Genomic DNA, 115,881 nt, shown 5'->3' on the forward strand with positions numbered 1-115,881 from the left:
CCACCCAGCCCTCACCCTTGCGCAGGGGGTTCACGTGGTACTGCGTGCACAACTTCTGCGTCCGGAGCTCCTTGAGGTACAGTTCCCGCAAGATCTGGTTCTGATGCACCTCATCCTGGGCCACTTTGTCCCTCTGGCGCGCTGCCATGGTCCGCGCAGCTCGCTCCCAGCCTTCGGCGGCGTCCCTGGCAACCACGTCCCGCTGTTTCCAGGCAACCGCGTCCCTCTGTGTGTCCAGGCAACGGCCAAGGCGCTGGCTAGATTCCACCAGGTCGCCTCTTTCCCTGCGCGGATCCTCGCCAGGTGCTGGAGTCGCGTTTTTCCCCAGCTCGAATTTGGGGAAAAGATTTGGGGAGGAGTCAGAAGCTTCTCCCACTGTAAAGCAGGCTCAGGATAAGCCACGCCTTCCCGTGAGCCAGCGGTGGGGCTGGGAAACCCCTCCCCCTCGGTAAGCAACTGGCTGATTGGGAGGACGGAGGGTGAGGTGACAGCAACCGAGGAAAAGGAACAGCTCTGTGCTTGTGTTGTTCCGCTGGCTCTGCTGGCCTGGGGCTGGGGTCTGGACCTCTACCTGGAGGACGGGATGCGCACTGTGTCAGTGTGGGGTTTCCTCCTGCCTTGATTTTGAAATCCGAAGTTTTGTTCTGTTTTCCGGTTTTGTTTCATCCCTGTGTCTGGTAACCTGAGCAGCTATTTTGAAGATAACAGTGTGCAGTATCACAACCACTGTTAAATTCCTATTATTGTGAAACCTGCATGGCTATTGCTGCCTTATGGTGGTGGTGGTGGTGATTTTGCTTTTGCTGTTGTTGTTTCTTAGGTATGTTTGCTTCTTGATTTTTCTGGGTTTTTTTTTTTCTCTTTCAAGTAATTTAAAAAAAAACAAAAACAAAAACATGCTCAGAATTAAAATCCAGTGGCACACACACACACACACACACACACACACACACACACAATCTCATCCTGACCACCCTGGTAACAGCCAGAATGACCTTTTCCTAATCTGTGCAACCTGACAACTTTATCTGTTTTTAATTTTTACTTGTAGAAAACTTCCTGTCTTGGCGACTTTTAAGTAAATGCACAGGTGCAGGCGACATGGATCTCCACGTCGGGAAAGTAACCAGCAGGGTCCCCTCCAGGCCTGGCAGTGCCATCTGCCCCCTCGTCGCTGAGTCTGAGCACCCCAGACCCCTTGGATAATACGGTATAGCATTTTAAACACAAGAGCAGAGTCACTCGGAGAAAGATGCCACCAGCTGCAGTCAGCACCCAACCACTGTGAATGTCACTCATTCGTTCATTTGTGGGTGACATGGTTTGCTCCAGGGTTTTCTGCCCACACGAAAAGGCAGCACCCGCCCCAGACCTCATCTGGAAGCACAGACAGCGCCCCACCCTGGCTGGGCTGCAACAGATCTGTCAAGAACTATCACCGTGACCCCAGCCTGCTCCCACATCCCCACCAGTCTTCTGCCTGAGTCTGAGGAGCAAAGGAGCCACCCTCGCACCACAAGACCACCTTAGGGTTAGGATTAGGGTTATGGTTATGGTTAGGGTTAGGGCTGTGTCTGTGCCCTGCTGCCTGGCAGCCTCCAGCCCGGGCCCCAGGATGGGGGGCTCAGCAGTGCAACCACTCCACATTGACTTCATGCTTGGCAGGAGTGATCAGAGAGACCCTGAAGGAGTCATAGCCCCCACCCCTCATTCTTAGGTCTCCTGGGGCAGATGTGGGCTTTGAAGCTGTCACAGCCCAGTGATGCCTGGGGCTGGGTTCCGCAACCCTGGTCATCCCATTGGTGAGTTCATAAGGCCCATCCTCGCTTAGGGAGACGGATCCTCTCTCCTGGAGATGGTGAACTCTGAGAAATGCCACTAAGTCAGGCCCCAGGACGCTCTGCCTTCTCACCTGAGTCCTTTAGGGCTGATTTCTCTCAAAATCTCCAGGTTCCTTCTCAGTTGGGATCAGACGGAGAGATCAGGCCAGCTAAAGAACACATTGTCTCTGCCCACAGCAGACACCACCCCTGCAGTCTGGCCAGCTCTGGCCAGCAGTCAAGCTGGCTTCTGCATTCGGTTCCCTTGGCTGTACTACTCCATGGTGAATAAAGTAATCATTCTAAAATGTCCATAAGAAGCCCTGACATGTAGAGGGAAGTATTCTTAGTCCTCTTCATTTCCATATAAATTACAAACAGCTTGTCACATTCCCCAAAACCCTCTGCTCGGTTTGTGACTGAGGTCACCCTGACTCAGCCTATGCATCAGTAGAGTACTTGGGAAGAGGCATTGCTGCTCCTCTGGTGCTGTCACCCAGCAGCCTGGCCCACCTTTTCTTTCTGGGAGGAGGCAGGAGCTAAAGCTAGAAGTCAAGAGGGGTAAGAGCTTGTGGTGGGGCCAGAACAGAGGAGGAGCAGGACGGAGGAGACAGAGGATTCCATGTGGTCTTTTCCAGGCTCTAGATGGAAATTGGATGTCACTGAAGGCCGGGGTGTGGCTCAGGGCCCAGACTGGCCAGCCTGCGACAGGCCCTGGCTTTTGTGCCCTGCACTGCAGACACAAGACAAAATCCCAGACCATTGCTCCCAAGCAGCTATGCTTTAAAAAGTAGAAAATATGGGAGGAGCAACACTCGAGGGTTAAGATTTGAGGAGCACTGGCTTTGTGAAAGTTCTGGGGGCCCAGGATGGCAAGGTGAATTCGGAAGCTAATAATGGGGATCCAGCCATGAAGGTAGAGTACCCCATAATTCCAGCCATTCAGGAGGCTGAGGCAGGATTGTCAGTTCCAGGTGAGCCTGGGCAACATAGTGATACTATTTCAAAACCAAAAACAAACAAAAAAGACATCAGCAGCTCTGTGGGCTGCGGGTAAAGAGGGGACATGTCCCCCATACAGAGGACAGCCATGGGGATGCTGTTGGCCCTAGGATGGAGAAGCACTGGTGAGTTGGACCTGCCTCGGAGTACTGATGGGCTGAGGTGTCAGATTTGCAGATCATATCACCACACCATCTCCCCAAGTGGACCAGGTCCAGTGACCCACTGGCCACAGTCCAGGACCTGGGCAGGACACAGGCACAGCCACTACGCCCTGCCAACACTGTTTCCAACACAAATCAGCACATGCCCCGTCCTTGTCGGGGTAACGCTGTGGACTCCCAGCCCCCCCCCCCTGCCCTGCCTGGGCCTCCCGTGGCTCCCTGTGGCACTTCAGGTCAGCCCTGAGCCTGGACCTGGCGCCAGACACCCTCCCCCATGCACCCGGTCCTCTCAGGAGGCCTCTCCGCCTCGCAGCCCTGGTGAGGAACTTCAGGTCCTGCAGGCTTGGACCTCATGTCCTGACTCTGGACCTGTGCCAGAACCACCCTGCATGGGCTGGGTCAGGGCTCAGGGATGGGGCTTCAAAGCCTTGTGTTCCACCCCAGTGTGGCAAATAAAGTGACATCAGCTGCCCATGTGCTTTCCATGGTGACAACAGGCTTCTCACCGCATCCCCTCACTTCCCTCACACCAGGTGCTACCCAAAAGTTCTTGCAACATGTGACAGTTCTGCAGCATCTCTGTAGGGACCCGAGGCAGGGACCGCACTAGTCAGTATCGCCTGTGTTAGGGTTCGGGTTAGGGTTAGGGTTAGGGTTAGGGATAGGGTTCAGGTTAGGGTTAGCTTCTGTCCTCTCCAGGGCCTCGGCAACAGTGGCAGGAGCAGGCAGCTCTCACTCCTCACCATTCCACACCTGGAATCCCATTGCATGCTTCTTGTTAAAGATCAGTATCTCAAGGCTGTGTACTTGCTTTGTTTTGTGTCTCCCTAAAGATAATGAGAAGGCTCCTTAGTGTGGGAGGAATTGATGAATGAATGAATGAGTGAATGAATGAAATTTTGTGGCTTCAGGAATATAAGGAATTGATTGTCCAGGCATGGTGATGCACACCTGTGTTACCAGCACTCGGGGAGGCTGAGGCAGGGTGGTTGCAAGTTCAAGCCCAGCCTGGGCAGCTTGAGACCCTGTTTCAAAACAAAAAGAACTGGGGGATGTTCAGTCATCAGTACTGAAAAAACAAAAGCTAGAATTAGAGATTCCACGACACAGCCATTCAGAGGAAATGAACGTGTTCTACAGTGCGGCATCCATTTTACTTTATTGTCACTGTTAGGTCTTAGAAAAAGGCGACGGGGGTGCACGAGGGGGTTGGACGAGGGGGGTGGACAGGGGAGTGGACAGAAGGCGGTGAGTGCCAGCTGGAGCCCGTGCAACCCAAGGAGGCGAGGATCCGCTCAAGCTGCACCCGCCCTGGTCTGGGGGAAGGCGGCCTAGACCCGATCCTGTGACCCCCAAACCCGGGAGAGCAGAACAGCAGCTCTGAGGCTCCTTGCAGTGGACCCCAAACCTCGAGGCCAGGACGAGACTGCCCTGCGCATTAGTGTGCTCTCAGCCCAGCAGGGACAGACAGACGGGCGCAGGATGGGTGGAGGGACAGACAGACAGATAGATGGGTGTGAATGGGCAAATGGGAGGATACGTGGTCGGTGAGGCTGGATGGACGCAAGCAAGGGGTTGCAGACTGGAAGAGACAGGTCCCGGAGCTGTCATACCCTGTCGGGCCAGGCGGTGGCAGCAGAGCAGCGTTTCTGAGATAGCGGCTCAGGCTGATCGCTTTAGGCCCAGGGACCTCGCAGGCCGAGTACAGGTGACTTTTGGGATGCGCGTCCCCAGGGATTTTAGAAAGGGCGCGGCGAGACCAGAAGGCTGGGTCCCGGGCCGAAACCAGCTCTGCAGGGCACCGCGCCGAGGTTCCAGCCGCCTGGGAAAGGATACAAGGCGGGGAGACCGCGGAGGGCGGAGCCCCGCGCTCACCCTGCTGCCTGCTAGCAGGCGGAGGCGCTGACCAGAGGGCCCGGGAATCGTGGGTCTCCCAGGACTGTGGTGGGAGATCGAGGGGCAGAGAGCAGGGTGGAGGCTTGTGCCTGCATGCGACCCTGGAACGCTGGGTGGCTGAGGCAGGAGAGTCCCACATCTGAGCCCAATCTGGGCAATTTAGGAATCCAAGGGTTGCAGATGGCCTGTGTTTAATCCCCGGTCCTGGAAAAGAAAAAGAGAAAAGAAAGAAAAGAGAAAAGAGAAGAGAAGACGAAAGAGACAGGCAGGCCGGCAGGCAGGCAACAGTTTGGCTAGCTGAGGGTTTGCTCGGGTTTATGTGCTGAGAACCGCAGACCCCGAGATGAGCCCAGCCAGAGCTTGACCATCCGATGCAGGCACAGCGGTCTTCGGATTTAACTCATGCAGGGCACTTGGACAAAGCCTAGAACTAGGCTGTGCACCCCCAGCCGCTGCCCGTGGACCGCTCGAGGCACACGCTAAGCCTTTACCCCGCTTAGGATCGCGACTGCTTTGGGGGCCAGGCCTAAGGAGTAATTTAGGCACCATGAGGTCCTGCGGGGTTGGCCCTCATGAGGACGCCCGGGACCCCAACGATAGGACAAGTGGACACGGGCAGAGGGCGTGAGGACCCAGGAGGACACAACCGCAGCCAGAGAGGCTGGAAGCACCCACCCCACCCCACTGCCCACTCCGGCTTCTGGCTGCCCCGCCCCCGCCCCTCCTCTCACTCCCTCACCCCCTCCCTTTCCCGGGCTCAGTCAGTTTCTGCTGTTCCTGCGCTCTACTGCCCCACTGCGCGCATCCTGGTGCTTTTTCATTTTTTTGAGACAGGATCTCACTAAGTCTAGAGGTCCGGGCTGGCCTCGCTGTGCTCCCATCGTCCTGCCTCAGCCTCCCAGAGTGCTGGGGTTCCAGGTGCAGGATTCAGTCCTGGAAGCTGCCAGGCTGACACAGCAGCCCTCGCAAGCCAGCTCAGCCTTGCTCTGTGCCCACACGTGGGTGTTTTAAGCCTGGCAGCACCAGGTTTACAGCGGGTGGCGGCGGTGCTGCAGCGAGCATGGGACTCTTTTTATGCTTGAAGCCTCCTCTATAAGGTGGGGGAGCAGAAGGGACCCCGAGGGCAGCCCGGGGCATTGGCCGGCTGCTCCTTTCCATCCCGGCCAAGTCCATGCAGTCACCTATTCTAGCCCCCACCCTACCCCAAACACCGGCCTTCGCAGATTCTTGATCCTGTACTCCTGGGGTCCCTGCAGCTCCACAGCAGCAGGAGCTCCCGTGTGCATTTCCAGAGGGTTTGGGGCGGGCTGGAGTGATGCCAACTGGCTGAGCACACGCAGGGCCCCTCCTCACCCCGGGTGGTGCCAGCTGGTGCCTGCAACGGCTCCAAGCGCACAGCTGGCCCAGGCTCCCGGGCCCTGGAGAGCTGCCAGGGCCTGGACGGGGTTTCTCACAGCAGATGCTCAGAGGCACCCAGACGGGTCTTTCTTTTCTTTCTTTTTTTCCACTATGTTATTATGTTTCTTCAGATTTTTTAAGGTTTGATTGACAAATATGGGTCATTTTCATCTGGCAGAAAGTGCTTCCCAACGTGCACCATAATCTATAGTGTCTGGATTTTTAAAGAAATACATGACAGCACTAGGCAGGGTGCAGCAGGCAGTGTGTGAGCCTCTGACCAGCAATCTGGACTCCGGCTGAGCCCCTTGACTGTGACCCAAGGGGACTCTGTCCCGAATGCTCAGAGTGAACGCAGAGGCCACATCAGAGCTTCCACCCAGCCACATCCCGCACTGTGCTGCACACAGCACCGCCTTCGGGAGCCCAGGGAACATTCAGTGGGCTTCCGGGCCAGCACCAGCGATTAGCCTTTAATTGGCATCTTGGGGACGGCTCTGCATGCAGCTGAAGGACCAGGCTGCCCTCACCGTGGGCGCCCTCGCCTTCCGCCCACTGAGCTCAGGGAGCCATCTGCTAACCGCCGGCTCCCCGGCAGCACTCGCATCTCCAGCCAAGTACTCCTGCCAAAGGCATCAGCAGCTCATCGGAAAATCGCTTCTCACTGCCGGCTTCCCCCTAATTATCAATGCCGCAGAATCAATTCAGAATATTTAGAAAATGCTGAAAAGTATAAAGGAAGAAATAATCCTGCCTCTTGGAAATGATCAGTGTTAACGTCTTGGAAAATGTAATTCCACTTTTGTGTAGTCGCTTCTGCCATGTACAGTGTCTGTCGTTGTCCTCCCTGGGTCCATCGCAGGGACAGAGCATGAGTCCCAGGATGGCCCGAGTCACCTCCGGAGCCCAGACTCTGTCCTTCCACCTCACTCTTATCTCAGGGCACCCTTGTGATAACCCAGCACCCCTTCTCGGTCAACAGCCACTGCACTGGGCCTGGGCTCTTCAGCTGAGCTAACAGAGTGGATTCACACAGATAAGCGACGGCAGGCGTGTCATGTGGGAAACACACACCATGGCAGCTGGACTGATGGGTGAATGTGGGCAGGAGCCTCCACGGTGCCCCAGTCAGGGCCTTCCCTCCACACTCCCTGGTATTCCATCTTGTTCCTGTCCTCCTCAGAGAGAAGCAAGCTGTATCCACTCATCTTTCTCAGACCTAAAACCAGAGTTTCCTTTCCAAGTCTGGGCCAGAGCCTTCCCACTCCCTCAGGCATGGATGATGTTTTACCTGGGCCCAAGTCTGTAACGTTGGAAGTTTCTGGGGAAGTGTGACCATTAACCATGATGTGTCAACTTGAATGGAAAAGGAAATGCTGAGCATATTAGTAAGCACAGCTCTGGGCATGTCTGTGGATGACTAAACTGAGGGGGAAGACACACCCACAAGCAGGTGCCACCAACCAATAGGCTCGGAGCCTGGATGGAATAAAAGGGGAAAGAAGGAAAGAAGCAGGAAGTGTGCCCACACTGAAGAGCTCCGTGCAGGTGCACCTTTGGCTACATCTTTGGACACTGGTCCCCAGGTCTCCAGTTCCCCCAGCACCCAGCACAGACTTGAACTGGTGACTCCACTGAGCTTCCTGGCCTTCCACCCTGGCCAGCAGCCACATCGTGGATCCCTCTTGTTCAGCAGCTTCCATCTTCTGGGCTGAGCAACTCGGGATCCTCCAGGTCTCAGCGCACAGACATCCACCCACTGTGGACTTTTCAGCCTCTTATCCTGTTGTCACCAGAACACTGGATGTGTGTGCCATGGTGTCACAGAATGAAACCATGGATGCAGGAGGAAAGAGTCATGAGCAAGGAAGTTTATCGGGAAAGCAAAAACAGGCAAAAGGGAAAACTCCTGCTGTGCCAGGGGACTGAAAAGAAGGTTTCCAGGAAGGGCTCTCTGTCCAGGGCTTCTATGAACCTGAGGAGGAAGCGCTTTCTCTTTATGGCAATCAGAGTACAGGGCTCTCTAGCCTTAAGAAATTGTCATTTCCCCAAGGCCCAGTAATGACTATGATCATGCACTGCCTTGTTTCACTGTAAGCCTACTAAATCCCCTTGTCTAATGATGCATGTATTTCCTATCAGTTCTGTTCCTTTGGAGGCCTCTAATTGATACAGATTTTGATGATGACGGTGTGGTCTCCACTGTGACTACACCTGACCATGTGGTTTAGAAGCTTTGGAGCTGGTTTTCAGGCACAGTTTGGAAAGGTCTGAAGATGCTGGTACGGGAGTACTAGGATGCTATTAGCTGAGCTTGGTGGATGATTCTGATTTGAGTTCACAACACCAGAATGCTGATAGGAATGTGGACAGTGAAGGCCAGGACCATGAAATTTCAACTAGGAATGCAAACTCTGCTGGAAACTGGATTTTGCATGTTTCATCCTAGCAAAGAATTTGTTTACATTTTATCCAGATCCTAGGACTTTGTGTGAGGCTGAATTTAAAGGCATGCACTATTGGCTTTTCAGACATGCCCAGTATAAATGACGAGGCCATGGAGGTTCCCAGTTTCATAGAAAGGCCCAAAAGGCCAGGCAACGTGCCCCTGAGAAGTGATGCATGCAACTGTAAGAATGAAACCGAAGGTGCAGTAGAGATCCCAGGAAGGTGGAGATGCCAGGAATGGGTTTCGTCTGCTGGGTGAAACCACAGGCAGTGAATGAAGCCTGCCCAAGAGAAAGGCCGTGAGGGCTACAATGGGCAAGAGCAAGGGCCAGTGGGGCACTGGTGCTGCCCAAGCCCTTTGCAGCTTACATCTCCCCACAGCCTGCCCTGGGTTCTGGACATGAAGCTACAGGGTTTAATGCTTGCCTTGCTGGATTTCAGCCTTGTGTTGGTCCAACTCCTTTATACCTCCCTGCTGCTCCCTTTGGGAATGATAAGGTCTACCTGTGCCATTGTATGTTGGGAGGATTTAATTTCCTGACCCATTACAGGGTTCACAGCTAAGTCTGCCTTGTGTCTCCAAGGAGGCTTTGGATTTGGGTTTTCCAGCAATGCTGGATCTTTCAAAACTTCCACAACTTTGGAGATGGGCTAAACATGCTTTGTGTAATGAGACAGTGTAGGCCTTTTGGGGGCCAGGTAGAATGTTATGGTTTGGGGGGATCTAAAGTATCCCCCAAATGTCAGAGGCAGGAAATAATTGGAGGGGGTCTGACCCGAAAGGATGTGTCCCTGTTGCCAGCCTCTCCCTGTTCTTTCTGATTCCTGGTGCCAAGTGTTGAGCAGCTTCCCTCCACCATGACCTACGTCACTCCATTCCCGCCTTGAAGCCAGCTGACCGGGAACTGAAGCTACTGGAAACTGTAAGCCCAGTAAACCTCTACCCCTTTAAATTGTAGATACCAGGTACTTATCCCCTTGACTGGAAAGCTAATACACAAAGGAACAGATGTTAAAATTTAGGTTTGTGTCCCTTCCTCTTACTGGACAGAGGGTGGGACAGGCCATCGGTCCTGATTACTCTGAGCCTCATCAGAACTGCAGTTTGGATTCTCCATTCCTGTCTCTGGGATGTAAATGCTGCCCTTCTGTGCCCTACCGTCTCTACGACCCCATTCCCAGTGGTGAGCAGGGAGCATGAGCCAGTGCGCTGGTTCTCTCTCTCTCTCTCTCTCTCTCTCTCTCTCTCTCTCTCTCTCAGCACACACAGGCTCAGGAATGGAGCTCAGGCACCGGTACCTGTCAGGAGGACAGTATCACTCCCCAGGGGCCCTAAAGTGGCCAGAGCTCGGATGGCACCCCGTCTATTACAGCTGTGACTAGATGCACTCTCAAAGTCTCATGCAGTCATGGGGGAGCTTTTTCAGAGCTGGCTGGATCTGGAGTGTGGTGCTGGGATGGTGCTGGGATCTGGAGTGTGGTGCTGGGATGGACTCATGGTGCAATGCTAAGATCAAGGGTGCTAGGATTAAGGGTGTGAGTGCTGCCTGCCCTCAGTTGCCTGAATAAGAAAAAAGGGACAGAAAGAGCTGTGGTCACCCCTTGTTGCTTTGCTACCTTCTGCCCACCATTAACTGTTTCTCCTCTGCAATGCCTCTCTGCTAAGCCTCCTGCCTTGGAGACAACTGACAATAGACTGAGACCTTTAGAAACTGTGAGCAAGTTCCTCCTTTAACTTGTGGGTATTCAGTATTTTGACTCAGCAACAAGAAATGTAACTAAGACACCATCATACACATCTACTGGTGCCCGCTTTGGCTTGGATGGGGAAGCTGTATACTAGAGGGTCTGCAGGCTGGGTGGGTATGGAGGTGCACACCTGTGACCCCACCACTCAGGAGGCTGGGGCAGGAGGACAGCCATGAGGCCAAGGCTCTGGAGTGAGGCAGATCTGAGTTCCAGCTCTCACCGTCCCTGACTCGCTCACAACCACAGACGTACACATCTTCTCTGAGCCTCAGTTTCCTCATTTGTAAAACAGGCTAATACTTGTAGCTGCCTCATGGAATTGAAGGAAGAAGCAAAGTTCACTGTCAGGGAAGGGTGCTGGGGCAGGTAAAGGTCCCCTTGGCTGAGAAGGGGTTGCCTGTGTCTGCAGCAGGGAGACCCAGGCCAGGCAGCTGCTGCAGTAGCCTCAGAGATACACAGGTGACCTAGGACAGCTGCCTTGCACATGGAGAAGGGACACAAGAGGTGTCACCACAGGGTCATTAACAGCTGTGCAGGTAGGGGAGATAGGGAAATGAGCATGACCCAGGATTATTTGCAGAATCACAAGGCTGAATCCAGAGCTGTGCTGCAAACCTGGTCCCAAATGTGTTCCATCAGAACAATCGGGGTGGAAATCTAGGACATTTTTCTTGTGTTCACAGAAGGCCAAGAAAAGCACATCTGAGGCATCTCTGTGCATACTCAGCTGGACACACTGCAAAGCCACAGTGAGAGGAGCAACAGGGAAACTGGAAATTTGACTTCATCATGACCACCAAGTGGAATGTGATCAGCAAAAGTCAACTCGTCAGAGAGCCAGTTTGGACAGGGAAAAGCCAGTTCATCAGTAAGCTCAGCACTGACTGTAACACCAGCAGAGGAAGAGAGTATCACGCCGATGACATGCAGGGTGTCCTGCCAGAGAAGAGTATCGTCTTTCCTGGCGGCATTGGTCAGAAATCCATGACTTCAGCCAAATAACCACAACAGAATGTGTCACAAGCACAGAACACTTCAGCTCTTCCTGTCCAACTGAGCGATACCCATCACTTACTGACTTATTTATTTAGAGATTACATTGGTTTTCACGGTGGGAGCCTTTCAAAGCTGAGACGGTGCAGAGACACACCTAACCTAAACCCCCTCACACACATCTCCTTCCGCCTCATGAGATGCCTTTCTGTCGGGTTCTGTCCTAGATCCCCGATCTCCCAAACAAGTGTATGGTGGAGGTTAAATAAAAACAGACAAATTGTATGAATTCAGGGCTCCAAGAGGGTCAAAACCCTTTAATTAAGCTTGAAGCTTTGAGAGTAAAGACAAAGGATTCTCTGGGTCAGTCCACTTATATTAGGACCAAGGACAAAGGGCGGAGAGACTGAGGAAAGTGCAGGCAATGAGCAGGACCTTGGGAGTCATCTCAAGGACGACTCCAAGTAATGAATCAAGGCAGTTCAGTGGCACTGTCTTATCATGAAGACATGGTAGGAGTGAGACTGTAGGAATAATTCCTGCAGCTGCAGTCTCTATCTACTTAACTGATGTTGGAGCCAAGTGTCCATAGCTGTGGCCTTATCTTGCCCTTTGAGGTATCTCTGGCCTCACAGACTACTGCAGGCCTCAGCCAGGACCAGTGATTCATAGAGGTTCACTTACTATGAATCAAGTCCCGTCGCCCGGCAAGGGGCCGAGGCCTAGGACAGACTCACAGATAAACATAGAAAGCCAATTAGTAAAATTTAAATCCTGCTCAAAGCTGCTTCGTGGTGGTCTCCAACACCTTTCCACACACACCCTGCCTATGCTGGACATCTTGGTAACCCACAGTCTTTTGGGAACAAACAGAAGGTAACCATTTTAACCTGACTACTAATGTCTTTAAAGTTTTCATTAAAATATTTAGTTTGGATACCCAAGACACACATACTCACTGTAGAAAGTTTTCAAAGGAGAAAATAAAAACCCTCATGACGCCAATGTCCAGGAGCAATGGCTGCCGGAAGTTAGCCTCCAGCACATGCCAGGAGCAGGAGCAGAAAGTGAACTAACTCTAGGGCTTCCTCCCATCCACTTGGCCAGGTCACTGTTCAAACTCAGCCGCCCTCCCTGGGAATCTGTGTCCCACAGCCTGAGCCTGAAGCCAGCACCTTAGGAGCACTCCTGGGGGTGGACACAGCTCACCGTGTGGACCTCAGGATTGAGCGTGACACTTGCTCTGACCAATGCAGTGGCAGTGGCACTGTGGGTATCCTTGTCATTTTCCAGTCCTGGAATAGAGCCCAGACGCCTTCCTGTCAGACCCACTCCCCAGCCCCTTTCATGTGTTGACACAGGGTCTCACCAACCTTCCCAGCTAGCCTCAGACTGGTGATCCTCCTGCCTCAGCCTCTCAAGGAGCAGGGATTACAAGTGGGTACCACCACTCCTTTCTAGCAAAAGCTTTAAGCGCCATCATGTGACTGTGTCATATCCTTTTTTCCTCCCATAAAATGAGCAACAACTGACATGGAGACGGCAATATCAGCTTCAGCCCCACGTCTCACACAGCCTGGAGCAGAGCTGTTGACAGCCCACAGCGGACCTAATGCAAATAAGAACCCAATTTTGTCACCATCAGACCAAGACTTCTGGAGATGCTTGTTACACAGAATAACTTGGCCTACACTGATGGATATACCCCCTTGCAAAATGTCAACTGCGTTCTTTTTGTGTTTGGAAAGTGTTAGTGTAACAAAAAATATTTTCTTGAGTTTTAACTTATAATTTATATGTTTAAATATTTATTTTAAAACAATTTTGATGCTCTTAAACTTGTGTTACCTCATTGAGTCCATTAATTTTATGTATATTATCTAATTTTATTGATTTGATGAATGCCTGCCTTACAAATTTGATAAAGTACATCTAAGTATTTATCAAACTTTTACAATTAAGTTTTAGAAATTTTAAATTGCCATCTAGTTTTAGCTGATTTTCTCAAGTTCTCAAACCAACAAAGCAGTTGTGTTTGTATGTGTGGTCCCAGGGACTGAACCCAGGCCCTTTGCACAAGCTACATCCCAAGCCTTTTAAACTTTCTAATTTTGAGGCAGGCTTTTCCTAAATTGAACTCCTCCTGCCTCAACCTCCCTGAATGCTAGGATTACAGGCATGTGCCACCACACCCAGCCCAGTGTTGCATTTCTACAGTCCAGTGGCATGCATCTTATTAAATACCTAAAACACAGAAAACCTCTTTAACACTAATTACAGACATTTAAACACTGAGTCCACACTAAATCACCTGTGTTTTACTAATATTTAGAGCCTTCTACAAGATGGTCTGCTCTGTGCCTTACAAAACAGGAAATGAACACAAAATATGCCAACAGTTACAGGACTGATTCATAGATTAAATTTCTAGCTGGACAGACATTGGCTTGACATCCCGCTTGCCTACTGTCTTTGAGGGTAGGTTTACTGTCCAGCAATGACAAGCTATTTCCACTTCCTCATGCTACTCCCAGCCCTAAAAAAAACCCAGTGCCTTTCTCCAGAAGCCGGAGCCTTTGAACTCTGGCTGGAATGCAGATGAGATCAAAACAAAGCAGCCCCAGGACCACTGAGGGGAAAGCCAGAGCTCCCAGGGGCCATTAGGGCCTCTGGTAGTCACAGGCAACCTCTCACTGGCCCGGGGTCTCGCAGACTTGGAGAAGGGCAGAGGAAGCTCTGTCTGGGAGTGGTTGGCCTGACGGGAAGGGTATGGGGAGGCTGCTGGGTAGAAGCAAAGGTGACAGGTGGACTGGGGAAATTCTACCTTCTTCCCCGCTGTGCAGGATGGGGCCCAAGCAGTCACAACACTCGTGGGTATCGCACAGCAGCATCTAGCTGCTGTCCTCGCTGCTTTTTTGCCAGAACACGGTGGAAATCCAGGCACCCCTGCCCACCTTCTCTCCACACCTGTGTCGCCAGCGTGGGCCTTGCCAGCAGCCCAGGGCTCCCGACTCTGTCAGGAGCTCAGCCAGGCTAAGGCTGTGCTTCCCGCCCCAGTCTGAGTTTCCAGGAGAGGGAGTCGGTGCAGGTGGTGGGCACAGCTGCAGGGCACCCCAAGCCCCGAGGCTTTCAACAACAGCGGCAGCTCGAGCACACGTGCACAAACGCAAGTGCAAACACTTGTGCAGTTTGGGTCACACTACAGACCATTTTCTGAATTAACACATCTGGAACACGTTCAGCAAAAATAATTTTCTATGACACAACTTTACTGGCTGCTCATCCTTCCATGCATAGATGTTCCGATGAACTTTATGTCTATGATTTTGCTTTGATGAACACTGCATTTTTCTGGTAAAGAGTTGTGAATATCCAGGCCTGGTTCTCAGGGAAATGCCGGGCAAAAGCAGCGCCAACCATGCAGTGCTGAACATCTACCCACAGCTTCAGGGCTCGGGGAAGGAGACTTGCTGGTTTGACTGGTGAAGCCAGAGCTCCTTAACTACTAATGCTAAACGTTATTTTCAAGTTTATCAATTACCTGTTTCTATCTTAGTGCGTTTTTCTTTATGATCTGTAAGGCATTTAGATTACTGTTGCAGTTTAGACCTGCAACGTCCCCCCGACTGGATCGTGGAGTGCTGTGGGTGGACTCGGCCTCTGCTGAGAGTAGTGCAGTGTGCCCTCGAGAGGTGTGGCCTGGCTGGCAGAGGTGGTCACTGGGGCCTGACCTGGCGGGATGCACCACCCTCCCCATCTGCCTCCTGTCCACCACACCGTGAGCACCTCTTCTCAGCCCAGACCCTCCACAGGCCGCTGCTGCATTTGAGGCCGCCAACCACGGACAGGAACTTCTGAAATCGTGAACCACAATAAACTCCCCCCCCCCCCATTTAAGTTGCCAGTGTTGATCTCTTGTCCCAGCCATGAGGAAGTGACTGAGACATGACACAGTACTAGGAACGCTTGGTCGTATTGTTTATAGTCTTACACTTTCGTGGCTGGTCATAGCCCTGAGATATTTACACCTATATAGAAGTGATTTTTATTTTTTAATGCTGGAGACAGAACCCAGGGCCCCTTGCAGGCCAAGCCTGGGCTCTGCCATTGAGCCACACCCCGAACTTGAGGACATTTACAAGTTCAGACATCTTTGCTTCCTGATGCCGAGATGATATTGTCCTTCACCCACCTGTCACCAGCCCTGTGCCCACTGCCCACACTTCATCAGCATAAAGCCCCTCGGTGGGCTCTGGGCCCTCCTGCCACATCGTCCATGTACCTCAGATCCCTCCTGCTCATGCACGGCTGCTTGCTGAGCCCCTGTGCTGCGCCCGGTGCTGCTGTGGACCCAGAGGACACAGATGAGTGCCATGAGTGGACACCCTGCCCTTGGTGAGCTTCCATTCTAGGGCCAAAAAGACCAAGTAGAACCTGCCAGTACAGGAAGTGGCACAGGTGGGGAGGACTATGCCTGAGAAAAGGGGGCATGTGGTGGTGGACTTGCGAGAAGGGCTGGGGATGAACCCCAGCAGGGAGGCTAGCAAGAGCGGCAGCGAGGGGTGAGCCTGCAGTGGGTGGTGGCTCTCTTGGGTTCTGGGGCCCTGAAGACCTTGGCTTCTCCTCTGGATGCAGTGGGCAGCCACTGAGAGGGTAAAGCAGGCTACTTCCCAAGACAGCCGCAATGATCTCATCCCCACAGTCCTGCCTAAATGACCTTGCCACTCTGCTTGGAAGAAGACAGCCCAGGGAATACAGAGAAAATGCAGTGCATCCTAGTGTAGGGGCACACATCTGTGACCCCAGTGCCCTGGAAGGCCGAGGCGGAGGAGGAGACGGCAAGTCTGAGCCCCACTACAGCAACCCAGCAGCTTAGCACGACCGTCTCAAAATGCAAAAAGTGGGACAAATTCGAGGGCTCCAGCACAGATGTGCCACCTGTAAAGGTCACTTTAAATTGCTATGAGGGCAGATTCTAAGTGCTCTCACCATTAAAAAATGCAGTAAATGGAGGTTAATAAGCTTGATTTTGCCATTCCAGAATTTACACATATTTCAAAACACCCTGTTGGATACATAAATACACACAGTCTCCGTTAGTCAAGTTTTAGAAATCAGCCCAATGCTACAGCACTGACCAGGGCTGGGTCAACCCAGAAGGCCACATCCTGGGGGTTGGGAGGGCTGGGGTGAGACCTGTGCCCAACAGAAAAGGAGAAAACACTGCCATTTTCAATTTTATGTTTTATTAAAGTACAGAGCTAACACGCTTTGAGGCTTCCACATAGGAAAAGACGGTGAACATAGTTGCTTTGTAGAAATATTAGCATCCAAAAAAAAAATACAAATCCATAATTGGCTTTTTGACTCCAGGGGAAAAATAACAATTTTAGAAGTTAAGAAACTTTAACGCTATCAGAGACCTTTACGAACACTGAACAGCAGTTTTGCCACATACACTGCCTTTTCTGATTCTAAAATACAAATTCTAAAATATAAAACGTAACCACAAAATCTGGCTACAGCTAATTGTTTCAGAAAAAGTTTTAAAAATTAACAAACTTGTGACTATAAAATTTTTTCTTTACAAAATAAAAAAGGTTAAATCTTTATTTAAAAAAACCAATCCTCTTAAATTTCTTATAAATAGCTCTCAAAACATATATTACCCATCTGCTGTAGACTCTCTACCTGAGAGGATTTCCCAGGACACTTTACCCCGACACTGAGGCTGGTTACGTTTCTATGGAAGAGGATGTGGAGATATGCTTACCAAATCTGCCCTTCCCCAGTTCAGTTTTTTCCTGACAGGACTTGGCTTTAAAACAAAAAACCTGAAACACCTCTTTGGTAAAAGGCAAGCATGTGAACCTTTCAGTGTGACTGCTCTGTGAGGGACTCAGAAACAGAAAAGAGTTCCAGGTCTGTGGCTGGCACCCTGGGCAGGAAGGTTAGAGCCCCCACTGCAGGAATGCATGCTCAGCGCACGATGCCCGGAGGACCAGAGCTGCATGGCCACTGCCCCTGTGGGTGGCAGGCTCCTGGCTGGGAGTCAGACTCTCCTGGCTGTGGGCGACCCTGTTCCATGTCCCAGGGCTAGAGTGGGACAGGATAGCACAACGCTGCTCAGAGAGGCAGCCAAGGGAGCATAGTCAAGGCAGTCTTGTCACAGGCCAGATGTCCCTGGGGGACAGGAGCACTGATGGGCAAGCTGCTGACTGCAGTCAAGTAAGCAGAGTCTCAGAAAGGCCGACGTGACGAGAGAGGGGACAGCACAAGTACTACACAAGGTCACTATGCTAGGAACTCTCAGAGGAGGAGAAAGGACAGTGCCACGGGCCAGGAACCGAGGCAGGATGGCCACCCTTAGGGGACAGCACCCTGAGCCCAGCATGCATCTTCTGTCCACTCTGCGGAAAGCACCAAGAACATCAGCAAACTAGAAACCAACCCGTCCAGCCAGACCCTCACAGCCCAGCACTGAGGACATGCGGTCCCAGAGGTCAGGATGGACCTGGGCCTCCAGGCAGGGGACTTGGGACAGTGACACTTCCTCTGCCCAAGGGTCCCCCTGAGGAAGAAGCGGCCAAGAGGAGACATAGGGAGAGCCTGAAACTCCCTCAAGGAGTCTGTCCGTGGCCTGGGAGACATACTTCAAACACCTGCTACAAAGCCTTGCAGGAAGCCAAGGCTGTTGGTTAGAGAAGCAACCATGAGTTCATTAACTTAACACCTCTGTTATCACAGCTCCAAGCAACTGGCATGATTTTCCAGTTCCCTAGGTCACAGGTCACCCAGGAGGGTGATTCCTAATCCTGTGAGCGTGGACTCACTGCCCACGGCATGCACTGCTGTGGCCCAATGACCCTGTGAACCATAGTTGAGTGGAATCCAGTGAAGGGCACAATGTTCCCTACTGGAGAACGGGCTAGGCCTGGACCAGGGGAAGATTCTGGGGGTGGCTCGGTCACCTGTGTTTCCCTGAGCTGCTTTCTGCAGGGGAGGGGGCCAGGGCATGTGGCTGAGGCCCATGAGGAGGACAAGTCAAGACCTCTGCTGGACAGTGACGGAGACAGTGACACTGCCAGCTCTTCTTCCACATTGGCTAAAGGCAACCTCAGCTCACCCGAAACCCCCGCTGCTGTCCCCAGGGCTACCGTGTCCATGCAGCCTGCCCTCCCAGGCCCAGCTCGGTTCCTAGGACAGCTGGAGGGAGAACGCCCTGGCATCCCGGGGCACGGGCAAGTGAGGGAGTGAGGAAGGATCTGATGGCCCTCAACATGACAGCAGGAGCACCCTAGTTCTGCCCAATTGCTACAGAGGGCGTCACGCAGCCATCTAGGCTGCAACCTGTGGGAAGCATCCTCAGGAAGCCCTGCCTCCCCCACACCACCTGGGGCCCTACGGATTTGGGCTGTGGGACCCTCATTCCTGCCCAAGGACACAGATGCTGGACTCGCTCACCCTCATGGCTGCTGATGTCCTTCCCTCCACAAGCATGGACTCTGGGAACTTCCAGGGAAGTCACTGACAGCCCCCCCAACCCCCCCCACCCCCATTCTACACCTGTGCTCAGTCACCTCCAATAGCCACCTGCCTGGCAGCCGCCCCTGCAGACCGGCTGGGCCCCCTCCCCCGCCACCCCACAGGAATCACAAAGGGGAGCCAGGGACAGCCCCGGAGGCCAAAGTTCTGCCCTGGCTCCATTTCACAGGCCTGGAGGCCAGGGAGGCTGAGGAGAAGCCCTGAGCCCTGCAGGGCTGTGGCAGGTGTAGGTCCGGGCCCTAGGGTGCTATTATCACAGCAAATACAAAAAGGAAATGCAGCCCTCGTTGCAGACACCCAGCAAACAGTGCCCACCACCCCAGCTAAGCGCAATTCCCATCATAAGCTGGGAAGAAACAGAGGTGACCACAGGGAGAGATGGTGAATTGTGCTTTTCACATTCTGACAGGGGTCAGAAGGAGGAGGAGGAAGGTGCCGAGGGGTGGCTGCGACTGCCAGCATCGCAGTCCCTCTGGGACGGGGCTCTGAGGGCGAGTGGAAGGCAGGCACTCCCTCTCAGCCCCCTAAATACTGGGGCAGAGGATGGGACCTCGAGGACCAGAGAATAGGCAAGGGGAGGAAAAGCAAGGATGGGTCTTAGGAGCTGGGGACTCTTTTATACCAAAGACATGAACGTCAGGCCAATGAGGTGATCTTATCCCTATGAAAAGCTGCGAGCCCCAAATTCTGGTTAGGTAAAAATGCACCCCAGGAAAATCGCACGGCATCTACCCACTTTCTGGGCAAGACGTCTGCACATACACACGTGTATCCCCCACATCGCTGTGGCTGGACTTTCCAAATCCCTTTAGACGAACAGCAGTTTCTGTTTAATGTGTGAATTAAAAAGCTTGACAGAACAGGCTGTGCTTCCTGAGAGCTTTCTGATCACACTTAAAACAGGCAAGAGGTGCTGGCTTCTCTCGGGGCTCAGGAGCCACTGAAAGCCTCAATATGCCTGCCGTCAGCAGGCCGGAGCTGTGTCACACAGAGAACTGTCGAGTGGGACAGCAGAGAGGCGCCACCAGGGTCCACAGGTACAGCAGCACGCACGTCCAGCATGAGGCCATCTTGACCCAGAAGACAGACCAGCTCTCCCGGAAGAAGGTGTGGATGCTGGCGCCTTCATAGCTGTGGGGACACAACGTACAGTGCAGTCAGGGCAGGGAGACCACAGGGGGAGCCGCCACCCCCACCAGTCTTTCTTCTCCAGAGACTCAGTGAAGAGGTAAGTCACACCCACTCAAAATGTGCAATTCCCTGGCTTTTGATACATTTACGGGCTCCTATGATGACCACTGTGGTCACTGCAGAATGCACACCCCACCCATGCTCCTGTCTCCGCGCACTGTGCTCGAGCCACCCCACCCCGGCACCCTCTGGGCAGCCAGCGCCTTCCTGGCCCCACTGACTGCCCGCCTTTGCTCTCCCCGTATTCTCCAGCCCTCCCACACTGAAGCTTGGATCCCAACAGGGTGAGGACCCAGGGTCCAAAATGCTTGGGACCACAAGTTCTTCAGATGTTGGAACAACTGCATGAACATTACCACCCCAAAGGGGGTGCATGCCTCACCCACAAATCCCAAACCTGAAATGTTTCAAAATGGGAAGCTCTTTGACTGCCGTGTCAGATTTCCGAGCATTCTGGATTTCACTCTTTACTTCCGAATGATCGGTTCCTATACAGCTCTAGTTTACGCATCTATCAGCCGAGGGCACCACGGTGCCACTTTCTGGCTATGGCTAATGATGTGGCCACGAGCACTGTCTGATATTCTGCATACAGATCTTTCTTCTGGTCTCAGATAAGCTGAGGGGTAGAGCCCTGGCTCCTGCTTTAACTCTGTTTAACGTCCCAGGGTCCACCAAGCTGTTTTCCAGAGCAGCCTCCTTCTACTTCCCTGCAGCGCGGAAGAGGGGTCCGGTCTCTCCGCATCCTCAGCAGCATCTGCTGCCGTCTGTCTTGGGGACCACAGCTCCCTGTGTCCTCTCCTAAACTTCTCACGCCTCCTCTGGAATTTCCCAGGTACCACAGGGAAGCACGACAAGTCCCCTCGCTGGTCCCCCTTCTGGGGAACCCCTCGGAGAAGCCTTTCCCTGAATGGGTCTGAGGTCGCCACTCTCAGCCCATATTGCCCTGTCCTACACTTTCTGTCTCTCCCACCACCCTGACACCCTGTCACCTGCAACAGGGCAGCACACAGGAGACACTGGAATAGGTGCCGGATAACAGATTTCATCTGTCTAGATCATTCGAATACAAGTCAGGGTGCAAGTGAAACTCTGGATCCACAGAGAAAGATAAACTCAGATGCACCTGGAGGCCATGGCATTAAGTGAAATGAATTGGACACGCGAGGCTGATGTCACGTGGTTTCTCTTGGTGGAGAAACTCAAAGCATAAACAAAGGTAACAGAAAAGACAAAAAAGAGGAAGTGGGGACACAGACTTTCTGAAAAAGGGAAGGGGATCAGAGATGGAGGAGAAGGGCCGGAGGAAGGGAAGTGCAGGTGTGTCGAGGGCGTGCAGCAGCTCCAGGGCAATGGACCACTGTGTGCTGCAGATGCGGACTGACAAAAGCTCTGGAAAAAGGAAACTTTGGATCTGTATGAAAGTATGACTCTGGCCGGGGATTTAGTCCAGTGGCTTAAGGCCTGCCTGGCAAGCACGAGGTCCTGAGTTGATCCCCAGTACAAAACCAACAACAAAAAAAAGGTATACCTCTGTCCATAGTGATGGGGAAGCCAAGCCTGTTATGTACAACTAACTTCAAAAACAGAAAAAGGGCCGCTGTGTGACTCAGTGGGGAGCACGTGCCTGGCACACGTGGGGCCCTGGGTTTGGTTCCCAGCAGTGCAACACACACACACAAAATCACAGAAGAAAGAAACACAGGAGGGTATTTTTCTTTCTTAAAAAGGATCACTGTTCCTCCATCCCTCCACTGTGTTCTCCAGCTGCCATTCTGGTGTAACAGGGCATTTATTTTTGTTGTTTTTGATGCTGTAGCTTGCGCTCTGCCCCTGTACTCCAGGACCTTCCCATCCTCAGAGCTGTGGTGATCACCACTGGCTTCTACTCCCGGAAAGGTGCTCCATGGAGCCTGCTATCGGAGGCTGAGGCAGGAGAACCATGCATGCGTTTGAGGGTAGCCTGAGCTGTCTACTAAAGCCACAACTCAAAAAACAAAAAATGAAACAAAAGAAAAAATCTAAGACTAAAACCCCAGCCTGGAGCCTGGGTGTGGTGCTGTGTACCTCTAAACCCAGCCACTGGGCAAGCTGAGGCAGGAGGATCTCAAGTTCAAGGTTGGCCTAGGCAATTTAGCAAGATCCCATGTTAAAATAAAAAATAAATACAAAGCACTGGGGAAGTCGCTCAGTGGCCGAGATCCCCTGGGTTCACTCCAGCAACACAAACAGAAGCCCACACCACCTGCTGCCAAGACTGCGCGTGGGCAGCAGGCCTGGTGGGACAGCCTGGTCACCTCCAGGGCAGACCTGTGACCGGCACCGCCAGGACCATCCCGGCGTGGGGCCCCGCACACAAAGTCCACTCACTGGAACCAGTTGGTGAGGGTCATCATCATGTAGAGCGAGGCCAGCAGGAACACAGCATGGAAGTAAGGGTAGCTGTACACCGTGCCCTTCTTCTCGTCGTAGAGGACACGCCGGGCCTTCTTCCCCGCCGGCTGCTCCTCGGGGTCTGCGGGTGGCAGGGAGCAGTGAAGGTGTGCCCAGCACCCTCACACACACACAAACACACACTCAACCCCGCACCGTGCACACCCATGCGTGCCCCCCATATACAGGAGCAAACCACACCAGGCGGCCCAGAGTCCAGGAGGATTTAGGAGGGAGCAGTGAACCGGCCCTGCTCACAGAAGAGCCCCCATACCTCCCACGCCCACCAGGCTGCAGCGGCCCCTCCACAGTCCATGTCCCACTCACCCTCCACGACGTCGTTGCCGAAGCAGAAGCAGCAACGAGCCACCTGCAGGACAAAGGCCAAGTCAGGCGCCGCCTCGGCAGCTTCTTGCTGCCTCCCGGCCACACTCATCCCTCAAGGTCTCGCCGAGTGGCCACCGGTGGGCAGACACAGGACCCTGAGAGGCACCCGGGGCTGGCAGGCTTCGGCCTGTCAGCCACCCTGCCTCGCCCACCCTGCCTCCCCTCCATCTTCCTGTGTGCAGAGTCTGAGAAACATCCCAGGGCACATCCTGCCTCAGTTTCCACTTCTGTAGGGCTTGGGCTGAAACCCAGCAAATGACACTCAGTCCCTCCTGCTGCTCTCTTCTGGGGCAGGAGTCACAGCCTTAAATCACCACAGGACAGAGCTCAACGACAGAGCTGGGACACACACAGAGGACAAACCTGGGCCATTACCACTCAGCATGGGACAGGGGGCTGGAGGTGCCGAGAGACTGGGCACAGGATGCTCAGTAAAGAGCAAATGAAAGGCAAGGGAAGGAAGCTGGAGATGGATTTTGCAAATGGAAGGGACCAGGAGATAGAGTGCAGGGAGGAGCTGTGTTAGGCGCATGTGGCCTGCAAGGAGTGTGACACTGTGCTGCCTCATGAGGGACATGGATTAGAAAGAAAGCAAACCCAGTGGCCGGCCATGGCCTACAGGCAGAGGGACACAGGGCCTTCCTCTGGAGCGGCCCCATCCCTCTCAGTCACAGCCTCACTCTTTTCAGGACGTTTGCTCCTCAGAACAGCAAAGGTCCTGAAAAGAGCGAGGCTGTGACTGAGAGGTTACTGCAGATGGCACTGATAAATGTGGAGACACTTTGTGGGCCAAGGTGAACCAGGGGCCCTGAGGCCTTGCCAGTGCCCACAAAGGAATCCGAGCAGGGAAAAACGGAGCCCAGGCAGAAGATGTGCAGCTTGGTCCCCGTCTCCTTAGATACCCCGAGCCCCATTCCCTCCTGCACAGCAAGGATGTGACAGAGCCCTTATTGCTTTGCTCCTTCCCTGGTACCCCACATGCAGGGCTCTGAGATCCTTGACCCATGGAAGCCTAAGTCGCCCCAAGATAGCACGCACCCTGTCTTTCCCGGGTGAGCCTTGGGGGCCACAGCGGGGAGGAGGAAGAGCTCAGAGAGACAGAGCAACACCCCCTCCAGCCCACTCCAATGCTCACTGCTTGGAGCCTGACACAGGGCACAGGGGGTCACTGAGCCCATGCTACAGCCTGTGCAGTGGCTGTGTGGGGCCACAGGGCCAGATACCTACTGGGAGAGACCACTCTTGCTGGACACTGGGCAGTGACCTGTGCAAGGGCCAGACAGCTGGGATGACACCAGCCAGGATACCAGGAGCCCTCATGGGAGCCACAGTCTCCCCTCACCCAGCTGCGGCTCCAGAGGCACCCCTGGGGCTCTGCACCCAGGAAAGCTGTTAGGGGGCAGCCAGTGCCATGCCAGAAAGGATGGTGGCAAGGCTGGGGACACTGGCTTGGGCCACTGTGTCAGCGTCCTGGTAACTAATCCCTCAAGGTGTCACTGTCTTCTCCCCTCTTCCCGGAGACCAGCAGCTCTCTCGGCTCCATGAGCACCAAGCACCCTGTGAAGTCACCAAGGAGTGCCCAGGCTGCAGCCCGGGAAGCCCAGCTGCCATGGAACTGGCCTCACACTCCTGAGTCGGGCTGAGCCTTTGGTTACGCTAGTGGACGACCATGAGACCCCACAAGACTGCCACATGGTAGGAAAAGCAGGTGTCTGCTGACCACCCTCACTCTCTGCATTTGCAGAAGGGCCGCATTGCTGAACAGAAGCGCCCCATCCACCATTGTTATTAGTGGTGCTGGGACTGGGCCTGGGGACCTGCATTGAGCTGCATCCCAGCCCTTTTCTTTTTATTTTTGGAGACAGGGTCCCCTTTGTCACTAAGCTGCCCAAGCTGGGCTCCAATTTGTGATCCTCCTGCCTCAGCCTCCCAGTGCTCCAACTGCAAGTGTGTACCACACCCACCTGTCCACCATGCTGCACACAGGGCTACATCACCTGATGGCAGAGGTGCGGGCTGGGATCTAACAGTTCCCCCTGCTAAGTGGCTGCCGCAGACCACACAGTAGTGGGCACGACACAGACGCATGGGCCACAGGTTACAAAAAAGAGGAAAACCCACACTCTGTGCCCAGGAGAGGACGGAGCAGGGTGCAGGTGACAGGTCAGCAGGTCACAGGGGCAGCAGCAAGGAACCCACGGGCGGACTGGAAATCCAGGCAACTCTGCTGGCTCATTCCACCCCCATACCACACTCAGGCCTGTGCCCCTTTTCTCCGCCCCAGCTCTGCTCTGCCCCAGCAGAAGCCCAGGCCGTGGAACTCGGGTCCAGCAGACACAGAGGTCCCCAAGAAGCGGGCAGCAGAGACAGGGCACACTCACCTCCAGCTCCGGAGCTGCATATCGGCCCTGCAGGGCGTCAGAACTCGACCTCGTTGTCGATGTCAAGCTGGAAAACAAACAGGAGGTCAGCGAGCCTCAGCACCTGAGACACAGGGCCCAGCCATCACCGGGCCAGGCTCTAGGGAGAGCTCACAGGGTGCTTGAACAACAGTATGGGGCCCTCCAGAACACACCCACAGACTTAACCCACTATGAATCAAAATGTCCACCAACAGATGACCAGATAAAGAGAATGTGGCATTTACAACAATGGAGCACGACTCGGCCATGAAGGAGGACAGCCTGGCATCACCCATAGCAAAGTGGACCAGAATGTTAAGTGACATAAATCAGACACATGGCGTAAATATCACGTGAGTTTCTCTTACACAAGAAACCCAAAACATAAATAATTTAAAAAGCAAAATAAAAGGTAACAGGAATCAGGGAGGCAGGTCTTTGGCTAGCAGAAAGGAGACAGCAATGGAGGGAGGGGAGGGAAGGGCACGGGAGGGGACTATGCCCAGGGTTAAGAAGTGCTTTGCACCTTGACCGCCACCTCCCCCGGGAGTGTGGTCAGCATGCACTGCAAACACAGACTCACATGGTTTTTAAATAGAAAAATTAGAAAAACTTGAAAACATACACTCGGAACACACCTTCCACCCTAACCATTTTCCCAAACACAGTGAACAGCGCTCACCCTACATCCACCCTGGACTGGGCTCCACACAGTCCTCCAGGAGTGACTGAGAGCAGGGGAGGGGAACAGGGAGACCCTGCTGTTCCGGAGAGCAGCTTCTCTGCCCCGTTCTCCCACATGGCTTGGTGCCTTGGTGAATGGATAGCCTTTCACAGCTTTGCACACAAAGAAGTTTGAGGGAAGAGGAGGACGCTTCGGGCCTCCTTCTTGGCTTTCAGCAGTAGCTTGCGCCTCTCCACCCACGGTGCCGGAGCAGTGTCCTGCCTGGTTTCACTTCTATCCCCCAGCCCCATGAGCAGTCTCACTGAGAAGGGCCCCAACAGTGTGAGAGCCCAGGGAGGCAGCAGAAACAGAAACCCAACAGACATAAAGGTCATCCACTGCAACAGGTAACCAGTGGGCACAGTAATGGCACCCCGTGGACATGTACTGCACTGGAGTCAGTGCACCAAAAGTTCTCCCTGCCTGCAAGGTAAAGCGCTATAAACCTCAGTTTGGGGAAGAGGAGGGTGAAGTGTTTGCAGATGTGACTTGTTCCGCGGGGGGTGGGAGGGGGGGTGGGGGGAGTCAGCTGCTCCTCCGTGCTGGGATCAGAAGGGCGACCTCTGCTGTCCTGCATGCCCGCCCCTCACACTTGCACCTCTGCAAAAGTAAAGCTTACACTGTGCCTTGCTGAGCCCCGCCTGCTGAGGGACTGCATGCATTCTTTCTGGCTCGGACAATTTGGTGGGAGTCTTATTTCCAATGTGATCAAAACATACGGCAGATGTTTAAATTCTAAAAACTTACCACAGTGAAAGGCACAGTGGCCTGAGTCCTCCTCAAACCCTCCCCCTTGCTTTGAACACACTCGCCCCATGGTTCCTGCTGCTCTGTGAGTCCTGGTCCTCCCCGAGGGTCTTCACGAAGCATGATCAAAAACAGAGAGAGGGCTGCTGCTGAGCGCTGCCCCACAGGAAGGCAGCTGTGTCCGCATCCACCTCATTCATCAGGTCTGGCCTGGTACAACCTCCGGCTCCTCCCCAGAGTCACAGTGACCAGGAAAGGGACACAGTTGGAATGGATTCAGGACACTGAGGCAGCCAGGACAGCACAATGAAAGATAAGCAGAAAAGAGGACTCCAGAGCTGCTGTGGAGACCAGTGTGAGACCAGTGGGTCCAAAGTGAAAGGGGGATTGAGGAGCTTTCATGGCAATGGGACTTTTAGTGTTATAATAATAAAAAAACTTTACACACTGGCCATATTTTTATCACACCTGTTTCTTCCTAACATCAAAACCACAGGAACATTTTACGAAACCTGAAATGCCTGCAGTGCTCAGGACCCCAGCTGACTCTACAGACCTGCTCCGAAGATGCTTCAAGCAAACCCAGCACTGGCCAGCTGTGCGCTGAGCTCAGGGACACAGCCATGAGAAAGGACCTGATCTTGCCCAGTGCCCTCCAAGCTGGCTGGGGATGCCAACACCAGCTCCGCCCCATGCAGCACTCTCCCCACGCCATGCAGGACACATGGGAGGTTCCCGCTGTATGCAGCTGCAGCATGGACCTGTCCAGCGGTCAGCATGGCGCCAGTGGCTGTAAACAGCTCCCGGCACCGAGAGCCCCACTCTGGGCTAAGGCCTACATAAAGCCAGCACTTCCTGCAGGGTGACACCAAGGGCCTGGGGTCAAGGCTTGTGGCCTGTACACAGGACGTTTCCCACCTTGCCTGCCCACGGACCCCATGAGCACCTGCAGTCACAAGGATGCCCAAACGTGACTCCTGCCTTCCTCCCTTAGAAACTGCAGCCCAGCCTCTCCCACATCATTGCAGAGGGACCTGCTCGGTGACGGTGACGCTGGAGCTCTCCGTCTACAGCTGGAATCCTGGTCTCACCCTCCCTGCCCTGGCCACAGCACTGTGACCCAAAACCTCGTGTGACACTCTGGTCCCCGCTGTCCTTGGATCGAGTGACTCATGTCTCCAGAAGGGAGTCCAAGTCCACGATGAGCTGGGAGTGGAGGCCACTCTGCCCCAGAGGCAGAGGCATAGGCAGAGGCAGGAAGCCTTTGGCTGGCAGGCTTAGCACACAGCAAAATAAAATCCTCTCTGGGGTTCCCTCACTGGTGACACCATCCCAGCCTGGGACCACGAGGCCTACTCACTCTGGGGAGCGCCCCACTTCTGACTAGGACACTGTTCAACATCCAAAGAAAGACTCACAGCTTTTTCAGCTTTGTCTTCCAGGGACATTTTCCTAGATGGCCCCAACACTGAAGTATTATTTTTCCTCTTATGGGAGCCAGGAAACAGTCCACAATGCCGTCCTCCCCCTAAAGCACGGTGTGGCCACGCTGGCAATCTCTCCTCCTCCCTGCACAGCTGCCAGGGACCAGGCAGGAAGCAACGCCCGCTTCGGGAGGCAGGACACGGCTCTGAGCCGTTCAGGGAGAGGCAGGAGGAAAGACCACAGGCTCCACCAAGGAGGCCCGGAGAAGGGTTCCCAAAACTAGAGGAGAGCGCCTTGTGAAAGAGGCAACAGAAAGGTAGGCACATATTTAAATTTTTAAAAACTTATAGTAAAAGACACTTCATGGTTTATACATGTGTCAACTTGAGAAGTTTAGTAGTGTAACTGAGAGACTCAGCAAGGGCTAGGGTCCTTATTTGTAAAGATCTTCAGCGTTGCAGGAGGAGGGCACAGAGTCCTTATGAGTGCTACACCTGCCTGGAGGCCTGCATACACTATAAAGGAGGGGAAGAGGCTTGTTCTCCCCAGTTTTGCTCTGGCTGCTTTTGCTAGCTGCTGCCTTGAAATGTTGCCCAATGCTGTGCCACCCTGCTTTGGAGCTAGCTGAGTATGGACTGAAACCTCCACTAACAGTGAGCTAAATAAGCCTCTCTTCTCTTCATGTTGGGTGTCGGGAATTCTGTCCTAGCAATGAGAGAAAGGTAACCAAGACAACACATTCCCAAGAATGCCATGAAAGTGAAAGAACTGTGAAGGTGATTAGTGGCAACACGTCTTCTACAACCATAATACACTTTGTAATTTAGACATTCACTGCCTTTTTGATCACTCTATTGCTATTTCTGTCACATAAAAACATGACACTCTGTCCTCATCCTTGTACACCTTATTCACTGGGCCCAGCACTGTGCAACTTCTGGATCTTCTCCTAAGTCAAAATGGCCAGGAAGGAGAAACAGTCTGCAATCAACTCAGGACATCAGAGTAGCCGGGACAGCACTAAAGACCCTCAGGAAAGAGGACGCCCGGACCTGCTGCAGAAAGTGGCACAGACGATGGGACAAGTGTGCTTAGAGCAGGGAGGAGGATTTTGAGGAGTTCACCACAGTGTGTCTTCTACCATAACAAATTCTTAAAAATTTAAACATTACCCGTGTCTCCTTGACTCCAGTCCTGCCTAGCCCAACAATGTGAACTTGAAGCCAACAGAATCACAACTATGGGAAATCACAGCTGCTTTGCCCCTGCTGCATTAAGGCCACACACTCAGTAGCTCGGGGAGGAGTCTGCAGCCAAACACCGACCTGGGAGCTACAACACCCCCAGTTCATCACCGTTCATCACCACGTGACTCGACTGCTTGGCAAGTCTCGGGACTTGGTCTCCTCTGTCCCCAGAGACCCCGAAGGCCCCTTGGCGTCCTCTTTCTTGAGTGTCTTTATTTCTGCCCAAACAACGCAGCCACTCCTTTTAAATTTTTTTTTTTGGTATGGACAACTGAACTCACAACTTCACATGCACCAGGCAGGTGCTGCACCACTGGGCTACATCCCCAACAACATGGCCACTTTTTGTCACATCATCCAACTTCCTTTTCTTGTGAAGCCGGGTTGGAAAATAAAAACTGGAACCCACACTGGGCCAGCACCTGGCCCAGCGGTTCCCTGCTGCAAGGCCCCAATCTGTGCTCACTTCCCCACGAGGCTGCAAGAGGTGAGTAGGGAACATCCATCTCGGGCCCCAAGTCCCAGCAGGGAGACACACACCCCGGCACCTCCCCAGCGGCCTAGGTGTGCTCGGCTCCCTCACAAAGCTGCCTTCTTCTCTGGGGTTCCCTGGCCACTGCCGTGTGCTGCGTCATTACCAGCACCCAATGGCCACACATCGGCCTTGGACAGACTGGAAACAGCTCTGACCCCTGACATCTACCAGGAACATCAGACTGGGCCCACCAGCCTCCATTCCCAGGGACTACACTTCCCCTCTGACTTCTCACACGAGGGTAGACACAGGGCGACTCAAAGGCGACTCTCCACATGCCAGGTGTGGTGGCACATGCCTGTCATCCCAGCACTTGGGAGGCTGAGGCAAAAGGATCATGGTAAATATAAGACCAGCCTGAGTTAAAAAGTGAGCTCAAGGCCAGTCTGAACTGAATAGTGAGACCCTGTCTCAAAAAGACACAAAAAGAAAGAAGAAGAATCGGAGGGGCTTGTATCTCAGTAAAAAAGAGTCTCTGAGTGATAAAAGGAAAAAAGAGGGGAAGGAGAGGAGCCAAGAATCTGGGTTCAAGATCTCAGGGGACTTGTCAGTTCACTGCCGAAGCCTGCTGACCTGCACCTGCACCTGCACCTGCACCTGCACCTGCACCTGCAGGGGGCCCTTGCTCGCTGCCCCACGAACAGCAGTACCCAGTGACCAGTGAGTACTTCTCAGAAGGTGGCCGTGATGGCCTCACCAGTTTGACCAGGAGACTGTGCCATGAAAATGCTAGAAACTGATTTTCCCTCTTGTTGTCCTAGCACGTGACTCTAGGCCAACCAACTGCAGGGTGCAGGTCGTGGGCACCACTAGTGACAGAGCAGCACCCCTTTTGTGGAAGGCATCTGTGAACAGGTGCTGCCCTTGCCAGGACTGCGGGGTTCCAGCAGTGGGAGGTTGGTACCACGTCCAGGGCAGGTCAAACCTCTGAGGTCCTGAGGGGCGCAGAGGGAGACCCCACGGTGAAGCTGCTGCCTGCCTAACAGGAGGCCTCATGGTTAGTAACAGGCATGTCCAGAGCGAGAGGCTGACCACGTGGTTCCCCTACGTCTCTCTCCAGCAGCTCTGCAGCCTCCTGCAAGCAGAGTGGAGCAGCTGCCTGGCACCTGGGACCCACATATGTGGTCTGCCCCCCTCCCCACCTCCACTGCCCAACCCCGGGTTCCTGTCCTGACAGTACCCTGCTTTCTGCCACTCGGCTGCAGCACAGCAGCCACCTTTGGGGGTCCCGGCAGGGTTGGAGCTCTGGCACTCCTCTCTCTCTGTCCCCATGATCCAGGCAGCCACAGCGTTAAGGAACCCTGTGTGCTGAGCCCTTGCAGGGATTGAACAGCCCCAGACCCCACCACAGCCCCTGCTAGGAGCCACACCCTCTCCTCCCAGGGCTCTGCTGCACCCCAGGGCAGCGGAAAGACAGGCATGGTCACCAGCCCCTCTCAAGGCTACGGCCTGGCTGGCGTGCAGGCCAACTCACCAGGAGTACAGGATGCAGGCAATGAGCAGACCCGTGCCCAGCCAGGTCACCAGGTTCTCGTCCGGGTACAGGTTCTGGCCGAAGTCAGGCACGCAGATCGTCACGTTCTTCCCATGCGTGTCCAGCACTTGGCAGAAAACAAAACACCATGGTGCCATGAGAGTGGCCACCAAGGTCCCCAGGGGCACTGCTAGGGGGCTTCAGGGGCTCCTTACAACTGGGACTTGCACCCCAGCAGCCCAGCTCCCCACTGTGCGCATCTACACAGACCCTGGTTCTGTGGCTTCAAAGCACCCTTCTCCCACACCAGCACACACTGGGAACAAGACCTACAGGTCAGAAAATATAAAAAACAAGACACAGCACTCGGGAGGCTGAGGCAGGAGGATCACTGCAAGTCTAAGGGCCAGTGTGGACTGTACCATGAGACCCCCATCTTGGAACAAAAAGGGCCTCATCTTGCAGGTTAGGGCTGAGGGGTGACAATCCCAGGAATTAGGAGCGCTTTGGGAGATTATTCAAGCAATGCTAAAAAGAACACTTAAATCCATTTTCTCACTGGGTTTGGCAACCTCTGCGGAGAGAGGAACAGGCTGCAGGGACCCCCGGGTGCTGAGTCAATCAACAAACACCCAGAGGGGCAGTGTGACAGCGCCTGGTTCTCTCCTGGCCAGGGAGGGAAGTCAGGCTGGAGTAGAGGACTCACTGTCTACACTCAGGAGCTCCTGACTGTTTCACAAACTCTGAGAAGGCTTCCTATGAAGATTTCTGTAACATTGTAATTTCTGTAACTTTCCCATCAGGGTAATTTACTTTTGGTCTAAACTGGTGTCTTTGGTCAACTCTGAACACCCAAGTTAGGTGTGACTGACAACTGGACCCCAAAATAAGGAACACACACATAAAATAACATCCTAAAAACCACTCAACAAACACAGACATTCCGTCTAAAATTAAACTAAAATTACTACCAGTATTTACACTCAAAGTGGTAAATACAAGGGTGTGCTGTGGTTTTAAAAAGTAATCTTTGTTCTTAGGCCAAAGGAAAAAGACTTTCAAAACAACGAACAGAATGGACTTCTCTATTTAAGTAGACCACCTGAAACTAAAAGTCAACGTGTTTCCCTATTTTATGTGATATTTGCTGTTAAAAATATATATTCTATAAATAAAACCCCCATTAAGTTAAAACCACAGACTAATATATAAACATAAAAGGAGGTCTTAAAGAGGATTTAAATAAATAGAAGGTCAAGATGGGGCTGTTTTTAAAAATTGAGTCCAGGACAGGCTATACCTACTATAAAACCTCAAAAACTTATAACCCTTCCCATTATAAACAGCTACCAAGACAAGACCCAGCCCATGTGTTAGCACATGCCTATAATCCCAGCTCTCTAGGAGACTGAAACAGGAGAATCACAAGTTCAAAACAGCCAAGCAACTTGAGAGCCTGTCTCAAGATCAAGAATAAAAAGGCCTGGGATGTAGCTCAGTGTAAAGAACATGGGTTGGACCCCCAGTTCTGGGGAAAAACTGACAGCACCCATAAAGAGTAGAAACCTTCAAAAGCATTTTCTTTTTTGACACAGGATCTCTCTCTGTAATTGAGGCTGGCCTTGGACTCAGCCCAGGCCAACCTCAAACTCACACTGATCTCCCTGCTTTAAAAACCTTCAAATATTACAATTTATTTCCTAAATTTGAACTTCAATTTTCTAAAGTCACATTACTTAACTTACACAAGATCAAATATTCCCAAAAATACAGTCACACATTCTTAGGGGTGTGTGTGTGTGTGTGTGCGTGCGCATGTATACACACAGCACAAAAGCAACATGAACGAGAGAGAATGAGCTGGAAATCAAACGGATTTTTTTTCTTGTACTGGCAAATAACACTTAGAAGACAATCGTGCCATTACAGCTTAAACCCTTCCAACTAATCACAGCAACTGTACAATGATCAGCTCACCTGCACAGCATCCCCAGGCACAGGTAGGCAGCTGAGTCAGACTTCAGACTGCATCCTATACCCACCCCAGCCAGGGGAGGCCTGCACACTGTAACCCACACGCACTGGAGGCTGAGGCAGGGGGATCGCTGTGAGTTTGAGGCCAGCCTGGCCTACACACTGAAATCATGGACAGCCTAAACTCACAGAGCAAGACCCTGCTGAGGAACGAACCAATGAATGAATGGATCCACTCTGAAGACCCAGGCCCCAAACCAGGCAGCCTGACTCCAAGCCGCAAGCTGACCACTGTAAGCAAATGCCATTTACAAAGCGCAGTCTGGGATCACCCCGCCAGCAAGGGCTGGGTCTGACTCTGCATCCTGTCTGCTGCTTCGCTTGCCCTTGTGTCCCACTTTCTCTGCCACACCAGAGAAGCTGTCTAAGGAAAATAAAATCAGTACCCAAAGGAAAACAAAACAGCAAAGCCCCAACCCAACAGCTCCCTGCCAAGCCAGCAGAGAAGGGCTAATAGCAAACCCGAGCCTCAAACCGCAGCGAGGGCTTCTGTCTTCGCACCCAGCAGGGACTCTGTGCTACTAGATCTCTCCTCTTGTGTTGAGTCCACCACTGCCCACCCCAGCTCGCCCCACTGGAAGCCAGCATCACGCTGCCTGTCCACCTGCCTGCCCGCCCTTGGCCACTCACCCACGTCCCCGGGCTTGCTGGACAGTGCCGAGAGAGTCAGGTAGGTCACGTAGCAACTGATGAGCCCTGACTGCAGCAGCCCGGAGTGGGGCTGTCCTGGAAGACACGGGGGACAAAGGTCAGCTTTCAGCTCCCCACGCCCCGCACAACCACTCTGGACATGTGGGCACACTTCTAGGAGAGAAAACAGCTGCATAATGTGTTTCTTAAACAGAACTAAAACTGATGGGAAGGGAGTCAGACACTAGCTGAGCACTGATTTGGTTTGGTTTCAGTTGACCCAGTCTTGCTAAGTAGCCCAGGCTGGCCTCAAACTTGTGAGGATCCTCCTGCCTCAGCCTCCCAGAGCACCAGGATTACAGGTCTGCACCACTAACTCTAGCTACATCCCGCTATTTTAGATGCCACAATCAGATGACTGCTATCCTCACACACGGGTTTCTCTGAGATTCACAATTTCTCTGAGATTTCTCTGAGCTCAAGCCCCAAGGTCAGGAAAACATTTACCCCTTTTCTCTCAGCTACACAGCATCGTAGCGGGTAAATGAGTGGACAGACTGTGTAGGGCTTGTCCTCTGGAGTCCACAAGGTCAGGGGACACTGAGAGTCCATGGTGGCACAGACATGCTGCCACCTTTCAGCAGGCAAGGTCCCAGCCGTGCACATGCAGGTCAGAGCCAGTCCAGGCTAAAGCAAGGAGCTACAGGGCTCGGGACCCACCAGAAAAGCTGTTACAACAGCTAAATTAAATGCACAGGTACAATCATTTAGAGGCTCCAGAACAGAAGGGATTTCTTAAACCTTTTGACGAGACTTCCTTTCTTCCGTATTTTATTTTTGGGGTTTTTGAGACAGGGTCTTGCTCTGTAGGTCAGGCTGGCCTTGAACTCACCATATAGTTTAGGCTGGCCTTGAACTCGTGGCGATCCTCCTGTCTCAGCCTCCCGAGTGCTGGGATTACAGGCGCGTGCCACCACGCCCGGCTTGGTGAAATTTGTAACCCCGTGATCAACTACAGGAAAGGGTTCAGTCTTCCCTCCTGGTTAATTCATGTCCAAAATTATCATCATTAACTTTTAATCACCCACGAAAGTCTACGAACAGACTCTTACAATGCAGCTTCTCGCCCAGAAGCCAGCCTGAGCTCAGCACCCAGGGGCAGGAAGCCCAACGCTTAAGTCACGCCTGTTCCCATGTGGAGTACTGATGCCCAGGGGAGCTGGACTGGAAGACCAAGGGCCTCAGCTTTGGTGGGGGATACCATCTCGGTTTGGTGATGGGCTTGCAACTTTCAGACCTGGAAATGTTCTGGTCCTGGACAGCACCCTGATGCTGGCTGCCTGTCCGAACACAGCACAAGGCTGTCATTCACCTGTCTCACTGCCCTGATGGGAGCTGGGATTGCTGGGAGCGTACACATGCTGTCCAGGGCAGCACTGGACAGTCCCATCTCAGGACTCACTAACCCATCATGTCAGGAAGGCTCCAAGGGGCCCTGCTGGCGTCACCTTGATTCTCTTTCCCTACCTAGAATTCCAAAGGACAGGCCACGGGATTCACCTGCAGCACAGGACATGCCAGGCTGGGGACAGTGGCAGCGCACCAAGGGCCGTGATGCCCCAGTCGCCTATCTACAACTCAGACCCCACAGCCAGTTGCCTCCTTCCTGGCTTTGGAGAACCCCACTCAGATGGGCTCCTCGGGAGCCAGAGTCTCTCTGGCTGGCTGCTGCTGGCCGCCTCTCCTGCTTCCCGCTGCCCATGCCATGGCACTGTCCCAGGACTTAGGTCCAGCCCTACGTGAAAGCCAACAGGCCCAGTCTCTTCCAGACCCTCCGGGAGGTCCAGGCCGCCCCATCCTCCCCGTTAGGAACCAGGTCCAGCCAGCACAGGGCTTCGAGTCCCCCAGCAAGCATGGCTGTCACCTCCAGCCCAGCCAGGCACAGGAAGTACCATCCCCCTCTGACTGCACACTGTCCCGAATGCGACTGTCCACACACACAGGAGATGGGGAGGACGCTTACGGTCCTGGACGCAGGGGGAGATGGCAGCCGCGGAGATGAGCAGGCACAGGCCCCCGTTCACGCCCAGGAAGATCTTGTTCTGCGTGCAGCCCTCCAGCCGGGTGTAGAACACTGCCATGAGCACCAGACCTCCAGTGGCGATGGAGTACATGACCAGGGTGACCAGCGACAGGGACGCGTACCACAGCTTGTTGCTGGCCGTGCCGGCGTGCCTGTTTCCCAGGGGGCGGTAGAGGAGGAGGACAAGAGAGAGAGAAGACACAGACCAGTCAGGGCCACCTCGACCTCTAAGCTCCGCCAGCCTTGGCCGGCCACCAAACTACTGTCCCAAGACCCCCAGCAACGATCAGGCTCTGTCCTGGGGAGATGGCCCCGCATGTATCTGAGACTCCTGGTTCCGGCTGGGCTGGGAGGATTCATTCTCCTGACTCAGTGCCCCTGGGCTTCACACTTGCTCCCCACTCACCAGGGCTGGCACCATGAGGGGCGATGCCAGTGAGGCTCTGTGCCCTGCGAAGTCCGGGCTGCTGCAGTCCTCACTGCAGGGCAGGGCCCACCTTCCCAGCAAAGAAGCAGGAACGTGCTCAGGGGAGCTGCAGGAGCCCCGCTTCTCTGGAATAATATCAGGAAATCTTCCCTTTGCCTGCTTTGGTTTTTTGTTTGTTTGTTTGTTTTGTTTTGTTTTGTTCTGAGACAGGGACTCACTATGTAGTCCAGGCTGGCCTTGAACTAACAATGATCCTCCTGCCTCAGCCTCCTGAGAGTAGTATTACCAGCATGCACCACCATGCCTGGCAGTATCAGGAAATCTTGAAGGAGACTTGCACATTGAAAGGAAATCCAGAGGAGGAAGAGAGTAAAAATGACCAAGATTCGATAAGCCCTGAAAGCCCACAGGATGGATGGCAGTAGTGCTCTTTGATTGACTACTAAATGTAAACATTTTAAAAATTGGTCCTATTTGGCTGTGTTTAATCCAATATTTACTATGTAACAAAATAACAAACACTACTGTCTTTTACTTGTACATCCCAGCAAATGTAACTGCATTTCACTATTTAATTTTCAAAAAACAAAAGCAGAAGCAAAGCACAACTACCAAGATGAAGAATATAATGAAAATAAAAAGTACTGGGAGAACTGGGGTAGTGTTTTGTCACAGCCAAGATAACATGCAAAGGGCACTTGTTTGTTTTCTTCAAGATTCAGAACACAGTAAAAGAGAAGATGCCCATGAAAATCTTACGGGCACCACGAGGAACTATTTATTATACAGTGAAGAAATCGAGACAGAGCTGAGACAAGCCTTGCCTAGGATCAGAGCCACCCGGAACCCGAGCTCAGAGCTGACGGCTCTCTGGCTTTCACTTCCTCAGTGATGCTCAGCCCGAAAATGGAAAACCCTAGCCATTAACCAGCATCTCCCACTGGATGTGCAGTGTGAATTCTACTTTCAAGGAACTTAGAGTTGATGGACTTTTTCTTTTAGCCCATGGTTGTGAGTGGGATTGAACTCAGGTCCTCTGCACTGTACGGGGCTACACCCCCAGCCGTTCTATAAAAAATAGTTCTTTTTTTTTAAAATTTTGAGACAAGGTCTCTTAAGTTGCTAAGTTACCCAGAGCGGACACAAACTTTTGATCCTCCTGCCTCAGTTCCCAGGGTCCTGAGATTATAGGTACGAGCTGCCACACTCAGCTAAGAGTTTGGGTTTCAGGATCAGTACAGATGGCTAAGTTAGGGCAACAGAGCTTAGTAGCAAATGATTCTTTTCCTCCATGAGAAGGTAAGAAAAACAAATCATAAATAAATTAAAAAGATGAGAAGTCCATTTCATCATCTTTTCCTTCACAGGACTAGGGATTGATTCTGGGACCTCACACAAGCACTCTACCACTGAGCTACATTCCCTGCTCGCTTTTTTTTTTTCAATTTTATTTTGAGACAGCTCTCTTTCAGTTGCTCACATTACTCCTGAATTCAAGACCTTTCTGCCTCAGCCTCCCGAGTAAGGGTTACAGATACACCAAGCCCGGCTCTATCTCATTCTCTTTGCTGAAAGAATCTCCAGTTCCAAGGTACTTCAGTATGCTTTTCCTTTAATCCCACCAGCCAGGATCCCACCGTGAACTCCACCCTCAGCGCCAGCGCCTGCCAGAAAGCACCTACCAGTTCTTGTTCCACTTGTGCGCGAACTCTACCATGAGCAGCAGCTGGATGACTATGAACAGGAAGCCTCCGACAGCACCCACATAGCGCCAGACTGCAGGAGAGCGGGTGAGAGGCACGTGGCAGCCAGGGTGGGCACAGGAGAGAGGAACGTGAGAGGCACGCGGCAGCCAGGGTGGGCACAGGAGAGAGGAACCGGTGTCACCACTAAGACCCACACCCCTCGCCAGGGCTCCCACAGACCGCCAGTGAAGTCCCAGTCCCACAGGGCTGTCCACTGCACGACTGGGACAAACCCTGGCTGCCTGGTTGGGACCTGCCCTCCGTGCCAGACACACTAGCAAGCACAAGTCACAAACTACACCAGACCCACAGCATCCAAGCCAAACACGCATCTCTAGAAAACCACGGCTCCGACAACCAAGGACGGAAGGGAGTGAGACCCCGATGGCAGGGCAGGGCCTCCACGAGGGAGCCCTGCCGCTGGGTGACCCTGGTGCCCTGGTGATGGCCTGGCTCTAACACAGCCAGTGCAGGCCTGAGGACTTCAGTCCTCTTCTCCCTGAGGCCGTTCGCTCTTTTAACAGTGTTGAACAGTCCTAGAAGGGTGCAGGGTGGAGAGCTGGGTTAATGGAACCACAGGACAAAGCGGGGCCAGGGTACGAAGTTATTAACCGAATATTCACGAACAGTCTTAACAGTCACATGAGAAACTAGCAGAAACTAACCCTTACTGCGGGCATTCTGTGCGGCTCAGGGGATTGGGGTCTCCCCGGGGGTCAAACAGGCTTTGGAGCTGCCGCTGAGTGCCCGCAGCCCCTCCGCTCCTGGGCACAGGCAAGGAGGCGCTGGGGCTGGTGCAGGGAGGGCACCGTGGGTGCTGGGGAGGGAGAATTAAGATTTTTCTTAGCCGCCAATCAGTCATTCAAGGTACCAACGATGCCTGGGACGACCCCTCTGAACAGCTTCACCAAGGGTAAAAACGAAACCCACAGGTCCCCAAAGAGCCCAGTGGACGCACCTTTCAGGAAGGTCTCCTGGTCCGGGATGAAGAAGGCTCCAGAGCACATGGCCCCCAGCAGCAGCAGCTTGAAGAACCAGAAGCTGGAGGAGAGGAAACATGGAAGTGGCACTCCAGAGGCATGGAGGCCCCTACACGGCAGCACCCATCCTGCCCAGGTGATGTTCTCTCCATAAGGAGGAGATGGAAGGAAGCCGCTGGAGACCCCAGTTAGACTGGCCCGAGCCCCACCCTATTATGCAAACACCGATGCACCCGGGGGAGCAACCTGGGCCAGTGTTGCTCTGGGAAATAAATCCTCCCCGCCCAAGAACAGCATTCTGGTCTCCAGGCCAGGATCTAACTCTGGAGGGCGGGATGAGGGACGCACCCATTGTGGATGTGGGCGCGGCAGCCCTTGCTGGTGTTGATCCCCAAGGTGAGCAGGCAGAAGACAAGGAAGAAGCAGGCCATGCCGAAGCAGACACGGTACACTGCCGAGTAGCCCACCAGCTTCTCACACGTATCACCAGCCTTGATGCCCTGGCAGATGTCTTCGAAGAATGGAATCTGCGGGAGAAGGAGGCAGGAGACTGCAGGATGAACCACATCAGACATGGCGGGAACAGCACACAAGAGACCCACAGTGCACGAATGTCACCGCGCAAAACCAAAGACCAGAAAGCGAAGACGGGGCAGAGTTTCTGCAAAGGGGGAGGGGACCACCGGGTGGGGGAGGGGACCAAGACATGGGGGGAAGGGGATAAAAAAGAAGAAAGATGTGTTCTGAGCATGCACCGACTCCCCGCCATACGATGCATGAATCGCTGCGTGCTGCAAGTGTGCACCAATAAAAATTTAAATTAAAAAACCAAAAAATATAATCACAAAGTTGATTTTTTAAAAAGCCACAGACTTGAGGAAAATATCTGGAAAACATATATCTGATAAGGTACTAGTACCCTATTAGTAACTTCTATAATTAAAATTAAAAACAAATCTAGACTCGAGAAGGGCTGTCACTTAGCCTGATGTCAAAATCCGAAATGGACCAAGATTCAGAAACAGACCACATCTACCTTCCAGAGACTTCTTCCTTCCCCCTGCCCCTGCCTGGAAGCGCCCGTTCTCAGCCTTCCTGCCCACCCTGGTTCTTTGCTCAGCAACAAATTTTCATTACATTCATAGGACAGGAGCTGATTTTTCTAGAAATATGTAAATATACAGAAAATCCAGACGCTGTCTTCAGTGTCACCCCAAAACGTCACACGCCTCTTCTGGAGAGTTGACAACCCCGACGGTAGGAGGTATTTATTACATCACACGACACACACACACAGTCACACGCACAGTTGAGGCACATGAACAGCTCATGAAAAGATTCGGGGTTTAGGAGCCCAGCGGCAGAGCATCCCAAGGCCTGTGTGAGGTGCTGAGCCAAATCCCCCGTACCCCAAAACTTATAAAATAGACCGTAAGTATTATTCCGTGCACTGTGTTTTCAAATTAACAATAAGCCATGGAGATCTGTTAACACACAAAACCCCACCTTAACTGTTGGTCACCGTGCACTACTGTATTATAATGTGAAATCAGAACTGACACTCACCCCAAGTGTTCCTTTTGTTTTATTTTGTGGCTGTGTTCACCCACTGCACAGATAGCAGCTCACTGACAAGGGTGTGAAGCCCTCACACACACACACACATACACACACACCTGTGTCCAGGGAGTACAGACTCGGTGTAGACACTAACCAAAGAACTGCTGGGCTGTGTTCTGTCTACGTGTCAGGATTTCAGGAAATAAAGTGCAATCACACTTTAACCACCAAGCCACATTACAGGCCTCGGGGAAGAGCCGAGCTCAGGCCCTCCCAGCCCGAATGTTCCATAGGAGGCTGAGCACTGTTGTTCCGCTTTGATGTCTGTCATCTTATGAATCAGAGCCAGAACTTTTCCTTAGGACCGGCTGGCCACCTGTGTCCTCCCGAGTGGCCTGTCAGTCTGGTTTTTCTTGACCCACTGGAGCTCTTATTCTTTCTATCTGATAAACGTTCACAACTTTGTCCTCCTCCAATGAGACAGTCCCAGTGTCACATCTATTCACATTATCAAAGTAAACAAAATGTTCCACAAAGAGACCAAGCACTATGTTCCAATTAGTATCACAGAGTGAGGGTGCAGTCGGTGCTAAGACAAAACTCCTGCTTGTAGCATACAGCTGAACACGGTTTGGAACAGAGTATCAGTCACAGAGCATATCACAGCTGTTATTTACAAGAAGAAGAAAATACCTCCCAGGGAGATCAGTGATTCAAAGCTGGAAGCAAAACTGAAGCATGATAAAGTGAACTCAGTTTCTTTTCCTAAAAAGTCCCAGGCTACTGGGACACCCATAAATGTCCAAGCCATGGTTTCCAACAGCGCCCAGGAAGGCCGAGTTTCGTGGGTACCACCCCTGCCCGGAAGGTCTCAGCTCATGACTACCCCTGTACCAGAAACACTCTCCCCTACTCATGAAACTGAGACCCTGTTTTAGTCCAGGGTCGTTTCCACTGACAGACACGAAGGACCTATGTAGAAATACCAGACACCTTGTTTACACACTTTCCTCAAAGTGCCCGTTTTTACACCAGAGGAGAACGAGGCATGAAGGAAGCCTAGAGCCCATTGTGATACTCGCAATGGGCAATACCCTTGCGAGTATCACAGATCTGCACTGAGAAGGCCCAAAGTCAACAGTGGAAACCAGAAAGTCTGCACCAGCGGGTGAAAGAGCTGTGCCAGCAGGCTGAGAGGTCTGCCCTGGAGCCATGAGGTGTTGCCCAGGGTGAGGAACAGGGCTTCCCGAAAAGAACCACAGCCATCCTTCAGCAACAGCAAGGACCAGAGCTCCTCTGACATGAGAACTGAGTTCCTATCAGGAAAACCACTGTGACAAGCTTCCCCGGGAGAATCAGCAGCACTATCTTCCTCTCTAGTTCTGCTTTCATGCTGTTGGCATCGATCCTCAGGTGGGCCCTCCACACCCAGTGCCACACCGACTCATTCCAGCTGGGTGTTCCAAGGTGACCATTAGCTTGCCCACCACAGTACCCACCGAAGACAAACACAAGTGGGCACACCCCACTGGCACACCACCCAGGCCTCTGTTAACTCCGAGGTGGCCTGGCAAAAGCTGAGCCTCAGTAGGCAAACCAGCAAGCAGACAGGATCTCAGCAAGAAGAATTTGCTCTGATTAAATATTTGCTGTTCCAAACTCCATCTCGGATTTGGAAAAAGCACACAGCAGTCCACTCAACGAGAGTGTCTCCTCTCCAGCCTGTTGTTGGGGCATCCAAGGCTGCGGCCTGGGTCAGGCTCACACTTGGAGCCCCAGTTTGGGGACTGGCGGACAGAGTATTAGGGCACAGTCCAAGCTCAAAGCCATAGCCATCAAGGAAGATGCAACAACTAACGTGGCACCTCTGACTCAGCCACTCATGCCACTCATGCAGGCAAGGTCTTCCTGTCAGGCTCAGTTTCTTGTTCTGCACCATGAAAACCTCAACGGGGTTTCCAGGGAATCCCTGTGCAATGCTCAGCACAGCGCCCAAACCCAGCCTCATGAAGTAAGGGCCCCTCGCCCTAGGCGTACTCAGCTCCAGAAAGGGAGGCAGGCATAGTGTATAGATCGCCAACAGGGCACCTGGCTCTAAGCACCTGGACACTGTGCTCCTAGGGTCTCACAGATGCCCAGTTCTCTGGGCCAAAGGATATGCAGCAGGTTAGCTGTCCACAGGACAAATCCTACCCCAGTACAGTTCTGTAAGAAGTGAGTTCTGAAAACCTGTCCCGTTTACCCATTAGGTCCCCCACCGACCCAGAAAGTTCCTAGAAGAAGGTGGATCTGGAAGCCGGGTGTGGTGGCTCACACCTGTAATTCCAGCACTCGGGAGGCCTTGGATGCCCCAACAACAGCCCAAAGCCCACATCATTGTGATCAGGGTGCGCAATGATCCTGGAGAAGGATCATTGCGAGTTCGAGACCAGCCTAGGCTACAAAGTGAGCTCAAGGCAAGCCTGAACTGCACAGCCAGACCCTATCTCAAAAGAAAAACAAAAAATAAAATAAAATTAAAAAGAGGGTGAATCTGAGCTCATAAATCAGGAAAATCCCTTCCCAAACAGGAATGAAATCAAATAAGCTTAAGGAAAGAGACCTGGAATAGGACAGCCCACCTCCTCCTCCCCGAAAGGAGAGATGTCAGCAATGCATCCCAACCTGATCTCAGGTGGACTGGCACCAAGCAGCCCAGGAAAAGTCTCAGAAAGCCCTGAAAGCCCAGCGTGGCCCCAGGGTCTCTGCCAGAGAAGACCCAGCATGACTCCAGACAGGAGCGGCGAGCCTGGAGCTGAGCGCTCTCGCACTTCTTAGCTCAGACATCAAGGTCATCACAGGAGACCCAGCTGCCAGGAGGGTTCGAGCAGCTGACCCCAGCAGGAAATCACGGAAACCCCAAAGAGAGGCAGCATGCAGTTTAATTATGTGGTGCTGGGGAAGCATTTCCACTGATGCCTGCAGGACATCCAGGCCTCTCTGCCCTCCTGAAGTCTCCCTGGACAGCAATGTCTGGCTGCTGCCCATCAGTGTCCCTTCTCAGGGCAGTCCGCAAGACTATGCTTCCCCGGAGCCTGGGCCATGGCAGGTCCCCATGAAGACCCTCTGGGGACCTGGGCTGTTTGGAGACCCACAGTAACAACACTCAGTACTCACTGCTCTTTTCATTAGGTGGCTGAATATTTCTTAAGGAAAATGTCTACAGTGTATCACTATTAAAAGACAAAAACAGGAAACAAAAATTCCAAAGCGCAGTTCACTTGGACCTGACCCCCCCAGGATGTCCCCAGCAAGATCCAAGAAAGTTTCCCAAGGAGGAGTCAGGGACCACCAGCCCCCACAGCGGGCTCCTGACTTTCATCATGGCAAGAAGTCAGGGTGCGCAAATGTGATCCCAGGGAGTGTCGGCATGGGTTCCAGGCTGGCTTCCACCACTGCAGAAGGGGCCTTGGCCTGGGGGCCAGTGAGGGTTGCTCAGGAGTGAACAGCCTGGTTCCCCTCACACTGCTGCCTGGGGCAGTGGGCTCATCATGGGTGGTCCGCGGGGTCCCCTTTGCCTAGATACCAGGGGAGGTCAGACTGCAGACAGGGAAGCGAGCACTGCACTGGGGCATCAGGAAGGAAGCCCAGGGAAGGGGCAAAGCTGCAGAGCTGTGAGTCAAAGCCAGCCTCCACTACATAGTGAGACTCTATCTAAAAAAAGACTGGGCTGTGGCACAGCTGCGCCCCACAGCTTCCAGGAGCCCTGGTCACCCGTGCCCTTCACAGGCAGGCACCAGGCCTCACACTGCACCTGGTGCCAAGAGTCCCAGGGGCACCAGCTAGGCACCGCTCACTCACTCTCACCACCCTCACCACTTCTGAGCACCTTTTGCTTTGCTTTTTGTTTGTCTGCTTCGTGTGTTTTGATCTCGGGGTTCCTACTTTTGGTGTGTGGTTACAACATATAGTGTTCACACTCATGTGCAGGGTGGGTGTACGTAGCTAACACATCTTCCTTCCTTTTTACCCCACCCTCCTCCTCATGGGCCCCGGCTAGAAACTTCTGTCTCCCTGCTCCCCAGTCTCTGTCTTTTGCTTTGCTCTGCATCTGTACTTAGGAAGAGAGACCAGGTGCTAGTTAAGCTCATCTAGCTGAGTTATACTCACTTAATATAAAGATGAAGTTGCGCCACTGGTAGCGCTCCCTTTGGATCCATGCACTCGGGAGTCAGGTCTGCCTGCAAATGGTTTTCCACTCATTTCCAGACGGCCCATGGTGTAGCAGATGCAGAGGGCTGGCAGCTGCAGGTCCCCACCTGCCAGCCCCCTGCATCTGGAACTGAGGTTTCACTGGGAAGCAGCCATACTCACTTGTCCCATGGGTCTCCGGGGTGCCTGCATGCAGCCCGAAGCCCACAGCATTCACTCACGGGCCCTTCACAGGCTAAGTGCCCATCCCTGCACAGCTCTAGCCTGGCTGGGGAGCTGTGTGGACCCTTAAGGCTGAGAGACAATTAATGTTTCAAAGGCAAATGACAAGGGTGATAACTTCCTGGGCGCTCAGGGCTGCCCCTCCCACCTCTCCGGGAAGCCCAGCTGGCCGAGTGCTGACTGCCTGAAACGGGCTGAAAGTGAGTCACACTGCCTACCCCTGTACCCCACAGTTTTAGAGCTTCAGAGCAGTGTCTTGGTTTATCTTTTCTGGAGGGAGATGGGCAGGGCTGAGCCTCGAAGCCTCAGAGCCTCAGAGTCTCAGTGCCCCAGCAGCCGGGCTTTGCATCTGTTACACAAACACAGCCTGCAAGTCCAAAAATAACCATGGGCTGACCAGAGCCTGCCGTTGAAAGATAATTTTAGGGGGATCTGAAGGCTGCAGAAACTGCTTTGCTGATCTTGAAAAACCACCACCCCCAAATACCCAGCACCTCGGGATTCTGCTCAGCCAGCTGAAGGGCAACCAACTCCACTCACACGGGACAGGGAGGGCACGTCCACGTCCTCCTGTCACCCCAGTGTTGATGCAGGCACCAAGAGCAGAGGAGACTGGAGCACACACACTCATGCAACACATGCACACTTGCACACACACACACAGCATGTACCCTGGGGCCTCACACAGAGCCGGGGCCCCCTTCCATAAACACTGCCAGCCTCCTCTGTCCACTCTGCAGAAAGGGACAACATCCCCTGCCACTCTCTGAGGGTCTGCACCCACCTTTAATTGACCAATGAATAAATGACTGGATGCAGTTTAAAGAATGCACTCAAATTCTAGCCTAACCAAGGAACAGGGTGCAGGGGTGGGCAGGGTGCAAGTCAGACTGCAGGAGGGTCACCCACCAGCCTGGAGGACACGCAGACATCCACAGGGCCCAAACTCAAGAGACAGCACCCAACCCCATGTTTCCACGGCTTCCCTGAACATGCCCAGGATGGGGTTCAGTTTAGAAGGCAGACACAGATTAATACAGATAAGACAAACGGACTGACGAAGAAAATCCTTGACCATCAGGCCCCAGGGTTCTCATGACACCTACACCTATCTCCGAGTCCCACCTGGCAGGCTGGCTTCCCTGGATCTGTCCTGAGTGCTTCTGACAGCTGGCCACTTCTGACGGCCAGCCATGCTTCCCTGCCAAGAGCTTCGAGTCAAGAGCCGAGAGCTGTGTCCTGGGATGGATCCGTGGACTCAGCAGACACTACCTGGGCATAGAGAGGCTGCAGAGCCTCCTCCCTCTCTTCACTCTCCCCACCACAGCCAGGCCACTCCTCGAGGCTCCCAATCATATCTGCTGCCCTGGGCAAGATGCCCTTGAGGACTGAGGGCAGAAAGCCTGGATTCCTGCTCTCTGGGCTCCTGGAAAGCTCATTATTACTGGACAAGGACCAAGCCTCTCTGTCCTTGGTTCAAACTCAAAAACAAAAAGAGAAAAAGAGACCCAGGCGGGGGCTCTGGGCAGGACAGATGAGGTTTCCACAGCTGCCTGTGGCCAAGCCTTTCCCACAGCCCCCGACTGGGCAGGATGAGGCCCCATGAGGAGCCGATCCAGGCCAACAGGCAAGGCTGCTCTCCCCCGAAGGCCCCCAGCCATGGGAATTCAGCCCAGAGTTAAAGCTGTTGGGAAACATGTGGGAACTCTCTCCCACCAGCAGGGAAGGGACTCCAAGGATTTAAGGGCAGACACTAACCACCAGCTGCCCAGCAACTCTGACAGCCTAGGGGACCTTGGGATGGCCTTGGAGCATCACATCCAAAGGCTCTCTGAACCTCAGAACCCAAGTGAGCCTTGGAAACGTGCACCACCTCCGAGGGGCTAAAAACAAAGTGAAACAAGCAAATCCCCCAGAATCACACAAGTGTTGAGTGGCATTCTGTTTTGGTTTCTGCAGTTTGATGCTACTCTAACAAAGCACACCTACAGCAGCCTCAGAGAAGGAAGAGATCTGCGTGGGCTTCAGTGTGCCCCAAAGCACCCCAGCGCAAGGACACCCCCAATGCTGGAGCCAGACCTCTGCACTGGGCCTGGACAAACCACTCGGAGCTCTGGCCCCTCAGGCCTGCTTCTCACTGCTGGGGTTTGTCTGCAAGGGACTCAGCCAGCACCACAGTGGAAGGCACGTTCTGCTCTCCACACAAAGTCACTGGGTGAGCACACGCTATACTTGTGGGGCCATTTTCCACCCTGGAGGAACAGCCCCGCCAGGACGCAGCACTGCCTAGGACAGGCAGGTGGGGATGATGTCCCGAAAGAATGTGGGGGACTCGCAGGCAGACCACTCTCGCTAAGGGGCTTTCCCTGCATTCTGTGAACATCTGGCAGGGGACGCTGGTCGGATGAGCGGGTACTGGGTTTGTGTCTCTGCTGCACCTGGGACTGCAACCTGCACGGGTCACTGCACTACCTGAGCCACTGACACTCGCCTGTCCATGACCTAGGACTTCTCTGCCTTTCAAAAGTGTCAACAATTTATTCAAATTACATCCTGAGAAAGTATCGCTATCCCCTGCACAGCTCTGACTCCCGGGCACCTGCAGTCCTCATCACCCTGGAGCTGCCCTCCATCAGGACTCCGAGGCTGCGCTGGCTCATGAGGCCCACACTCCCTGGGCCGGGTGCCAGCAGGGCTCCTGGTGACCTACAGGCTGCTTGCAGCTTGCTGGCTTACAGGCCAGGGCACAGAGGCTCATTACCTGATCAGAGAGGAAGGCACACCGGCTGAGAGCACCGTCCACCCTAGAACGGACCAAGGAAGGACCTGGCCTCTACACCCAGACAAACAGTGTGGCATCTCACTCCCTTCCCCCCTCCTCCCCCCCGCCTGGGGTCCCATCACTGGGGAGCCCATGTCTGGGGATGTCTGGGGATGGGAGCCCACGACATCCACACTCACACACGTCCTGTCAACAAGTGCAGTGTAGTGCGATGGATGCAAAAACCCAAAATGCAGAAAATTCCAGCCCCTCTGGCATCTTGGGAAAACCCAGAGCCGTGCACTTGGGATCCGGAACGTTCAGAGTCCTCCCCAGGGGCTGTGAACTCTCGTGGAGGTACCAGGGCCTTCAGGGACACGGACCCTCCTTCTCCGAGGAAGGCTGGGTTTTAGGGCGCCCCTGCTCCCCAAGAAGCCAGAACTTTCCTTCTCTGGCCCACTCGACCACAGGGTTTCCAAGGTCACCATCCAGTCCAATCATGGCTTTATCAGGGACCTTACTCTCTCGCCAGCTCCGCTCCCATCCCACATTGTAAAAGGAACATCAGAACTGGGTAAGGTGGCTCACACCTGTGACCCCAGCACTCGGGAGGCTGAGGTAGGAGGATGGTGAGTTCCCAGGTAACCTGGACTGCACCGCCTGTCTCACAAAGAGAGGAGAGGCTATAAGCACGAGGGCATCAACAGCGAGGTGGGCATCCACTTAAGTTGCACAGTGATAGCAAGGTGGCTCTGGACGCCTGGGCTCTGTTTTCTGAGGTGAGTGGGGTGCCCTTGGCCCCAGGCCATAGCGCAGGGACACTACCTGCAGAGCAGAGGAGCAGGGCGGCTCTCCCAGCCCAGTCTCCAGGCTTAAGCCCAAGCTGGGCTGAACCACAGTGAGACCTGCACAGCTGACCGTACTGCCGCCCGGGCTCCCAGCCCAAAGCAGATCTCCTCTCCCTGCCTTGCCCCCAGCATTCCTGCAGCCACACAGAGCACACAGGACCCAAGCCTGGAGGCCACAAGAGGCCCTTTCACCAGGGCTGCATGCCCTAGGATGAGCTCAGCCCCTCCAGCCACTGCTGACCTGAGGATGGCAAGGGCCGTCCCACCCAGGGCCTCTCCCAGCAGGAAGCCAGGCCAACTTCTAAATAGGTGCATTCAGGACAGGGAGGGGACAGCACAAAGGCCTCAGTCAGCCCTTCCCTGCCTCTCTGTGCCATCTGCTCTCCCAGCCAAGGAACCCCAAGCCACCAACAGCACTGTCACCGCTGGGCTCCGCGCCTGACTCCCCAGGGTCCTGTCCTGCAGGACACGGGCAGACTGCCTGTGGCCAGACCACACTCAGGGCTTTCCACCTCCACACAGAGACGCCTGAGGGTTCAGTCAAGGTTTCCTCTCTTTCTGGTCCTTCACCACATGTCTGCTCTTGCTCCTTCTCCTCCTCTCTAGCTATGAAGTGTCAATAAATACGAGGGCTGCCATCGAAGATGCTCTGCCTGAACCCCACTCAAAGTCTCCACTCACTCTGAACACCCACCTGAGCCACTGCCACTGTCTGCCCCACTCTGGTGTCCTTCTCCCTGAGGCCCTGAGGTGTCCCATCCTGGCTGCCTCAATGCTGTGAATGGACTCAAAACGTTTTGCTTTCATGGTCATTTTGACTTTAGGGGAGACCCAAAAGTCGCACAGTATCAGGTCCATGGGATGTAGTGGACCAGGAGGACACGGTGTCACGTTATGAGCTGCCTTTCCGCTGGGTGGCGCTCCATGGTGGCAGCCACCAAATTTCTAATCACACCTGGTAAAGACACCCAGGAGAAAGGTCTCCAGGGCTGCAGCACTGGACGATGGGAGAAGTGTCCACAAAACCAAGGCAGGGGTCTGAGGGGGTAATGCCAAGGTGACGCTCACTGGAGTAACTTATTTTACATTTACACATTCACCCTGTGTTTCGATCGCTTTTGTACAAAGCCCAGGAATTCAGAACCAGTTCAGCCTCGGCTCCAATCCCAACTCAGCTGCTCAGAGCTGGTGCCCTGGCACAAGGACCACAAGGACTCAATGCCGTGGCTCCCCCCGCTGAGCAGGGACCAGAATGGCACCTGCCTGCAGGTGGGCGCAGGTGGGCGCAGGTGGTGACAGCCAACACGCTCGGTGTGAGCCTGGAGGTGGCATTTACCACACCACACATGTGGGCTCTGCAAATGCCATCCCTGCACAAAGCTCGCCAGCGACACCAGGCTGCCTTGTCTGCTCCTGGGGCTCCACCAGCAGCAGGAAGTGGGGTGGCAACTGACCTGTTTATGTTACAGTGATGAAGCCCACACTCCATGGAGGGGCCAGGTTGTCCCTACCTCCTGCCAAGAGCTTCCCCACAACCTCCCCCAGAGCGATGCCGCAGGTCTGCCTGGCTCCAGATCTTATTTCTGGGATCCAAGGTTTGATCCCACCAACATTTTAAGAGCAGAGATCATACTGCAGACATGGGGACAGTGAGTCCACCACACACCCACAGGGCACCTGGCCACTGCTTGTGGAAATTAGGAGGGAACTCAACCCTCCTGGTAAAACAAAAGTAGCAAATGAGCTTCAGGGAGCCTCAGGGCGGGGTGCAGTCCATGGTGTCAGCAGCAGTCTGACACTTGTGCTTCTGCTACAACCCCCCAGGCTGAAGCCAGCAGAGGCAGGAAGACCAGGAGGCATGATGCCACCTGCGCTCCAGCCCCGCTGCCCCCAGGCTTCCCGCCCCACACACAGCCCCCGAGGACTAGGCCTCAGCAGACTCAGCCTCTGTCCTGCTCAAGGACAAGCTGGCGCCTGCCTGGACATATTACAGTCCCTCCTCGCCTCGCCCGCAGGGGCTCCAAGCAGCCAGAGCGCAGCAGCCACAGGTGTGCACACAGAGGATGTGGGCACAACCATGAGCACTTCACCAACACTGGCGCCAGGGATCCACACTGACCTGGACCTGGTGCCGGAGAGCCTGCCTGGCAGCCTGGGGCCCGGGTTCTATCTGCAGCACAGCAAAAGGCAAAACACCGTTGCTCTGAAGCACGAGTGTGCATTTACAATCACTGCAGCCTCCTCCGTGCACAGCTGTGGAGCCTCAAGACTGTTGTAGCCTGGCATAACCAATGCCATCTTGTGCCCTGTGTTTGACCCAGTGGAGTGAAAAATTAGAGCACAAGTCTCATAAGAAAAGCAGAATGGGCTGCACCCACAAGAGAAAAATTAACCTGCTCAACAAAGCAGAATACAGGTATCAACCAAAATTAATGGACGATTCTAGCTAACTTGTTTCCAGCAGGATGTCTTTTTGTGGTTTTTTTCTCGTAAATACCCTGTGACCCTTCAGTTCACCACCACTCGGTGGGACTCTGCTAGTGGTCCTGAGCTCAGGTAATACAATTCATCATCAGTTTCGCTGCTTGAATTCCTATATTGTTTACGAACCCACTGCAGGTATGTGTCCGGCTCCCTCCACCTCCCCCCTCTCCCCCCACAACAGTCTGCTGCTGTCCTGTCCCAGCCCAGAGAGACCAGGCTGCCACTCCAGGCTGCCTAGGTCACTGTGGGAGGCCAAGGGCACAGGTGGGGCTGAGTGACCCACACTGAGGTTAAATTCACTGAGGTGCAGAATAAGTACACTCAGGGTGGGGCAGGTCTGGAAGGGCTCAGGGCAGTGTGTCTTTGGAATCAGATGTTTCAACTGAAGATGATTTACGTGAAGGCAGAGAAAAGAGGAAAGAGAGAGAGGGCAGCTACTCAGCTGCTGCTCCTAGAAACCGGCTTCCCCGCTGTCTCTGGTGCTCCTGTGGGAGCTCTTCTGGTCACGTGACCTTTCCTGTTGTTGGTGGAGGCTGAGTTTATGTGTAGGGGTTTAGGGACCTGTAGTTCAGGTTTAAGGATTAAGCAAAGGGGCTCACCAGGATTGCAGCACTTGGGTCCTCCCTGAGCTTAGCCTCCTCGCCTTGGTCTTTCTGACTGCTTGGGCCTAATTTGCAGAAACAGAGGCTACCACCCCTAGTCTCCCCATTGACCTCTCACAAAGCTGAAGGAGGCCTTATCCTCTCTCTTCCCTATCGACAGGACCCTGTCCCTACAGTCCCCGTCCTGAGACACTACCTGGCTGCTGGTAGGAAACCAGCAATGACTGAGCTGGCTTCTTTGAGCTGAATGGGGTTGGAGCCGGGGGAACAGCAGATGGAGAAGTTAGCAGGGAGGTTCGTCCAACAGGCATCAGCGGGAGAAGCCTGGCGCCTTTACAGTATGTCTCACTTGTATGGCTTGTATCACTTGTATGTCTCACTTGGCATTTGGCAGCCTCGAGGCGAGAATGACCAGGCTTTATCAAGCAATTAAAGCATGTGTGACCAAAGCATGCAGCAGAACGGAAAGGTAGACTGGGGAAGGAGCACTTAGAGCACTCTTTAACACTTTTTAAAGGGATGGAACAGCAGTTGGAACCAGCTGGTCCTCAGGACTGTCAGCAGGGGTCAGTGACCAAAAGCCCCTCTGTATGTCCAGCCTGTGTCACTGTTACCCATATCTCTGGCTTCGTCCTCCTGTCATGAAGTGCTGAGGGCCAACTTAAGATGAGACCTCTGTCAATCATAATGTACATCCTGATATATGGGGGTCAGTTAAATCTCCTTGGGCATTTCCTCTGGGGCCACAATCATAGCCTCCTAGCACAGTTAACCCTCCGTCGGGTGTGCCACCTGCCAGGAAGGGTCTCAGTCTGTGGCTGACCACATGGCTCTCCTTGGAAGCATGGTGACCTCCTTCTAGTGCAATGCACACTGGTCTATCCCCACCCTCAGGTCTCTCTCTACTCAGGAGGTTGGGTGACTCGCCAGAGTTGTAGGATCTTGTAGAAAGATGCCCTCACGCATGTTCTGGGTCCTTGTTGACCCTGGGAGCCAGGCAGAAACAGCAGCTGTCCTCCTAGCCCAGTTATTTTTTCAGCTTTGATCTCCCAAAGCACAATTCTTGAACACCCAGCAAGAGGAGATAGGTTACATTATGGTACAGGGGCAGTTAATTTTATGATTTTATGTAGACTCTCAGACTAGCACATGGGAATATTCACAGGAAGTTTACATCACACCTGGTATTTGGCATCTACCTGCTGACATCTTTGTCTCCTTGTCAGGGTGTTCAGAAGCTAGGAAAGGAAGGTGGGGTTATTTACTGGGCTCCCTGAAGACCCCTCCCCTGACTGGTCAAGAGGTCCACCGAGGGAGAACAGAGAAATGCACAAGTCCTAGATGGGTGCACACAACCTTTTGGCGCACACAGCCTGTAGCTGGCACCCGTGGCTCTGGTCCCTTGAGTCTCCCCTGGAGACAGGGGAGACAGGGGACGCCAGGGCCCACCCTGTTATCTTCAGGACCACCCACCACCCACCAGGCCGGATGGCAGTAGACAGGTGTCACAGGGCCCCGGGGGAACACATGCACCCTGCCCTGCAATCTGCCCCCCACGCCCTGCACACAGCACCCACACAGGGAAGGCCAACTTACATGCTCCTGCATGGCCTTGGCCACAGTGGGGGACATCATGAGGCAGCACAGCACGACGACCAGGATGAAGTAGAGTGCATACATGAAGCGGGTGGTGCGAGACTGTCGGACCTTGGGGCAGCAACCACAGCAGAGGGAGCAGCCTGCCGTCCCACAGCAGCAGGCCAGCTGGAAAAGAACAAGAGCACCTCAGAACATGACGCCGTGGCACAGCGGGCAGTGCGAATCCACCCGGTTCCCTGCCCAGGCTCCCAGCAGCAGAGCTCTGGAAACCCTGGGGTCTGCAGGATGATGGGGGCAAGGAGTGCGCTGGGTGCCACACCATCATTTATCCTGCACCTGAGCATAAGCTCTAGAGGTGGCTTCAGGAACCCAGGTGGCCTGGGAATCAGCCTCATGACTGAGGGCTTCGAGATTTCACACCCCACCTCTGGTAGCATCTCTACTCCCCTGGCCTGGGCACTTGGGACAGCCTCCAGGTGTCCGGAGGGTGCTGTCTCCCAGCCCACAGGAACAGGTGCTCCAAGGCTGGGACCCCTCTGGACTCAGCCTGTGACATCTTCCGCACCTGGCCACTCACCTGCATCCTTTACGCCAGCAGCTAGTAAGCACAGTGCTCCTGAGTTGTGGGAGCCACTCCAGCCCATAATCAGACCCAAGGAGGGGGGATGCTGCCAGGCTGCACATGGGAACCCAGACAGTCTTACAGACTGCACCTCGAGCCCGGGTCTGCACCAGCTCTGGGTGGCCAGTGCCAGGATTGTAGGAGACCCAGCTAGCACCAACCCTGAGCCACCACTCACAAGCACAATGCCCCCCTTTGGCAGGTCATGACTTGCAAAATGCGCGTGCTCCAGGCACCCGGAGCTCAGGCGTTCGGCCCAGTTCTGCCTAAAATCGACCTGACACCACATTCAAGGTAAGCACGGAGGGCAGGGAGATGCCACAATAAACAGGAAAGGCACCGGGCACCACTCACAGACAAAAGAGGGCAAGGAAGTAACCGAGAATTTGAAAAACAACAAGCAGGGAGGTAGAACAGGAAAAACAGGAAGTCACGCACAGACCAGGGCTTGAGGAAACCGGGGGACCTGTGAGCAGCTGCGTGGAAGCCCAGGGCACCTGGGTGGGAAAGCTCCGCCAGCCACCTCAAGGGAGACATGGAGAGCAACCACTGCCTCAGAGCTCCCACCCTAGGAGGAATGCCAGCAGGGGTGGCAGGGTACAGCGCATCCCCAGGGCCACTCACCCCACGGGACCTGTACTTGGGGAGCTGCAAGGTCAGTCTTGAACAGGGTCCACAGGCGGGCTCTGCACCCGGCCATAGGCACAAGCAAGGTCTGTACCCTTCAGAGAGGGGGAAGGGAGGGGACCAGAGAAAGAATCAGGACCCCACAAGGCGTGTGATCGTGATGCACTGCACCTGTGCACTCACAAAAATAAAAATCAAAAAGCAAGACTCAGTCTCCCTGTTTGCAGAGCAGGGGCAGGAGCGGGACATGTGCGGGAGCCTTTGGGACCCTCGCTCTGTGGGGCTGTGGAAAAGCTCCTCAGAGACCGGGTCAGCAAGAATTCCATCAAAGAAGCTCCTCTGATTCTGCAGATGCCGACACAGCACGAACGCTGACCTTCGGTTCCAATGGTCAGGCTTCCACACAAGTATCAATCAGAACATCCCCACAGTGGGACAAGGCCGCAGGTGCACAGGACAAACAAGCAGACGCCGGCCAGAACCCAGCACAGCTTTGCACCTGCGCGGAGAACCCAGACAGTGCTGCCCATCTCACCGTTCCTCCCATGGAATTTTCCAGTCTGTCTTCCTCCTCAAGCTTCCCAGACTCAGAAGGCTGGGCCTCCACTTCAGGAGAGGTCACTCTACCTGGGCCAACGGATCCACATGCACAACCAGGATCTGACCACCACTACCTGTGCGCTGGGGTTTGTTGCTTTGTTTTCTGGTACTGGGGATGGAACCCAGGGTTTCTGCACTGAACTCTACCCCCGCCTCCACCGCCTTTTGAGACAAGGCCTTGCTAAACCACAGAGTTTTCCAGGTTGGGCTCACAGTTGTGCTCCTCCTGCCTCAGCCTCCCAGACTGCTGGAGTTACAAGCCTACATGCATTTTTCATGGGCTTCTTCACAATCATTTATACAAACTTTCAATCTCTGATTTTACCAACCCCTTTCTACTCATGTTTCCAAACGTCCCCCTCCCTCCTTCCCTAACCCACACACACAAAGCTGGTTTGGTTTCTAGGTCCCACCTCCCTCCTCTTCCACCTGCCAAGCTCCCCAGTCCTTTCTCCCGTGTTTAAGCCACGTGCTCTGACACAAGCAGCCTCACTGTATCTGTATCTCTCTCTCTCTCTCTCTCTTTCTCTCTCTCTCTCTCTCTCTCTCTCTCTCTCTCTGTGTGTGTGTGTGTGTGTGTGTGTGTGTGTTTTGTGACAGGTCTCGATACATAGCCCAGGCTGGCTTTGAACTCGCAGTGATCCTCCTGCCTCAGCCTCCTGAGTGCTCGGGTTAGAGGTACAGCGCCTCTACACACCCAGCAACCTCACTGTATCTCAAATTCAAACGCCATAAACAAAATGCTCATCTTATCTGGGAAAGTGAACCTCTGGAAGCAGAAGGCTGCATCTGGACCTCAAACGACCCTCAGTGGCCCACAGAGAAAAGGCCTGGTCAGAGTATGGTGCTGCCACGAGGCACAGAGAGGCCGCAGGCCTGGGCAGAAGGCATCACGTCAGGGAAGGGGACCAGGGCCCCATGCCAAAGCGGAGAGCCGACCTGACTGTACTGGGCCCTCCACCACCCACAACAAATAAACCTCTTCTGGCTGAGTCTCCCCTGCTCACAGTGAGACAGGAAGCAGATACCAGCATCCCTGCAGGACTCCCCTGCAGGACCCAGAGCCTCGGCCATCATTCAAAGGCTGTGACTGCAGAAACATCACAGCAAGGAGACACCGCTGTGCTCCATCACTAAAGTCTCATGTCATTGTGGGGCCAGAGTTTGCAAACTTTACTGTGCACTTTTTCTCTGCATTTAAAATACATGGCGGACCGGAGTGTAGCCGGAGTACATTTGTCTGGCAGGTGCGAGGCTATGAGTTCTCTACTACTGCTCTCCTTGCTGAGACAAAAATACCTGACACCCCAAGTTAAAGAGGGGGAGCTTATGTAGCTCACAGTTTGGGGAGGTTTCGGTCCATAATCAGCTGGCTCCAAGGTGGGGCAGCAGAGCAGAGGGGCAATTGTTCATGTGGGCAGAACATATCGAAGAAACAAGAAGCCCCAACATCATCTTTCTGCCCCATTGATATGGTATCCAGGCTGCCAGGATTAGCGGTGTCAAACCAATCAGAGAACCAATTTAATAATCACACACTGCACCACGCATCAGCCACACACTCTAGATGCAGCCCCACGTCTGACTGCATGAGGCTTTGGGGACATCAGACACAAGCTGCAACAGGTTCTAACCGCACCACAAGAAGTAAGATGTTGTAAAATGCCTGTGCACATGGGAGTGTGCAGGTATTCACAGATACAGGTTTCAAACGTAATTCACAGTGGTCTTTTTCTTAGTACAAACGTTATTCTTCAAAGCAAACTATGCCAACAACCAAGAGAACAAACGGATTATCTTAAGCTAAACACTGATACACAGATACACAGATACACAGATGTATCAGACAGAAATTCAAAACAGCATTCACTCATGAAAAAAATGTTTATGTGAGCATTCCACAGTTTGCACAGCCCTCTTGGTTGACCAGCTGTTTCTGGAAGAACAGAACTTACAGCAAAGCAGGGTCCTGTCCGGTACCTTCTCACCCTGGGCCAGCTGCACACCATGGTGGGCAGGGCAGAGGGTCACCTTGACTGGCTTAGGACTCACCCTGAAGACTGGTGAAGCTGGCTCCTGGGGGTGTCTGGGGTCATGGAGCCATGGCCTTGGCATCTCCATCTGGGCCCTAGTGTCTTCCCTCTGGCTCTGTCCCCACTCCACTCCCCACCCCACCCACCCTCCATGAGCTGAACCCCTCCGCCCCACCACACCCTTCCCCAGGACGGCTCAGCCTCAGAGCTAGCAGTGAGCCACAAGCTTGCTCTCCTTCTGTACCCTGTGGGTGCTGTGATCATGTCCAGCAGTGGGGATGACTGAGAGATCCTCACCCTGAGCTACCCCTGGGATTGGTGGCTGACTCAGCCCTGCACTGGCGTCCTGGGCCCTGGCTCCAGAAGATAAAGGCTCTGCTGAACAACTGAGGCCTCAAATGCCAATGTGGGTTCGGCAGATGCAGTGATGCAGCACGATGGCTCGGAGGCCACCTACACGGGGACACGGAGTACATGTGAAGATCGGTGCCGTCTCTCCTGTTTTGCTGTGAACCTGAAACTGCTCTGACGAGTCAAGCCCTTTGGTTTGGTTTGGTTTGGTTTGGTTTGGTTTGGTTTGGTTTGGTTTGGTTTGGTCTGGTCTGGTCTGGTCTGGTCTACTCTGGTCTAACTTGGTCTTTCTGTTTTCTGAGACAGGGTCTCACTAAGATGGCCAGGCTGATCTCTAATTTGCAGTCAGGCTGCTTCAGTCTCCCAGGGTGCTGAGATCACAGATGTGTACACCACACCAGCACAAAGGCTATTTTTTAAAAACACAAAACCAATAATAATAAAAGAACAAAACAGTGCCTGCCCATCCCCGACTCCACAGATGCTGAGTGAAGAATGCGGGTGAAGTCATGACAGTGCCGGCCAGTCCAGACCCTTGGGCCAGGGTCCCTGCCATGTGCTGCATGCTGGGCCTCTGCCCACATGCATCACCGAGTGCCAGGACTTTCATCTGTGGCCTTTCCCGGAAGAGACCGTCACATAGCCACAGAGTCGGACAGTCTTTCTCTCTGTCCATCTCATCTGCAGTACTGAGACCTGGCCAGGCCTTGCGAGCCAGGTCGGTGCTCCCCACCAGTCCACCCAGCCCTGGGTTGCTCTCTCTGGAGGCAGTGCCCCAGCTCTTTCTGGAAATCCCTCCCACAGACGCCGCCACGCGGGTGCAGGGCCAGCAGTGCACCAAGCCCTGTTCTCCAATTTGGGGACAGATGAATCCTGGGGCGTCCACACAGCAGTTTATCCTTCTTTATGGCAGAATAGTGCTCAATTGTGGGTAAACACCACATTCCCTTCAGCCATTCCCGGCTGGTGGACACAGAGGCTACTTCCAAGATGCAGCCGCTGTGAGCTGTGCAGCTGTAAACACAGTGGGTGTGGACTGCTGTGATTCAATGTCTTTAAAATTCTGATGCTGAAGTACTGAATTCCAGGGCCTCCACTGTGGCTACGTTGGGGACAAGGTCTTGAAAAGGATAATTCAGGTGAAGCAAGGCCAGTGGGCTTCTCTCTAGCCCAGAGCCACACAGATACCTGGCGCAGCAGAAAGCTTCCCCCATGCATGGGAAGTGAACGGAGAAAATTAACACAGAGGTCACAGCACTGGGGGCGGGGGGACCACTGCAGTCTGGCACAGCCAAGGAACGTGTGGTACATGTGCAGACATGGCTGGCCTGGGAGCCACCAGGGCTCAGGGACTGAGTGAGGGGCTTGGTGGTGACAAGCACCCCAAAGCCAGGAGGAGAGGAAGCGGCCTCAGACAGGAGGAGGAGCCTTCAACCGCCCCAGCGGACTGGTGTGCATGGCACCTTCCTGAGAGTGGCCCTGCAACACAACTTTCCTCCCTCTTAGAAGCGCATAGGACACTGCAACCCAACAGCAACCTCAACGACGGTCACACCCTGACCCAGGTCTGAGTTCTCTGTGGGGTGGGCACAAAACTGTGAAGGAGGCCACAGGCCTCACTGGGAGAGCCCTTGCCCACCCAGCGTGGCTCTTCCCCCTTTCTTCCCCTCTGCAGCCCAGAGACAGGTGCCCCGCAGAGCTCCAGGGTCATCTGGAAGAGGCCAGCCACAGGTATGGGCAGCAGTACCACTGGGACGCTGGGCGGGAGCCTCAGAGCCTTCCCAGGCCTGCAGCCGGATCACCACGGGAGAGGGAGAACACAGAGCACACAGAGCAAAGCAGAGGCTGTGCCCCTCAGTAATGAGGGCAGACTTTGAGGCTATCCATGGGCTGTGACCAGCATGAGGCAGTGTAATGAGCAGCAGCTGCCCCCCAAGAGCCTGACCCCAGGTAGCCTCAGCAGCCCCCATGCGTGGCAGCAGGGTGAGGGCTGCATGGCAGCTCCAGCCACCAATGTGCCAGGCACTGAGCCGCCAAAAGCTGTGCCCTAGAGACTGGAGTAATGCTAGGAGAATCGGAACCAGAACAGAACCCTGCTGCTTGGTGCTGCAGTAATCTGGGGACCAGATCAGCAGGATCTGATGCTGCACAATCAATTCCAGACCCTGGTTCTGGAACATGGCTTGCTACAGTGGATTTGTCCCATGCAGACAGACAAGGTGCCCTGATGAAGCCCTCCTACTCAGAGCAAGATGAGAGGTCAACAACTAATGCCCAGGCAGGCGTGGGGTAGACACCTGTGACCCAGCACTGTGGAGGCTGAGGCAGGAGGACTGCACTACATAATGAGGCCCTGTCTCAAAACTGACAAACAAAGGTAACATTTACTCATCTCTTATTCTCCTCAAAATAGTACATTATTATTATTATTATTATTATTATTATTATTATTATTATTGCTACCACCTGTTTAACAGAAATGAGACCGGCACTCAGAGAGGCTGAGGAACTTGGGGTCAGGCAGCTGGTCAGTGGCAGAGCCAGAACTGAAACTGCAGGCTCCACCAGAGACTCCTCTTCCAGTTAGCATGAGTGGGTGGCCTAGACCAGCCCTGGGCCTCGGCCTCCTCCAGGATGGATGGGGCGGGCAGTGCTCAAGGTAGAGAAAGAGTCCTCTGAGCAGGGCCTCCAGGGCTGGGGAGAAAAAATACACAGCCCCCAAACTGGAGGAGAGACCAGATCTGACTGTCAGACCCAGAGACAAGAGGGCGCCTGCGCTGGGGCCTCTGGGTCTGGAGTTTCCAGAAGCCGGGAAGGGCCCCGGTCAGTCAGCGTGTGTTATGTCGTTTGCATGTGGTTCTGACTGCGTGGGGCTAAGACAATCCCCCAAGGGCCATACAAAGACCCGCCCACCAGGAAGGAGGAGCCAGTCCCTGCCCCTCGAGTCACCGCACAGGTCAAACTGAGACTGCAGCTGGCCCTGTGCTCTCCACCCCCCCCCACCATCTCCCCCCCCCCCCCCCGCACCCTGCCAAGCGCACTGATTTTCTGGTCTCCTGGAAGAACAAATCTGTTCCTCCCCACCCTGATTCCACTGCGGAGTGTCCTGCCCAGCCCTGTGCTGATAATTCCCAGTCCAAGGACCTCACCACCTGCCCACATGCTGGAAGAAGGAGGAGGCAGGGGGAGTGGCTGTGCTGTGCAGGGTGGCGCCCATGGGACAGAGCAGGAGGAGAGGAGTTCAAGGCCAGCCTGGGCAGCTTCACAAAATCCCATATCAGATTCAAACAAAAAACATGCTTTTAAAGCAGCAGCTTTTCTTTCCTGCCATGGGCATGCAGGAAGCAGCTGAAGAGGTCACTGCCTTTCTGTGCTGGCTCCATCCCCTCGGCATCTGGCTGCAGCAGCCAGGGTGACCTGCACTAGGCCTGCCCAGCCACTTGCACCCCAGTGCCCAGCTACCAGCTGACTGGCTGCCAACACAGACACACTGCTCCTGTCCTTGGGAAGGGACCCGGCCTGCTAGCACTGATCACCACTCAGTCCGGGACAGCAGTGCCCGCTGGGACCTGGTGTTCAGTGAGAAACACACTGACCTCTTAGATCACTGTGGAACATGCACTTAGGCTTACAGAAAACCCTGCCCCATGGAGAGAGGCAGGGAACAGATCTCAGGAGCACAGGGGTAAGCCGAGCTCAAGGTACAGACTCGGCCAGACACAGATGAACAGCAGCAGCAGCAGGATCCGATACTCAGGCAGGAAGAAAAACGGGCTGCAGAACCTCTGCAACAAGCCCACACCTTGTAATTAGCAAAACACAAACACAAGGGAAGAAAACAGACCAGCATTCCTGTTTCATCTTGTGGGTAATCAGCTTTCAAATCTCTGTGAAATGAAATCAGCCGGGAGCTAGAAAACAGTATGGACTATTCCTGGGATGGGGCACTAAAGCAGGAAAACCCCTCCGCACTCTTACACTATTTCATACAAGGAGTCCCCCACCCTGCACTTCAGATGTGGGCACGAACGAAGGAACCCACCTTGGCAGGATGGGAAGCAACTGAAAACCGAATGAAAAGCGCTAAGCAGCTGCCTACAAGATCAGAGGCTACCACACTTTCTGTCTCCTTTCTCTGTCTCCTCTCTTCCCTCTCCCGCACACCTGAGCTCTGGGTCCCGGGAAGCCAACATTGCAGTGTCTGGGTCCCCTACAGAGGACGGGGTGGCCATGCTCTGCAGGCTGCAGCCCCCCAGCACTCAGGATGCTTATCTGCTTCTCCACCCCAGACAGCTGCTAAAGCAGGTCATTCTATCACATCACCCTCTCTACTCCTACACCTTATGAAAAACACAAGCTCCCATGGGCGTCTCCTTCTTACCCATGGTTGAACCCTCCTTCTAACCCCTCCAGGGTTCCAGCACTTTCCATCAGCAAAGGTCCAAAAGTATTCCATGGAAAATTCCAGAAATAAACAATTCGTGAGTCCTACACAACTGTCATGGCAGCCCACTGTCACATTGTTCTATTACTATTCTTTTGCTTTTATTAGCATGTAGCAATCACATTCGTTGTGTGGATTCGGGAACATGCATAACACATTTTACTTCTTTCCACACCCCTCCTCTCCCTCCTTTCTTGGCCCTCCTCTGCTTCTGCAAAGATCCCTTCTTATCCTCTAAGCCTTGCTTACAAGCTGACCCACATGGTGCATATACATGGAAAGTCTGGAGCTGTGTGCATAGGCTGTGGTCCCAACCAAGGGTCAGGCACTCACAGTGGCCCTCCTCATGCTGTCCGCCCAGGAGCAGACCACTGTCCATTGTGGGAGCTTCATGGAGAGAATCCAGGAGGCTTCAGGCCAGCTACCTGCACCTCTTCCTTTGGGCTCTAGCAGGAAACCCATTCCCAGGGGAATCGAGTCCAGCCAACATCTTAAACTCAGCTCTGCTGGCACTGGGGACTGGTATGCTGTCCTGTGCAGTCCTGCCAGACACCAGCAGTGACCCTCCCCACTATCCCCATTACCTATGCCATGCAGAAATGTTGCCAGGCAGCTGCCCTCATAGCTGAACCCAGGGACTCAGGACCCAGAGCAAGAGCTACGAAGTTGGACGGCCTGGCTTCACACACACTCCTCCCACGGTCCTGGCCGCCTTCTGCAGCAGCACTGGGGTCCTCTTTCCTGGCTGTCTTTAGCTGCACTGTCCTGGCTTGCCTAGAGGTCGAGAATCCATTCAAAACCTTTCCCTTTCACGATCATTCTGACTTTGGGGAAGAACCAGAAGTCACACAGCCAGTGAACAAGGTCACTGAGGTCACGGTATTGTCAATAGGCATCTGTAGGATGGTGCCAGCAGCAATAGTCAATGGATTTCCGACCAAGCAGTGTAAGACCCTCAGGAAAGAGGACTGCGAAACTGCTGCAGAGAGGGCCAGGCCGAGGGCGTAAGCGCGCTCAGAGTGAAGCACCGATTTTAGGGGCAGGTTAGTGGTCCTGTGTCTTCCACCATAGTAATGTTTCATTAAACACTCACCAAGTCCTTCCAGTCACCTGTCACAGACACCGCAGGCACAGACTGAGGACTGAGTTTGGGATTTACGAGAAGCATAAAATCTGAACCACCACCCAAATCTCCCTTCACCATCACCTTCCTCTTTCAACTGTCACCCTCGGGGAAATCTCCAAGCTGTCTGCATTCTCCTTCTATGCACACATTCAGAAAATGTCCACTTCTACCACCTCCCTGCCAGTCACGCGCTTCCCACGGAGAGGCCTAGAGCAGCCTACTCCTTCTAAAATAAATAAAAAGAACATTCTGAACTCCCCAAAGTTAATTAAAATAAGATCCAAAGGCAAAAGAAATTGGAAACAAATTTACACCGAGGCTTCAACCAAATTTAATGCTAATTTGGAAAATTCCCTTCCCTTTGCAAATACCACCAATATTCTACATACTTAAAATTTTCTTTTGGCTCTTTGGTACCTAGAAAACACCCCTTTTCACACACTGCATAAGACCAAACAGTTTCCCAACCAATCTTTAAAATCACTCGGTAACGAAACATGGACAGCATAAAAATCACCAAGAATTCAAACTCACCCACTCCAAACCCTCACAGTGAGGCCCACAAGAGCTGTGCCTCAACACAGAAGGGGTTTCTTGGCCAGAAAAATGAGTAGGAACACCGCCCTGCACATTCTTCCCAGCATCCCCCAAGAAACACCTGGAGGACGTGCTGGAGCCAGCAGGGTAAAGTGCTCAGTGGACGCACCTGGGGCACAGGAAGTGTCCAGTGTTAGTCTGCATTAAACTGCACTTCAGCCTTGTCAGCCGGCACAGGCCTGTCACCCCAGCGCTCCAGGAGGCTGAGACAGAAGGGTCGCAAGTTTCAGCAGGCTAGGGCAACTTAGCGAGGCCCAGTCTCTAAATAACACATAAAAAGGCCTGGAGGACACAGCTCAGCGTGCGGGCCCTGGGTCCAGTCCTCAGTACCAGGAGTTGGGGCAGGGTGGGTGACAAGCTTATGGCCTTCTCCAGAGGCCACTCAAAGGCTTTCCGCGCAACAGAGCAAATGCAGGCTCACAGCTCCACGCACTCCAGGCACCTGAAGGACACCAGCTACAGACACCACTTTCGTTGGTGCCCTGGTGAGGGAAGCACAGGGCTTCATGGGCTGGGAGGGCACCCCGGGCCCCCAAGCACTCGTGCCTCAGTCCCTCCACCCAGTGACACCGAGTACTGCACAGGACCAGGAGCCCCGGACCCCACCGCCAGGCCCACAGTGTCCACTCCTCTGCGTCTTCCCCTTTACCAACCAATGGTTTGTCTTCTTCCACTGCTGATCTAGAGGCAGTTTCAGGAAGGAGCAGCCCAGTGTCACACATGTGTCATCCCAGCACCGAGGGGGCCCAAGGCGGGAGGATCACAAACTAGAGTCCTGCCTGGACATCTTAGCAAGACCCTGACCCAAACAATTAAAAATAAAGCCACCTGGTGGGCCCTCAGTGAAGGTGACAGGGCCACGGCCCAGCATACAAGTTCTCCCCTCTAGAGGCAGCAGCCACCGTCATGGCGGGGAAGCTCAGGCCAGGACCGGAGCTGCCTCCCAAATGCGGCATGGAAAGAAAAAAGGGGGAAGAACAAGCACTCTCTGAAAAACTAGTAATTACTTCAAAAACATAACCCAGAGTCCTTTTCCAACTGAGATGCTGCTTAAGAAATGCGAGCAGTTTGCAAAGCCCCAGCCGCTGCCTCAGACAGAAAGGAAGTGCGCTTGGACCTCACTGCTCCCTGAGGACACCCGCTGCCCTGGGCTGAGCCTGTGCTCAGGCCTGTGACTGCGCCCAGTGTTTACAGGTTGCAATTCTGTGTACAAAAACCACCTCCCAGAAGCACTGCAGGCCTCTACAAGATGCAATTAAGTCTCCACAAATATTTAACCTCTAAGAGATGAGTCAGCCCTCTGAGAGCCACACTGCCCAGCCCCAAAGCCCTAAAACACCGGCAGCAGCAAGCCCAGCCCAGTGCCAGCCCCGGGAGTCTCCTTTGAAAGAGGCCCCAGGAGTCTCCTTTGAAAGAGGTGATACAATGGGGAGCTCAGAAGCAAACCGGTTTAGCCTCGGCCAGCCTTGCAAAGGGCTCCAAGCAAAGAGGACAGCTGCTCCCTCAGCCTCACAGACTAACTGTGAGGGCAGAAGCAAGACACTCAGAAGACAACAGTGTTGGATGTCATAACTTCAACCAGGCAAGTATTACAAGACCTCGAGCCCAGGAGCAAAAGAAAAACTAAGTCACAGGTCATCGAAGACAATCCATGTCATCAGGAAAGTGGAGACCCAGAGAGCAGTGGCCCAGGCCAATAATCTCAGCCACTCAGGAGGCTGAGGCAGGAGAACCCCAAGTTCAAGACCAGCCTACGACATATAAAGAGAATCCCTCTCAAATTTTTAAAAGGAGATGGGGGATGTAGTTCAGCACTCTTTGAGTTCAATCAATATGACACAAACAAAAGTAAAGGCAACTCAGGAGAATGAGAGAACGTATTTGTAAGTCATCTATTTTATGAAGGGTGTATGTGGAATCCAAAATATAAAAAGACCTTTTAAAACTCAATAATATAAAGACAAATAACCCAACTGAGAAACAGGCAAAAGACAAACAGACATTTCTGCAAAGAGGAGGCACGGAGAGCCAGCAAGCCCGGGGAAAGATGCAGCACCTCATCAGTGGGACATTAGGAAAATGCAAATCCAAACCAGAGCCCGAGGCCTGGGCAGTCTGCGGGGAGACGGGTGGACAGCACACATCCGCCAGATGGTGGGAAAGGTGGGGGCCAGGCCCTGCCGCAGGGATCAGAAAATGGAGCTGCGCCTTTAGGGTGCACCTCGGAGGCTCCCAAGGGTTAGCAGCTCTGTGAATCTGCACTGCCAAGCAGAAGAACAGCAGGATGGATGGATGGACAGATGGATGACAGACAGAACCTGGAGAAATGGAAACTTGCATCCACTCGAAAACCTGTCCACAAATGCCACAGCAGCCTGACTTAAAGCAATCGAAGTGGAAAGAACCAAGAAGCTCTCGAGTATCTGGACAGGTGAGCAGAGCATGGCACACTCACAGGCAGGCATGGAGAACGCCCAGGTGCAAAGCTCAGGCCACACCAGTGGGCGGTAGGCGGCCTGGGGTGTGAGCTGCAGCCCTACACAGCCTTCCCATAATCATCAAAAAGAGCGTTTAATTAAAACCCACACAGCCTTTGCAAGATAAAGAATGACTTCTGAAAGCCCTTTAGAGCATAACTTCTAAATTACTTGGTTGGACATTTCTGCTCAATGGAGAAGTCAAAGCTCAGGCATTTCTCCAACTTCATGTTAAGAATAAAAAGAAAATGGGGATTTTGGAGCACTTATTAATGCAAACAGGAGTACAGTGCCCTAGGGGCAAATTCCCAGCACCAGCACACACCGGCTTCTCAAGATCTGAGGGCTGTAAAGCACCCTGTGAAGTTTCCACGCAGTTTACGGCTCTTCTGACCTCAAGTTCTTGCAAGTGTGCACTGACAAAGTGGCTCAGCCTGGCACCAGGGCTCCCATTTCTCCCACAGTTTTCTCGCCCAGTACCAAAGCAGCCCTTCAGCGATGCTTCTCCCAGGCCCACAGCCAGCTGACGTCCAATCAGGCTGTGCTGTCAGCTCGACTGTCACCTCAGTGCCCATGACAGCTGGCAGAGCCCTGCCTTCTTCCAACTCCAGTCGCCTTCATTCAGGAAAAAAAGCATTCCCGTATGTAAATCGCAGACACGCAGACAAAGGTAAATTATGCCACGCGGTCACGCTGGCTGAGCAAAGCAATAACATCATTTTTCTTTTCTCAAGTAAAAATGGTGCAATCTGTTACCTACAAAGCCGCTCCCTAAACACACCCCTACATCCACACCATCATCTCGTCCCCCTACACCCAGGGGCAGAGGGGACCACAGAACGCAAACACCACCCTGGATAGCACACATTCACATTTGCTAAACCCAGCTCCAAGGTTTCAGAGACAGAACCAGCACTGCCTCAAGATAATAAATAGAACAGCACAGAATAAATGAAAAGCAGAGAGCCCAGGTTGACCGGCTCCCCTCACCCTGTGCTTGGCCTCCTGTGGTCACCGCCACGACAGTGACCAGCGCCTCACAGCCCCCAGAAGTCCCCATGCGCGCCCAAGCACCCACAGTCCAGGAGGGCGAGCCCGTCCCTCTGCAGTCCAGGGCACGTGCCGGGCACGCACTGCTCCCCAGCTTCCCTTTGCCTAACCTCCCTCACCACCTCGTCCACTGTGCACACAAACTGACCTCACTCTTTGGTGTCTTGGAAGACACTCGAGACACTAACTTACACCTTAGCCAAAAGGAGCTCAAAGTTCATCACAGCACCTACATTTTTGCTTGGTGCAAGCAGACCTCAGAACATTCAGGCAAAACAATGCCAACACACTACCCCTACGACACGCTGGTTCTCTTCCCCACCTGCCAGCCGCTTAAGGCTTTGTTTTGTGTTTTTATTTTGGTGACTTAAGCTGCTTCTTGTGACTACCACAAATCACCCGTGCTTCCAGAACTAGCCTGCAATTAGCACAATGGCCATGCGGGGCCTGCACCCAGTGGCAGGCAACAGGTTTCCCTTCTTCTTAAAGCTGCACAGGCCTCCCTTCTTAGCATCACTCTAGTGGCCACACAGCACTCAGAGAGGCTGGTTAGCTTTTCACATTAGTCCCTGGTCAATAATCAGTGTGTTCTCACCTTACCTCTAACATAAGAAACCCAAGTGGAACTGCTAGCGGCAAGAACACAGAGAAATTTTGGATTTAATCACCAGCACTACAAAAGCAAAACCTCCAAAAAGAAAAAAAAAAAAAAAAACGGTGAGTTTACCTACTACTGGGTCCAGGTCAGCTCTAGGGTATTATACTTTGTAACTCTGCCAGTGTGATCAGTTAATAAATGTCCTGATTTGAAGTCTAAGCCTTAAATTGCAAGACTGGGTATTTCTTGCTTCTTGGCGAAGTGTGTTTTCTCCTACAAATCTATCCCTGCTCTTGTCCATTTTTCTATCATTTTCCTGCATTATAAATTAAGGAAAAGGAGATTTGTGACCTACAAATCTGTGTATGCCATTTGCGTTTTGACTATGTTTTGCTGCAGACAAGGTTCTAATTTTTATGTAGCCAAATCCCAAAGCTGGGTTCATGATGTTATGTAGGTGGCACTGCCTATAACTCCAGTACTCAGGAGGCTGAAGCAAGAGGATCATCCCCAGTTTGAGGCCAGCCTTGGCTGCATAGCGAGATAGTATCTCAAAAAAAGAAAAACCTTGGCCATTCAGAGAAAGATAATTATTTTAAAAGCTCACATAATTAACTATTCTTTTTTGTCTGTGTGGTGCTGGGAATTGAACTCAGGACCTTGTGCTTGCCAGACAGGCACTTGTACCGCCAAGCTACATCCATCTCCGGCCCTGTAAATATCCTTGATGGACCGATTTTTAATTTTTAATTGGTTAAAAATACTGGACCTCTGCTGGAGGTGTGCAGTGAGATTACTGGGGTCCAGGAGTTAGGGACCGGCCTGGGCAACGTGGCGCACTCTGCTTTAGGCAGATGAAGACTGATTTGCACGCACTTGGAAGTAAGGGTAAAGATCAAACTTGAAAAGAGGCCACTCAAGATATGTACGTGGGTCCCACAGGCCCAAGAAGCCAGCTCTTCCAAGGCAGTGAACACAAACACACTGAGCTGGGCCATGGGCGGCACTGATCCTACAAAGGAGTGCCTGCGGCAAAGGTAAAGGACCAGGAGGCTGAGGCAAGGAACACTCTGCATGGGTCCCTATGCTCTGCAGAAGGGAAACACTCGAAGGTCTAGGGGAGCCCTGCCAGGACACAGCATGCAGCTCCTCCCGTCATCCACATGAGCACACTCAGTCAGGCTACAGCAGCAGATCTGAACGCACTCCTGGGGGACGCTGGCATCAGCGACCAAGGATTCCACCTCAGCGTGTGCCAGGCACCCACCATGTCTGTGGTCGCCCTTCCCAGGCTGGGCAGCTCCACCCAACCTGTGGGAGATGGAGAGACAGAGAGGCAGACAGGCTTCAGCCACAGGGCACCGCCCCTGCTCCCTCAGGATGCCCCGACCTGACCAGAGAACTGGGCCGTGCAGACGGCAGCCTGGCAGCCTATCCTCCTAATGTCAGGCACAGGACAGAGAGGGAGGGACTCTCTCTCACGATCTGAGGTGCCGTCACACCTCTGTAAGAGAGGCATGCAATGAACCCCGGTTTCTCAAGCCGGCTGCCCTGGGCACCCAGCTGCCCTGCACTGCGCCCTTCCCTGCCCGTAGCCCACTGCCCCAGCAGTCCAAGTCTCCAGGCAGAAGTCACTGCTGAAAGAATGCTTTGCTTGGGAAGCAGCCTGGCACTCCTGACTCAGCGACCTGGAGCTTCACAAACTATGCTGCGGGGCAAGGGGCCCTGCCCTTAAAAACCCCTGCTGCTGAGCAGGACATGGTGGCTCATGCCTGTAATCCCAGCACTCAGGAGGCTGAGGTTGGAGGATCATTGTGAGTTCAAGACCAGCCTGGGCTACAAAGTGAGCTCAAGGCCAGCCTAAACTGGCCAGCCTGAACTGCATAGCAAGACCCCCGTCTCAAAAAAGAAAAAAAAAAAACCCTGCTGCTCAGCAGGTGGCGTGGTGCCAGTCTGCAATCCCAGCACTCTCCCGAGAGGCTGAGGCAGGAGGATTGCCACAAGTTCAAGGCCAGCCTGGAGTGCATAGAGAGACCTTGTCTCAGACAACCAAACAATAAATAAACAAACTACAGCCGTGCAAGAAAGCTGAGTGCAGCAGTCAGAGAGCAGGGGCTCTGCCAGCACAGGCCTCCAGTGGGGCAGCTCCAAACTCGCAGGCAGCCAGCAAGGGGCCGGCTCAGCCTCGGGGAAGCACGCAAGTCTGGGCTCAGACTCCGAAGGCTGCTCCCACAGGGCTGGAACGGGACCCACCTGAGCTGACAGGAAATGCAATTCTGCCTGCAGGAAAAACGAGGTGAAGACAGAAAACCACACACACTGCAACCCCAGTCCAGCATCCCTCTGGCCGGTGCCAAGCCAGAGAGCCGTGGCTGCCCACACCCGCCCCACACCCACTTCACACACACTACCAGGGGCACGCACTGCACACAGCTCAGCAGTTACAATTTCCAAACAGTTTTTTGTCAGTTTTTTTTTCCTTTTAGAGACCATGTATCACTATGCAGCCCAGGCCAGCCTGGAACTCAGTGATCGCTCTGCCTCAGCCTCCTGGAGTGTGGGGATTACAGGCGTGCACCACCGTGCACAGCTCGCAACAACTGCACACATGTAAGACAGCAACAGCAGAAGTCTCCCGGCGAGGTGAGCAGTCAGGCAGGGCCTCATGTCGCAAGACGAGTGCCACCCTGGGTGCTCCAGACCCTGCTCTGAACCTACACCCTTGCATGAGACCCAGGGCTGCCACCCACAGTTCTCCACATCCCGGCACCGCTGAAAGGTGCGGCACGGGCTCCGGCCCTGGCAGGGACAGAGACAGAGTTGAGTTCTGCTCCCAAGGCACTCGGGGTCCAAAGGGAAAGCAGTGCCTCTGTGATACACTGAAAGTGACAGGGGTGCTAAACATTTAACCTCACACGACACATGAAAATGTTCAGTTCTACAGGAAACCACGTTAGGGTAACACTAGAATGGAAAACAGCCCGGTCCTGGGCGGCTCGGCCTCTCAGGGAGCAAGGGACACTTATTTTTTCCTTGCAACCTCTATCCCTAGAGTTTTTTGGTAACTATGAATGACAGCGAAGTCTACAAAGCACAGAATCCTGGGGTAGACCAGGCCTCCATGTGACGCTAGCCGACAGTCTCAAGTGAGGTCCAGGAGTCAGATCTCCTTCCAGGTGGAACTCCCCAAGGGCGACAAACTGACCTCTGTCCCCTCCTCAAGGTTTACAGAGCAACAGCACAGGGCAAGCAACAGCCAAGAGCACCTGTCCTTCCATCCCTGTTCTTTCTCTACCTCTAAGATGTCATTCTGGGGATCACGGTGCCCCTCCAACATCCCAGAGCCAGCCTGCCTTGGACCGAAGCCCCCAAAGCCAGGTTCCTCCTTTAGGTGTGAGCTTCCAGCAGTGGGAATCCTGAAGGGCACAGCGGTGCACCCCTGCAATTCCAGGTACTCAGGAGGCTGGGGCAGGAAGATCTCAAGTTCAGGGTCAGTCTAGAGAATTCAGTGAGACTCTGTCTCAAAATCATTTTTAAAAAATGGGATGGATTTCAGTACAAGGCTCTAGGTTCAATTCGCACCACCACAAATAATAAAAATAGTAATGTTTCACGAAGTTAGGAGAAGAGGGAGCCATGCTACAAGTAGACAAAAAGACTTGAGTAATGTCTGGTGTTTTACTGAACAGTTGAGCAACGACAGTTAACAAATATTACAGATTTCAAAACACCCAGCATGGAGGGCTCCATGGACTGCCCATGGGCTGAGTGTGCTGGTTTTCCTGACCTGACCCTCACAGAGCTTTGCAGCCAGCCCAGAACAGACGCACAGCGTCACGTACCAGTTAAAAATAAAAACAAAACAGACAAAAACAGTCGACAGACTTAGAAAACCAAGGCAGGGCTGCTGAAGGAGGAGGGAGAAAAGAAAACTCAACAGGCACCAGGCATGGCGGTGCCTACCTGTAATCTCAGCACTCCGGGAGGCTGAGGCAGGAGGATCTCAAAATGAAGCCTAGACTAAGAAAGCTCGTGACTCCTCCCAGGGTGTGCATCAAAACTTAAGAGTAATTTTTTTTTTTTTTCTTGCTTTGCGATGAGTGTGGTCTTGCCCTCCTGGACTGAAGTCACCTTTCTGCCTCAGTCTTCCAGGTACTTGCGCTGGAGCGGGTGCAGCACTGCTGAGGAGCAGACACTCGGGCCTTCTCCATGCCTTTTGCCTACTCTCCATGTGGGGCAAACACACCCAGCTTCTCCCTGGCTTTGGCACTCCAGCCCCTCAGCACCAGGGGGTTCCACCCCCTGCCCTATCTCCCCGACACACCCTTGGGTGGGGCCAGCTGTCTCTCCTGCTCCCCAGAGGGTAGAACCTAGGAGCCCATTCCTGGGGAGCCCACTGACTTGGACCCTGGCCTCAGCACCTTTCCTGGAGGTGTCATGGAGTTGTAAGGAAATTCAGTCGAGGGCTGGGACCCCCGGCTCCAACCCAAGAGTCCCCACGGTACCAAACTGGCCCACTCAGCCTCTGGGTTACCCATTCTGCACACCCAGGAACATTCCTCAGCTGACCAGTTCTCGGTGACTGGGTGAAGAGTTTCACTACCACGCCTGCAAAATGCTGCCTCAGTCGGCCTGGTGGCACATGCCTGTCTGTAGTCCCAGCACTTGGGATGCTGAGGCAGGAGGATTGCTGCTCAAGTTCGAGGCCAGCCTGGGCTACAGGGTAAAAAGAAAAACAAAACAAAACAATGCCTCTGCTTCAGAGAAAGCCAAGAGGGTCGATGAGTGAAGGGCAGGAACACGATCAGTTCCCCAGCCTGGAGGAAGCCACCAGCCCTCCCAGGCCTGAGCAAGAGAATGGCAAGACATAGCCAAGGGAATTCCACTAAGATCCCAGACGCTGACTCAAGGAGCAGCCCCAGTTCATCAAAACGATGGAGAACCAAACACGAGTCTTCTCCTAAGGTTGCAGGCTGCGTGCGTTTTTCCTGCTTTTGTTTTGACTACAAGGGGTCCACACAGAGGAAACCAAACCGCTATGAGGCAGCGGTGTGCGGTCACCTCACTTCCCACGTGGTCTTTCCAGACCCATTGTGTGACAAAGGCCCAAATGAACTAAGCTTTTCCACAGTGGCTACTTTCCTACAAATCAGCAACTTTAATCTCTCAAAGCAAATTGCAGAAGAAAAGCCAAAAGCAAGAAACTGTTTCCTTTCAAAGCCAAGCAGATGTCCTACATAACCCAACCAAACCACTATTTGAGTCTTACACAACACTGGCTCCCACACTGCATTGTGAATCTGTTAAAATACCATCAATAGCCGGGCATGGTGGTACACACCTCTGATCTCAGCACTCAGGAGGCTGAGGCAGGAGGATTGCAGTGAGTTCAAGGCCAGTCTGAGCTACCTGGTGGGGAAAAAAACCCAAAGAATAACTAAATGAAACTCAAAATGAAATATGACTAAGATGCAAAGCAGGCAATACAGGAAATGTTTTAAAATACATCTAACAAGGGTGACACAGGTTCACTTTTGACTGTTTGGGAAACCCAGTATTGGGGCCGATAGCAGTAGTTTTGATTAGTGCCTCTGTCAACAGACACCACTCCCAACCTCCAATCAACAGCCTAAACTCCAGGCATTGCACAAATCCATAGAGAAAATTCGCTAATAAAAAATGCATGATCATGAGGAATCTGGCCAGTCTCACCACCTTTAAAAAATAGCAAACACAGCCTGGTTAAGGAATTAAAAAGGCCAAAGACCTTGGCAGTGCACACCTGTCATCCTAGCAGCTGGAAGGCTGAGGCAGGAGAACTGCCAAGAGTTTGAGACCAGCCTGGGCTACAGAGAAAGACCCTGTCTCAAAGCACCAGAAAGAGAAATAGAAAAGTAGACAAATAAATCAATAAGGGATAAGAAAGAACTGCATCTTCCAATGGCCACTCCTGCAGACCACTAGGTCTACATGAAGACCTTCTTTTTAGGGTCAAATTATCACGGATGAACGAACAGTCCTCTAAGGCTCTGAAATAAGCACAGGGAGATACAGCTGCAGTAAGCACCGCTCTGCCCCAGGCTTGTGCATCGCAACCCAGCAACCCAGGAAAGTGATCCGAGCCTTTCCCAGCCTGCGGAAGCTCAGCAGGCATGCAGCCCAGCCAGCCCAGAACTCAGGGAGGAAGCTGAGGGCGGGGTCCCGTGAGCCCATCCGCAGTGGAGGAGGGCAGATCGCTGGGTCAGGGGCAGGGGCAGGGGTCAGAGCAGTCCTAGCCACCCATAGAGACAGCCCGGCCACCTGCAGTGACCACTCACATAAGGCTGGCTGCTCAAGGCCAGCAGGTGCGGGCATGGTCAGCAGGGTCAGCAAGCAGGCACACGTTCTCCCCACACTCAAGCAGAAAACACCAGGGTCCCCACAGCAGAGAGGCACAGATGCATCTGCAGAGTGACCACGAGGGTGAAGATCAGCGCAGGAGGGAGCCTATAGCAGCCAGGATGGCCATTTCTCCCCTCGGCTTCCCCATGGGAGTCAGACCTAGGCCCCTGACCGCCTGGCAGAACGGATCTGCACAGGGGCCAGATGTGAAACACAACAGCATGTCCTCTGCCAGGGCGCAGCTCCGTAGCCCAGAGCCCCCAACATGCAGGGCCAGGTTCTGCCCCAAACCATGAAAACCAGGAGCGGAGAGAGCTCAGGAACACCCCAGGCTACTGACCAGAGCATCCCAATGGAAAACACACTTTCACAGCCAGCTGCCTTCCCTGGGAGGTGGCCTTGGCCCCAGACACTGGGGCGCAGGATGCAGCTGTCCCCAAAGCCCTGAAAGCTTGGCCCTTGAGGCCCCGGGCTTTCCCACCACTCTGCACACAGCAGGGGGAGCCCCCCCCCCCAGGGCTTCAGCTGAGTCTGGGGCTGTGTTGAGTCCCGGAAGGGAGGACTCAGTGCCAGGCCACCATTTCCAGCACCAACTCAGGAGCACCTCGCCTGCACATGGGGGCGAGGTGGGCACTGCTGGCCACAGGGCTCCTGTACAGGCCCTGAGAGTAGAGACAGAGGGACCCTGCAGGGGCAGCATCATTATACTGGGCGTTATTGACTTTTTAAATAAGCTTCTTTGTCTTCTTATTGGTTTTTCAGAAAGGTCTCACTGCAGAGTTCAAGTTGGCCTTGAACTCGGAGATTCTCCTGACTCAGCCTGCTATGTGCCACCATACCCAGCTTAAACAAGCCTCCTCGGCCATCCACCTGGATCCAAAGCTGCCATCTGAGGGTACCTGGTCCATGCCCCAGGAGGAGCCACTCCAAGCTACCTCTAAGGAACAACCTTGTGGGCATCAGCGGCTCCACTCAATCCCCACTCGAAGGCCTGGGTCAAGGCAGGATGGCAGGGCGAGAGAAGACTGAGCTAGGCACCTGCTGGCTCTGCCCAAATCCCACATCAGGAGCCTGGAGTAAAAGCTGGACGTGGCAGTTGTAACTTGGCATAACTGACGCTATCTTGTGCCCTGTATTTGACCCAGTGGAGTGAAAAATTATCTAGAGTACAAGTCCCATGAGAAAAGCAGAATGAGCTGTACCCACAGGAGAAAAATTAACCTGCTCAACAAAGAAGCAGGATACAGGTGTCAGCCAAAATTAATGGAAGATTCTAGCTAAATTGTTTCCAGCAGGATGCCTTGCTTTACAGTTTTCTGCTGTAAATGCCCTGTGACCCTTCAGTTCACCACTACTCAGTGAGACTCTGTGAGTGGTCCTGAGCTCAGCTAATAAAATTCCAGTATCAGTTTGGCTTCTCAGATTCCTATGTTGTTCACAAATCCATTTCAGTGGTGCCATGTCATCTCCCCCACTTGGGAGGCTGAGGCGGGAGGATAACAAGTTCGAACCCAGCTGTGCAACTTAGCAAGACCTCAAAATAAAACACAGGGCTGGGGCTGTAGTGCAGGGGAGAGCAGGACCTGCCCAGCACGCAAGAGACCCCAGATCTCACCCGCAGTATGGAGCAAATTAGACAGACAGACAGACAGACACTGGGCCAGTGTCTTCAGCGCAGCTTCCAGCAGCCCCCAGCTGCCTGCCCAGGCCAGCTCAGGACTGTCAGAGAGGCTCCTATCAGCCAGCAGCCACAGATAGGGGCAGGCCTTGGGCTTGCTCTGACCCTGTGCGGCCAATCTGGCCTCTCCTTCCAAGCCGTGCCACAGTGCTTACCAGTGAAGCACCATGAGTGACACAGGGGTCATTCAGAGTATGCAGGCCGCTGGGTGCCCCATGGCCCAACCCCACCTCAAAGAGGGGTCTCAGGAGTGGGCACCTTTTCTTTCAGGGTCTTGGGGCTGCTCTCTTCTGACACCAAAGACAGGGACCGAGAGTTACACCGCATCTTTCCCAAGGACCTAAGAGCCAATCTTTGAAGTCATCAACAAGCAGAGGGCTCCAAGGAACACACACACACCCCAGTTTCAGGCAGACCCACCAGCACACACGCGCGCCTGCCCGGGGACAGGGCCCCGGGGACCCAGGGACCGACCTCGCACCACCATCCTCTTCCCAGGCACAAGCTGAGGTCCACCATGCTCATGCCTCCCTAAAGACTCAGTGTCCACTGAATAAAACCCGCTCTCAACACCTGGACCCTGGGCAGTTCTTGGTGGCGCACGGGCCTTTGTGAGTGGGCACCACAGGCCCTGTCAGAGGAGGTCGGCCGCTTTCCTCACACACTGGGAATACAAAATGCTTCAACACTAAGTTACCATTGGTTGCCTTAGGGTGAGAGCTAGGAAACATGATTTCATAACTCAAATAGTTTCACACATCTCCCACATATTTCCCTACGTCTCCACTTGACAGCTGATACGAAGGTTTTTACATTACTAAGCTGCTAATCGGTTTTCAGTTTCTGGTTTTAGGTTTTTCTTCTTTTTCTTTGAGACAGAGTCTTGATACACAGTTCAGGCTGGCCTTGAACTCACTCTGTAGCTCAGGATGGTCTCAAACTCACAGCAATCCTCTTGCCTCAGCCTCTGAGTGCTGGGATTACAGGCATGGCCACATGACTACCAGCCTCTGGTGGCCTCACTATTCTCATCCTTGTAGTCAGGAGAGCAGTGAGGAGCAGCACCCTAACACGAAGGTTGCCTCTGGCCAGGAGCCCACAGCAGGAGGGCCTGGCTTGTCCTTCGAAGGCAGCTGCCTTACCTCTCTATCTCAGATGTCTGGCCTGTAAGAGGCCATCGGGAGATCCCACCTCCCTAGGGCCAACGATGGCTCCGTGGACAGCCAGCACCTGGGCGCCCAAGTCTGGCTGTCCCCATTACCCCTCCCCAAGCCTGGTTCTCGCCAGCATCAGCCCCACCCCACCCATCACTCTCCTGACCCCTGAGCTGCACCCTTCACCCCTGAGCTGGAAGAAGTATGCTCACTTTCTTAAGGCAGCTGAGGCCGGCTCCAAGGTGAGAAGTTACGGTGGAAAAGTCTAGAGGAGCAGAGCAGTTCATGGTTTGGCCACAGGGAAGAAAAAGCAAGGCAGGAGCCCAGGGGAGAGACAGGTCCTTCTGGTCACACCCCCAGGGGCCGCCCTCTGACCAGCTCCACCTCCCAAATCTGCTACAGCCACGCCCTCCATTCCCTCTGGGAAAAAAACTTTGCCTCTGAGTGCAGGAGACCCCCCAAGGGCTCATGTCCACACTTATCCAAAACCCATTCAGCACATCTCCAAGAGGCATCAGAGGCTTAGCTCCAGGGCTGCTAAAAAGCCCAAAGCCAAAGCCTCCCCTGTAGCTGTGAGCCCTGTAAAAATGAAAGGAAGCATTGCTAATGCACAAGGCCACGGGGTAAATGTTCCCACTCCAAAGGGAGCAACAGGGGCTGGAAGCCAGTGGGACCCAAGCAAGACCCAAACTCAGCCGGCAAACACTGAGTCCTGAAGCTACATGTCCAGCACCTGGGGCAAGTGAGGATGAGATGTGAGCACACAGGGTTCCAGCGGCCCTGCCCCTATGGCCCTGCTTGCAGTGGCCCCCATGCCCCTCTCAGAACAGGCCCTCTGCCTGCAGCCGTCCTCAGCAGACATTCCATGTCCCAGGCTTTTCCTGAGGTCTCCACTGCACTTTCAGCTACATCCACAGCTCCACACCCTGTACGGACTCCAAGGCCTTCTGAAACCCCCTGAAGTCCCCTGAGCCCACAACTCTCACATCCCACATACCTGTAAACTCAGCACCATGTGGAGCAATAGTCAGCCCCATTACACCACGGCTTCAGAAGCATCTGGGTCCCTGGATGGCTTAGCTTCAGGAAACCTTCCCAGCTGGCCCTTAGTGAACTAGGTTCCGGGGCTCTCAAAGCAAAGTCTTTTACACCCTTGAACCAGCAAAGGTAGGGTCTTGCTGACTTCTGCTGTAGCCATGAGGCATCTTTCCTACTGTCCTGATGTAAAGTACATGGTTTATTTTTAAACATCCTTTTGGCAACAAAGTTCTTTTGGGCCAGAATTTTGCAGGAGCTTCCTAGAAAATTTTTTCAAATGATTCAATTTGCTCTTTTCACTGTAAACTCACTAAAAGCTGGAGTAGTAGCTACGCTACAGTGTGAATGTTGAGCTCCCTTGATATTTCCTCTGCCAGATTACTCAGGCCTGCACTCTTGATTTGTCTCCCACAAAGTCTTAGGAGATTCATAAAACACAGCCAAATTTCCTGCCAGAGGATCACACAGATAGTTTTGAGTCCAACTGTCAGTGGAGTCCTTGTTTCCAGCTGAAATCTTCTTAGCCTGGTTCTTACCATCCGCATGTCTATCAGCATTCCTGACTCCTGAGCTTGGACCAGAGACTCCCATCAAGCCGAGCTTACAGCATTGTAGGGCTTCTGTACCCAGCATCGCCAAAACAACTCCGAACCTTTCCAAACTCCTCCTCTGAGTCTCCAAAGTATCTAAACCTCACTGCCAGGTAAAGTGATAGCAACAACTCCACACTTTTTGGCCCTAAAATCTTAAGTCGCTTTCTTGTCACTGAGACAAATACCCAACACCTACAATTTAAAGGACGAGAGGCTTATTTTGGCTTAGATTATCAGGCTATAGCTGGCTAGCTCCAAGGCAGGAAGGGAAAGTAGATGGGCCCAGGTGGAGGAAAGGCACTCACCTCTGGGGCAGGAGACAGACCCTTCCAGGTCAGAGCCCTGCGGCCCACTCAAAGACAAGCTGTCCTCCTAACAAGTCAGCCAGAGCATCCCAACACTCAATCACCTTCCAAAGGCCCCGCCCACGAGTGCATGGGGCTCTCGGAGGACACCTTGACGAAAACCATCACAGCTCTAGATGTTGTAAGTATCTCATCTCACTCTGACAATCCTGACTCCTTCACACACCCTGCCATTCCTAGCTAGGTGGTGAGTTAAAACGAGGAAGCTCAGTGTTTCCTGCTGTTCCCAGGGGCCACCACAATGCTCTGCATCCAGCGGGCACAGGAAAAACACTTCCCTGTGAGCTCTGCCTCCATCAACATCCATTAGCCAATAGCCTACACTGGGTCTAAGTGAGCATCAGCATCCATTCTAGACCAAGTGACTGGAGACCTCCTGACTGGGCCAAGCTTCATCCCCAGGAAGAACGATCACAGCCACGCCTGCTGAGGGGCAATGGGGGAGTAGAGGGTCAGTGACTTGCCCATGGCACACCAGCTTTCACACTGACCTCTTGGCTCACGACTCCGTCTGGACTTCTCCCCAGCCTGGGGCTTGCTGCCTTGGGCTACTCTCTGCTGGGACAACTGCACATCTGAGACAAGGTCATTTATAAGAAGAACCTTGCCTCAAGTTCCAGAGGCTCAGATGCCTGAGATTGGCCCTGGCACCCACACTAGGCACTACTGAGGGCCTCTCTGCTGCATCACAGCACAGCCAGGGCATTGGGCAGCCAGCCAGCACTGGCCAATTTTATACCAAAGCCACTCCAAGAAGATTCCCAAATCAGCAGATCCCTCCTGGCCCCACTCCCTCCCCCAGGTCCCACCACCAAACACCGTCAGAAAAATCAGGCCATTAAGTTTCCAGCACATGCGATCCAGAGGAGCACTTGCTGTCTTCACTCAGTTTTTGTTGTTGTTGTTGTGGTTGTCTTGAGACAGGGTCTCCGTGTATTTCAGGCTGGCCCTGAACTCACTACGTAGCCCACAGTGACCTCAAACTCGTGGCCATCTTCATGCCTCAGCCTCTTGCAGTCCTGGAATTTCAGGCTTGCTCCACCATGTCCAGCTATCTTCACTCCTTTCTAACCTGTATACAAAGCCCATGGAAAACCGTGGGTTTTCCTGGCCAAATGTCCACCCGCCACGAGCTTCCACCTCACTGCTTCTCTTCCGTTGCTCACGGTTGCTCTTCCTCTCTCCACAGAAGCCCAGGGCACCCTATGTATCCATAGCCACACTGAAGCCCAGAAGTCACCCGTTTCAGGCTCCATCAGAAAGGGCCTGGTCAGGTACAGCAGCAGCTCTTCCTTTTCTGCCTCCCCTCTCAGCTGACACCACCCCATCTTCACTGCACCCAGGGTGCACATCCCAGGGTCAAACACAGCTCACCCTGCTCAAAATCCTGCCCTGGCTCCTCACTGCAGCCAGAGTAAACCCAAACTCCAGCAAAGGCTGGACGACTGCTCAGAGCAATCAACAGGCAGGACAGGATGAAGTTGTAGCCTGGACTCCCAGCAGCTCTTCGAGTTGTTTTTTGGGGAGAGTTTTCTGGTTTTGGCTTTTGGAGACAGGGTCTCACTATGTAGTTTAGACTTGAACTCACTACGTAGCTCAGGTATAAGGTTAACACCTTCATACAGGGCTGTCCATGCCTACCAAATGGCTCTGATCTGAACCGTTCCCACAGGACTGAACCACTGGTGGTGCACGAATGACTGCCCTGCTGGTACATGGTTGGTATCAGCCACCCAAGGGGAGAGTCACGCGTGTACCATGGAGTGTGAGCCATCAGGAACGCATTAAACCAGCCAGAGTCCACTGATCAACTGAGCTGGAGTGCATTTCACCCTGGGTAATTTCATTCCTTATCTCAATCCTGCATTCTCCACCCCAGAACACTCTTGCCAATCCTCTCCCCTCCCCTGAAACCACGATGCATGGGTTAGTGTGGCCTCCAGCACAGCCTGCTCGGCAGGCAGCGTGCCCGCCTCTCCCACGCCAAGCCTTCCCTGTGTGAATGTGCACCAGCTGACTCAGTAAAATCCCCAGCCTCCTCTCTCTGGGCGAAGGCTTTGTGAGTCCTGTGTACTCCTCACAGTCTGCCAGCAACCCAGCTCTTTCGACTCCTCCACCTCAGGCTGTGCTGAGAGGCTCTGCACCCTCAGGTGGTGGCCCCGGACCTTCAGGGACCAGCTCAGCCCAGGGGGACTCCTCCTGGCCCCCTCCACTGGCGCCTGCGTGATCAGTCTCCATGCCGAGGCATCTTTTCTGCCTCCTCCACACCCTTGTGGCCACAGCTGTTCACCACCCAGGATCTGGGAATTGCAATTGTTTACACACTCATGAACCCCCACCCCTGTGCACATGCACATACCACACACACACACAGCCCACGGAGGAGCAGATGCTTGTCTAGCTTTCTGCTATGCATCCCCCAGGGTCTGGCACACAGTAGGTGCCTGAACAAACAAGAACAAAGCCGGCAGCCCTGGCTTCTGTGGGTGCTGCAAGGTTTTTTTGGTTTTTTGCAGAGTTGGGGACCGAGCCCAGGATGGAGGCAGGGGAGCAAATGCTCCCCTCAGCATCCCCACAGTGTTCCACCAAAGCTCAGCCACCCCTCAGCAGGCAACCACATGGAGACAGCAGCACAGAAGAAAAGCAGAAGCTAACTTTCCTGTGATGAGTGGCCAAAATCTGGTTCTTCCCAAAGTCCAGAGAAGGGGGATTTTAGAAATACACCATTAAATCCTGGCAAAGCGTCGAACATACCGGCACCAGCAATTCTCTTACAAAACCCATTAGGCACTGTATTACCTTTCTGAGCATGAGATGAGGCATGCAGTGTCACTGAAAGAGACTCTAGGGACTGAAGGGTCAGACATCCCTAACTAGGTACAAAATGCACAGCATCCAGTTGGAGAGATAGGATCTCAAAGGGTCCAGCTCACAGCACTTACCTGGAACACAGGAGTTGTGGCTCTAATCCCCAGCACCACACACACACAAAGAAAAGCAGACTTGCAGTTTTCCAGAAACTTTCCTGTTCCGTCTTGCACCAAAAGCTCTGGGTAGCAGGTGAGGGAGGTTCCCTCGTTCTACCTCCCTCTGAGCCTGGCTCAGAAAAAACCTCATTTCTACCTCAAGCCCCAAAGCCTCAATTTCCTCCCCTCTGAAAAGACCAGCTTGAAGACATGAAAGCATAGAATCTGACCTCGAAACCGAGATAACTCCACAAGGCCACCCGTGCAGAACGTGGGTCACCAGCTGCTATGACCGCAGCTTGACTTCGGCACCGTGCCCTAGCCAGCCAGGCCATCCATCAGCCCAAAGCAAACAGCAGCAACCCTGCACCTGAAAGTCCACCACTCATGGTCAGGTTCGTTCCGCAAACACATCTTTCAAGAGCTGCACGGAAGTCCTGATCACCCACAGATATGGAAAAGCAGCCCCACACCCAGACAGCTTGATCTACCACTGCTCCCTAATTCTCCACACCGGAAGCAAATGCCTTCAGACGTGGACAGGCGAGATTAAAACTCTTTTTTTTTTTTTGTCTTTTTCCTTTACAGCGCATGTTTTAAAAATGCTTTAATTACAGTGAAAGACACTGAATCTCCTTTCAACACACTCATCCCATCCTGACAGCTACTGTTCACACCAGCGCCGGAGTTCTCTTTCCTGAGTGCCTTGGGCCCTGCTGTCCTGACTGCCTCCTTAATAACAAAAATAACAAAATATTGACCTTTCATGGTTATTCTGGCTTTGACGAAGAGCAAGAGATGGGGTGGTGACAGGTCCAGTGAATAAGGTAGATGAGGATAGTGTCAGGGTTTTATGAGCGGCTTCTCCCTACGGGTGGCGCTGGGCAGCAGGAGTCACCGTATTTTTAATCACACCTCGAAGAGACACTCAGGAAGGAGGACTCCCGCGCTACCGCAGAGGAGCCAGAACCTTGGGACGCGCACCTAGGAAGGGAAGGGGAGGATTTCGAGAGGGTCGGTGGTATCATGTGTCCCTCTGATAACTGTTCGCCCTTTCTGATCTCACGTCCCACCCGGTTCGGATCCGGTTCGAGTAGTCCAGGTGGAGAGAGCCGGGAGACTCAGCGTTGGCCACTGTCCGGAGCTCCCGCCACATTGGACCGGGCGAAACGGACTGGACGAATCGGAGTGGCCGCGAGTCTAAGCTTGAACCTGCCGGGTCTGCAGGTCCGATTCGGAGCCCTCGGGACAAGAGCCTGAGCCTGGCTCGGGGGAGCCCAGCACCCTGCCCGGCCGCGCCCGGCTCTGCCCGGGCACGGGACGCCACGCGGCTGCCCCGGGCGGATCAGGCGGGCGGCGACGGCCCGGACTCGGCTTACCGCGCCCTCCGCCCACAGCGCCCGCGCTCGCTCACCTGGCCAGCGCAGCACTCGGCAGACATCGCGGCGGCCCCGGCCCACCGGCCTGGCCTCCAGCACCCGCGCTCCGCCCGCCCCACAGCCGCCGCCGCCGCCGCCGCGCAGCCCCGCGGGGAGCCGTGGGCGGCGGGCAAAACAACGCGCAGGCCCCGCCCCGGGCCGGCCACGCCCCAGGCCTGCGCTGCTCCGCCCAGGCAGGCCACACCCCCAGGCTTTGGTCACGCCCCCCACATGACACGCCCTCCCCAGAACGCCCGCAGCGCAGGCTCCGCCCCGCGCCCGTGGCCCCGATTCAAAAGGGTTCTTTGGCTTCACTGCGGCCGCCGGGGGCGCCCTGCCGCTCTCCCCCTTTCCCCGCCCTCCGTCCCGCGGTCCCCGCCCGTGTGCTGAGCGCAGTCTCCCGGGCCTGCTGCCTGGCTCTCATTTTGCTTTCTGGTTTATTTGCGGGTTCACGACACGTGGGCGCGTGGAGTCCGAGCCCGAATCTGCGCGCGCGGCCGGGGAGGCCTTTGTCTGCAGCAAGGTCTCGGCCCACGCGATGCACGAGGCCGGGAGCCCCGTGGGTGTCGGCGTCTCCTTCTATCCCGGGGGGCTTCAGTCCCCACCTGCGTAGGGTCCCTGTGCCCTTCCGGAAAACTGCGACCCAGGAAGGTGGTAATCTTGCACAGGAGACCCTGGATGAGGGGCGGAGAGAGGATCCAGCGTCGTTTGCCGAGCGCGTGACTCAGCGCCCGGTGGTGACGCGAGAGCCCGCGCTGAGGCCTGGGCGCCCTGCCCAGCAGCTGAGAGCTACTCAGCCGGCCTACGGACTGGAAGTGGGGTGCACTTGGGAATCAAGCCCCAGCACCTCCAACCCACCCTCCCAAAAAAGCCCAAAAATCTGCAGGCCAACGCCCCAAAGCCATCAGGTGCATGCCAACGCCTCCAGACACCAGCTGCAGCTCAGTAGTCTCTACCCACTCTCACACCTGGCTTAGGCCAGGCAGAGACCAAGGGTGGGCCGAAGCTCTGACCCTGTCACTGGATAGGTCCAAGGACGCTTCTGAAACCGGGAAGGAGCCTGCTCTCGCCTGACACAATAAAAATCTGCTGGCTCGCAGGCTTCCTTCACAGAGAAAGAATTTTCCATATCCCTCAATAAGAACATAAGAGGTCTATTGTGCCGGACTATTTATTTATTTATTTATTCTCATTTTCTTCTTCCCTGGGAGCTGGGCTGAAAGGGGTCCCAGTTGTCCAGATAATTGAAATGGGTGATATCAGCTGAATGCTGGTCAGAGGATCACCAGGGTGGAAGCTCTCTATTGTGCAGAAATTTAAAAGAACACCTAAGAGAGAGAGGACCGCCTTATTTCTTGGGCCTGGGAACCTTTATGTTTCTTGTGGGGGCGGAAACCCCAGGAGAAGGCGCCTCACCCTCCCGTAGATGCGCGTTTTACAGATAGGAGTCCAGTTTATGTGTTTGTTTTTAAAAGAGGATAATCTAAGCATTCTTTGAATTTTCTCAACCTGTTCCCCTTTCTTAGAATCAAGCTCCTGTGCCCTAGTTTTTTGAGGGATTTTGTTTTAACTTACTAATTCCGAATATGCAACTAAAATGTGAAAAGAGCCATGCCAGATTGAAAGCTCCAGATCTGAAATTATGTGATGAACCATAATCAAGTATAAATGTTTATTAGAGCGATCATGAGAGATGGGCACGCATGCGTTCCACCCTAGAAGGGTTCTTTAGAGACACCGAGCAGACCACGAGTCTCGAGTTCCCGTGCACAGCAGCCGCTACAGAAGCGAGCCCTGCCTGGGTCATCAGCACACCCAGCGTTCCCGGCACTTTTGGGTGTTTAGGGTCTGGGTCCTGGGGTGACCTCCACCGAGTCCTGCAAACCGCAGCCTTCTGACAGACAATTGCGTTCTGTAGTGGGTGTCCCTGTCTCCTTTCCACCCATCTTTACCCTTCTGTCTCCCCTGCGCCCCTGCTCCTGCCTGGCTCTAGCCCCGACGGTCAGGCGCTGGCGGAGCAGAGGTCTCTGTACAGACCGAGAGGTGTCCCCTGCGCTGCCCTCCGCCTGTGGCTAGGTGTCCCTTTGTTACTGGTACAAACAAACCCGAGGCAGGTCTGTCAGTCAAACAAAGGGAAAAATAAAAATAAAAACTTCCTGTGAGTCTCTCCACCCTTTGTGTGTGGTCGGTTAGCAGGGTATCGATCGGTAAAGCTCGCGGGCTACGCAGACCCATGGCAGCTTCGTTTTATTCTGAATCCTCTGCAGGCTTTCTGGAGGAGACACAGTTTTCCCACCGTAGACAGCGGGATGGTATGGCTCCTTTGCTAGGATTCCTTGGGAGCAGGGCCGCAACAGCTCTATTTTAGTAAGGCTGCAACACTTGGCAGAACATATGAAGTATTTTCCCACAAAAATTTTCTTAAATTAAAAAAAAATTCTTAAATTAACTGAATTAGCTCCTTTTATGCAATATAATTACATATGTACATGTGACATGATAACTACCTTATAATTTGTGGGATTTTTTTTTTTCATTTTGAATTTGAAGTTTTTTTGTTGGTAGAGGTCAGTGGTGATTTTAAAAACACTACTCATAGCCAGGCATGGGAACAGAGCCTGTAATCCCAGCACTCAGGAGGCTGAGACAGTAGAATTACTTCATATTTGAGGCTATCCTGGACTAAATAGAGTTTAAGTCCTGCCTGAACTGTGTGGTGAGAACTTGTCTTAAAAATAAATACACCACTCACTAAAGCAGCTGTATGCATACAGTATTAAACAAAAAGAGTGTAATAATAGACACCCCTTGTTTGTACCACCTTTAATACATTTAGAAAACTTCATTACAAAGTTTATTTCCAGCTCAAGGATGGATTAAATGCAGCCAGGCACAGTGGCTCACTGTAATCCTAGCTACTCAGGAGGCAGATGCAGGAGAATGACAAATCTGAAGTCAGTCTGTCTCAGAATATTAAAAAATAAAATAAAAAGGCTGAGGCTGTAGCTCCGCTCTCCCAGGGTTCAATCTCTTGTACCTAGAACCAAAAACAAAAGGAAGAGAAAATTTTCAGCAACTTTGAGAAAAGCCTACTTGTGCATTCTGTTCTTGATTTTCTATTACTCCATGCACAATGTTTTAAATCTTATTAGAAAACATAAAGTGAAAAGTAACATCACCTTTCTCCATACTTGCCTTTTAGCTCCTTTCAAAGAGGGAACCACTTTCAGAATGGTAGTTATTCCCCACTTACGTCTCTATATTCTCATGGTGGTCTTTCTTCTGCGGTTGTTTCCTGTCCACTGGCCCATTGCGCAGTGTCTTTTATGTTCCCTTTGAGCTGAGCTCTTTTTTAATTAATTAAATTTTTGGTACATTTTAAGTTTACATAATGATCACCAGGGAATTTGTACCTATACATAATGTATCTTGATTTTTTTTCCCCAATTCCCTCCCCTCCCTTTAACCCTCCTTCCTGATTTATGAAAGCTTTGTTTTCATTTTTTCCTTCTATTCTGTTTAGAACTAAGGGAAAAGAGAAAAGCTGAACTCGTAATCCACTAAGCAGCACCCTCTGGCATTTTTCAATCAAGTTATATCTTTTCAAAAACTAATATGGCAAGTCAAAATTATTTACCACATAGCCACTAATATGTGAGGATAGCATTCCATTTCCCTTTCGTTTTCCTCAGGTTCTTTGTCTTTTTTTTTTTTTTTTTTTTTTTTTTGTCTTTTTCTTTTTTATCGGTACCGGGGATCGAACTCACGACCCGCTGCTTGCAAGGCAGGCACTTATGCCGCTGAGCTAAATCCCCAGCCCTTTGTCTTGTCACCTTTGTGTTTGCCAGTCCCACCTACCTTCTGTGAAGTGTATTCTACTCTAAGAAAGTGCAGGGCATGCTCCTGAGAATGTCCCTGTGGTTAAGAGTTATGACCCTGCAAATAGAGCATCTACCTTTGCATTGCCACTGTTAGGCCTGTGATCCTAGTCATTGTCTTGTAGTACAGTGACTGAATTTCTTGTATGTAGCATATTGCTGCTTCTTGATCCACTCTGCCAGTTTTTGTCTTTTGGTTGGTGAATTGAGACCCTTCACATTATGGCTGGAACTGATATGCATTGACTTATACTTGTCCTGTTATTTTCCTGTTGTTGGCTCTCCCTTTTTTGCCCCTTCCTTCTACTTGTTTGTCTTCCCTGCTGGATTCCTTCTGTTGGGGCTCATGGAGCTGTAGTCCTTATTATTTCTTTCTAGAATGTTCTTCAGAACAGTTTGGAGCACTGGTTTGGTGTCATGAATTTCCTCAGGTGTTGGGTGTCATGGGAGTATCTTATTTCTCCATGAATTTTTTTCTCTTTTTTTATTTTAAAGAGAAAAAGATACAAAATTTCAAAACAAAATTGTAGGAGAGTAACATAGTATATTGTGTATTCTTATCTTCACAGTAGTTGCTTATATTACAATATATAAGCATAAAAATTGATCAAATAATATAGGCACAAACCTTCCTTTCAATATACTAATAGCATGGTTGTATACTAAACTAATACACTAATAGTATACTATCTGTTAGTATATTATCTATAGTATATTAGTATACAATATACTAATAAGTAGTTGTATAACTATCTTGACTATTCTTTTTGTATGTGTATATATGTATTTTTTCCTTTTCCCTTTCATCTTTTCTCCCTTTCCCCATCCCAGTTTCTCTTTCCGTTTGAACATTTTCTTCCCATTTCACATCTATTATACATTTTGGATCTTATTTATTTTTCATCTTCTTACACTAGGGAGACAACACAATGTTTACACAAGCAAGTCTGACTTATTTCACTTATCAGTGTGGTCTCAAGTTGCATGCATTTCCCTACAAAAGACTCAAGCTTATTCTCTGTTAGAGCATAGTACTCCAGTATACAAAAGTACCACGTCTTTTTTATCCATTCCTCAGTTGCTGAGCATTTGGGTTGTTTCCAAGATTTAGCTTTTACAAATTGTGCTCCTATAAATCTCCATCCATTTTGAAAGATAATTTTGCAGAGTACATCTATCTGGGTTGGAGGTGGTTTTTTTTAAGACCTTGAAATACTTCACTTCAAATTCTTCTTGACTTAAAGGTCTGCTGAGACTCTCATGGGCTTTTCTTTATGGGTGATTTGTTTTTTTCTCTAATAGCTTGAATATTTTCTTCTTGTGCTGAATTTCTCAGTCCTTGACTATTTTGTGCCTTGTTGTGGCATTTTTCTGATCATGGCTAATTGGGGCTCTATATTTATCACTTGTGTGTATGTCAAATTCTTTTCATATAGTTGAAAAGTTTTCTGTTAACTTCTGTTAACAGGTTTTTACATTCTTTGTGCATCTTCTGATTTTTCAAATTCCAAGTAATTTTATATATTCTTCTTCTTCTTGGCATTGTCTAGCAGCTGTTGGATTGATTTTTCATGGCTCCTTATTACTTGTAAGGAATCTTCATTTGGTGATCACCAAACACAGCCCTGTTTCTGAATCTGACATTCTGTCTTCGCACTGGTTGATTATGCTGTGTGTGCTTTCAACAGAAAACTTTAATGTAGGTATCTGTCTGTCTGTGTTTTATCATGTCTAGCTTTTTCTCATGTTGGCCATTCATGGCTTCCCTAAAGTCCTCTGGTTTTTTTTAATCTGTATACTCTAGGCACACTGATCATTTCCTGCCTTGTGGTCATCATCTCTTTAGCTACCTGTGTGATTATTTCCGACTTGTTTTCAGCTAGATATTTATTTTTTTATCTTCATACTTCCACTGTTGCCATTTCATAAAATTTAGATGGAAGGACCAAGGACCAAGGATTTAGCTCAGTGGCACAAACACCTGCCTGGCAAGCACAAGGCAAGCTTTGATCTCTAGTTCAAACAAAATAAGACAGAAAGAAGGCTTTCCATTTCATCCACCTCAAAGCTCTGTGGGCTTGCTGTAGGCAAGCTGAGTGTTTTAGATTGCATGTTGCTTCTGTATTTTCTCAATTTCTATTTTTTTGTTGTTGTTGTTGTTTATTGGTTTTCTTTGTTAAGACTTTTAAGTCGCTTAAGGTACGTAACTTTTACTAGTATGGAGACCTCTTTAGGTAATAACTACTTTTCAGAGCTGTCTTGTAGTACAGCTGGGTTTGGCTTTCAAGTCTGTCCCAGGATCCTGCTTATTAGGGATGAGCAGTTGCAGCCTGTTTGACCCAGCACTCAGTTCTTTGGTTTGGGACTGTGGTATTGTCTTGCCCCAAGACAATACAGGTACTGGTGTACAAATAGGATCAGTCGATCACGACAGCTATGTCACCTTGCCTAACTTAGTCCAATCAACAATATGTGCTTTGTTACTTCTGCTCTTACCACTTCAGAGAGGCCAGGTAGGTGGCTTTCAAGTTGTTCCACATTGCCACCCTGAGTTTGCCTTTGAGAGACGTTAATGAAGCAGAGGCTAAGTACAGGGCACTAAGGCTGAGCCAAGGAGATTGTTTCTTTTGGGAAGTGAAACTAATAAACCCCTGGCCAAACTCATCAAAAGAAAGAGAAGTCTCAAATTAATGAAGTTAGAGACCAAACAAGCAAAATACAATAAATACCACTGCAATCCAGAGGATTAGTAGAAACTGTTTTGAAAACTTACACTTCAGCACTCAGGAGGCTGAGCCAAGAGGATCACTGCAAGTTTGAGGACAGTTTGGAATCCATGGTGAGTTCAAGGCCAGCCTGAACTATGTGGTGATACCATCTCAAAAAAAAAAAAAGCCAAAAATAAAATTTAAAAATCCTTATACTTCAGTAAATTTGAGACTGTAGAAGCAATGGATAAATTTCTAGACATACAGAACCTAACAAACTTGAACAAAGAAAAAAAAATTTTTTTTTTTGTACCAGAGATTGAATTCACAACCTCACACTTGCCAGGCAGGCACTTACACCACTGAGCTAAATCCCCGACCCCTAACAAAGAAAGTATTTAAAAAATGTAAACATGTCTATAACAAGCAGTGAGACTGAAATAGTAGTAAAACTCTCCTAAATAAAAAGAGGTCAGGACCCGATGGATTTGCTGCTGAATTTTGTCAAACCTTAAATGAATTAACACTAGCGTGGCTTCCAAATTCAGTCTATAAATCCAGAATTACCCTGATAGTAAAACTTCATAAGAACACAATGAGAGAGACAGAGACAGACATAGAGACAGAGAAATCAAGACAGAGAGAGAGAAAGAGAGAGAGAGAGAGAAGAGAGAGAGAGAGAGAGAGAGAGAGAGAGAGAGAGAGAGAGAGAGAGAGAGAAATTCTTCCTTTTCCCTTTTGCCACCGCTACTTTGTTTGGCGAGTCCTTCGAGTATAGACAGCACAGAGGGAAATACACTTCCACCACTCTGGGGAATACAAATCAAGCCTTAATGAAGAAGGCAGAGAATTGTACAAAGGTTTTCAGCCCTGCTCAACCCTTCTGGGATCAAATTAATTTCAGTTTTTAAAAAATCTTAGGTGAGAAGGCTCAACTCAAATCACTGGAGGGAAAATATAGCCCCATCTCTAAATTCCATCAGGTTTTGCATTAATCCCTCATGTTGAGAAAGCTCAGAAGAAAGTGGAGTGAGGCTTTGCCTCTTTGCTTTAAACACGCACAATGGCTTTGCACTAGATTCTTTTTTTTTTTTTTAATTTAAGGAGAAAAAGAAAATAGGAAAAGGGTACAAGTTATAACAGAATTTCAGAAAACAAACAGTAGGAAATCACTAGTTAATAGATTGCATATTGTTATCTTAGAAATAGTTGTTCAAGTTACAAAATTAAAGCATATAGAGTAGACTTTCAAACACTGAGACTGGAAACAGTTTTGTTCAATGATCCAACAAAACTCAGTAATATAGTTATCTACCTTATACACTTAAATATATATGCAGTTATATTCTTTAGAGCACTTTCTTTTCCTTTCTTTTGTACAATGACAATTACACATTTTGGGTTTTATTACTCCCACAGTTCTTATTGCTTTTTTTGAAGAAAGTAAAACCAAATGTGCCATAACAGAACAGAGTCAGTCAAATCAAAAGGATGGACATAATAGATAATGTAAAAACAAAATACCAGGTGATCAACAATGGTTACCATACTGCCTCTTGCTATCTTAAAGAGTGCCTATATTGTCAGTTATAATAAAATTGAACAAAACAGTAAAGAATAAAACCAAAACATTGGAGACATTACAGGACTTTAAAAGAAGATAATACTCAACCGGAATGGGCATCATAGTGAATCTTATTGTCTTCACAGTTGTTGCCTATACTTTCAAACTTGGTACTATCAAGCAAAGCAGAATAGAGGAAAATCAGTCAAAGCAAGATGGTAAAGGCTATACAGGGTTTCAAATCAAGTTAATAGGAAATCAAAGTGGGTTACTATAATGTATCCTGCTTTTTTTTATTTTTCCCTTAATTAAAAAAGATAAAAATAAAAAGTAAATAATTTTTAAAAAAGGAGATTGAGATAAAAGAGGGCATAATAACAAAACAGTGCAGGTCAAAGCATAACCATTTAAGCAAAATAGTGTTTCACCACAAGATATTCTGACATGAAAGTAGTTACCATAGTGTCTCTTTCCTTGAAATCTTTGAGTATAACTTCGTATACTGTAGCACCAAACATATCAAGACAATGTAAAACCATTCAAGAGAATGACAGTATTACAGGGTATCTAGAACCAACTATCAGAAAATGAACAATGGTTTCTGTATAATCTCATCTATAAAACTTTTTGCTTATATTATCACATATAATAAAATCCAATAAGATACAACCTGTTAAGACCAATGGAGACAGAAGAATAAAAGCTTGATGGGACTTCAAAGCAAGATGATACTAAATCAGCACTAGCTATTATGATGTCTTGTTTTCTCCAAAATTTGCACTAGATTCTATTACTTCCTTTAGTTAGTTAGTTTGCACTGCTGTGTCCTGGTCCATCTCCCATAGCAGAGACCCCCAAGTGAAAGGAGGCGAGGTGTATTTAAGCTCTGGGTTTCAGTCCCTGGTGGGTGCTTGGGGCAGAAAGTCACAGCAGGGGGCAGGCCTGGGCAGGCCTGGTGGAGGAAGGGTGCCCAGCCCATGCAGCCAGGAGTCAGAGAGGGGAGCAGCCTTTAGGGTCACTCCCCAGGGACCCCTGTAGCCAGGCCCCCCCTTTTGACAGGGACAGCAACAGTGCGGGCAGCTACTGAGTCTGGGGTGGGCAAAGCACCCCCGCCTCTCGACTGGCACACAGGGCACAGCTCTGTCTAACCGGTGAGACTTGGGGCTAGAACCCACAGCCTCGCACAGGCCGGGAAAGGGCACTGCCACCATTGACAGAGCTATGACCCAGCCCTGAGCAGAAGTTCAAAGCCTCCCTTGTTTCCTCCCACTTAGATATAGTTGGGCAAATCAGGCAAATAACCCCTGCAGTCATTCTTCAACTGTGTTACAACATTTTAAAACCTTTTCCAGTTCACTTCTTCCTCTGCGTACCAGGAAAGCCACTCTGGATTCTCTGGCTGTAGAAATCAATCCTAGAAGGGTCCGAATCCCATTTCAGAAGTGCTGGGGTGGCTGAAGAGGTGGAGACAGAGGAGCAGCTCACACAGCAGCTGGCTAAGCCATAAAGACAGGAGGAAACGGGGAAATCAGAGACAAGTCGCGTGAGGTGTTCCACCTCAGCATCCCGGTTAAACTCAGACTCCTCTCCTCCCAGACCCATCGCCCCACCCCGTCATACGTGCTTACCTGGTTTCTGGCATCACAATTTATAGTGGCCAAATCAGAACAACAGCCCAGGGGCCCAGCAACTGATGAACAGATGGAGAAGACACGGTATTTACATCCAGTGGAGCACCTCTCTGCTATAAAGAAGCCTACACTTGAGTCATTTGTAGGTAAATGGATATGCCTTGAGACCATGGTGTAAAGTGAAATAAATCACACACTGGAGTTTAAACACAGCATTGTTTCTCTGGTGTGTGAAACACAAAGAGCAAATGAGGAGCTAAGCGGAGGAGAGATGTGGGGAAGTAGGAAGGACGCATTCAGATGGGAAGGAAGGGAAAGGCTTTTTAAAAGTAGAAAAAAAAAAAAAAAAAGAAGTGGAAACAAAGGTTTGTAAGTGGGTAACAGTAGTAACACATCACTACTGCTAATGATTAAAACAACAGGCTCTTCCCAAACTGCTCAGCTCCCTATGGCCTGGGATCACACGTGTTGTTTCTTAAATTATTTTTCAGTGATTGTTTTCCATGCCAAGTCACTACTATTTTTTTTAGCTCTGGGGATCAAACTCATAACCTTGCACTTGCCAGGAAGGCGCTTGTGCTGCTGAGCTAAATCCCTGGCCCACAACCTAATTTTTGAGCTTCTAACTTAGAATATGTTAAAACAACTGCGACTACAGGTGTATGCCACCACACCCAGCCCAAAACATTTCTCTCTTTCCTTTCCTTCTTTGCTTGCTGTACCCTTGCTAGGCAAGTGTTCTACTGCTGAGCTACATTTCCAACTCCATTAAAAAAAAAAAAAAAAAAAAAAAAAAAAAAAACCTTCGGCATGCAGGATCTTAACCTTAACCAAAGTATTGAGGACTGGATGTAGAATGCCAACAGACAGGCGGGTGTCCCAAGCTTCAGCCAGTGGCAAGAAAGGGAGGCCACATCACCGGGTTCTGTGGCACCAATGGGCAGGAAGGGCTTTGGCAATGCTTTGTGACTTTTCACTGGTCGGGGACAGAAGAGTCCTTGGCAGGACCTGCTAGGCAGCCTGAGCCAGGGCGAAGGGGACAGGAGGCCTGGATGGGCAAAGGCAAGACACCGGTTTCCATGGCAACAGGGGACTCCTTTGAGAATCCAGGAAGGGCAGTTAGGGTGAGGGAGGAGGAATGAAGGGGCCCAGGACACCCAGAGATGTGGGCGCTGCAGCGGGCACACCTGGGGAAGAGCCCTGATGGGAAAGTGCACATCAGGGGTCTCTGATGCGCATGCCTGCCTCTGTTCTTGCAAACTCCTTACCTCCAAGTGTCCCCTCTTGGAGCACACAAAACACTCCATGTTTCTTCGGAATGAAGACAGGGATTCTCTTCATCTTCCCATCCCTCTGTCACTCAGGATGGCATCATGCCTGAGGGTCGATGCAGGAGCATTGAGGGCCGAGCTCTCTGAGGGGCTGGGGTCCTCTTGCCTGCAGCCATCCTCTCTGCAGCGCCCTCCCCTCCATGGCTGGAGACAGCTGCAGCCTCCTTCCGTGCCTCACTTTCCTTCCAAGAACTTCCGAACCAGGCAAAGTCCGCACTAGAGAGGACCTTAGACATGCGGCTCAGGGAAAGGGAAATGCCTGAGAAGTCCCTCAAAGCACGAGAAACCCTTCCAGCCACCTCCCGCTGGCCAGGGCACATGGTGCAGGGCCCCTGCCGGTGAAGGTAGGGAGCCCCGGGCCCAGCTGAGAAGTGATCCCCTTGCCTGAGCCAAAAGAAAATCGCACTCTGGAGGCCAGAAAGCAGGGCTTTTCATCCAGACTCTAACCAGAGCAGTGGCTACACAGGGCAGAAAGCCCCCGGTGGCGAAGCTGTGTTTTTATTCCCATCGCCCATCCCAAGTCCATCCCAAGCTATCTAGTTCACCCACGCCTGCTATTTCCCGTGGAATTTCTCTCTGTAGTTATTTTCAGCCTTAGGGCTCCCAGGATTCAGGAAGACTTGCTGGTAGTTATCTCTCACCCCAGAGCCTGTGTCTGGGGGCAGCGTTTGCACAGCTTGCGTGTCCTTGTCTGCTAGTCTAAGAAGAAGGGCTGATTAGAACAGTTTATGGAACACGGACAGACTAAAAACACGTTCACCTCTCCTCCAAGTACAAACTGGTTTCGTTTTCAAAGACATCTTTTCCCCTCCTTCCACTCAATACAAGGTAGAGAGACTGGAGCTTCAGACTCAGCACTGAGGGGGAAATCCTCCTGCAGTGTCCCTCTGAGATGAGCTCAAGCTTCTCTGACCTCTTGCTGTTACTGAATTCCTGCGTTTCCTTGTCTTTTTTTTTTTTTTTTTGGCCAGCTCAGCAATAGTCTCGTTAAAAAAAAAAAAAAAAAAAAAAAAAAAGAAATGCTCATTCCAACATATGCAGAAGCCAATCAACCGAAGGAGAAATTCACTCTGATATTTTTTGAAGTTTATTTGATAGAACCTCAGGGATACCTAATCTGCATCTGACAAAAACTATCTCGGGGGAAATCAAAACAAAGAAAATTTCCATGAGTGATTCTGCAAGGCCTTTTTAACCCTGGCGAATCAGACAAGACCAGCCCGGAAAGAGGAAACCGAAGGTCACTCCCTCTGTAAACACAGGTGGCCTTACAACTGGACTTTTCAGTTAAGGAGCCCATATTTGTACCTTAAAAAAAAAAAATTGTTTAGAAACAATAGAAAAACTCTGGGTAAAATACAGGCAAATCCAATTTGAAACCTATTTTTAAAAGAACAAGGTTTCAAAATAGCTCAATTATTTTTTGTTCTGCTTTTAAATAATATAAATAAATAAAATTCTGTTGCCTGTAATTGAGGCTTTCAACAGATGCTGTTGGTTACATTTTGTATGAAAGAGTACTTAAGGACCAATCCTTCCCACCGTCTCCCTCCACCCTGCAGCTGTGACTTCCTGTTCCATAAGATGGGCAGCTGTGTCCACAGCCTATGGCATTTGTTCTCCCAGGCTCCCTTTTCTTTCAAGCTGAGCTGCCAATTGCTCTGTCTTGCTTCTGTGCCCTCCTGTGCCCGCACCCCGCCCCCCATTTCTGAAGACCAGACACCTCAGCCACATGTGTCCAACCAGAACCTTCCCTTTGTTCTGATACCCAGCTCTGTGGGTGTGAGTTCAGTGGACTGGGTAGTCCTGGAACTAAATCCTCCTTTATCTCTACTGGTCTCTCTGATCACTTGGATTCTGCAGTAATATTTGTTACTTTCTCTTTTGCCAGCGGAAACAAAACTCCTGACACCTGAAATTTAAAGGGGGCAACGTTTATTTTGGTTCACATTTAAGACATTTCCATCCTACTATCATAGGCAGCTAAACTAGATAGAAATTAATAGGCAGTCAGAGTGGACCGGGCCCTCCAGGGAGGGAGTCAGCACCAGGGTGCGAACGTGTTACAAGGCCACCCCTTTCCTGCAGGCTGAATGGAGGCTTGAGGGTACAATGTGATACGTACTACCCTTTTAGGATTTCCCACAGAAACAGACCATTGTCTCTCCAGGGACAGGCCATTCTCTGCCAAGAAGGCCAAGACTGGAGATGAGGCTAAGACTATAGATTATTCTCCAAGGCTAAGGATGTCACCAGTGCCCACACTACACGTCTCGGCCACTATTGAATGAATACTAGCTGAGTGGCTGTACTTGTAATTATACTGGTTGATTATAGTTTGACCCATATCCTACCCACCTTGCGACTTTGCCCTAAAACACCCTTGGAGATGACCTTGGCTGGGCAACCCAGCCTGAGCCCTCCTGGCTCCCCACAGCTGTTCCTGTCTCTGAGTCCCCAGCTCCTGGCTGCACCTCACTCCCCTGAGCACCTGTGCTCCCTCCTTGCGGGCATCTGCTCTCTGTCTCCCACTAAAGCTGTCCCATCCTTAGCCTCCGTTGTTCTTTAGAATCCATTCAGTTTCAGGGGACAGGAGCTCGGCACGGCAGGTTGGTGTTAGGTCTGAGAAGAAGGGAGTGGATGGGAGAAGAGGAAGAGAAAGAGGTCCGAGGTCCATGGAAGGAGTGGAGTGGACGGCCGTGAAAGTAGTGGGCAGCGGTGGCTTTATTTCGGGAATGTGGAGAGAGGCACCCCGCCGGCCCCGGGCGCAGCCTCTCCACTGCACCCGGGGCCGTGGTTATCCCGGGGAGAGGAGACTGGCGCACTGGCTGCTGGAATCCAGCGATCTCTCTCTCTGGCAATCTCTCTCTCGGACACGTGGCGTGGGGGAATATAAATAGCCTAAGCTTAGGGCAGCGCCCTAAGGCCATTAGAGATGTACCGGTATCTCATTGGCGCACAGGTTCTTAAGGATGGGGATATAGGGTTACAGTCAAGTCTATAGGGGGCGGGGGGGGGGGGGCAGGAGTTTTCTAACTTGGCTGCAGCTTTTCCTGGTTAAAGTGTCCGGTCTGGCCCAGCAACTCTTTCAGTTGGCTGTTCCATCTCTCCTCTATGACTCCTGTGGGCAGCACATGGTGGAAAGGCCTGGGGAAGGGAGTCTGGCCTCATGGCAGTGTGTGTGGGTGTCTGTGTTATGAGGACCAAGCTCCCTTGGTTTCTGTGAGGAGACAGGTGCCAAAAGCCAGATGCAGCAGATGAAAAGAAAATGAGAGACAAAGTTATGGGATGGAGGGGCTACAATGTCTAGGACTGAAGCCTTGAATACAACTTTCTCTGGATTTTTTTTCAGTCTTTACAAAGAGCAGAAGCTCGATGTGGGAAGGGCAAAGTACAGTTTTGTACTTTGGGATACACCTATCCTGGTGGCCACATTTGGCTGTCCCTGGCCTTTGTGTTTACTGTTCGTTCAGACACTTTCTAGCAAAGAGTCTCATGTTGTCCCTGCAGTATTCCACTGGGTCTCCAGGGCCCGTGTTCATTTCCTCTAACACAATGCATTTGTAAGGTTCCCTCGAGAACAATCCTATGGTCTAGCAGCACACAGAGTCCCTAGGGTAACAGCAGGTTAAACTAGTTTAAGTCAATCTATGACCCACAAAGCTCAAGGCCTCAGTAAGCGAGGCAAGTGCTCCATTACTGAGCCACGGCCCCCCCAAAAGTTGCAGGGGTTGGGGCTGGGGATTGGACCCAGGGCCTTCACACCATCCTTTATTTTTGTCTGGCAACAGGGTCTCACCCAGTCCTTAGATGCACAGGCTGGGCTTAAGCTTGCAATCTTTTGCCTCAGCCTCCCAGAGTTGGTGATAAGTAAGCACCACCACACCCTGCCCCCCCCAAAAAAAACTTGAAACTTAAAAGCAGCAGCAGGAGGTTGAAGTGAGTCCTGTGATTCCAACATTGTTTGAAATTTCCAAAAGACATCGCCTGTGTCCTTGCTCACAAAGAAATAAACTTCAGGCTTTGAGTCTGGGCTTCGTGCAGCTGCAATAACTGGCCGGAGACCAGACAAGAGCTAAAACACAGCAGTGGACAGATCACCAAAGAAACCTTTGTCAACAACCAGAAAAAAGATGAAAGGCCAGTTCTGATCTTAGCAGAGTCCCGTGCCACGGCCCTGCACAGGCTGAGGACAGAGACACCAGCCTCAGCCCCTGCTGTCTGGGGTCGGCTGAAGCTCTGCTGGGAAATGAACACAGCTCAGCGTCAGAGAGCCGTGTGCTCAGCCAAGAACTAGCATTCCCGTCCCACTTCTCCAGGAGGAGGAAGAGCAGAAACGGCCGCAACAGGGCAGGCAGAATTCTACAGGGAGGGCAGAGGGATGGAGAACTGCAGTCCACCGACCTCTCCTGGGGCCCCTAAGGCTCTTGGGGCTCCTAAGGCGAGAGGGCTGATTGCTCGGCTGCAGGCACTGCTCTGGGGTGAGCTGACACAGAGGTGTGTGTGGCAGCAGCTTTCTCCAAACCCAGGGTATTTCAGCAAACTCCGGGAGGACCCTCAGGACAGACCCTCCCTCCTGACAGGCTGACTAATCCAGGGCAGCCGGCCACCACCCTGGGGCATCTGAGCACTACTCTAGGACTGATCTAGTGTCTTGCTGTGGTCTCGGGGAATCTGTGTGTGACAATGATCCTATCTGTGCAAGTCCACACCGAGCAGGAGGAGGAACCTTGAAACCATCTTGGGTACTCAGTAATTTCAGCTATAAGCTTTACTAGGGTAACTCTTCGACTTCTAACCTCTCCTCAACTCTTCCACAAAAACTCTTTCCTGTGCTGCAGATCTTATAAATGGTGGTGAAATTTACAACAGCAGCCCAGACAAAGTTCTTGCCTTGTAGAGCTTATATTCCAGTAGGGCAAAGTAATAAAAGGACAAGCCGGGTATAGTACACACCTGGAAGCCCAGCATGGGAGGCTGAGGCAGGAGGATCGTTGCAAGTTTGAGACCAACCTGGGCTACAATGGAACTCAGGCCAGCCTGAACTGCATAGCGAGACCCTGTCTCAAAAAAACAAAATAAAAATAGTAACAAAAGCACAGCAAAGCACTAGGCAGGGACAATGGTTATAAAGGTATTCTGGGATAGTGACTGGAAACTAGCACACTTGGATTTTCTCGAGTGCCCCTCATGGGTATTCTGTGAGTTAAAGAATAATGTTATTTCAATTTACAGATGAGGAAACTGAGGCACAGTGTGGGCGAGAAATTTCCCCAAGGACCCATTGCTAGAAAAAAGCAAAGTTGGCACAAGACCCCAGAATCTAAGATGAGCTCTCACCCTCCACGTCTGCCTGTTTAGACAATGCCCAACGCTCTGGGGTCATGAGGGACACAGGAGAGGTGGACATCAGAAGACACAGGGGCTGGGGGTGGGGCGTGGAGAAGGTGGTCAAGACCCGGAAATGGCAGTGGGGTGACATGGAAGATGCACTGGTTGGGGAGGGAGAGGCTGGAACTTCCTGTTTGGTTGAAGGTGGAAAGGACAGGAGGGACATATAGAGGGGGTCACAGAAGCCCCATGGGTGCTGTTCATAGAGACAGAAGCCAAGGCGGGGCACTGGGGCTGGGGGTGCTCTCCTGATGCTTCTGAGCATCTGTGCCCTGAGCAGGTGCTGGGGAAGGCAGGTCAGGGTTTGAACTGGAAGTAAACACAAGGGCACCAGGTAGGGCATGGCCCTGGCCTAGCATTGAGTCTGCCTGAAGGGGGCACTGGGAATGTTTCTGAAATGGCAGGACAACATCTCTGAAAATCCCTTCCATGCCAACAGCAGAAAAAAAGTGTCAAAGCCAACATTTTAGATCTCTGGAAATTTCAAAGAATCTTTCAGAAACTCAAGGCAACCAATTCCAGGTACAGGGCCAATCCCAGGTGGAGCGGGCTTGGTGGTTTTTTTAACCTGCCCTGTTTGCAGCTTCTTCACCTAAATTTTGTACCACTGGCTGAGCCAGCAAGGAAGTGACTGCTGCCATGGAACAGGTGGGTGTGGGGTCCCCAGGAAGCCCAAGCCCAAAGAGTCACCACTGCTTGTTTTTTGCATAGTTCCCCTTCATGGAACCCAGGCACCGGAGACTTGGGGCTGGCCCTGTCCCCAAGACATGCACTGAACTCAATGGGCAGCATTCACATTATGGCTACCTACACAGCTATGGCCCGTGGGGCTGAGGAGATGTGACTGCACCTCATGGTGTGTCAAACAGCCTGAGTTAGGAAACTCCCAGCAGATGAGAAACACAGCTCTGGGCATGTCTGTGGATGACTAACAGGCAAACCAGTAAACTGAGGGGGAAGACATACCCACATGCAGGTGCCACCAACCAATAGGCTCGGAGCCTGGATGGAATAAAAAGGGAAAGAAGCAGGAAGTGTGCCCACACTGAAGAGCTCTTCTTCCCATGCAGATGCACCTTTGGCTACATCTTTGGACACTGGTCCCCAGGTCTCCAGTTCCCCCAGCACCCAGCACAGACTTGAACTGGTGACTCCACTGAGCTTCCCGGCCTTCCACCCTGGGCAGCAGCCACATCCTGGATCCCTCTTGTTCAGCAACTTCCATCTTCTGGGCTGAGCAACTCGGGATCCTCCAGGTCTCAGCACACAGACGCCTGCCCGCTGTGGACTCTCTAGCCTCTGATCCTGTTGTCACCAGAACACTGGGTGTGTGTGTCATGGTGTCACAGAATGAAACCACAGATGCAGGAGGAAAGAGTCATGAGCAAGGAAGTTTATCAGGAAAGCAAAAACAGGCAACAGGGAAACTCCTGCTGTGCCAGGGGAGCAAAAAGAAGGTTTCCAGGAAGGGCTCTCTGTCCAGGGCTTCTATAAACCTGAGGAGGAAGTGTTTTCTCTTTATGGCAATCAGGGTGTAGGGGTCTCTAGCCCACAGGAAAGGCTCACTCCCCCAAGGCCCAGTAATGACAATGACCACGCACTATCCACATGTTCCCAGCCAAGCCCAGCTGTCTACACCCTGAGGCAGCCTTCAGCCACGCAGCAACCGGGTCCAGATGTGAATGTCCAGGATGTCCAGGCACTGGCCTGGGCACACTAGGGGGAGGATGAAAGGCTTAGAATCAGTGCTAAATTGGCACAACTCAAGACACCAAACCACTCCCAAGGTGCCCACTGCACAAGGCTGGGTTTTATATTCTCTCGGTAAAGCATCCCTTGACGTCCAGAGTGTTCATCATAGGTGAGTGCCTTCAAGACCTCGATCTCCCTCCCTCTCACACCTGCAGCATGGGAACCCAAATCCTCTGCCATCATCCGTGGAGTCCAGGCATCTTCTAAGTGTCCCTACCTTTCTGAGTCAAGTCAGCCAACTGATGTCCCTTCATGTGCAAGGGAGATGGAAGGGACAAAGAGGCCACCAAGGACCTGCCCAAATGTGCCCTGGAGCAACCCCCTCAGTCTGTCCCCCAGAGCAGACCCACAGCCCGATCATTTTGCCACACAGCCACCACTTCTTGATGCAACCTACGCATCAAACAGACCGGGCTCACCTCTGTGGCCGCCTGTGTGGGTGGAGCTTGTAAGCAGCAGCTAGGGACTCCTCCCCCTCCTGGCCTTTGTCGAGGGAGGGAGGGAGGCCACGCAGCTCTCACTGTTCATCATCCCACACAGATGCGTTTCTCAGCACTGTGGGCTGAAAGACGCCCTGTGGACTTTTCCCTCATACCCTTGACCAGATGGTGCGACCACACACTATGCCAGCTCCTGGACATTTAAAAACTGCGTCACAGAAAAAGACTGCCTGCTGTTTATTCACCTCCAGATCCTCCCCGGCTTTGAACACAGTCCTGCTGTCCTGGCCACCTTCTGCAGCAGCCCTGGAGTCCTCTTTCCAGAGGTTTTTTTGGTCAAGCTGAGCTGGCTGCCTCTGTGTCCAGAACTCAAAACGCTTCCCTTCCTGGTCACTTTGACTATGGGGAACAGCAGCGCCAGGTCTGGTGAATATGGTGGATGAGGACACTGGGTCATGCTTTTGTTTGACAGATTACTTCACAGGTTTGATCAGTGAGGGCTGATGAATACAGTGAGTATTTAAACTTTCAAATATATTACTATAAAAGAGACATTGCTATGAATCCCCCTCCACACCCTCACTCTGAACATGTTCATCACACCTTTCTTGGCGTGGTATCTTCTACTTAAGACTTTTTGTAAATTTAACTTAAACACTGCATAGGCTCCTTTGCCCACGTCCTGTACAGTGCCCCTGTCCTGTTGGTGCCGGAAACCCGGAAACCCGCTCTCCTGCATAGCCCTCTCCCTGCAGGTGGCCCTGGAGCGGGCCTCTCCAGCAAACTTAAGCCTGGTGGGGCTGAGCCTGGCCTTGGGCAGCTCTCCCAGACCTAGGAAAATGAGACTCTACCTGGTGTGGCAGTGCACACTCTCCTTCCAGCTCCTGGGGAAGCTGCGGCAGGAGGATCCAAGTGCAAGGTCAGCAAGGGTCACTTAGTGAGACACTGTCTTGAAATAAAAAATAGGGCTGGGGAGGTAGCTCAGTGACAGAGTGCTCCTGGGTTCAATTCAGAGAGAGGGGGAGAGAGAGAGAGAGAGAGAGAGAGAGAGAGCGCGATTCAGAGACAGAGACAGAGCCTGTGGGTGCTGGCATCTCAGATTCCATGGATTCCAGAGTTTAGATCTCCTGTCTCTTTTTATCTTACACACACACACACACACACACACTGTAAATTTTAAAGCCTGCATCACCACCTAGTGGCCACTGCCTAGGAGCGGCCAGCAGGGCCTGCAGCCTGCCCGGGAAGCAGGGGACAGGCACACTGCTCTGGGGTGGCCCGGGGTTTTGCCTGACAGAGATGCCGGTCAGGTCAGGTCCTCATTTCTGTCAGCAGCTGCCCTCAACCTTTCTGCCCCTGGTCAGCCCTTGGCTGCCCCACGTCCCACCCTGGTCACATGGGACCCCCAGGCCAATCAGTGCCTTCCTTGGCACTTACACAAGATCAGTGTCCCCAGACCTGGGTTGCAGAATTGGCAGGACAGAAACCCGGAACTATACAGGGCCTCCAGCTAGACAGAGACCTCTAGGAAGGACGCAGGTGGCCCACGATGTCGAGCCAGGCCCAGCACAGATAGGCTCTGAGCGAGGGCACCTCGTCCCGCCCACCCTGCCTCTTTCACTGCACTGTGAGTTCAGTTTCTGTTGCAGACGGATGAGGAGCCCGTTCTGTATTTCCGATGTTTGCACACCCATTAAGCACGTTAAAGGAGAATATAAGGTTGGGGTTTTTTTTAACGGTTCTGACAGTTGGACCCAGGAGCTCTCTACTACTGATCTACATCTTCAACCCCTCCTTTTTTTTTCAGTCCTGCTAAGTTGTCCAAAGTGGCCTTACATTTATTTGCAGTCCTCCTGCCTCAGCCTCCTTGGTTGCTATGATGATAGGTGTATACCACCTCACCTGGCTGAGGATTTTGTATTTTCATGAAGCCAAACTGGTTTTAAAAAGAAAAATTTCATACAAATAGCTCTTCTTTCATTTGTTCAGTTAGTAGGCGATGAGAAGCGTAGCAGGGAAAAACTGTAACACAATCCCAGTGCGTCTGACCACTATGATTATCCCCTGGGAATACAGGTCAATAAGGAAAAGGGATCAAAAAGCAAAAAGGAGGAGGAAAAGGAGGAGGAGAAAGAGGAGGAAGAGGAGGAGGAGGAGGAAGAGGAGGAAGAGGAGGAGGAGAAGGAGGAGGAGGAGGAGGAGGAAGCTGCCAAGTTCAGATGCATTTCAGCACCTATATAACTTTCAGTAAAATTAACAGATATGTTTGTTGGAATTCATTATAGTTGGGAGGAGAAAGGAAATACTTTAATTCCTTACCAGTTAAGGAAAAAATTCTTTATCTTGACTAAGCAAGCTACCTTCAAACCAGTTTTCTTACAAATCAAGACAAGGGTAAAATCAGATGTGTGTCCAAGAGCACAGAAAAACTGCAAGCACAAGAAATCGAAGTGCAAAGAATGTTTCCCTTCATGTTAATTAGCATCTGCGATCTGTTAGGCAAAAAGGAAGTATCAACTGTGGACCCTTTCTTTTTCTTTTTTGCAATGCTAGGGAGAGAGCCTAGGACCTCATGCGTGTTGGGCCAGAGACATTTTCTGATCACAAAACAATACATTTAGGAATCAATGACCAGGTCAGGGACAGTTCCCTCATCCTGGAGATGAAACACTGTCTCCAGAATCACTCAAGTCACAGGGAGGCCACCAAACTGACCCGCTAGTACAGGACAAGAACAGGCGGGTGCTGCTGGTGGCACCACTTGTGGGTCAGGAGAGGCGCCCCCTCTTGAGAAGTGGAACCAGCATTGCAGTCTCGGCCACAGTGACCCTGGCCTCAGCCCCTTTGGAAAGACCTGGAGGCCATGGGAGTTGGCAGCTGTGGAAGAAAAACACACAAGTGTCTCTGCTAGGAAAAGAACCCCAGTGTAAATTTTTCCTTAAGACTGGGAGCAAAAATCTATCTAGTAGGATTATTGGTAGCCAGATTTTGAAGGCCATGAAATAGTCCCATGCAAGCAGCACGAACTCGTTTTGAAATTCATTTCCCCGAGGCCCTGAGTCCTAAGGATGAGAGACAGGAACACTCTAGGGTTGGAATTATTTCCTGACTTTATGCAACCCACAAATGGACTCAGCTGTGTCAAGCACTGTACCTAAATTGCCATTTTAGTCAGTGTGAAGTAGTGATCACAGTTTTACCTCAGCAGATGCAAGTAATTCATAGATAAGCTCATTAAGCCTGCCTGGACGGTTACCATATTCAAAACCGAGAAAATCCCCAATCTGTACATTGTGTGGGCCAGTTTCTTTTTTCCCTTTTGAGTTTTTGTGCTTTGGGGTTTTGTTTGTTTGTCGAGACAGAATCCTGCTAAGTTGCCCAGACTGACCTCAAACTCAGCATGCTCCTGCCTCAGCCTCCTGACCAGCTAGGAATATAGATACCTACCGCCATGCCCAGCTTGCCAATTAGGGTTAAAGATCCATTCTGATTGTCTCTTCTCGCATCAGTAGAACACTTTTGGAGGGACTGGTGACATTATTCTCCTGAAACCACAAAAAGATGTAGCCCTTTGGGGCTTCCAGTGTGAGTCACTTGCCTCCCCTTTTCAGCAGCATCTCCCTGCAATGGGAGTGGATTCAGGGGAGGATGGGGGTGAGGCCTCAAGGTAGATGTTTAAGAGGCTTCCATTGTGACACAGAGCCCTGAGCTGGGAACCAGCCACAATGGCACAGTGACAGAACAAAGCCCTGGTTGCTAAGCTCAGGAAATAAGTACTTCAGCCTCAGAAAAGGGAGATGGAGCCCCAGCTCCTGGTCCCCTTCCCACTCCCCAGCCCCCCAGGCCGCCAGAGATGTCACCTTCCTCCTGAATGCTGCCCCCAGCCCCAGGCTTGAGCTCTGCTCCCTGCCATCTTGGTTCCAGCTTCTCCAACCCTAGGCCCGAGGACCATCCCTGTGCTTCCCAGCTCCCAAGGCACCATGGCCAGCTCAGGCAGTTGGGTGGAGAAGGCCCCCCTCTCCAACACCCCCAGATCTGCTCCTGATATCCCCCTTGAGGCTGCAGAGCCTGGGATCACCGTATCCTTGCTGGAGATTAGCTCCCCGCACCCCTCCTGCTGGGGCTCCCTCCCTCCCCCGATGAACACCAGCCACTATGCAGCAGGGCCGCTCACCACCCAGAAGCTTCAGGATCTCCTGCGGGACCTTCAAGATGTTCTCCAGAGTGTGGCAGACCTCGGAGGGATCACACACACCAAAGAATCTTCTGAGGAAACCAAGATGTCTAAAGACGGCTCAGAGCCGCAGGACACAGCCGGAGAACCTGGCAAGGCGGAAGGCATGGTGTCCAAAACCCTGCTCCTTTGTTTTGATCTGGAGGAAAGGCAAGGAGGGAAGGAACAGGAGATGACATTGGAAAGCCAGAAGCCTAGCAACACCAGTCACCTTTCTGCGAGGCCTTGGGAAAAGCATTCAGAAGAAAACAGTGTCCTCTCCAAAGCTCAGCTGCAGAAGGAAGAAGGAGTGGGGTCCACTACGGCTCAGGAAGAAAACGCTGAGCTCCGGCACAACATGGAACAGCTGCTGCAGGAGGCAGAGCACTGGAGTCAGCAGCACACGGAACTCAGCCAACTGCTGCGGTCCTACCAGCAGTCTCAGAGGGGCAGAAGGGCGGCTATGGACAGCCACTGGGCCTGGTTCTACAGCCAACAGCACAGCCAACGGCACAGCCATGTGTACGCCGGGCAGATGCTGCAGGCCGCGGTGAGGAGGCTGAACCAGGACACACACTCCCTGCACCTGGCAGCGGCTCTGCTGGAGAATGAGTATCAGATCCTGCAGCACAGGGTGCAGCTGCTCGAGGAGTCCTACCAGCCCTGGGAGGGGACAGCACCAGAGAACCCACCACAGAGAAATCAACTCAGCAAAAACAGTCAGAGGCCACTGGAAAAGGAGAGAGTAGAAAGCAACTTGCCTTATGTGAAGGGCACCTTTCCCAAGAAAGATCCAGTCTACAGGAGCTCGGATCCTTGTCTGAACAGAAAAGCTCAGAACAACCGGTTCAACACCCGCATAGCGAGGGCTGTCACGGGCAGAAAGAGGCCAACCAGCGGCTTCAGATAGGAAACCCTGAAAGCAGACAGAAAAAGGAGCCTTCCAAAATGAATCGCACCCCACAGCTTCGGCAGAATCAGTCATCAAGCCTAGGATGAGTCTTCTGGTTGAACCAACAAGAGCCATGTAGGAAGAAGATTAGCACTTATGTGGTCTGCTGCCTCAGTGTAAGGCTGACCCTTGACAAGTGGAGGTCAGCATTAAGGTTATGGCTGTACACCTTCAAGACTGACTTGGTGTTTGTGGTGGATAAAGCTCCTGTAGCACGTTCATGGAGGACAGACGGTACTGGCCCAATTAAGATCCAAATTAAAGAATAGAGAGGAAAAGAGTTTATTTCTTTATTTCATTATCTGGGTGCAGGGGAGTTATGGGTGTAAAGTACCTGATGAGCTAATTATAATCTTTTAAAGTTTGCTTTGTACATTTATTTCTTTGCCTTCTTATACACTGAAGTGTGGGATTTGGTGAGGAAGGAGGGAAGGAAGGAGGAAGATTTCTCCTCCTAGTGCTGGCTCCCCAGTGTTTCTGCCTGGTCCCTCTACTGCTGAGTCACAGCACAGTGGGCAGCAGCAAAGTTGCAGTGTTTGGGGAAGGGTCCCTCAACAAATACAAGTGTTTTTGGATTTTGGTTTTTGCTGGAGAAGTGGGGACAGCAGAGTTACCCAGGAATTAAGCAATATTTTCCACTAAGGGAGTGAGATTTTCTGATTCTAGAAAAAATAGAACAGATTCATTTCCACTTAATCTTCCCATTAATAAAGGTAAAAACCCTGAACATTGTTTATAAAGCAAATACAAAGTGATTCTGGAAGTAGACAGGTAAAGAGGACAGAGATCCCAGGGCTCACGGGCAACAGGATGTCAAGGTCCCTGGTTTTCTTTGGGCATCTCATCTGTTCTGAGCTGGTGGATGGGGGGGGGGACCTCAGAAATGCCAGTGAACATAGACAAATGCCTCAACACAACCTGCTTCCTCATGCCAAAACCAGGCAGATGGGCAGGATAGAAATGCTATGGCTTGGATTAAAATGTCCCCCAAAGCCTCATTGTGTTCAGAGATGGGGCTTTGGAAGATGAGTGGCTCATGGGCCTGCTGAACTCATCTGTGTGTTCCTTCAGTAACGAATTCATAGCTGAAAGTGCAGTGGAAAGCAAGGGGTCCCCGGGGTGACCTGGAAAGCAGTGTTCTCGTCTCTGGCTCCTCCCTCCTCCTCTGCTCCTGGGTGCCCCAGGTCGAATCCCCCCACTGAACCTCCAACCATGCCACTTCTTACTTGGAGCCAACTCGCCGTGAACTGAAGCCCCTGAAACTATGAGCCAACTAAAATCCTCTCCTCTTTTAAGAGGCAGTGTCAGGTATTTTGTCCCAGGGATGGGAAAGTGACTAATACAGAGACCTGTTGACAAAAATTAAACTTACCTAAAATCATGTGGAAAATGCCATATCCCTACTCCCACGCCCTTAGCCTGCCAGCCGCACTTCTGAAAGGAGAGGCAAATTTTCTGTACAGCCTTGGAACTAGCATACACCTGTCAGCGCCTACTTCCTCATAAATTGCAGCTTCATAGCACACTGGGACGGACCAAGACAATGTGTACTTCCCTGGGAGAAAGGCTGAGTTGAGTATGACCCAGTGGTTGGTGATTCCTTCAGGAGAGTGTGATTGTTGGAAGAGAAAAACACAATCCCAAGGTGGCATACCAGAAAGGAGTCTGCCTGAGGCCTTTTCTCACAGTGATGAATCTGTGAGGTGATTTTCACCGTGGACCAGGTTTGTAGAGGGCACTTGGGCAGTGAGGGCTGATGGAAAGTCCAGTCCTCCATTTTGGTTTGACCCGAGACCTCCATGTGATGATTATTCCTTGCAATACATCAGCGACCCCAACTTCTGAAAATCGAGAGCTTGGATTACCCGTCCTTCCTCCTTTCCCTTGGGGCCCTGCTTGCTTCTGATCAGTTTCTAATTGTCCCATTCAGCCTCTTTCTGTTTCCCAGAGAGCAGAGTGACCTTAGTCAAGAATGCCAGGGATTCTTGTAGCCATTGGCCCTTGGTCCCAAGGACCATTATGCCTCCACCTTGCAAAGGAAAAAGTTGGGCCCAAAGGAATCAGGACCACAGCACCTTCCTACCATGTGGGCTCCTTTCACTTTGCCATCTTTATTTCGTTCAGTGTTAAGTGCTTCATAATTCCCCACTGGGAAGTCCAAAAGGCTCAGGAAGCTCAAAAACTGCAACAATCAATTCCTTGGGTGGTCAACCCCAGTACTATCTCTTTCTGGAGCAACTCCAGGTAAGCAAGAAATAATGTGAAGATCACAGTTTGAAGGGACTTCAGAAAACACTCATGAAGTGCTCGTTCTTACTATGCTACATCAAGAACTGTTTTGTTGACTTTTTTTTTTTTTTTTTTTTTTTTTTGGTGCTGGAGATCAAACTCACGACCTCGTGCTTGGCAGGCAGGCGCTTATGCCACTGAGCTAAATTCCCAGCGCTGTTTTGTTGATTTTAATCAGTGGAACTGCTAAGGTTTGATGGGGGGAAATGTAGAGCTCCAAGTACTCTGAAAGTCAGTTAACTCACATTCATCACTATGAAGATTTAATGGGGAAATCTGACAAGGAATTTTGGATGCCTAGTGAGATTTACTTTAATCTTAAAATTGCTATTACTTTGTGCAAGAGGGTATTGGTATATGGATGATATGTAAAACTTCCAAAAGTGCTTGATTTTTATTTGAATTTGACCCTCGGGTAATAAACAGAAAAAGTACTAAAGCCACCAGGACTCAGAGTGGTCAGTACTGGCTATGGTTGCAGATTTTCACAGATGTGTAAACCTCTCTTCCTCCGACCTGTGGGTGTCTGGTTTTGCGTCTCAGCAGCATGAAAGCTAACACACTCCTTACATCTCTTCTAAGGGTTTCATAGATTGCAGTCTTACATTTGGATCATTAACCTATTTTCAGTTAATTTTCTCCAAAACCAGGCATTAACACTTAAAACCACAATTCTAACTTCCTTGCAGCTTTCTGTGTAAGATGTGGCCCTAAGGAAATACGTCATGTATTGGTTCGGTTTGGTTTGGAGTACAGGGAATGAAATGGAACCCAGGCCTCACACATTTACTTAGCAAGCGCTCTGCCACAGCCACCTAAGTAAAAACCTTAAGACAGATTTTTGTGTGTAGTCTTATTCAGTGCTTGAAATAAGCTTTAAATATTATTCCTCCTAAAGTTCCCTCTTTAGAGCTAATTAAGGCCACTTATGCTCATCTTTCCTGCAGGTATTTTTATTACTATATACTCCCCGGCTTCTGGGATTTTGCATGCATTCAGGACTTGGTGCTGTCTGGCTGGCTTCCCGTCTATGTAATGTGTTCCTTAAAGAACATCATATTTTTATCTTTGTGGGAGAGGCTTCAGTGTGCTGACTTTTTCTGATGGCTGTGTAATGCTTTGCTGCAAGTCACAGGTTTGGGGCCGGAGCCAGCCAAGCTGCCTCTCTGTACAGAAATGGAAGAAGCTCGATTCCCACACAAAGCTGCGCGCTTCCCCTTGCCCAGTCCCGGCTCCGCAGTCCATGTTAGGGTGTGTGCCCTGTCATCAAGCCATTTGCTTTCCTGGCCCAGGAACTCCTTTTTCTCTCCTTTTCTTGCTCTGCCTTCGAGTCAGACTCCTGGAACCATACCTGCTCTGAGCCCTGAGTTCTGCATCAGGACCGTAGCATGCAGGCAGGGATAATCTACACCTTCACTTCTCGGTGCCCCTGGGGAAGTCGTGCGCTTGCTCCAGGCTTCGGAATGGGTATTGTAGGAATGAGGCCAATCGCATTTTCTTGATCCAACTCTGCAAGACTTATAGCTGAACAATTCAAAATTTATTCTATTAAAGACTTGGACCAGTATCTGTATTTCAAAACATAATGTCTCTAAAGCAATAAAATAATATGTATTAGCAAGTGTACTTTTTGCTCCAAATTTTTTTCTGGAAATTAAATTGGTTTCTTCAAATACACTGCTGCCCAGAGAGGGGGACACTGTTTCCTGAGGGGCTGGACAAAGCCAGAAATGGATGTCTGAGCAGGGGGTGGGTGCTGTGCTTTGGGACACAGAGGCATGGAACAGAAGTGGGTGGGAGGGGCCACCATCCTACTTCAGAGGACCAGGGCAAACCCCAGCAGCAGAAGAGTCCCTTCTGTTGTAGTCAAGGGTTGTGAAGAGAACAATTAGAATCAGGACACAGAATTTATAATATTATTTTATGATGGCCACCCAGAGTTAACACAAAGTGCAGGAAATCTGTCAACACTAAAGACAGAATATTTAGCCAAGGACCTGAATCCCACAGCAATGTCCTATATGAGTCCATATGAAGACCCAGAGCCCATGCCAGTGCCTCTCATGAGTTCAACTGGATGGAGGTTTAGAGCCCACAAGAAGGACTCACTCCACTCTGTTTTACGGATCTTCTCTGGGAAGGCCCAAAGGTCACCAGTGGAAGCTACAAAGTCTATGCCAGCCGGGTGAAAGAGCTGTGCTGGTGGGTTGAGGGTTCTACACTGGAGCTGAGAAGTCATGCTCAAAATAAGAAACAGGGCTTCCCTGAAAAGTTCCAAAGCCCTCCCAAGCTCTTCGGACGATACGAACAGTCAAGTGCAAGCCAGAAAACCAGCATGTCGAGTTTCTCCTGGAGATTAAACAACACACATCTTCCCATCCGGAGCCAGGAAGTCATGCTCGATGTAAAGACCAGAGCTCCCCCAAAGTGAACCACAACCACTCTCACCAACAAGGTCCTGAGCTCCTTCCAATGACAATGTCAAACTCACACTAGGGAAGCCAGCATGACAAGCTCCTCCAAGAGAATCAATGGCTCAAACAGCAACACTTAGAAAAACCCACAATGCCTCACTCTCCTTTTCCACGTCTCTATTTATGCTGACAACTTTCCTCAGGTGGGCCATCTACACTCAGCACCATGCTGATTTAATTCAGCTGGTGTTAATTTGACCACCAGTTTTTAATCCATAACACCTTCTCTCCTAAAACTGCCTTATAGCATAGTCTATTAATCTAAAAAATATTTAATGAAATAGTTCTTTTAGGATATTTTATAGGTCTACCAAAATTTTATGCCAGTTTTAGTCTTTTTGCATTGTATTTTTTAAGCAAAACATAAAAACAGCATAAAAGAACAAGATTATAATTTTTTTTTGTCTTTTTCCTTTTTATCGGTACCAGGGATCGAACTCACGACTGCCTGCTTGCAAGGCAGGCACTTATGCCACTGAGCTAAATCCCCAGCCCCACAAGATTATAATTTAAGAGGCCCGAAATTTAAACAAAGCAGGTCAGATTCTTTAGAGATTGTGTTGTTGCTAACCCTTCAATATACAAAACAATTCTAATTTAATTTATTCAATAGAATCCATATGTGTCAATTAGTAAGACCAACCAGATCATAATATAAATCTAATCATTCATCATTTTCAAGAAAGATTAAAATTTAGACTATATTTAAATGTTTATTATTGTATTCAGATTCTGAAAAGACAAAAGTAAATATATAAATTGTTAAATTTTTAAAACTTTAATTCTAATATTTCCTGTGCATATGTATATGGAAGTGGTAACTTTTCTTTAACACCAAAAAATATAATATATAAGGAAGATGTCTCTTTCTGCAAAAGATTTTACCCCAAGAGATATCTACCGTGTCTATATATTTACATACACTATGATAGCAGAGAATCAACCACTAGAAAAAGGTAAAATTGAGATCATAAAGGCTGAGTGCTAAGAGTGGTTGATCATTTAATTTGCCACTTAACTTTGGCTTAAAGCATAGTCTGTTAATTTTTTATAATTAATAAAATAGCCCTTTGGGATACTTTTAGTTTTATGTCTACCAAAACTAAAGCAACCCAACCCAAACCAAAGGAAACCAAACGAAACAAACAAACTAAACCAGGGTAAATTTCTTAGCTCTCAGAAACACAGGAGTGAGCCCATTTCTCAGGACATATTATTAGGTTTGAAAATAGCAATTTCTGACGGGGTACCCAGCAAGGGCATTGAGCAGTCAGATGACCTTTGTGCCAGTTTATAGTATAAAAACGGAGGGTATAGCGTTAAAGCTCACTCAACAGCAGTTGTTTAGCAAGGGCCTAAGTAATGTAGCTGAAACTTCTTGGAGTCTGAATTTGATTGGCCTCCTCTCACTGGTCCCAGGTGGCCGAGGGGCTGATATAGGCAGGGATGGGGTGTCCCACAGGGCCAGCTGAGAGGAGCCTTGGCTTGGGTTTATAGTCTGTTATCTGCATCTTGATCTTCATTATAGTCTCTGATCAAGGAGTCTCCCAAGGCTCTGTAAATTACGTAGCTCTTTCTACCAACAGGAATTCACATTCATAAGCTTTGCCATACAATTCCTGTGTGTTTTTCATTACTTGTGCTGCTAATCTAATCTTCTTCACCAGCTTAGCAACGAATCTTTATTAGTTCTTTCTCTGCTTTTCAGAGATGGTCCATATTTTTCAGCACCAGAGGCTCATATAATTTGGAAAGTCACGTAGTGTGCATATGTGTTTGTGTGTGTGAGTGTGTGTGATTACAAAAAGAATATAAGTACAAAAGGATTTATTAAAATAAGAAAGAAGTTATACCTTTTGCAAACTTAACAAAACTGTACCACCGTGAACTGGTCACTAAGGCCTCTGTTGGGACCTTGAGGCTTCAGCTTCACTGTGTGAGACAATTGCACCTAACAGGAAAATTCACACTTCTACCTCCACATTTCAGCTCAGTTTTCAGTCAGTTTCATGACTTTTGTCACCAAGAGAAGAACGTAGGACAGTAACCCTTGGGTAAGCTTGATTCTGAAAACAGTCTAAGGTTTCTTGAAAATGCTAATAGATTCGGTCTTTTCTTTCTTCCTGTTGGAGTTCATGCCCAGATGGTCTCAACCTTGGTGGGAAAATTGGCATTTCTGTTTACTGTCCTAACACATCCCTGCTTTATGAGAGTCTCTATTTTTGAGGCTTCACCCCTGACACATCTCACACCCAATTTATCTTCTCAAAATGCTTGAGTTCTTTTCTGTTTTTCTGAAGTTCTACAAAACAAGATTTAAAAGCTCCCCCATGCCACAAGAGAAAGTCCTCAACAGAGGCCTGTGGGTTATTCTTTCATCTTTCATGAAGTCATTTTTATGCTCAACCCATGACTGAAACCTGGGTCAGGAATGTAGCTCAGTGGCACAGTGACTGCCTGGGTTCAATTCCCAGTACCAAAACCAAATCAAAAGATCAGAACACCTTGTGTATCCAACTTCTTTAAGCTTTTGAGATGCTTCCACCTACATGAGTCACTTGGTCTTTACAACCTGTAGGGGAAATTGTTGTTCTTAATTGGAAATGACTGAACTAAGTCACAGGCTGATTCATCCTATCAACTTATACTTACCCCAGAAGGTTTTAAAGGTGTAATCTGAGCACATGTAATTATATGTATGTTGTAAATACACATGTAGATTGTATATAATGCATATGTTTATTCTCCTCAACTCTATTTTAAGTCTCAATAAAAGATACAGTATCTTTAGCTTCTTCCCTTAAATCTCCAAATAATATTAGAGACTTTATCCAAGAAACAGTAGGCAGCTAATTATTTTATTGCTTGCCAATTTTAAAAAAATGGAAGACTAAAAATTATGAAAATGAGCTACAATACATTTTTCTTAATGTGTGTTATGGTTGATACACTGTGTCAACTTGAGCAGCTTAGAAGTTTAACTGAGAGACTCAGCAGGGAGCCAGGGTTCTTTGTAAATATCCTCAGCCTGTGCAAAAGAGGGCAAGGAGATTTTGTGAGTGCTACACCCACCCTGGAGAAAGGTGTGGCCTGTGTACAATATAAGCCAGGAGAAGAGGCTTGTACTTTCCCCCTTCTGCTCTGGCTACTGCCTTGAAGTGTTGCCCCAGTGCCATGCCAACTCTGCCTTAGAGCCAGCTGATTATGGACTGAAACCTCCACAAACAGTGAGCTAAATAAGCTTTTCCTTCCTTCATTTTGGGTGTCAGGTGTTTTGTCCCAGCAATGAGGGAAAAGTAACCAAGGCAATATGGTTGAAGAGTCTATGGTTTACTGACAAAGTTATGCATTTTTTTTGAAATTTTATTGCATTCTGATGGATGATAAGTTTTTT

General features: G+C 51.6%; 3 protein-coding genes and 3 long non-coding RNA genes across 8 annotated transcripts in view; 2 read left to right on the forward strand and 4 right to left on the reverse strand.

The window, feature by feature from the left end:
* Nucleotides 1–196, reverse strand: part of Cfap144 (cilia and flagella associated protein 144) — a 5,076-nt gene extending 4,880 nt beyond the window's left edge. Inside the window, exon 1 of the mRNA XM_003479480.5 lies at nt 16–196. Coding sequence (XP_003479528.1) covers nt 16–148 — 133 coding nt within the window. The 5' untranslated portion in view covers nt 149–196. The remainder of the gene's footprint in view (nt 1–15) is intronic.
* Nucleotides 197–4,126: 3,930 nt separating this feature from the next.
* On the reverse strand, nt 4,127–6,347 carry LOC134472871 (uncharacterized). The gene is made up of 2 exons (XR_010042847.1): nt 6,085–6,347; nt 4,127–5,086 (listed from the first exon to the last, which is right to left on the reverse strand). It is a non-coding gene; the product is annotated as an uncharacterized LOC134472871 (long non-coding RNA).
* Nucleotides 6,348–16,694: 10,347 nt separating this feature from the next.
* On the reverse strand, nt 16,695–84,022 carry Serinc5 (serine incorporator 5). Of its 2 annotated transcripts, none has more exons than XM_013143471.3 (12): nt 83,861–84,022; nt 53,744–53,911; nt 39,828–40,006; nt 39,458–39,540; nt 38,437–38,530; nt 36,268–36,479; nt 34,245–34,340; nt 31,581–31,707; nt 25,408–25,474; nt 22,967–23,009; nt 22,577–22,721; nt 16,695–20,146 (listed from the first exon to the last, which is right to left on the reverse strand). In XM_013143471.3, exons 1-12 carry the CDS (start codon nt 83,885–83,887, stop codon nt 19,999–20,001), a joined length of 1,389 nt encoding a protein of 462 aa, XP_012998925.1. In that variant the 5' UTR covers nt 83,888–84,022; the 3' UTR covers nt 16,695–19,998. The 2 variants fall into 2 exon arrangements, with proteins under 2 accessions (XP_012998925.1, XP_063101334.1); XM_063245264.1 differs by lacking the exon at nt 83,861–84,022 and adding an exon at nt 82,677–82,896.
* LOC134475270 (uncharacterized) lies at nt 28,524–39,834 on the forward strand. Its single transcript, XR_010046384.1, has 3 exons — nt 28,524–28,640; nt 38,380–38,544; nt 39,432–39,834. It is a non-coding gene; the product is annotated as an uncharacterized LOC134475270 (long non-coding RNA).
* Nucleotides 84,023–86,672: 2,650 nt separating the features above from the next.
* Nucleotides 86,673–96,762, reverse strand: LOC134475271 (uncharacterized). 2 transcript variants are annotated; one of them, XR_010046386.1, is made up of 6 exons: nt 94,914–96,762; nt 93,643–93,704; nt 93,388–93,510; nt 92,123–92,187; nt 90,516–90,620; nt 86,673–86,901 (listed from the first exon to the last, which is right to left on the reverse strand). It is a non-coding gene; the product is annotated as an uncharacterized LOC134475271 (long non-coding RNA). The 2 variants fall into 2 exon arrangements; XR_010046385.1 differs by having other exon boundaries at nt 90,516–93,510.
* Nucleotides 96,763–106,320: 9,558 nt separating this feature from the next.
* Spz1 (spermatogenic leucine zipper 1) lies at nt 106,321–108,017 on the forward strand. Its single transcript, XM_013143251.2, has one exon. It carries the CDS (start codon nt 106,540–106,542, stop codon nt 107,680–107,682), a length of 1,143 nt encoding a protein of 380 aa, XP_012998705.1. The 5' UTR covers nt 106,321–106,539; the 3' UTR covers nt 107,683–108,017.
* Nucleotides 108,018–115,881: the final 7,864 nt, after the last annotated feature.

This window comes from Cavia porcellus, unplaced genomic scaffold (assembly GCF_034190915.1).
Source record: "Cavia porcellus strain 051 isolate PalLab524CR breed Dunkin Hartley unplaced genomic scaffold, mCavPor4.1 scaffold_2, whole genome shotgun sequence".
Lineage (NCBI taxonomy): Eukaryota > Metazoa > Chordata > Mammalia > Rodentia > Caviidae > Cavia > Cavia porcellus.

Excerpts from the sequence above, each read along its gene's own strand:
- Serinc5 (XM_063245264.1), bottom strand. The coding sequence starts at position 82,781 with ATGGCCTGGCTGGCTAGGGCACGGTGCCGAAGTCAAGCTGCGGTCATA. Across the intron at positions 31,708-34,244 it reads CAGCAAGCCCGGGGACGTGG|TGCTGGACACGCATGGGAAG; the intron begins GTGAGTGGCCAA and ends TTTTCTGCCAAG. Across the intron at positions 23,010-25,407 it reads ATGCAGCTCCGGAGCTGGAG|GTGGCTCGTTGCTGCTTCTG; the intron begins GTGAGTGTGCCC and ends TTTGTCCTGCAG.
- Spz1 (XM_013143251.2), top strand. The coding sequence starts at position 106,540 with ATGGCCAGCTCAGGCAGTTGGGTGGAGAAGGCCCCCCTCTCCAACACC.